The sequence below is a fragment of the Schistocerca piceifrons genome, chromosome 3, assembly GCF_021461385.2.
Source record: "Schistocerca piceifrons isolate TAMUIC-IGC-003096 chromosome 3, iqSchPice1.1, whole genome shotgun sequence".
NCBI classification, from domain to species: domain Eukaryota; kingdom Metazoa; phylum Arthropoda; class Insecta; order Orthoptera; family Acrididae; genus Schistocerca; species Schistocerca piceifrons.
The window spans coordinates 350,257,022-350,378,721 of record NC_060140.1 but is presented as its reverse complement, the minus strand read 5'-3'; the positions used below and the strand labels follow the sequence as shown (position 1 = coordinate 350,378,721).

General features: G+C 40.7%; 1 protein-coding gene across 1 annotated transcript; it reads left to right on the top strand.

Moving 5' to 3' along the window:
* The first annotated feature begins 8,425 nt into the window (after positions 1 to 8,425).
* On the top strand, positions 8,426 to 99,728 carry LOC124789975 (aminopeptidase N-like). The gene is made up of 5 exons (XM_047257515.1): positions 8,426 to 8,545; positions 29,474 to 29,638; positions 56,286 to 56,441; positions 70,434 to 70,512; positions 99,572 to 99,728. The coding sequence occupies exons 1-5, from the start codon at positions 8,517 to 8,519 to the stop codon at positions 99,722 to 99,724; spliced, it is 582 nt and encodes a 193-aa protein (XP_047113471.1). The 5' UTR covers positions 8,426 to 8,516; the 3' UTR covers positions 99,725 to 99,728.
* Positions 99,729 to 121,700: the final 21,972 nt, after the last annotated feature.

Below are 121,700 nucleotides of genomic sequence, written 5' to 3'. Positions count from 1 at the left end.
ATGTTTTCAGGACATCCCTGTAGTATTGTCCAGTTACTGATGTGTGTGCAGGTACAACATGCTGATAAACCATCCCACGAATATCAAAGAACGAGATGACCATAACTTTCCCAACAGAAGTAATCACTTTTGCTTTTTTGGGGGTTGGTGATCGAAATTATGTAGCCAGGTTTCCTCAGCAGTGATTACATTTGAAAGAAACTCCGGATCTTCCTCTAACATCAACTTTAACTACATGCAGACCTGCACGCGAATGTACTTTTGTTCGGGAATCAACAATCTTGGATCCCATCGCGGGCAACCATGTGTCATGTGTAATTTTTCTGTCACCAACGTGTGGATGGCACCCAATGACATGTTCAGTATTTCAGAAAGTGATCTTAAGTAATTCGTCGATCCTCTCTCACAATGACAGCAGCAGTGTTGAGGTTTTCTTCCGTAAGACCAGTAACTTCCTTTTAAACTGATTGTCTCCCCTCTTTAAACATTTTAAACCACCTTTGAGCTGTGCTGTAGGGAAGAACAGACTCTCCTTTGGCCTCCTGTAACATTGTATAGGCCTCAGCTAACGATTTGTTGAGACGAAAGCAGAATTTCAAAGCCGCGAATTGTTCCTCGCGTGTTACCTTCATTGCAACGGTAGGCGATACTGAACGTGTCTGACCTTGCCTGCCTCTCACAGGCGGGAGACAGGAGTCCCAACAATGGAATTACTACGGCGTATTTGTTGCACATTAAGCTAACTGAAAATCGTAAGATTAAATTTTAACGCGAGAAATTATAACCACAAAAAATTATGATCATTCTTTATTGAACAGCCCTCGTACTTCACACATATTTGTAACGCATATTTCACCTGTACCGCTAGTGAATATTGCCCTGCAGTTTCGTTCTCAAAGTGCTTAACGCTAAAAACGTCATTTCTCCTGAAGTATGTGTCGTACATTGATATTATGATATGATTTTGACATACATTCACTGGCGTATGTGGACGCTGCCTGCGTAATGTATTGCAGATAGGGTTAGCAGCAAAGAAGTAATAAATTTAAAGGTCGTGCATTACGCGGCAATTTTTCGCGCATCTCAGAGTTTAATGACGTCATATTCCTAAACTGTGTGTCACAAATGATATAATTTTGTAGCGACATTTTAACTGCATATGTGAAACTGTCTCCAAAATGTCTTTCGAATGGGCCGGTCGGAGTGGCCGAGAGCCGTTCGTCCGTTAATCTCCGTGTCCGTTCCTGTTCCTTGTGATCTGATCGCTCTTTCCGGTCTTGCTGCTGCTACTTGGAATTTCGGTTGTTTAAGCGAAATTGCTTCGCTGGATTAACCATGGCTACAAACCTCAGGAAGAATACTCTGGTATTTGCTTTTGACAAGGAATCCCGTCCTGTTCAGCCGACATCCCTGGAAATAGATGACTGGATTACACAGGTAATTCGTCTAAATTCTGAAACCGTTCATACCTGGCAACTGGATCAGGAAAAATACTGTGTTTTTGTCAACTTAATCAGTGCTTCGACTGTTGATAAAGTGTTACGAAAGTGGGACTATGAAGTAGATTTTGTGCATAGAAATGGTTATAAAAGTGAGGTTTCCATCTATAGAGCGGACATCATTACAAAACCGTTCGTGTCTTGAATCTTCCCATTGAAATTGAAAATGATAAGATTAAGGAAGCTCTTTCAAACTACGGAGACGTTAAATCAATTGCAAATGAAAGATGGTCGCCTCGCTTTAAACTGCAGTGTTTTAACGGGGTCGGCTTTGTAGAGATGGACGTTAAGACGAATATTCCGTCTCACATAACTATTTGTGAGTATAAGGCACAAATTGTTCATACAGGTCAGGAACCTACATGTCATATATGTAACAAAACCGGCCACTTCAGACAGGAATGTCAGTGGCGAACTGTTGTTCTTAAAAGTAATTTGATACAGCGTCAGAACCTTACCTTAAATGATCTGTTACCAAAGAATAGCCCGGAAAAACTGATTGAGGATGTTAACGCAGCGGGCCAAGCTGATGTCTCCCTTCACGATAACAGTCAATTTCCCCCGTTAACAACAAATGGAAACCCTGTTGCCACTACTCGTGAAACTGAAACGCAACCGAAAAAACGACCTCTGGAGATATCTGATAGTTGTTCAGAGGACGAGCTGTCTTGTCCCACTCCCTCACTTCGCAAGCAAAAACAGTGCGATGAGAAGGCAGAGGAACCTGAAGGCAAAAAGCGAATGGAAACTAATGAACAGAAAGATAATACACATACGGTACCAGAAAATGAAGGGGGTCTAAGCAGCATTAATTTGCAAGAAACAACAGGTGCAGTAGCCGATTGCAAAGATCAGAATCTATCTGTTAATAAACAAATTTAGGGAGAGGTTGCAAAACTGCAGTCTCCATTTGTTTCCCTCGATCAGAAAGTGAGTGAAATTAATAAAGAACGGGGAAGTGGTGGCCAAACTGAAATCACGGTCAACACCTCAGGGCAGGCGCCGGCAACCGAAATTGCTAAAGCGTCTGCTGCTGCTGCTCCAGATAAGCCGCGAAGTAAAATACCGACGCAACCAAATGAGAATGTAGCTCGTAACCAAGGGAAGGGAAAATCCGGTAGGGGCGACCCAAGCCCAAAGAATGTTCAGTCCGAAACGGTCGTACACGAATCACTGGAGGAAAAATCAGAAAGTTTACCAGGAAATCAGTCTGCTTGCGGTACAAGAGAAAACATCAGAAGTAGAAAAAAACGAGACAGTAACTAATAAACTGATTGAAGTGTTATTCCACGTTCAGCCTTCCGAGAAAACTGTTACAGCTTAACTGAACCCTGAACCAAAGTAAACTAAATTAGTTCATGAAAACAACTACATAGTGACAGCACAATGACGCAGTCTTATTCTGTCACCACTATAAACATAAATAAAATCACGACCGGTTTGAAATTATCGGCCCTTAAGGAATTTTTGTACGAATCCGCGACTGATATTGCCCTGTTACAAGAAGTTCTAATTTCGAATTTGGTAATATCCCGGTTTTGTCACTTACATAAATGTGTCTCCCGAAACAAGTGTTGGTACAGCTATTTTGGTGAGGGAAGGGATTACAGTAAGCGAGGTGGAACGACTGGAGTCCGGAAGGGGAATAGGACTGAATATCTATGATGTGACTATCATCAACTTGTACGCCCCTTCAGGAAGTTCTCATCGAACTGACAGGGCACGTTTCTTCAAAGATTACTTGATATACTTGTTAAGGAAATCGCCAAGACAGTTATTACTTGGAGGTGATTTTAATTGTGTTTTAAATCAAAAAGATCAGTTACCTAATTTTAATTTCTCAAGTGAACTAAAACAATTAGTTACTGGTTTAGAATTAAAGGATACATGGGAAATCAAATACACTTCCACTGTTGAGTTCACTTATGTCACGGCAACATCACGTAGCAATTGATAGACTATATATTTCTAAAAATCTTGTAACTTCCGTGACAAAAGTAGAAACCATTCCTACGTACTTTTCAGACCATTCAAGTGTCTTAGCTTGCGTAAATCTAACAAGACAGCCGGTTCGCCGATTCAAGAATCGGGGAATTTGAACACTTCCTTGTTAGTAAATCATGATTTAGAAGATCTGATTAAAGAAACATGGGCAATATGCCTGCGAGCCCGTAGTAGATATGCCACTGCTATTGACTGGTGGGTTAAAATGGCAAAGCCGAAGTTGAGGAAAGTTCTTATTCAATACAGTGCCCAGAGCGCAAGGGAAATGAAATGCACTATAGAGTATTACTATTCCGTTTTGAGAGATCTATATGATCAAGTCTCAGCAGGTTCCACACTTCGGATAGCAGACATCAAGAAAGTCAAAGCCAAGTTACTTAATATCAAGAGAAGTCAAATGGAAGGATTCAAAATAAAATCGAAGGCAAATTCGGTGTCAGAAGATGAAACTACTTCCCTATATCATTTAGTGAAGCATACGAAAAACGGGAGAAGGACTTTTATTCAAGAAATTCGGACAAAACACGGTACGATTCTCAGAACCCAGCAGGATATCATGGACGAGATTTATCGCTATTATTGCGAGCTATATTCTGTACATCAAAGTAGTGATGCTTTCTTGGAAGAATTCCTTGACATCCGAGCCCCACAGCTGACAGAAGATGACAACGAAAATTTTCTCGAGGTTGTCAGTGAAGAAGACGTGTATGAGACTCTGTGCGCCTCACCACCAAAAAAATCCCCAGGACCGGATGGTCTGCCAGCAGAGTTTTACACCCGCTACTGGCCAATAGTAGGTGAGAAAATCACGGACATTGTAAATGAGGTTATTCAGGGTAAAATGATTCCGGCTGAGTTTAAGGAGAGTAAAATTGTTCTGGTGCCAAAAAATAATGGAAACAAAGATTTAAATAATTTTCGTCCAATTTCACTGCTGAATTCTGATTATAAATTAATAGCTAGAATAATAAACAAGAGAATTTCATGCCTTACAGATAAAATTATTAGTCAACATCAGAACTGTGCGCAAGGCAGAACCATTTTTCAGAATCTAGCGGAATTCAGAGATATCATTGCAATAACTTCTGTAACAAACATAAAGTGTGCTTTATTGCTTTTAGATTTTTATAAAGCGTTCGATGTAGTAAACCATGAATATCTTCTACAGACATTGAAGAAAACAGGTTTCAACGATAGGGTCATACAGTTGATTAAGAACATAGCAACTGGAATAAATGCTAAAATAGCGGTGAATTGTCAACAATCCAGGCCGATGCAAATACAACGAGGCGTTCCTCAAGGAAGTCCTCTGTCCATGTCGCTCTTCGCCATTTCGCTGGAACCTTTCCTCAGACATGTCCATGCTACATTAAAAGGCTTAACATTATCAGGAAATAAAACAGTTATAAGAGCCTATGCTCACGATATAGGGGTCATTATAAGGGATAATGACGAGGTAACCACGCTAGCAACAGTGATTGATTCGTACTGTAGAGCATCTGGAGCCAATGCAAACGGAAAAAAGTAAGATGTTAAATCTCAGAGGTTTTGATAATATCAACGTCGAGTGGGCAAAATTAGTCCGACAACATAAAACACTTGGGATCACCCTGACAGCATGCCCTATGAAAATGACGGCTTTAAATTGGAAAGTTGCAGCAGATAAAGTGCAAGGAGCCATTTTAGAGAATTTAACTCGATATGTGAACCAAGTTCAAAGAACACAGTATATCAACTCATGCATCCTTGCTAAGGCTTATTATACTGCCCAGCTGTTTCCAATACCGAGAATGATAGCGAGGAGAATAATGTCCAAAATCACAAACTTTTGTGGAGAGGTGAAGTGTCAGAGTACCTGCTAAAGTAGCCACTTTAGATCCTAAAAATGGTAGACTAGGATTAACTGATATAATGGATAAAGCCTCTGCTCTTTTTATCAAAAGGCAAGTTAATTTAATAAGAGACTCGCGAGAAAGCATAACCAGCCAACTTTTCGAGATCATTAAACCTCCAAGCCTGCTTCCCCCGATTGACGTGCAGAATATCAACAGTCGCTTACAGCACGTGAGGATTTTCTATGTTGAGTTTAGTTATGTCAGTGTCGAACTCAGGCAGTCCCGACACTTAACATCGAGAGCCATAATGCGGGAACGAAAGAAAAGCGAAGGAAGAAACAAAATAGAACGACAGTTTCCAAACATTGAGTGGACTGAGATTTGGAAAAACATTAGTTCTAATGTGCTCACGTCTAATATAAAAACGCCATGGTACAAGACAGTTAACAACATAGTTAGCACCAATGAAAGACTGTACGCAATCGGACTCTGTGAAACAAATTTATGTCAACAATGCCATCTAGTTGACACAGTAATTCATAGATATACTTGCAGTGGTCACATGAATAGTTGGAAGTGGGTCCAGGAGCAAATAGCTCTGATTACAAGAATATCCCCTGAGTATATATCGCTGTCATTGATACACAGGCCTGAAGCACGCTATTTCCCAGAAGCAAAAAATAACGCTGTGTACTGGTTGCTGGGAAATTTTGTTAACTACGTCCTTAACAAATTAGGATCCGATAGCATCATAGAATTCAAGGTACACATGCTGTGTGAGTTCCACAAAATTAGAAGCTATTCGAATCACAAGAAAAAGTTCGGTAATATGCTAAAAATTGTATTTGAAAGAATGGGCATTGGTTAATATAAAAAAGAAGACTGTGTTGACAGTGATGTATTGTAGTTACCTTAAGGATACTATTTAAGATTTTACAGTATATTTATGATGTGTGCTTTTTCTACTTCAGAGAGTAGTTTTTTGAAATTTATAAGCTAATGTACAGAACTTATGTGACATTGAGACTGTGTGTCTAATAGTGCCAAACACAAAACATTAAAGGTGCATTATTGGCTTATACTAGAAATTTGTAAATAGACAGTTTTCATAGAAATGTCCTTATCGATTGGTAAAATCATAAGATTCTATCTGATAAATGTAATATTCAATGGCTGGCACATTGCCCTGTTCATTTTTGCAGTGAAAGACTGATTATATAGATCTGACCACTTCAGATACATAGATTCAATTAATGTCCAGAAAGTGCAGTTGGAAGGCTAGTCAATTTTATTATATATCTCCTTTCCGCCATTCTCAAGTATTTCAGAAATTGTCTAATGTGATTATTAAACTGCTTTATATTTAAAATTATCCCACCAAATTGCTGATATCCATCATAAAGAACTAATTATGCTTCTGTAAAGATTGCAGCTCATGATTCAAAGTGCAGATTTTACTTCTTCAGATTGAAGTTTGAATGTCTTTAAAAATTTTTTTTTCTTGATGTTTAATTTCATTCTTTCTGGTAATTTAGTCAGTAACGCAATCTTCTGTTGTCTTTCCTTAACATCAGCGTAACTGAAATGATCAAACCGTTTTGTTTAAATAACTTCATGTATGTATAACTTAGTATGTATTTGGAATACATTGTTTTTTTAATAAAGGTTTTTTTAAAAAAAATAAAAAAGGCGGTTAAAGGCGCTACAGTCTGGAACCGCACGACCGCTACGGTCGCAGGTTCGAATCCTGCCTCGGGCATGGGTGTGTGATGTCCTTAGGTCAGTTAGGTTTAAGTAGTTCTAAGTTCTAGGGGACTGATGACCTCACATGTTAAGTCCCATAGTGCTCAGAGCCATTTCAATCTTTTTTTTTTTTTTTTTTGTCTTTCGAATAGAGTTAGTAGCATACATGGTATATGTTCATACTGTTTGCCAAGAGTGTCGCGAATACAGTTAGTAGCAAAGAATAAATTAAAACATCATGCCTTATTGCGATAACTTTACTGCATGAACAGCGACAATATAGTAAGCGATAAAGTTTTTCCTTTTCGTCGTTTTGTGGGGATTTTCAGTGAGAAAAATTTGCATTACAGTTTGAAATTATGCGTAAAATCATTAAGAGCTCTCATTCTCAAATACTGGATGAATGAAGTCTGGGTAATCGCGCGTTGGGGGATACACTTCTTTTTCATCCTCAACCGTTTGATAGGTAGGTCCAGCAAGCAAGTGATATGTGTGCTAAGTTCGGCTGAAATCGGTCGAGTGATGTAGGAGAAGATATGGAACATATATATGCGCATACATGCATTCAATTTTATTATATGTGTAGATGCTGTACCTGTTGAGTCTTGTCTGTGACTTTTATCTGCTTAGCTTTGTAACTGCCACACGTATTCTTCATTTCCATTAGTAGCTTGATTTTAATCACAGGGATTAAGCTAGAGTTCAAGGCTATTTACGCCTCCACGTATGAGAGGATGCTGATCTGCGTCACAGTCAGAAGAGGAAGTTATCAGGAGTGGGAGGGAGGGGATGGGGTTTGCTCATTTTAGTTAGAGCAGACAGCACTAGCGTTGAGTGTTACAACTTGTACCTTCAGCGAAAGAATGTATCATGCCATCGATCCGAAACTGAGTAAGGATTGTTTGAGAAGCATTCAAGTACATGGAAATTGAGCCTGTGGGGCACTCCAGGCTTCCCTTATAGCGCTAGTCTGAGACGCCATTGTGCGAAATATACACCCCTTGGACCTAATCCTGATCGACCTGCATCCAATGTGGACAGCTCTTACAGGGTCAAGGATCAATATGGCTCCCCTTCACATTCGGTGTCTCGCAGAGCCCTTGCGATGAAATGTTGCCTCTGTCGTCAGAACGAAGGTGAATGCCAAAGGATAGATATTTCTAATTCAGTTGCTCCTCATAGTCCACTGTCAGGATAATGTACAGTGTCTCATTATGCTGCCTTGCAAGAGGTTGCTCTTCCTGATGGTAAAATTCTATTTTCACAGACCTTGGTGCAGGAGGTGGTTGCGAGCGTGACGAGCACTTTGGGCTATGTGGCACAGCCTGGTGATTCTCACGTCACGCGCGTCCTTCGCGGCATCGTATCATCCCTCGCCTGCTCTGCAAATCAGCCTGCGTGTACCGAGGCAGCCTACAGCCATTTCCAGCGCTACATGGCCAATCCGGATGATCCAGCCAACTGGTGAGCCTACAGTCTTTATCTACTCAGCGTGCAACACCGACGAGTCTCGTCAGTACGACTACATGTGACGTGCAACTTCTGCACTGTGTTGATCGTGCTGTATGGTACGGGTCTTGGACTGACGAGGTAGATATACAGGGTGATCAAAAATCAGTATAAATTTGAAGACTTAATAAACTACGGAATAATGTAGATAGAGAGGTAAAAATTGACACATATGCTTGGAATGACATGGGATTTTATTAGAACAAAAAAAAGTTCACAAAATGTCCGACAGTTGGCGCTGGACAGCAAAACTGCTACTGTGACGAGTGAGAGGTACGCCGATATGTTACGGAATCGCATCATCCCCAGCCTGGCTGATAAACACCTGCTGGAACGTACGATGTTTATGCAGGATGGCGCTCCACCCCATATTGCTAGACGCGTGAAAGATCCATTGCGCGCGTCGTTTGGTGATGATCGTGTGCTCAGCCGCTACTTTCGTCATGCTTGGCCTCCCAGGTCCCCAGACCTCAGTCCGTGCGATTATTGGCTTTGGGGTTACCTGAAGTCGCAAGTGTATCGTGATCGACTGACATCTCTAGGGATGCTGAAAGACAACATCCGACGCCAATGCCTCACCATAACTCCGGACATGCTTTACAGTGCTGTTCACAACATTATTCCTCGACTACAGCTATTGTTAACGAATGATCGTGGACATATAGAGAATTTCCTGTAAAGAACATCATCTTCGCTTTGTCTTACTTTGTTATGCTAATTATTGCTATTCTGATCAGATGAAGCGCCATCTGTCGGACATTTTTTGAACATTTGTATTTTGTTTTTGGTTCTAATAAAACCCCATGTCATTCCAAGCATGTGTGTCAATTTGTACCTCTATATCTACATTATTCCGTGGTTTATTCAGTTTTCAAATTTATACTGACTTCTTGATCACCCAGTACATTGTTGGCCACTAAAATTGCGAAACCATGAAGGTAGACTGCAACAAACAGCAAATTGGCGAGAGGTGTGCTGAATTCTTTGGTACACAGATGATTAACATTTCACTGCAACCATACAACATGGGTACAAGCAACGCATTCTGTGAGTTAGGAAAAATTACGCAGCTGGTTTTCTCAATCAAAAACCCCGCGTTTTAACGTTGTTTGTTTATGAGAAGATCGTTTCATGCCTCTTGTAAGAAGAAGAAACGTTTACCAACACATGTCAGAATTGTATTGTATTGCATTGTATGTTAACCAGGGGCCTAGAAACGACGGAGAGGCTCCGTCCCCGCCACAGCCGCAGTGGTCCACAACCCCACGACGACGACCGCAGTCCACTTCACCCCTCCGCCGTCTCACACCAAACCACTCTTTCTGGGTTATTGTTCGGTTTGGCCCCCGGTGGACCCCCCCAGGGAACGTCTCACACGAAAAGAGTGTAACCCCTATGTTTGCGTGGTAGAATAAATGGTGGTGTAAGCGTACGTGGAGAACTTGTCTGCGCAGCAATCGCCGACATAGTGTAGCTGAGGCGGATCAAGGGGAACCAGCCCGCATTCGCTGTGGCAGATGGAAAACCGCCTAAAAACCATCCACAGACTACCTGGCTCACCCGATCTCGACACAAGTCCGCCGGGCGGATTCGTGCTGAGGACCAGGCGCTCCTTCCCAATCCAGAAAGCCTTGCATTTCCAGCACGGCTAACCGGGCGGTCCATGTCAGAATTACATGAAGTATATTAAATGTATTCGCAGTTGCGAGTATGGACTACCATGAGTTGCAGAATGGAATGACGACAATGAAAATTTGTGCCACACCAGGACACAAACCTGCATTCTGGATTTCCCTCTTATCACGGGTGCTACCTTACCATTTTGCTATCCGAGCACGAGTCACCGCCAGACCCAATCTACCATATGTCGTCAACCATGTATCTAAAACCTGTACAGGTACGTACATTATGTATATCCCCGTCCAGGCGAGATATTCTACTTAAAAGTCGCTTCTCCGGTGTCAGCGGGTAAATACGATATTGCAGAGACACGCATACATGTCAGAAAGAACACTGCATCGTAATTCAGAATAATGCAGGCACTGCAACACCGTACATGTCAGAAATCGACTGGGGCCTCTGCTGCTTATAGTTGCGCGATATTTTTGCTCGCGTTCGTCGAGATCTCAGCAAGCTGAGATCGATGGGTTCAGGATCTGAACAGCCCCACACAAATAGCGCCTGAGGATCAAACATATTGTTCGTTCACACGTGCGGGATCTTACAGGCAAGTCACATACCTCGAGTCAAGAAATGGGCTTGTTGGCAACAGGCCACGTATCCTCACGGATAGGACTACGACGTCTGGACCACAAAGGACATCAGCATGACGACCATAAGTGCAGCTTCCACTGACGCGATAGGAGAGATATGTGTGCCAACATCTTGTGCTAATTGTAAAATGTAAGGTTTCACGAACGGAAATGTCACAGTTAATAAAATATACGGGCTATTATGCCATGGTCTAATGGATATCACATTGAAAACCAACATTTCGTCCCCGTCTGCGGAGGACAGTTTCAAGGGGAATCGGAGCTTCTTCGAGTATCCGATTCACCCACTGGCTCGCTACTGACTGCAGCAAAATTCCTTTTTTTGCGTGAAAGGCTACACAGAGAGGCCACAGAGATTGTTAAATGCCCCAGAAATTTCAGTAGGAAGGAGAAGGGCGTGAAACTGAATGAGATGCGGATCCCGATGCTGAGTAAGATGTGTACTAGTCTTCCACATTTGGGTGACAGCAACCGACAACGGCCAACTGCTCTCGGATGTTCAAAGCGGGGCCAACAGCACCTTGCAGTGGGTGGTCACAGCACGTGACACCACATATCTTATGTGTGCCAGCGGCTGTCTCTGGCGGGGAGCGAATTACTATTTCAGACGAGTTTAATAATTTTCTTAACTGCATGTTTAAATACATACAAGCTCTCTATAACACACGACAAAGTTAAGTCCGTTGGTAGGTACCTTTTCATTGACATATTGATTTCTCACAAGCACTGCATGGAGCTGAGCAACCGTGATGTACAGTGAGGTGGCAAAAGTCATGGGATACCTCCTAATGTCGTGTCGGACGAATTGTGCCCGGCTTAGTGCATCAGCTAGACATGGCATGGACTCAACAAGTCGCTGGAAGTACCCTGCAGAAATAATTAGACATGTTGCCTCTATAGCCGTCCATAGCTACGGAAATTTTGGCAGTGCAGGATTTTGTCCACGAACTGACCTCTCGATTATGTACCCAAATCATTCTCTCGAATTCTCAACAATGTACTTTAAAAATGGTTCAAATGGCTCTGAGCACTATGGGACTTAACTTCTGAGGTCATCAGTCCCCTAGAACTTAGAACTACTTAAACCTAACTAACCTAAGGACATCACACACATCCATGCCCGAGGCAGGATTCGAACCTGCGGCCGTAGCGGGTGCGCGGTTCCAGACTTAGCACCTAGAACCGCTCGGCCACCTTGGACGGCAATGTACTTTAAACCAGTCGCGAACAATTTTGGCCCAGTGACGCACTGTCATCCGTAAAATTTCCACCGTTGTTTGGAAACAAGACGTCAATGAATAGCTGCAAATGGTCTCCAAGAAGCTGAACATCCACAGGACCTAGTCAATTCCAGGTAAACACAGCCCACACTGTAATGGATCCACCAACAGCTTGCGCAATGCCTTGTTGACAACTTGTTGACAACTTGTGTCCATGACTACGTGGGGTCTGCGCCACACTCGCACCCTACCAGCAGGTCCTGCCAACTGAAATCGGGACTCATCAGACCAGCCACCGTTTTCCAGTCGTCTACGGTCTAATCGATATGGTCAGGAGAGGCTGTCGTGCTGTTAACAAAGGCACTCGCGTCAGTCGTCCATTGCCACAGCTCATTAACGTCAAATTTCGCTGCACTGTCCTGATGGATACGTTCATCGTCCGTCCCACATTGACGTCTGCGGTTATTTCACGCGGTGTTGCTTATGTGTTAGCACTGACAACTCTACTCAAACGCCGCTGCTCTCGGTCGTTAAGTGAAGGCCGTCGGCCACTGCATTGTCCGTGGTGAGTGGTAATGCCTGAAATGTGGTACTCTCGGCACACTCCTGACACTATGGATCGCGGAATAGTGAATTCCCTAACGATTTCCGAAACTGAACTGTGTCTAGCTCCAAATCCATTCCGCCTTCAAAGTCTGTTAATTCCCATCGTGCGGCCAAAATCACGCCGGAAACCTTCTCACGTGAATCGCCTGAGTAGAAATGACAGCTCCTCCAATGCACTGCCATTTTACACGATGTGTACGCTGTATTACCATCATCTGTATATGTGCATATCGCTGCCCGACGATGTTTGTCACATCAGTGTATGGTGGGCAGTGTGGCTGGTGTGACATCACAAGCTCGTTGGGGGACCTGCATTTCTCGTGGGCACCGATTCAAAGTATGTCATGTCACACCAGTTCGCGGAAGCACGCGTAAACAGAATTTTGTTGCTGTCAGTAGCGGACCATGGTATGAATCTGACACACAAAGAAACTACGATCGCCATTAAAAATGTCCTCTGCAAAAGGGAACGAGGCGTTGGGTTGTAATATGACATCCATTCGACCACAGCACAATAGTCCAGAATATTTTATTAATTATAATTATTAAATCCAACAGTGGTGCGCCCAACCATAACACCGGATACAGAAATCACACAAATTTGTCTTTATGGACGAGTAAATGTCCTACACACGCCATCACGAGGGACGTATACCAAACTGGAGGCTCTGAAGAAAACAGACGTTGCCAGATTGCATTTGTCATTGCCATAAAACTCGAGCATCTGGCAAGATGGTTTGGGATGCCATTGGATGCGTAACACACAGCTGGTAATTTGGACAGCGGCCTTTTTCATTTCTTACGTTACATCTCTGGTTGTCAGCTATTTTTGAGACCTTTGTGACGTTACCATTCAACAATATAAGACAAGAGTGTATGTTGCCCTTGCTGCCCTGACCTAACTCGATACAGGGGGTGTTCGACTGTTGAGAACTTCTTGTTATGGGCTACCAAAGTACTGCCACACCACAAGTCGTCAGCAACTATGATTGATGACCTCTGAGAGTTGAAGCTGTATGGAGAGACATTCCCGTATCTGCCATCCAAGCTCAGTTCGACTCGGTGCCCAGTTGTGTTAGAGACATTGTTGCTGGCACTCACAAATTTAATCATGTAATCTTTGCGGTGTTGCGGTTTTAAGGCCCAGCAGTGTATGAGGGGATATGCACATTTCGTTCGCTACTATAAGTGCCGTTATCATTTATTGGCCCATTTTAATCCCTTACATAATTTATTACACTCGATATACGTGGACCTGCTGAAAAGTAATGTCTCCGAACTTTTATGTGAAAACTCATAAAACTTTTCAAATAAAACAAACTTGATTAACAAGGAGTCAATTCTAATACCTGCAATGTAATATTTATTTGCTTGTATCTTGATATTTCTGCTCAACAAGCTTGCGTGTTTCGGCTTACAATGCCATTTTCAAGTGAACATGTGCGTTTTCGGAATAATGAACTTTATTTGCATCGTACTTATGATCAATGACGCATTTTTGTAGATTACAGTTCTACTTACGTCTAGGCGGAGTTGACGATCATATGGCATCCAAGGGCCAGTCGTAAGATCTCCGTTACGAAATATGATTATAATCACGTAGCTGTTATAATACGACATTCTTCATGATAATAATTGTTTGATACCTATTTGACAGTTGGGATCCATTGATGCTATATGTTTACAGATTTTTTTATCTTTGGGAGTCACGGATAGTGTGTTTGTCGTATAGATTTTATACGGTTAAAATATTTTAGTATATTTGTTATCTGTGATTTCATATGTTTATCCTTTCTCGTAGTCAAAAATTTCAATAAAATTTTCCAAGTAGAGATTGTGTTTCAGGTAAGTTTGTTCACAGAGCAAGTCATTCGGAAAACGTTTCGTGTGATTGTATATCCTCAGTTCTTCTATGCACTTGAAAATGACACTGTAACCCGAAACAGGCAAGCTTTTTGTGTAGAAATATTTAGATACAAACAAATAAATATTACATTGCAGCTACTGGAATTGACTTCTTGTACGCTGTATTTCGATTTAGTTCATGCTGAAGACCCAACTGACAAAAAACTTCATTAACATTCTACGTTTTTATTCTTCGTCTCTGTATAGTTATTTCTCAATATAGTCACTATGGCGACAAACACATTATTCCCAACGAGTCAATTTGTTGATACCGTCACCGTAGAATATTTGACTTCGTTGACGGAGCCACAACCCAAACTCTGCTTGCGACATTTCATCACTATCAAAGTGAAGTCCTCGGAGGTGTTCTTTAAACGTTGGAAACAGATGGAAATCGGATGGGCCCAAAGCAGGACTGTATGCAGAATGACCGATGACAGTGAGCCCAAGGCGTAGGATTGTTACAGGTGTCGCAGCGGTCGTGTCGGGTTTGGAATTGTTATGCTGAAGGAGAAGGTGCTTCATGTGTGGACAAACTCTTCGCATTCGTGCTTTCAGTTTTCTGAGGTTTCTCATGCACCGACAGAGTTACGTTGGACACTACAGTATTACATGCCCTCTAGCGGCGAGGGTTGCATCTTGCAGCAGCGAAGCGGGAAAGTTGACCGATTAATACCCATGATTTGTTGTACCTCAACCGATAGTGAGGACAGAATAAAAAATTTGGAGACATTACTTTTCAGCACCCCGGAGTAGAACAAGTCAAATACGGAAGAGAGAGAGAGAGAGAGAGAGACAGAGAGGTAAAACACAGGCAATAACAATTTCAATTTACAAATTACCATTACAACTAACAAGTAATAAACAACACAGTTAATACAGTACAAATTAGAAATGATTTGAACTCCAGTCTCTTATAATTGTTCGATAATTATTTTACTGAGCAAAATCAATGTTCCATTCAATATGATTTAGCTTTATTTATGAAGGTAGTTTTATTTTGCTGCTGTTTTAAACGAATATTCGGGTTATTGAATGATTTGGCTATTTTATGTGGGACATATTTCTGATACAATACTGTCTTAGAGTGAGACATGTGGATATTACAGGTGTTTTTCGTGTTACGGTTATTGATGATTTATTTTGCCGTAGTTCCCCAGCTCTAATCTGAAAACAGCAGGAAACATAAAGGCTGGACGGGCTCATTTTCAGCTGAAATGAAATATAATGTATTTGATTCAAGTGTCTTTAAGCTACAAACAGTTTTCACAGCTTTAACTGCATCAAAATATGTTTTTGTTGGGGTTGTGTTTCCCCATAATATTAATACATACCGATGAAAAGAATGTAGGTATGCATCATATGGAAGGTGGACAAATATGACAGATCAAAAACAAAACACGTTACCGTGCCTAATACGGTGTAAGAAAATCGCTGGCCTTCAAAACAGTTTTTGGTCGTTTCGGAATGGATAAATACCAGTCTTGGACGGTTTTTCAACGGAATCGTATACCATTCTTCCTGTTAAATAGTGGCGAGTTCAGATAATGTTGATAGAGATGGGTAGTGATTACGTTCTCTTATTTCCAAAGCAGACCGAAACCTGATGACTGTGGTGGCCAGGGAAGATATGACACTTCATCATCGTGCTCACAAAACCAGTCCTAAATGATGCGAACTTGGCGAACAGGAGGCCTGTTGTCTCGGAACACAGCGTTACCATTGGGGAACACACATTGTACCTTCAGATGGATTTGATCAGCCAAAATGATTACGTAATCGAAACTTCCTGGCAGATTAAAACTGTGTGCCGGACCGGGACTCGAACTCAGGACCTTTGCCTTTAGCGCGTAATTTTTTTTTTTTTAAGCTCATTTTGCTCGTTTTCGTTCGTTGTATCTGGTCGGCGCGGACGTTGCAAGACACCCGTTTCAATTCGTCGTTGATCCATTAACTCAGTTTTTTTTATTACAGAGGGCAGCTAATCCTCTGACCGAACACGCTGAGTTACCGTGCCGGCAGCCAACTGAGCTACCCAAGCACGACTCATGCCCCGTCCTTACAGTTGTACTTCGGCCAGTACCTCGGTTCCTACTCCCAGACTTTACAGAAGTTCTCCTGCGAACCTTGCAGAACTAGCACTCCTGAAAGAAAGGATATAGCGGAGACATGGCTTATCCTCAGCCTGGGGGATGTTTCCAGAATGAGATTTTCACTCTGCACCGAGTGTGCGCTGATATCCTTTATTTCAGGAGTGCTAGTTCTGCAAGGTTCGCAGGAGAACTTCTGTAAAGTTTGGAAGGTAGGAGACGAGGTACTCACAGAAGTAAAGCTGTGAGGACGGGGCATGAGTCATGCTTGGGTAGCTCAGTTGGTAGACCACTTGCCTGCGAAAGGCAAAGGTCCCGAATTCGAGTCTCGGTCTGGTGCACAGTTTTAATCTGCCAGGAAGTTTCATATCAGCGCACACTCTGCTGTCGAGTGAAAATCTCATCCTGATTACGTAATCCTTGGCCATAATGCGATCTTGCAGAGTAATCATTGGGCCATGGAATACGAAGATATGATTGCCCACATCATCACCGAACCTTTGCTTTGGCATACTTGAGACACAGGTTGGAAACAGTGTGTAACAAAACTCATCCGGCCAAATGATAGTTTCCACTGCTCCATAGCCCAGGTTTCATAATTTCGGCGCCAAATTTTCCTGTTACAGTCATTTGCATCACTGGTGACTGGTTTTGGACTTCCAGCTCACACTGCAGTTCCCTGCTTGTGGAGCTATCTTCGTATTGTTTTGGTGCTGACCGGATTCGCCAGTGTATCATTCATTTCTCCAGTGACTTTTGCAGCTATCGTCCTCTTCTTTTTCGTCACAATCCTCTTTAATGACTGTTTTGTCACGATTACTCGACACACACTTTCGTCTGCATTGTGACTTTCTTTCTTTTGCTTGCGCCTGTTTCCTGCAATGACGCAGGGTCGGCAAGGTTAAACGGATTTGGCAGGGTTAATTGAAGGGGTGGCCGGATGCCCTTCCTGCCGCCATCCCATACCCCCCAGGTCGGAATTAGTGTACCCCAACTGTCTGTGACTAGTGTAATCCATCAAATAGTGCGAATGTGTTCAGATGTCTGCGAGCCGTGTAACTGAGGCGGGGCGTGGGGACCAGCCCGGTATTCATCTAGTGGGATGTGGAAAACCGCCTAAAAACCATATCCAGGCTGGCCAGCACACCGGCCTCCTTCATTAAGCCGCCGGACGGATTCGATCCGGGGCCGGCGTGCCTACCCGAGTCCAGGAAGCATCGCATTAGTGCACTCGGCTAACCTGGTGGGTCTTTCGACTTCATTGTGACTAAATGGATCATATTTTCCTGCTTTCCCTGTATGTGGTATAAATCTTCAACACAGTGCCTCATGAAAGAACAAACATCTCGGCTACCTTGGTTAGGGATGCATCCACGATACGAGCACCAACAGTTTGCCTACTTTCGAATTCGTGTAGTTGCGTCATAATGCATACACAAGTACACAGAACACTGTTCTGACCATGGCTGAAACTTGCAGTGTGATGCCGTTGATGGTCAAATACAACAGCGCAGCCCTCGGGCTTGGCTAGTATCTGCATTTACAGTTGAGTATGCATTTATTGCGGTGTTGCCATATTTTTTCCAACTGTTGTATGCACTAGGAGCGTAGAAAGTTTTTGAAAGATATAATCTAGCACTTTTCACATGACAGCCCTACTTTACATAGCTTTTTCAGCAATATTCCTAGGACATAACTTTCAGTAACTAACTTCAGTAGTGTATTTCCATGACTCGGTATTGTGTCACATCTTAGCAGACGCAGGGAAAAGTGGAAATTCGTAGAATGCAGGATTAAACGGCCGTGTTTCCATTAATGCTGAAATTTGAGTATGCATGGCCATTAGGCAGAGAATTATGCCTTGGACCACAGGCTAATGCCCATAGAAGAAATATGAGCAATAACAGTGATTTTCCTTTATTTTATCTAATTTTGTTCAGACCAGCTGTTAACCATGTTGGTAACGATGAAGAGTATATTGAAGAAAGAAGTGGGATACTGAAGGACTGAAGAATGACGAGATCCGTTTGAAGATTTTGAAGGCTATAGATATGGCGACAATGAATACTACTGTAGGCAGCTCAGCAGAAGAGGAATGGACGTCTCTAAGAGGGGAGCTGGACATACAAATATAGGTTCGAGGAAGGTAAGAGCGGAGAAACCTTGGGTAAAAGGGGAAATTCAACTGATCAAGAAAGAAGAGAGTATAAAAAAGTTCAGAAAAAAGCAGGGATGTAGCAATATAAGCCATTTAGGAATGAAATAAATAGAAAGTGCAGGGAAGCCAAGTCGAAATGGCTACAGGAAAATGTGAAGAAATCGAAAAAGAAATGATCGTGGGAAGGACAGCCTGAGCATACAGAAAAGACAAAGTAACTTTCCGTAAAATAAAAAGCAAGGACGTCAACATTAAGAGTGCAATAGGCATTCCACTGTTAAACGCAGATGAGAGACTGGATAGGTGGAAAGAGTACAAGTGAAGGCCTCTACAAGGGCGAGGTCTTGTCTCATAACGCAATGAATAAGAAACGGAATTCGATGTGGAAGACATAAGGTATTCAGTGTTAGAGTTTAGAGCTTTGGAAGACTTGCAGTCAAATAAGGGAGAAAGCAAAAAAAATTCTTAAATCATTGGGGCAGTTGCAGTCAAATGACTATTCACGTTGGTGTTTAGGACATATTAGAAGGGAAACTCACCATCAGATTTCCGAAAAAGTAGCATCCACCAATCCTGAAGGTAGAAAGGGCATATAATTGCGAGAAGTGTCGCACAATCAGCTTAGCGTTACATGCATCAAAGTACACTCCTGGAAATGGAAAAAAGAACACATTGACACCGGTGTGTCAGACCCACCATACTTGCTCCGGACACTGCGAGAGGGCTGTACAAGCAATGATCACACGCACGGCACAGCGGACACACCAGGAACCGCGGTGTTGGCCGTCGAATGGCGCTAGCTGCGCAGCATTTGTGCACCGCCGCCGTCAGTGTCAGCCAGTTTGCCGTGGCATACGGAGCTCCATCGCAGTCTTTAACACTGGTAGCATGCCGCGACAGCGTGGACGTGAACCGTATGTGCAGTTGACGGACTTTGAGCGAGGGCGGATAGTGGGCATGCGGGAGGCCGGGTGGACGTACTGCCGAATTGCTCAACACGTGGGGCGTGAGGTCTCCACAGTACATCGATGTTGTCGCCAGTGGTTGGCGGAAGGTGCACGTGCCCGTCGACCTGGGACCGGACCGCAGCGACGCACGGATGCACGCCAAGGCCGTAGGATCCTACGCAGTGCCGTAGGGGACCGCACCGCCACTTCCCAGCACATTAGGGACACTGTTGCTCCTGGGGTATCGACGAGGACCATTCGCAACCGTCTCCATGAAGCTGGGCTACGGTCCCGCACACCGTTAGGCCGTCTTCCGCTCACGCCCCAACATCGTGCAGCCCGCCTCCAGTGGTGTCGCGACAGGCGTGAATGGAGGGACGAGTGGAGACGTGTCGTCTTCAGCGATGAGAGTCGCTTCTGCCTTGGTGCCAATGATGGTCGTATGCGTGTTTGGCGCCGTGCAGGTGAGCGCCACAATCAGGACTGCATACGACCGAGGCACACAGGGCCAACACCCGGCATCATGGTGTGGGGAGCGATCTCCTACACTGGCCGTACACCACTGGTGATCGTCGAGGGGACACTGAATAGTGCACGGTACATCCAAACCGTCATCGAACCCATCGTTCTACCATTCCTAGACCGGCAAGGGAACTTGCTGTTCCAACAGGACAATGCACGTCCGCATGTATCCCGTGCCACCCAACGTGCTCTAGAAGGTGTAAGTCAACTACCCTGGCCAGCAAGGTCTCCGGATCCGTCCCCCATTGAGCATGTTTGGGACTGGATGAAGCGTCGTCTCACGCGGTCTGCACGTCCAGCACGAACGCTGGTCCAACTGAGGCGCCAGGTGGAAATGGCATGGCAAGCCGTTCCACAGGACTACATCCAGCATCTCTACGATCGTCTCCATGGGAGAATAGCAGCCTGCATTGCTGCGAAAGGTGGATATACACTGTACTAGTGCCGACATTGTGCATGCTCTGTTGCCTGTGTCTATGTGCCTGTGGTTCTGTCAGTGTGATCATGTGATGCATCTGACCCCAGGAATGTGTCAATAAAGTTTCCCCTTCCTGGGACAATGAATTCACGGTGTTCTTATTTCAGTTTCCAGGAGTGTAGTTGACAAAAATAATGTACTGAAGAATGGCAAAGAAAATCGAGAAGCTGTTAGATGACGATCATTTTCGCTTTAGGGTTGGTACAGGCACCAGAGAGGCAATTCTGATGTGATGATAAAGGAAGCAAGATGCATTATTCTTGTCAACTACTTTAATGCATGTAACGCTAAGCTGATTGTGCGACACTTCTTGCAATTATATGCCCTTTCTACCTTCAGGATTGTGTGGATGATAATTTTTCGGAAGTCTGATGGTGAGTTTCCCCTCTAATATGTCCTAAACACCAACTTGAATAGTCATTTGGCTGCAAATTCCCCAATGACTTTAGAAATTCCGATGGAATGTAATCTTTGCCTTCTGCCTTATTTGACTGTAAGTCTTCCAAAGCTCTAAACATAATAAAAAACAAGAGGGATCTGTAGTGTGTATTTTTGTAATGTTCGCTCTGCAAAAACGATTTGACTGCTTCAGACTTCCACGAGCACCTACATTGAAAGAAATTTGTGGCTGAAAAAAGTTTTTATCGAATATAGAGGTTAGATGGGTATTTCGCAGACTTTCCAGGTGTTTCTGCGCTTAAAAGGTAGAATCTTCTCAATGGAAGAACAGTGGACGCTGGCCCTAGTACTACCTCGAAATGCGAGTGCAGTTTTTTGTTTGAAACCATTCATACACTGCCAGGGAGAGAAATTTTCTCATCACCATCGTACTTTGGGAACGATAGAGTTTCTGATAACCCTCTCTGTGCTCAAAGCCACATGTTGACTTATGACTAGTAGGCCGTTGCGACCAGCTGTCACTTTAACAGGTGACTTCCGAGTCCTGTTTTGAACGTTGAATACACGGAGTGAGGCCAACGAAAATGCTACAAATATAGTGGAACATTGCGTCCTCTACATAAAGCAAGACTCAGTCGGACTACTGAGTACAACATGTTCTCGGATTAACGGCGACAACGAACCGATCGTTTATCAGAGACATTTTCGGATAATTTATTCGCCGCGAAAAACTGAAGGATTAATTACACATTTGTTACAGAACAGTTCAGCGAACCTTCATGGGTAGGAGGCTGCAAAAGAAATTAATGTTGCTTGCAGCTTCGCTAATGATGATACATCGACGAAAGAAACTTGAATTTGCTCGACAGCATCGATACTTGATGTGTTCTGACTGGCAACGGGTAAGGTTCTCCTATAAGTTGCACTTCATGCTTTATCCGTCGAATGAACATCTGAATGTTTCTACATGAAACACTTTGCATCCATGATTGGAAGAGCAAAAGACGATAGGAGCAGCTGTACATTCTAGGGAATATTCCGTAGAATTCTCTAGGACGATGGTCCCATTTTGAAGACGCTCAATTCCTTACAAACTCATCACCAACAAGTAGTTAACGCCCAGTGTTTCTCCTTTTGGAAGGCATCATTTGACTAGTTTGGTTACGAATCTGCAATCAGATGCCACAAGATGTTTGCCTTCTGTTGTGAGGACGAGGTTTACTGGTAGATGATTATTTATTCTGCGAGCGTTTGTATAGCTTTAAGCCTAGTTTACACGACGACACTAGGTTGCAGGCAACTGCGCTACCGGCCACTGCGCATGCTCGCCGCGCGTTTGCGCAACTCGATGGTGAAACTAAACACTTTCGGTGTGTTCGAACTCTGGCGACACTAGTTACATGAATTTTGAGGTTATGTGTGTTCGTAGCGCGTAGATAAACTGAAATATGAAGTGTGGAACGGAGAATAATGTTCGATTTTTGGATATCTATGTTTGTGGGATTTCAGTGATGCTAATTACAAAAATAAGCAACATATTGCTGCCATTGAGAACGTCATGTTTCGATCATTAACATAGATGGTTTGACAATAGCTGAGCTGCAGGGCAAAATTTATTGAGTTAGGAGATCATATACAGCTGAAATATATATATATATATATATATAAAAGCAAGTGTAATTCTAACTGTGGAAATGCTCTCGTCTACAAGACTAAAATCCCATCGTTCGAGTTGGCCAATTTTTTGTTAAGTAATATTGTTGACAGGAGGGAAGGCTATACAAATTCAAGAAGCTTCATTTTTTATTCGATATTCATCTATTTAAAACGTCGCTACAGTGCTCCCCATTCACATATGGTAGAATTTTGAAATATTGCCACTGTAGAGATCTGTCTTCAAGAGAGTAGTTTGCAAACAATTCTCTTCGTAATGCGGCCTGCTTCGAATTATGTATTGTTGATAATCTTAATAATTATTACAGTCAATGTTAATAATTGTTGGTGTTAATGAAATAGCGTCATCACCAACTAAAACCGTATCTTATAGCATGCCAAGTGTTCTCGATTGTAATGCATGCAATATGATATGTAATTTCAGTTGTTGCGACAGTGCTTCACGCAATACAGTACCTTTATTCCTTATGGCATAATTAACTATTTGGAAGAAACGTGAACAGTTCTGGTGACATTCTAAGATAATTAAAAGAACTTCTTGGGTCTCCTATTATAAATCATTTCAGCAAGGATGCTCAGCAACCGAGCTGACGTCTTTTCTATATCCAGTCACGAATCGAAAGACGTTTCTTATTTTTTTCTTAAGCAGCGATTCCACGCAACAAGCTTTAACTCCATCACAACTCGTTGTGACGTGCAGCTGCCGAAACTTTCATTTCAGACACGACTCAGGAACCCACAAAACGATGAAACTGATGTGTATACTGGGTTCGCAATATCCACAGTCAAATATGAAATCATTTGCGTGCAACTCATTCCACGCAACGAGTGGCGCAACCAGCCGGCCGCGGTGGTCTAGCGGTTCTAGGCGCTCAGTCCGGAGCCGCGCGACTGCTACGGTCGCAGGTTCGAATCCTGCCTCGGGCATGGATGTGTGTGATATCCTTACGTTAGTTAGGTTTAAGTAGTTCTAAGTTCTAGGGGACTGATGACCATAGATGTTAAGTCCCATAGTGCTCAGAGCCATTTGAACCATTTTTGAGTGGCGCAACCCAATGTCATCGTGTAAACAAGGCTTAGTGAGGTGAATGTTAGGAGGAGCTTAGTAACAGTACGTAGACTGCTTCTAGCAAGTGCTTGGATTAATAGTACATTCATTGTTCTATATAATATTGAAAACGCCTATTATGTATGGATTTAGGGCGAATTTTCCACTGCCCAGAAACATTTGGAAGTTGTGTTGGGCACAGTCGACAGGATGCAGGTAGATGCCTCATACTGCGATGGAATGAGGCACATACAGCGAATGTAGGAGCAATACTGTTGCAGCACCTTCAGATATTTCTGACATGGCACGATTTATAGTTATCTGATAGTGCAACGACGATCACTTACAGGATCGCAAATCTCTGGTCGGAAGGTGAAAGTGAATACTGACTGATCTCCTTAGTCCTTAAAAACATGTTTGAGATCTTGCTGATTGCTGAGGGTACATCTTAAGTCAGTATGGTACTCCTCATCTTTCGGGAATAGGAGTGACAAGTGGGTTTGTTGTTCATTGGAAGTTTCAGTAATAGCCTGGTAACTGAGTGTCTTAAGGAAATAGCAAGGAGGTAGGGATGTAAGGTTAGTGTCCAGTCAGTATGCTTACTAGGGTTTCTCATCCACAATGTAAAGGATACTCTGCCACCAACTACTAAGGGCACTGGGTGTAGCTGACTGCAAACCATTGCTTATATCAGCAGGTTCGACACCTGCTGCCTGGGTTCAGAGATTGTCTTTGGAACCTACACTGCGGCTGACCAAAGTGATCAAGACAGTTAGCCACACACATGAGGTGGAATCTGAGTTAACATTTCACTGCATTGTGCCCAGAACCAATCTCGTTTCTTTGATTTGGAGCCATGTGGAGGATCTGATTCAGAGGCTCATACAATACTGTGATGGTTCTCAATAAGGATTCCTCAATCTACACTGTGGGGTTGGGATTTGTAGGACCCTGCATAATAAGTAGGAGAAAGCTACATGTAAGAATGATCAGTTGATTGATTTGGGGGAGGGCACCAAACATTGAGGTCAACTGTCCCAACGGATTAGGGGAGGATGGAGAAGGAAGTCGGCTGTGCTCTTTCAAAGGAACCACCCCAGCATTTGCCTGAAGCGATTTAGGGAAATAGGGAAACCTAAATTAGGATAGCCAGACGTGGGTTTGAACCATTATCCTCCCAAATACGAGTCCAGTGTGCTAACCACAGTGCCATCTCGCACAGTCATTGGAAATGACTACAAGGGTAGAGGAGTACATGTGACGTGTACATGTGGATGTATTAAGGTAGAGAATCCCATCCAAATGTCTGATAAATTATGTTCTTATTACGCAGAGAGATAAATATCAGCCTCATTCATTATAGGATATCGCATTCATCATGGCAGCTTGGAGAAAGAAAAGTTAATGTAGTCCATGGAAATTTCCAAGAACTAGTCTCACTTATGAATGGCGTCAGATCAGAAGTGAATAGGAACAAAAATTTAAATTCCGATTGGAAAGTGTATCCCAAGGATAGTCTGGAAAATAGCATATTCACCCACAAAGTGACAGGATATTAGACCTAAATGTATGCCTCAACATTCCCCTACATTGCAGTTAATGTACATAAAAAATCCAGATTAGTTGCTTAGTACTATGAAACTCCAGCAGTATAGGTTTAGAAAATATGTATTACAATCTAATTGATCAAGTCATAGGAATGCTCCAATATGCAGTGACATAAGAATAAGTGACATAACTGCTACCCCAGAATCATGAATGTTGATAGCAGTTTATCATCTTCACCACAGATCCTTTTCAGACTCAGAAACTTGGCATAGTGGTAAGCGCACTGACTCATACTCAAGGACAGCACGGTTTAAAAGTCTGTTGGGTCATCCAAATCTAAATTGTATACAGTTTCTCTAAACTGCTTTTAATGGAAACAAGGGGAATTGATTTGGAAAGGCCATCATCAAATTTAGTTGATATAAAATGGGGCTACCAACACACATTTTGTGTGCAGCCCCATTTTATATCTGCTATCAGCTGAAATCCAAATCAACATCCAGCATCTCATATTCAATTCAATAAAAAAAGAAAAAAAAAACGAATTTCGTAAATAAAAATAAATAAAAAGAACAATAAAAGTACAATTTTCACCGAATATAAAAATAGCTTAAAAATCAGAAAAATCTTAAATTTTGGGTGAATATGAAAATAATGAAAATCAATTAATTAAAAATTTTTAACTGAATCAAAATCCCTGCACACAAAAAGAATTAAAGTTTTTTGACAATAAATTTTAACATGATTATTTTTTCTGATAATTTTTTACTAATCTTTATTTTTATTTATACTTTTTTATTATTATATTTTTTAAATTAATGTTTTATTTCAGAAATTATAATAAATAAATACATGACTGCTGTGTGGGACAAATTTAAATTTGATAAAAGCATTTTTAATAAACCAAAAGAGAAAAAATTAAAGGTAATATTAATAAAAATTATTTTAAACCATCTTTAATATAGAATATTTGAGGAGTAAAAAAACGTAATGAAGGTACTGTTATATGAAATAATATGGTTATGAATCTATTTTTACTTATAAAGAAAGTGTTATAGATATTTGGGAAGAAATAGAAGAATCAAATTCTCTGTCTTTTCACTGTAAAAAAATTTGTGAATTATCATGAAAATCGTGATCTTTATTATTACATCTTTATTAAGATAATTATGATTTACTAAAAATTTGGGATTATTGTAATTCGCCAAATATATTAAGTTTTTTAAACTGTCAAGACAAAAGATTAAAGGAAGCACTTGCTTCTAAATTAGCAAAAGAAAATAGAAATTTTTACTTTCATGTCATGTCTAGCCAAATGAAATTTAGAAAATCTAAGTCTTAAGGAACTAATTAAAATTAATAAACTAAATAAAATTCCACAACCTTCTTTGTTTACAAGAAATTTTCAGTTTCCTGTTCTCCTTCACAGTCTATAAAAATTTGTTATTTTTACGCTCGTAATACTGTCACAAAATGGTTCTGTAACTTGTTACCATTTTTCTGATACATTTTCTACTTTTGTGTAGATAATACCTGCTAGATTTGTAATAAAATTATTATTATTTAAATGTTCTTTTTGGTGATTTTGTTTTATTTCCAAGAAATTCTCATATCGAATATTTTTTTATTTGTAGTACACGTTTTATTTCTAGCACACTTCATTTTCAGCCCCCATTTAGATTAGAAAAATTGAATGACTGTTTAACAAATAATTATAATTTTTGTATGCAAAGACCATATAAAGAAGAAGTTATTAATAGTTAACAACAACAACACCAGAAGTGACTGCATAAGATCGATAAATTCTAATTCCAGAGTAAAAATCTACAATTAATTTGCTTGCCACTCAACAGGAATACAAAAGAATATGAAATTAGACGCTATTTTAATGATAAAAACCCAAGTGATACTTCAGTTTGTATAGTTTCTTATGGTAAAAAGAGTGTAACTTATGATATTCAATACAGAATATAAAGAGAAGATTTAAAAAAAACTTCTTTAATTTTTATACTTATATTTTGAGGAACTTCTAAAAATAAAATATATATTTAAATCTTTTTTGTGCTCATTCTAGTTCATAATCAGGATCATATTTAACAAGAGCTACTCTAACTTCTACATTTTCAAAAACAATTTTAGCTTCAAATGGTAATGTGTCTTTTATTTCGACACCAGCATTATTTTTATCAGCTCATCTAAGAATAACATCTGCAGCACTAGAACTTGAAGTAAAAATAACAGTTAAATCTGTATTTTTGCGTCAATGTTATAGAAATTCTACCAGAGGAATTAGATTTAAATGTTTCTCACACTGCCATCGAAAAATTGTTGTAGGAAGGACAGATATCTATTTACTTTCTATTACACGCAGCTGTTCATAAAGTTCATCAAAGGACATCTTGGAGACAAACAAAGTTTAACGAGGATCAAATGAAGGTTAACAAACGGTCAAACGAAAATTAAACAAAGCACAAACATTAAAAAACATCGGCGTTAAACGTTAAAAATAAAAAAAATAAAATTTTAAAAAATTATCTTAAATTTTTATATTTATTTTTCTAAAAACTTCAAAGAATAATACAAAAACTACTATATAACGTTTTATTATATGTGGCAAATTACAATAATCACTATATGAAACTTTCTGGCAGATTAAAACTGTGCGGCAGACTGAGACTCAAACTTGGGACCTATACCTTTCGTGGGCAAGTGCTCTACCATTATAGCTACCCAAGCATGACTCACGCCCTGTTCTCACAGCTTTACTTCTGCCAGTACCTCGTCTCCTACCTTCCAAACTTTACAGAAGCTCTCCAGCAAACCTTGCAACACTAGCACCCCTGAAAGAAAGGATACTGCAGAGACATGGCCTAGCCACAGCCTAGGGGATGTTTCCAGAATGATATTTTCACTCTGCAGTGGAGTGTGCGCTGATATGAAACTTCCTGATAGATTAAAACTGTGTGCCAGACCGAAACTCGAATTGGGACCTTTGCCTTTCTCGGGCAAGTGCTCTACTGAGTTCGAGTCTCAGTCTGGCACATAGTTTTAATCTGCCTGGAACTTTCACATCAGCACACACTCTGCTGCAGAGTGAAAATCTCGTTCTGGAATCACTATATGTTTTGAGTAAATCATAATAATCACAGTTAAGATGTAATAATAGATGATCCAAAAATGTTTTTATAGTAATGAAAAGGAGAGAATTTGACTTTTCTGTTTTTTCCTGAATAGCTGTAATATTTTCTTTATAAGTAAAAATAAATTCATGACCATATTCTTTCATATAATCAAAAGCCCCTTTTTGTGTTTTACTTCTCAAATATTCTGTATTTGAAGATGGTTTAAAACACAAATATTACATTAAAATTTTTCTCCCTTAGTTTCTTAAAAATATTTTTGTCAGTTTTATTAGTCATATTTTTATTTGTTATTATTTATAAGGAAAACATTTATTAGAAATATTAAAATAATAGAAAATTAAAAAACAAAAATGAAAAATGAAAAATGTTAATATTTGTTCTCCAGAAATTTTAATTATTTTTCATGTGCAGGCTTTTTGATTGACGTAAAAAATTTTAATTTACTGATTTTCATTTATTTTCATATTCAGTTAAAATTTTCATTTTCTGAATTTTTTAAATTAATTTTATTTGTGGTTAAAATATAGTTTTACTGATGTTTACATTTATTTTGTTTGTGAAATTCGTTTTTATTTTATTTTCATCAAAATAAGTAAGATGCGGTAGAAATGGATTCGGAAATTGGCTGATATTACACATAAAATGGAGCTGCACATGAAATGCTTGCTGGTAGCTGCATTTTATACCTACTATTTTCCATCCTCATTCTAGTCCAGTCTGCTGTTTTTCACAGCTTATGATCTCATCTACTTTGTCAGTCACTTTTTTCGTTTGTAATTTTGTGTGCATTAGTGAATGAGTAAGCTACTAATGTACTAATACTGTGACTCACTTGAGTGCATCTGTTATGAACAACATTGCTGTTTTTTCAGGGTTGACCCAGACATGAAAAGTGTTGTGTACTGTGAAGGTGTGCGCCAGGGTGGTGATGAGGCATACAACTTCTTGCAGGAGCAGTACCAAAACACCAATGTCATCTCTGAGATGAATGAAATTTCAAGTGCATTCTCATGCCAATCTAATAGTACATCTATCAGGTGAGGAAGCCAGTCTCATCTAAGTGATAAGGATCTTTGATCTTAACTTGATTGTCAGGTAATTTGTTCAGAGGTGGGTTCACTGGAACACCTTCCCACCAAAATATAGAACTCCAATCTGAACTCTAGAACAGAAAAGTATACATACAGACTGATTCTGTGTTTTGTGTCATGGTTACCTAAACAGCATCTTATTTAAAATTGATATTTATTACCAGCAACGAGTACCATCGGAAAGTAAATGCACTGAAAAGTGAGAGTAAGAATTCCAAATCTTTAAAGAGGCCTTGGAAAGAAGTGTAGTCAACTTCTTTAAACAATATTTTTAATGCTCACTTTACTTGAATGAATACTTCTTTCTTTTTACATTTGTGCCATTGTAGCAGAAAACATCCAGACACCAGCAGAAAGCAATAGTATGCTAAATCAGATATCATTATGGGCTCAAATGTATATAGTGAAATTATGGTACTTCTGAATTCGAAATAGCAATCTTACCACCTTTAATTAGATTTTTTTGTTATTTTGCTAAGTCAATTTGATGGTTGATACCAGCATTTTGAAGTTCAAAATTTTCCTCCCACCATCTTCAGTTTCTCATGATTTCCCTAAATCTTTTCAGGCAAATGTCAAGATGATTACCCAACCACAGTAAGAGTCAGTTCCCTCTTTCATTCTTATCCGACAGCTCAAGTGCTACATTTCCCAGGAACTAAACGTCCGAAAACACAAACCTCTTGTATTAATTCCTTGCACACTGCAATGTATTTTCTTGTGAATCACAGTGGATGTAGTAGTACAAATCATGAAACTAAACTCACTCTCTCCATAAACTGAATTTGTTTCAGGAATGGCGGAATTAATTTTATTAGTATAATATGATACATATGCCATAGTTAGTCAACAGTCATTCATTACTGAAAGAATTATTTAATCAATATAACAAAGGCTAATGGATAACTAAACAAATAATGTTTTTTGCCTTGCTTCACAAATTTTATTACGGTTACTTCTCAACCTGGGTTTCGGGTTACAAGCCTATTTTCAAGTACATTACTAATTTAGTTAATTTATAATGTTTCACCAAGAACCTTCAGTTGATTCAGTGTAAATTCTAATGGCTAATTCATTGCATTTTTGTGTGACTATCACATTTAATATTAGGGAGTATTATGTATTATGTTTATTAGCTACCTACTTCAAGCAGAGAATCAGAGGTAAATTACTGGTGTTGTGACCTCTGCTCTAACAACTTCATCTATGGCCAGTCTCAGAGGTATAATAACATATCATTCATTGCATACCCTTCACTAATACTTATGAGATGATGACTTCATAATCTAAAACCTCTAGAAGGTTCATTTTCATTTGAAATTAATTAAGTCTCCTGTAATGAATTGTGTCACATTATGACTTTTATTCCACTGTCAAAAGCTTTTCCATTTAATTTTTTGCAATAGGTCAGGAGTTATTATGGCTGTTTTAATTAAATTACAGAAAATAATCTCAGTTCCCTTCTCTGAGGCAAAGTAAAATAAAACCAAATGGGGTAATTGAATAACTGAAGTCCTGTTCTGAATTTCATCTTACTGTGAACATAGTGATCCATGTTTATCCACAGATATTTTAAGTGTAATTACAATAATACAAGTCCACACACACACACACACACACACACGAACACACACACACACACACACACACACACACACACACACACACACACACATGACCATTGCCTGTGTCTGCTGAGGTCAGACTGATCTGGACCAAGGATGAGAACACCCCATGTATATTCCCCCAGAAACTCAACACCTTCTCCCCTATTCACTTCAATTTATCCTTCTTAACCTAACATGCTACCTTCGTCAATCCTGACCCCCCATTCTCAAGGATGACTACATCAGTACCTCACTCCATATCAAACCTACCAGACACCAGCAATACCTGCACTTCAACATCTGCCTCCTATTCCATACCAAGACGTCCGTTCCATAGAGACTAGCCACCCATGGTTGTCATATCTGCAGTGACAAGCAGTCCATCTATAAATACAGTAATACACCGCATTTAGACAACAGATGGGACAGAGCAATAACGATGTAAATCAAATTTATTACAATGGTCAGCAAAAAAAAATTATTTATCGGTACAGTATTATGCACTGCAATAATGTAAACTGAAATCATTGTGACATAGAAGACTTCATAAAATGTAACAACGTCATCTAACAAATAATTTTTCTTCTTCTCATGTAAAATTTCCTCAAAGCACACTAATAAATCATTCCCCATTTTTAGCAGAAATCTACATTTCATTGGAGTTGATTTTTTTATAATTTGTAGACCATTTTCAATTGAACTGAGACCTTGTGTCAATTTTGCAACCATCTTTGATCTTCTGATTGAACTGGGTCTAAAGAACCAGATTGCTCAATGTTTTGCTCTTGCTCATGCATTTCTATAAGCTCATTGATTGTCAGTTCCCAATTTTGTGAAACCAACAGTTCTTGAATGTCGTCCCCATCTCCCTCTAAATTTAATTATCTGGCAAGATAATATACTTCTTCAATCACATTATCATTCTAATCAGGGTTTCAGTGGTAAAAAAATGGACAAAGTTTTTATGTGAAATTTCATTGCATGATTATGCAATGATTCTCAAGGAATCTAAAACACTCAATAGCTTCTGAAAATCTTTTGTAGAGAGCTCACTGTTTTGTCTCTTAGTTCTATGAGAATGCTCAGATGGACATTTCTTAATGATCCCCTAGTCCAACAATGGAAAATCCGGGATGGAATGTAACAATACGAGAGAAGGAAAGTTGCTATTCACCACATAGCGGACATGCTGAGCCGCGATAGGCACAATAAAAAGATTCACACAAACATAGCTTTCAGCCATTAAGGCCTTTGTCAGAAGTACACACACACACACACACACACACACACACACACACACACACACACTCATGCAAGTGCAACTTGCACACACATCTGCAGTCTCAGAGAGCTAAAACTACACCACAGCTCTCTGAGACTGCAGATGTGTGTGCAAGTTGCACTTGCATGAGTGTGTGTGTGCATGTGTGTATGTGTGTCTACTGCTGACAAAGGCCTTAATCGCCAAAAGCTATGTTTGTGTGAAACTTTTTATTGTGCCTATCACGGCTCAGCATCTCTGCTATGTTGTGAGTAGCAACTTCCCTTCTCTCGTATTGTTGATTCCCTAGTCCATTCATTAAAGCAGGCTCATTGTATTGAGTGGCAAAAATACAACTTTCACACATGGGTCATAAATAATTGGAGTAACAGGAGGATGACACAGTGTGTCCTCAATTAATAGAATTACTTTAAATGGGATTTGTATTAATTGGCAATAATGTTCAACTTCAGGTATGAAGAAATGGTCAAATCAGTCCTCAAAAAGGAAAACTGCCACCCAAGCTTTGTCATTCAACTTCCAGATCACAGGCAACCCAGCTTTAAATATATTTTTAAAGCTCTTGGATTTCCTGAGTGATAAATTTTAATTTACAATTATCTGATGTATTTGCACCGGCCTTCACTGTCAGTCAATCTTTTCCCACTTTAAAGCCGGGAAAGGTTCTCTCTTCAAGCACAAAAAAGTTCTTTTAGACATCCTCTTCCACTTGCTGCTTCTCCACTTTCTGGGATGCTATGCCAATTACAATGATCTCTGAATTGGCTAAATCAACCATTATTAACTTTAAACACTTCATCTTTGTCTGCCTCCCCATTTTCTTCTTTCAGTCTCTCAAAAATCAGCTTAGCTTGAGAGCACACTATGTTTTGGTCAACAAGAGAATTTTTCACTCTTATTTAATTATCACATCATAGTTTTAACATTGTTTGCATCTGAGCAATAATGTCATGATGTCAACAAATTATATTTGAATTCAAAGCCTGAGCATTTTCGCAGCTTCCAGAATTTTGTCTTTACCTTTTATACTTGTTCTGCCTGTTAATTCCATTAGAACAAACTTGTTTGACAATTTATGAATTTTAATTTTTGCATTGAATTTTTGATAATTTTAAGTCTATGTTCTATTTTCTTCTCTTGTTTGATGATAATGAATCAGTTATGTTTCATTTGGATGACTTAGTTAGAATCTGTTAACCAAGCCAGCTCCATGGATAAACAGACTGTGCATGAAAAAATTCTGAACTTGTCATGAACCAATCATTATACGGGCAAAGTGGGAAACTAGAGGTGCTCAGATAGATGAATCATGCAATTGTGTAAAACGGTGTAGCATATTTCACAGTATTACTGCATAAACAAGGGTTCACTGAGCCTTTCACAGACCAACATCACTCTCCCTTCCTTGTACAGAAACAGATGTCTCATATGTTGTATCTCCAGTCACCTACTGCCCCCCAAATACCCACCATCTGGCCACAAAACAGCACTCCTTCATGACTTAGTATCACCCATGACCGGAGCAACTGGATCACATTCTCAACCAGTGTTTCAAATAACTCTTGCGATGCCCTGAAATGAGAAACACCCTGCCCACTATCCTTCCCACCCCTCACACGGTGGTATACTGTCACCCGCCATACCTATTCAATATCCTTGTCAGTCCCTATCCCACCCCTGCTTCCAATACCGCGCCTTATGGTTCATATCCCTAGAAATAGACATAGCTGCAAGACCTGTCCCATTTATCCCCTCACCACTATTTATTCCAGTCCAGTCACAGGCATCTCCTAACTCACTAAGGACAGAGCTACCTGTGAAAGCAGTCGTGTAATCTACAAACAAGCTGTAACCACTGTGCTGCTTTCTGTATGGGCATGAGAACTTAGATGCTGTCTGTCCACATGAATGACCACTGACAAACTTTGACCAAAAACCAGCTGGACCACCCAGTTGCTGAACATGCTGCTGAACATATTGTGCTTTACTTCAATGACAGCTTCACAGCCTATGCCATCTGATCTTTCCCAACACCATCAGATTTTCTGAAATGCACATGTGGTAACCCTCCCTGCAATATATCCTATGTTCCTGTAACCCTACCATCCCCTTCCCTTCTCTAACTCAGAACTACACAGCCGTCAGTTTCACCAATGCATCTACTAATCTTTCTTGATTTCTCTACATCTATCATTTTCCCTTCCCCCCTCCTCCCCCCAAACCGCCCAACTGCACCTATCATCCCTATTGTGTCCCCATCATATCCCTGCACACTTCCACAAGCAGCTCTCCCCCCCCCCCTCCTGCCCTCCTATCCCTCCCTCTCCCCACCACCCACAACAGACTGCTGCTCCCATCGGATGCAGTTGCAACTTACAGTCTGGCCACAGTAGCTAGAGGCAGGGGTTATGTATGTGTAAGTTTTGCTTTTATAAACATGAGTATCTTTACCACTTTGAAAGAAGATCTTTTGGCCAAAAGCCTGAGCATATAACAGTCTTTTCATTGTGCCTGTCTGTGACTCACCGTCTCTTCTATTTGGTGAGTAGTAATCTATCCATCTGACTTATGTTACGTAAGCAGACTGTTATTAAGGATTGTTTGTTATTAGATAATACATCATACACACACAGTTAATAATAATTGCTATTCTCGACTGTTGTGTTCTTTGTTTCATTTCCAATTGCTGAATGTGTTCTCCCATTCTGCAGTCTAAAAATTATGTACGCTGACAGAACAGATGAATCTAATGCCAACACCACCAAATCATATTCATTACCTGAACATAATTGACAAGTTTCCTGAAAGAAACTTTTCATATTTTACAATTCAATTGTAGCTTTTGGCTCTGGTTTCTGTGGGACAGATGTAGCAATGTTGTTATTACAATTGCTTTCACATGCTTTACAATATGTTAGGCTTTTCTTAACTGTGGAAATCTCCCAGTATTTTTTCACCTGCTTGTTCTGCTTCAGTAAGAATCTATAAGGTGAGAAACTTTAGGCCGCTAATAAGTTGTGTCACTGCTAATTTTAGAAATGAAACAATAACATGTGCAAAATCATTGTAGTAGCCATTGTTGTTGAATACCATATTTCATTTAATTGTGCTGTGTTCAGGCTTCATGTTTTAGAGTGAGTGATGAAGCAATTTGTGGTCTTTTGTGTGTACTACCTACGCTAACTTCGTGAAAAAGGAAGCTCACTATCCACAATGAGGATGAATTCTTGGCACCAAACAGGAAGTGGCAGGATAGAGGCTACTCTGTGTCCAGGAGATGCAGCCTACCCCCTCCACACTACTTTTCTTCCTGTAGCAGTCTATGAGCTGTGGTAGAGCTTGCTTCTTTACTTTCTGCACTCCTTTCAATATCGTCAACAAAATTTTACAAATAAAAATTGTTACACCTTGTAACTGTTATATTCTCTCACTTGGTATGCTGGTCACTAGAAGGAATATTATTTCTGTGTCAATCTGAAGAGTGATAAATGACCAACATATTTTTGAAACTATATCCAGACTTTTAAATGCTTAAAAAAATCCTTGATAATGGCCCTGGATGGAAAACGTGGTCTGTAACTTGCCTTCAAATGACTTTTCGTTCTTGCCATAAATCTCATGATTAATTCCTCTGGACCAGGAAAAACCTGATAGGGAACAGTACAACACAATATATCAAATATTAATAGTCCAGCTACACACAAGTTGCCAAGAAATAATGAGTGTTTTGAGAGGAAAGTGACTTAACCATTAACCATTCTGTATGGAAACCTCATGTAAATATATGTTCTATTTTCAGTGGTTTCTGAGACAACTTCTTTAAAACTATCAAGAACAATAATTGCGCTTAAATCAGTAAATTATTAGACAGTCACTTGTCATGTTTTATCATCAAATTCTTTTACTAATAATGTTGAAAAAATCCTTCACTTCATTCAGTAGGATTTGTTGTTTACGCGTGCAGATGTTGTTTTGCTGATTGAGACTCAATTTTTATCTTTACTGCAAGCATGTCCATTTCAAAAGTGTAAGCTACTCTTCCCTTGTTTCTAGGCTGTTGTTTAACCTGCTCCAGTGGTGGAGAAATGTCAGACAACCTTCAAGGAAATGTAATAAAAGGGGCTCAAACCTGGAACCTTTGCCTTCACGGAAGTTTACAGACTTGAGTCCCTGTTTGGCACACAGATTTAATTTCCCAGGAAGTTTCAAATCAGCACACACTCTGTTGCAGAGTGAAAATTCATTCTGGATTGTTATGGTTGATCAAACCACCAGGATAGGTTTCACTGAGATACTGTACAACTGATTTTGAGAAATGTGCTGCAGATGTCCCATTGGGAGTACTTGTCCATGTCTACATCAATACCTGTACTCTACAAGTCAATGTGTAGTGCATGGTGTAGGGTATGTCCCCCCTGTATTTTTCTGATTCCATTTGTGTATGGAGTGTAGGAAGAATGACTGCTTAAATGTCTCTGTGTGTGGTGTAATTCATCTAATCCTTTGGGAGAGATAGGTAGGAAGATGTAATATGTTTCTAAATCCTTACTTAATAGCCTACTCTTCTTGAAACTTTGTAAGTAGGCTTTCATGAGATAGTTGGCATCTACTTTGAAGTGTCTGTCAGTTCAGGTCGTACAGCATCTGAGTAATATACTTTTGTGCCTCAAAGAAACCTGAGTCCATTTGCGCTGCCAATCTGCATACAGATTCAATATCCCCTTTTAGTTCTCTTTGGTAAGGGCCTCATACATATGACCAAGTTTCTAGAAAGGGCCGCTTGAATGTTTGTAAATAACTTCCTTTGTAAACACATTGCATTTTCCCAGCATTCTACCACTGAACCAAGGTCTACCACCTGATCTATCTGTGTGGGTGTTGCATTTAACATCCATACAAACTCTTACAAACAGATATTTGTATGAGATGACTGGTTCAAAATTGGTTCAAATGGCTCTGAGCACTATGGGACTCAACATCTGAGGTCATCAGTCCCCTAGAACTTAGAACTATTTAAACCTAACTAACCTAAGGACACCACACACATCCATGCCCGAGGCAGGTTTCGAACCTGTGACCATAGCGGTCGTGCGGTTCCAGACTGAAGCGCCTAGAACCACAGGGCAATACTGGCTGGCTGATGACTGGTTCCATCTGTGACTCAATAATACTGTAGTCATAGAAAACTTTTGTTTTCATGTTTTGTGAAATGTGCTGTTTTTTGTATCTTAATGTTTAAAGTAAGTTGCCAGTCTTCAAACCACTTTCAAATCTTATCAAGATCTAATTGAATATTTGTACAGCTGCATTCTGACAGTACTTCATTATAGATAACTACACCATCTGCAAAAAGTCTGAGTTCACTATTAATATTGTCTGCTCAGCCATTAATATACAGCATTAACAACAAGGGCCCCAGCACACTTCCTTGGGACATGATTGAATTTACTCCTTCATCTGTCAATGAGTCTCCAACCAAGATAACAAGCTGTATTCTTCCTACCAGGATTCTTGATCCTGACACAAATGTTGTTTGATATCCTGAATGTTCATACTTTCATTAACAGGCACTGGAGCAGTACTGTATCAAAAGCTTTTCAGAAGTCAAGAAATAATGCATTTACCTTACTGGCTTGTTCCTTGTCAACTCCTGTTAACTCAGACACTGCTCTGATTGTTAAACGGCGATCTTGTCAAACAAGTTTACCGATTTTTTCAATGTTTGCATCAGTTTTTGCTGACAATGGTCTGCCAGTGTGAGTGTCATCACTGGTGTCTTCGCGGCCATCTTTAAATCGTTTAAACCACTCAAACACTTGTGTTCGCGATAAACAATCATTGCCGTACACTTGTTGTAACATTACAAACGTTTCACTTGCAGATTTTCCTAGTTTGAAACAAAATTTGATGTTAACACGCTGTTCTTTCTGTACACTCAACATTTTCCGACGCACAGACAAAACGTCAACTACTTGAAACAGACGCCACGGGCAGACTGAGTGCAGGAGGCAGATGAAACTCGAGCAGTAGGCGGAGCGAGAGTCACGTGACAGGCCACGCGACTTTCAGCCTTATTGCATTCGTTCCATGTTCGTTTCCAACCAAATGACACTCTTCCATTGCTCCATAGGCCAGGTTTTATAGCTCTGACACCACTTTTTCCAGTTAAATGCATTTGCATAAATGATGAATGGTTTTGGAATTTTTGCTCATCCTGCAGTTCCCAGTTATGGAGCTCCCTGCATGTTGTTTTGATGCTGGCAGGATTTGCAAGTGTAACATTCAGTTCTGCAATGACTCTTACAGCTATAGTCTTCTTACTTTTTGTCTCAGTCTCCTTCAATGACTATCTGTCATGGTCACTCAACACACACTTTCATCTGCATTCTCAATTAGTGGATGATGTTACTGTGCTTTTCCTGTATGCAGTATAAATCTTCAATACAGTGCCTCTTGAAACACCAAACACTTTGGCTCTCTTGGTTACTAATCATCAACCATACAAGCACCAACAATTTACCCATGTTCAAATTCACTTAGCTCCAGTATAATGCACTTACAAGAACACATAACACTGTTCTGACAGTGACTGACACTTGCAACATGCTGAGGTCATTGCTCGTGGTCAAAAACAACAGAAAAACCTGCAAGCTTGGATAGCATCTGCATTACGTTCAAGCATGCATTTCTTGTGGTATTTCCCCATTTCTGTCTAACCCCAGCAACTCATTATGTTTGAGCACAGAATAAGTTCTAAGATTCTATGATAACTGGATGTCACTGAAACAGGATGGTAGTCTTGTGCATCATTTCTGCTGTTCTTCTTGTAGTAGAATGTGGTCCATGCTTTCTCCTAAATATTCAATAACGTTCTACAAGCTATTAATTATTAGTGGATCTTTCAGTTTTCTTTTAAATTATTTAAGTTTGTTGTTCTTTGGATTTTACTTAGTAGTGCTTTGTAGAGAACTTTTGCTTTTTATAATCCACAGCCCTGATATACTGACATTGTGTGTACATCCCTATGAAAATCATCCTTGTTTAATGCTTATTTATCTCACTGTTCAGAGTTGAAAACTGCTGATAACTCTTAATGAAACAGGTACTTTCAAATATAAATACACTCCTGGAAATGGAAAAAAGAGCACATTGACACCGGTGTGTCAGACCCACCATACTTGCTCCGGACACTGCGACAGGGCTGTACAAGCAATGATCACACGCACGGCACAGCGGACACACCAGGAACCGTGGTGTTGGCCGTCGAATGGCACTAGCTGCGCAGCATTTGTGCACTGCCGCCGTCAGTGTCAGCCAGTTTGCCGTGGCATACGGAGCTCCATCGCAGTCTTTAACACTGGTAGCATGCCGCGACAGCGTGGACGTGAACCGTATGTACAGTTGACGGACTTTGAGCGAGGGCGTATAGTGGGCATGCGGGAGGCCGGGTGGACGTACCGCCAAATTGCTCAACACGTGGGGTGTGAGGTCTCCACAGTACATCGATGTTGTCGCCAGTGGTCGGCGGAAGGTGCACGTGCCCGTCGACCTGGGACCGGACCGCGGCGACGCACGGATGCACACCAAGACCGTAGGATCCTACGCAGTGCCGTAGGGGACCGCACCGCCACTTCCCAGCAAATTAGGGACACTGTTGCTCCTGGGGTATCGGCAAGGATCATTCGCAACCGTCTCCATGAAGCTGGGCTACGGTCCCGCACACCGTTAGGCCGTCTTCCGCTCACACCCCAACATCGTGCAGCCCGCCTCCAGTGGTGTCGCGACAGGCGTGAATGGAGGGACGAATGGAGACGTGTCATCTTCAGCGATGAGAGTCGCTTCTGCCTTGGTGCCAATGATGGTCGCATGCATGTTTGGCGCCGTGCAGGTGAGCGCCACAATCAGGATTGCATACGACCGAGGCACACAGGGCCAACACCCGGCATCATGGTGTGGGGAGCGATCTCCTACACTGGCCGTACACCACTGGTGATCGTCGAGGGGACACTGAATAGTGCACGGTACATCCAAACCGTCATCGAACCCATCGTTCTACCATTCCTAGACCAGCAAGGGAACTTGCTGTTCCAACAGGACAATGCACGTCCGCATGTATCCCGTGCCACCCAACGTGCTCTAGAAGGTGTAAGTCAACTACCCTGGCCAGCAAGAACTCCGGATCTGTCCCCCCATTGAGCATGTTTGGGACTGGATGAAGCGTCGTCTCACGCAGTCTGCACGTCTAGCACGAACGCTGGTCCAACTGAGGCACCAGGTGGAAATAGCATGGCAAGCCGTTCCACAGGACTACATCCAGCATCTCTATGATCATCTCCATGGGAGAATAGCAGCCTGCATTGCTGCGAAAGGTGGATATACACCGTACTAGTGCCGACATTGTGCATGCTCTGTTGCCTGTGTCTATGTGCCTGTGGTTCTGTCAGTGTGATCATGTGATGTATCTGACCCCAGGAATGTGTCAATAAAGTTTCCCCTTCTTGGGACAATGAATTCACGGTGTTCTTATTTCAATTTCCAGGAGTGTATTAATAACAGGGTCAGGTTTGTAATTCTTAAAATACATCGTCATGGTTGTCTGCAAGCAACACTTTTTGCTAATCTTACTGCTTTCATTTAAAGTTCGAAAGACTGCTGTGCAGTAATGTTTTTTTTTCCCAGAATAGTATACCATACCACAGTAGACCATGAACATGGGCATAATAAACATTTAACACTGTTTCAGCATTGCAACAATATTTGAGCATTCTTAGTTTGTGTCAGAATTTGCATAACCTTTTGTTAAGCATTTATACAAGTTTTCCCATGTTGGATATACATCCACCCATAACTTGAAAATTTTGTATGATTCTTTTGCTGAATATGGCAATTCTCCATTGTAAAATGTACATTGGTTTTAGTTTTATTTCTGATGTAGTTGAAGTTCATCTGTACAGTTTTCTTATCATTAACAGTTACCTTTAAACCATTTTTCTACTACTTCTACTGTTTTGTTCCTGCTGCAGCTCATAATCATTCTTTCCTTTCATAAAGTGGCTCAAATCATCAGCAAATAATACAGTATCTGCTGTTGAAATCTGTTGTGGTAGATAGTCAATTAAAAAAACCAAACATCAATGGGGCCCATACTGAACGCTGGAGCACCCCATAGTTGACTTTTTTATATTCAGAATTGTACACTTTATCTTCCTGAAAAATTTATGCTCTTTCTGCCCTATCAGATAAATAATAGGAAACACCAAAATGGTTTTAATGGTAGTAGATCATGACTTATAAGGTCAAAAGTTTTTAAAAAGTTCAAAAAAATTTATAGATTTGTTCATTATCCTCAAAACTTTTGTAAATGACTTTTAGGAAATTGAAGAGAGTTGTTTACTTAGATTTGTCTTCTCTGAAATCATTTTGTGCATTTAAAAGACCTTTGTTTTTGTTTAGGAAGTCTAGCAATTTATCATACATTGTTCTTTCAATTATTTGTTAATATACAGGTGACAGTGACAGTGGTCTGAAGTTTTTATTGTCAAACTTTTCATCACTTTTATAAACTGCTATTAGTGTTCACAGCTTAAGTCTACTTGTAAACAATCAAATGGAAATGAGGCAATGATTTTCTCAGCAAGTTCAGAGACAACTTTACCGACACGATATTTAGTAATTTTTTCAGGGACACCACTGTGGTTAACTCATGAAAAGATTTATTTCCACATTACACAGATGTATGAAGTTTGGATGACATTCAGTGGAGTAGGGACAAGATGGCGCCGAATGAAAAGTGTAACGACACGTCTGTCTCTACAAAAAAGGAAAAAATCAGCGGTTCTACATGTAAGCAATGCAGAAAACGTGTGATAAAAGAAATCTTATGCGTAAAGTGCAATTTTTGGCTTCATGAGAAGTGCGCAAAAGTGAACCTGAAATTCATTAGTGACGAAGTTCCGTGGACATGCACCGACTGTTTGCAGTGGGAAACATCAGAACTTGTAAGTACCATAAAGTCAAAAGAAGAAATAATTAAAGTGTTACAAAGTGATATCGGAACTCTCAAAAAAGAGATTCAGTCTCTGTAAGAAGAAAACGTAAAGCTAAAAAGTGAATCGGCAAGCTGCGTATGTGGAAACCCATTACAGAACAAAACAAACAAATGTGAGGACTCTTTTGTGCAAACTTCGTTCACGAGCAAAAAACAAAACCTTGAAAACTTACATGTGCATATTCCCGCAAAAACTATGGCAGAAAGCAAAACATGTGGAAATTCAATAAACTCGCGCGTGCAAACTCCGTTATTGGGAAGTAAACAAACCTGTGTAAACTCGCATATGCAAATCCCAGTGAAAACAGTGGCGGAAAACGATTCGTGCGGTAAATCTGTAAGCAAATATAAGTGGAAAACTGTGACGTATAAGAAAAAAGATAAATGTGAAAGAAATCCAGCAAAACAGATCGACAAAAGTGATTTCTTTGTTATCGGCGATTCCATGTTAAAAAATGTAGTGGTTCCGAACTGTAAAGTCGATGTTCGCCCTGGAATCCGACCACAGCAGATTGTGAAACATTTCAACAACATTAGGAACACGGAAAAATCCAACCAAAACAACAATGATTCCAACACAAATTTTAAAGGCGTGATAATTCACGTAGGGACAAACTCTATTAGAAGCAGCAGACAAGAAGAAATCATAAATGATATTCGTAATGTAATTCGGTCAGCCAAAGGTTTGTTTACAAGCTCCAGAATTGTTATCAACGGAATTCTACAAAGAAGATCGGTGAGTAACGCGTATACAAACAAAATAAACACCGGCATTAGGGAACAGTGCGACGAACTTGGTGTTGTGTTTGTTGACCCAAATAAATTTCTCGACGACAAATGTCTGGGTAGGGATGGCCTGCACCTAAACAGACTAGGTGCAATGACTTTCAGTAAAATGCTCCTGGATTTATGTAAAATTATAAAAAATAAGGGAAACTAATACGGTCTGCAGGGGGTGACTATCCAAGAATAACATATGCAAACAAAAAACGTGAGTGTAATCGTAATAAGGAAGCAGTTGAACCAAAACAGAACGACATTAAAACGAAAAAAAGTGGGAATGCAAATAGCGGTGGAAAAAATTACTTAACAGTTGTTCACCAAAATATATGTTCCCTAGCAAATAAGACCCAACAGCTAGAAGTGGAGCTGGAGTCTACAGAGTGCTCAGTTGTTTGTCTCACTGAGCATTGGTGCAATGAGGCTGAAATTAATCAGTTAGTCTTGCAGTCTTATAATTTAGCGTGTGCATACTGTAGGACTTCTATGAAGTGTGGAGGGTGTTGTATTTATGTAAAACAAAATTATCAGTATAAGACCAGAAGCGATTTATGTGTAATCAGTGAAGAGCAACATTTTGAACTGGCAGCAGTTGAAATCAGGGACCAATACAGGTGTAGGAATTTGATTATCTTATGTATATACAGATCTCCTAGTGGAGACTTCAGTATCTTCTTCTCCAAACTTAATCATGTTCTTGACAAGATATCCACTCCAAAGAACCACATTCTCATATGTGGAGACCTAAATGTGGATAAACTGAATCCTGATTCTACATGGGACTCATTACAAAGTCTTGCTCAAAGTTTCAATTTAGTTCCAATGGTTAACAGTGCAACCAGAATAACAAAATACTCAAAGACAGCTGTTGATCAGGTATTAACAGATTTAGGCAAAGAAAACTGTGAGGTGGTGGTAGCAGAGCTAGGATTATCTGATCACTCAGCTCAGATCATTAATATAAAAGTGGCTCCAAAAGAAACAAAGAAAATGCATATTTACAGACGATTTTTTTCTAAAAAAAATAGACATGAGTTTGCCAAACAGATAGCAGGACAAACATGGGACTCAGTATACTCAGAGGTAGATGCAAATGAAAAATTCAAAAATTTCATGACATTGTTTAAATTAAATTTTGAAGAAACATTTCCTAAAGTATTATGTCCATTACCAACAGCAGGAAAAAGCAAGTGGGTCACAAAAGGAATCAAAAAATCATCTGAAACACTAAAGTACCTGAGCTCCATTAAACACAGCCAAACTAATCCTGCTTTCTCACTCTTTTATAAAAGATATAGGAAAACATATAGGAAAATATTGTTTGCAGCAAAGAGAGCTCATAACTCCAAAATAGTGCACTCTGCTGAAAACAAAAATAAGGCAGTATGGAAGATTGTGAAGCAGGAAACTGGTACCAGGAAAATGAATCTGCCAAACTTGAAAATCAAAGAGGAAGGGACTTTAATAAAAGACCCAATATATTTGGCAAACTATATAAATGATTATTTTAGTAGCATAGGAATAAAATTACAGGAAAATTTTCTAACAGCCCCTCAGGTCAAAAAGCCAAATAATGGTGTATCACACTCAATGGTGTTATTCCCTACAACACAGGAAGAAGTCTATAAAGCAGTCAGCAAACTGAAAAACAAAAACTCAGCTGGTCTGGATGAAGTCCCCATTTTTATAATTAAGGACTGTATCAAGAACCTACTTCCACTTTTAGTTGATATTATAAATCAATCTTTCAAGCAGGGCTACTTTCCAGACTATTTAAAATATGCGAAATTACTACCTCTCTTCAAAAAAGGTGATGCAGGAATAATTGAAAATTATAGGCCAATTTCTCTACTATCATGCTTTGCAAAAATATTATAAACTATTATGAAAGATAGGCTAATCAATTATTTAAATAAATACAACTTACTGTCTGTTGACCAGTTTGGATTTCGATCAGGGAAAAGCACAGAATCAGCAACAGCACACCTCACAAAACACATTCTAGAAGCATTAGATAAAGGGAACTACACAACAGGTATATTTCTTGATCTAACTAAAGCATTTGATACAGTAGACCACAACATATTGTTAAATAAGTTAGATGAACTTGGAATTAGGGGACTTGTGAAAAAGTGGTTCCAGTCATATCTAAAAAATAGAAGACAGATAACTGAAATCTCACATATTTCAAGTTGCTCAAACTATATTGTAAAGGGAAATACAGAAGCGTCCGATCTTACCCGTCGGCTTTGACCCATGACGTCACAAATGTAGCGGAAACGACTATAAACGACAATTCCAATATGGCGGATATAAAAACATCGCATACGTATTATAAACACTGAAATACACAAGTTTCACAAAAAGCCTAATGACTCTAACGGGACAAGCGTGGGAAATTGGGGGTTTTTGGGTGGGGACAAACTAAATATACACAAATGTAGCCACCGACCGCCATACAAAACCACGCAAAACAACAAAATAAATCAACATCACAAAACTGACCAAATACCAAAAAACACATTCCTATCCAGAATCGGACACTTCCCTTGACCTATATAGCTCAACAGAACCTACCGATCACATCCTCCAATACAAAAAAAAAAAAAAAAAAACGAACACTTCCCTTACACCTACATACATCTACAACAGCTCCCAATCACATAAATTACGATCGAACACTTCCGTTGACCTATATAACTCAACAGAACCTACCGATCACATCCCCCAACACCAACCTAAAAAACCAACACTTCCCTTACACCTACATACATCTACAACAGCTCCCAATCACATAAATTACGATCGAACAAAGATAATAATAAACAAGTGGTACTCGAGGCCAGGCAGGGGGGGGCTGCGCCCCCCCCCCTGACCCCCCCCCGCCAAAAAAAAACCTCCCAACCTAACCTCGTATTCAGGGCTACGCTACAGATCAATGTGTAGGTCCCTAACGTCACGGGTCAAAGCCGACGCGTGAGATCGGATGTTTCTGTTGACACAAAACATACATCAAAAACAAAAAAAAAAAGAACTTACCTCAAAAAAGTTCCAGCCCCACAAACTAGATTGGCCACCACAATCACACACAAATGCACACACGCACGCACGCACGCGGGAAATACAGAAGCGTCCGATCAACAACTTCGGCGATTAAACCGAATAGTTGTAAGAACTTGATAACTTCTAACGGTGTCTTTCATATCCATTCCTGAACAAAAAACCACAACCAAATACACTCAATAACAAACTCACCCGACGTACAGCAATGAGCATTAAATTAAAACAAACGAAAACCATGAACACACCACCAGAGAGCACCACAAACAAAAACAAGACATCTACAAACACGCCACAATCGCAAAACAAACTCCGCGCCGTGATGACGTCACACAACACGCTTACGTCACGGGTCAAAGCCGACGAGTAAGATCGAAGGTTTCTGTTGACCCTTGTAAAGTATACTTCAGACCCAAATTATGTAAATATAGGTGTCCCACAGGGTAGTGTTCTTGGCCCAGTACTATTCCTCATTTACATAAACGACTTCCCACAGAGCATCAAGCATGGACAAACAATATTGTTTGCAGATGACTCAAATGTTCTAATCAGTGACAAATCACCAGATGCACTAAAAGAAAAAGCCGAACAAACACTAAACAGTGTACGTGAGTGGGCATCCAATAATAAACTAACACTAAATCTTAAAAAAACAAATGCTGTTAACTTCTATGTCTGCAAAAAACCACACTTTAACAACTTTAAGTTAAACGATGAAACTATAGAATGTGTAGACTACACAAAATTTCTTGGTATGCATGTTGACAGTCAGTTAAAGTGGGAAGAACATATTAAAATACTTAGTAACAGAATCGCTACAGCATGCTATGCTCTGAGAATTCTGACTGCAGTTTGTCATACTACATGTGTCAGATCTGTATATTTTTCTTATATCCACTCTGTTATTACCTATGGAATAATATTTTGGGGAGTCAACAGTAAAAATATTCAAATAGTTTTCAAATTACAAAAAAGAGCAATTCGTATAATAACCAAGAGTGGCAGTAGGGCTCACTGCCTTGAACATTTCCAAAAGCTAGAAATCCTAACTGTCCCCTGTGAATACATTTTTCAAAGTGTTATGTATGTAAAAAAAAATATTGACTGCTATATGAAAAATTCATTAGTACACAGCTATGAAACTAGAAACCAATTCAATCTGCATCTAGAGAGGAAAAATAAAGTTAAAACTCAGCAGAGGTTGTTGTACAATGCTGTTAAATTATATAATAAATTACCCCAAAAAATAAGAGATATTGACACAATCGGACAGTTCAAAACAAAACTAAAATTTTTTTTATTAAATAAAAGTTATTACGCAGTAACGGACTATCTGAATTAAAACATGTAGTGTAATTAAAGTAGCCTGCATTGTAATACATGAGGAAATAATTATGATATGTAATCAAAAATTGTACAGTACTATAAGAAAATTACAAATTACACAAGGATATAAAACTAATTTAAGATACCTCAAAAATGTGTGTAAATACTAATTTTATGTGTATAATTGTAGGTATATTGTATTGTATATGATTTTGCTGACGAAATCCACACAATGTAAATTGTTACATGGATTAATAAAGAAATCAATCAATCAATCAACAAGACAAAACAAGGAATAACTATATAATTAGAAACAAAGAATAAACACAATGCAGCATGGAGCCATGGAACTCTTGTACAGTCTACATCAATGTACCGCAGAATGTATGTGGTGGGAGTCACTACACAATTTCCCCTCCCAGTACCAGCAATACATCTCATTAAATTTGACATCACATCATCATACCTTACTTGTAACCTGGGAACTTCTCCTTGGGATCAGTGTGTTCTTCTAGCTGTGGGGTGGTAGCACCTGCTGATGTTTCCTGTGTGGCAGCATCCAATGTTCATCACGGTTCCTCTGTAGTTTGTCATGTGAGGGAATCCTTAGTTGTTGCCTCTCCCTCCTTCATGTTTCTCAACAGAAGATCTTTCTCTGTTCGCTGTGAATCTTGAAATGCCAGTTTGATACAGTCAGGTACATCCATGGTAGGTATGGTATAGATGCTGATTTTGAAATTGTTATCACTTCAACTAATTACTGCATATGGCTCTTCATATGGGGGTTGCAGTGGCTTGTGTACCACATCATTTCATAATACCACATGTGAACTGTTGGCTAAATCTGCAAAGTCAAAAGTGCAGTATCTGTTGTGTACCCGTGGATGTACTGGACAAAACTGATGTATGTGGGATTGAAACTTGGTAGCAAAGTCTGATGATGTGACGATTTCATCTTCCATATCGTGGGTGAACTCTCCAGGCAGATGTAATGACTGGCCATACACCAACTCTGCACTGTGGCTTGGAAGTCACACTTGAGGGCTGTTCGCAATACTAGTAGTATTGCCACTTTTTGTAGTTGGAAATCTGATTGTTGCACAAGCAATATATGCAGCTCCCCATCGTCATCTTGTGTCCATGCCATGGCACTAAAATCAGTAGCTGCAGCTATGGCCTTAATGTGTGGTGATGAATGCTCAATTATGTCCATCACCTCAATCTGAGAGAGTGCGTTGGGTGCATATGTTAACTTTGCCTTGCACATATATGATGTTGGTTGCAAACTGCCAATGTAATTAATATGACTTAGTTGTCTTGGTGATGCCTTACTTGGCTTCACTCTGAAGGCATAAATTAATGACATGTGGTCTACAAAGTTACTGGAATTGTGGCCTTCCAAAGAATGCTTGAATTTTTTTACTACAGCATAGGTTGTGTACAGCTCACAATCACATATCACCCACTCTGTTGTGCAGCTGACAGCATTTGGTTAAAAAAAGAAAGTGGTTGCCAACTCTGGTTTATTGCCTGCTCCAAATGTGTTAGCAGAAGCATCGACCACTAATGCTAATGGCATGTTTGCTACAGGGTACACTAGTACAACTGCATCCACTATTGCTGTTTTGATTGCATTGAAAGTGGAGTATGCCTCACACATCCATTGAAGTCTATCATTTGTCCTAAATGCACCCTTCCAGAGTACTTTCAAAGGTGCTACTATTAATGCATGACATGACACAAGCTGATGGCAGAAATTTATTACACCAAGATAATGTCACAACTGCCAGATTGTAACTAGTCATGATTACAAATGTATGGTTTCCACCTCGTCTTTCAGTAGCCAGATGCCATGTGCATTCACTGCATAGTCAAGAAACTGGACTTCTTTGATGCCAAAAATACTTTTTGGTGGGTTCACTATTAGTCCTCATGAGTGCAAGTGTTCAAACAACTTCATCAAATGCAGACAAAATGAGCCTATTGTTTATATAGCATAATAAAATTCTAGGTCATGTGTTATCTCATCCATGAATCACTAAAAAGTCTGTGATACATTATAGAGCCCTAATGCCATTCGTGTGAACTCAAATGAACTAAACAGCATGTTGGCAGCTGTCTTGGGAATGTCTTCAGGAGTAACCAGAATCTGATAGCATACTTTGATCAAATTAATTATTGAAAATATCGTTTTACCTTGTACCCCAGCAAAGAAATCTTCTGTACACAGCATGGGATATCTGTCCAGAATGGTTCTTGCATTAGTTGCCAGCAATCATTGGAGGGATGACAACTGTTCTTCTTTTTTGGTACCACATTGTAATTTATCCTGTGCTAAACATCAAGGGCATGCATAAGTTGGTGGGCCTGTGGTAGTGAGGATACAATGAACCACCAAGTATTTGATATGTGCTGATGTTACTGACTGCCTTATGATCTCTGGGAAATTTTTTAGTAGTCGTGTATATTTCATGTCTTCAGCAACCACTCTGACTTGTAGTAACAGTACAGTTCACCTTACCTTGTGCAGTTGTATTTGTTGTTGTGTTGCTTAATCACTGCCAACATAGGTCCAGTACAGACTGTAGAATGCCAGGAAGTTTGCTCCAAGTATTGGGTGTGATACATCAGCCATACTAAACTGCCACTCGAAGATACAATGCAGTCTGAGGTTGGGTAGTAAAGTGACATGTCCATATGTTGTAATCTTTGTATCATTTACAGCATACATGCAAGAACCCATGTGGCTGTGATGTCATAATCTGGTTGCAGGATACACTAATATTTCTTCTCCGGTATCTGTCAGTTACTGCACTTATGTGTAGCGATCCGTAATTAACAAACTTTGTGTGTTGCTGGTAGACATCATTATAACTGCTCCTGTATCAGCATCACAATTCACTTTACATAGTGGCATACACTTCCATGCATCTTCAACAAATTTTCTGTAGTAAGATGTACGTATGTTGTGTGTCACTGACAAATGACTTCAACTACTTGATCATCGATGTGTGCATTGCCTTTTGTGTGCTTTTTATAGTGCTGCCACATGTACTATAAGCTCAGCTAGCCAATACTCTAGTAACAACCAAGTCACTAACATTGTGTTTTCACGTGCAGTAGCCAACATCACAACACCTGTCACCTGATACCTTTCCACAATTTGATCAGTTGTTTGTGCTGATGCATTCAAATATCCGGGACATACGATTAAAATCTTCTGTGCATCCGCTGGTAGTCAGAAAATCCATATATTGCATAATATATTATCACTGACAGTATTACTTGCAGAAGTATGCAGCCAATGAAACAGTTGCGACAGAGTTCTGTTGTCTGATTTCTTTGTTTGTAAAAGCTTTTCTGCCTTCAGACTGGGACAGCTGCATAATTAATGCATTCTTTATGGCAGCATATCATTCAGTTTCTGGAGGCATAGCTAGAAGTCTTGAACTTCTGTGGCAAAGTCTACCATTAATACAGCTACCACTTAACTATATTTCATTTCATCTTCCATAATCTGTGCTAAGATGAATTGGCTCTCTAATTGTGCAAGCCAAAGCAAGAGGTTACAGTGCCAAGGAGGCAGTAGTTTGATCACAACCCTGCTGATAACTCCATTACTTGAGGCTGGCTTGATAGGTACTGGTGAGGAATTCATCTTTGTGCTGAATGGAAAACTGATGTGGCAGGTGCAGGAATAACAGTCGTAATTTTGATTTGGTGTGGAATGTGAAAGCTGGCACGGAACTACTGCAATGCATGATCATGTCCGGCAGTACTAATTATATGCAGTTAACTCGTGAAAACATTTATTTCCACATATAAATTAATTATACAGAAGTAAGCAGTCTGCATGACATTAAGTGTCAACAATACAAAACAAGGAATAACAATATAACCAAAAGAAAGAATAAACACAATGTAGCATGGACCATGGAACTCTCACCCAGCCTACACCATGTACCATGTAATGTATATGTGGGAGTCACTATATCATCAGATTTGCTGGTCATTTTATTCTTTAATTTACTGATAGCTATTTGTACTCCTTTCAATGTTAGTGGATGTAGATGCATTGTTATTTCACTTATTAGAATTTCTACCTTTGTGCTTAGATCATATTTGATTATGATCAGCCTTTGAGCTACATTAAAATAATGACCATTATATATATTGGCCATTAGAAGCAGGTCATCAACAAGTTCATTTCTGTGTTTTATGGTGAATTTATCACTTGCTATATCATGTTTGTTTATAACATTATTAATAACTTTCCAAATTGATTTTGTTGTCTTGCTCCCCTTTCTGAAGTCTCAGTCATTTATTGCCTTTTTGCTGCTAATATAGCTTTCCTCTACCATTCTCTACAGCACTTTCAAAGCAGTATCTTGTTTTGCATATTTGTATGGCATTCAAGGACTTCCTTGTGGCTTTTCAATTGGTATTTTCTGTGACTTGTTAAAAGTATTTTATTGTGCAACACCCACTGTTCTCCTGGAGAAACTCGAAGATCACAGCATCAAAGATCTTGCTGGTAACTGGTTTACATAATGTCTGTCTTTATGGGTGCAGAGAGTAGTATTAAGAAACTCCAGGAATGTACACAATGAAACAGCATCTTCAGAGTAGAGAATAATCACTACTTGTGTATCATGGGGATCAATAGTGGCCCACTCTAGTTCTTATTTTAAGTTAATGATCTTCTATCATATGCCCAAAAAGCTGAAACATTTATCTTTGCAAACATTATAATCAGGCTTAATGGTGTAGCTTCAACACTTGAAAATGTAAAATATATTTTATTGAAAATCAATGACTGGTTCTCTGCAAATGGGCAGTCACTGAAATTAAATAATACACAATACCAGCACATAAAATTCAACGCTGCACAAGGCCTGACCACACCATTAGAAATAATGCATGTGAGAGAATCAATAAATAAAATTGACTATTTTTAATTGTTAAGTGTCAATATTGAAAAGAACCTTAACTGGAAGTCATATATTGCAAGGTCTTAAATGTCTAAATTCTGCAACTTGTGCATTATGGATATCATCAGAGTTTGGAGCTAACAATATCAAAAAGTGGACTAAGTTTCCTAATTTCACTCAGTAACGTATTTGGCACCATATTCTGTGGCAACTCTCCACTGGTGTAATGGCTATGTACTGAACATAGGTGTGTAGTAAGGAAAATATGCAATGTCACTTCTACAACCTCTTGTAGACAGACAGCTCTTTGGTCAATTGGGTAACTGACAACAGCCTCACAGGATATTTACCCCCTTATGAAGTATGTTTTCAACAAACAATCACAGTTTGAAAACAACAGTAAGATTCATTTGCAAATATAATACTAGAAGGAAAAATGATTTACACTATCCATCACTCAGTCTTAGTGTTGCAGGGAAAGTAATTGGTGTACTCAGCTATAAAAATATTTGAACACCTACCCATTGATGTAAGGAATTTAATATTTAATAGATGATATTATTAAACCCAACCACAAACAGAAATCAATCTGCTTGACAACTTCTTCTATTCTAAAGAAGAATTTCTTAATGTGTAGTAGTACTGTGTGTATGTGTTTAAAAGAGAGAGAGAGAGAGAGAGAGAGAGAGAGAGAGAGAGAGAGAGAAAGAATCTGAACACAGTTAAGAATAAGTCACTGTTTTCATGTAAAAAAAAAAAATCCATAACATAAGAAGAATTCATGTGAGTGATCAAAGTTTTGTCATATTTAATGCTGAGAAAGTGTACTATGTTTCTAAAACTGACTCATTCCACAACATAGCAAGAGATCACAATTATGACCTGTGCAAAATGCAAATAACCAACTAACTAACTGCTATGATATTTCACCAGGAGACCAATTCACACATCAACTCATAATGGATATTTCTTTCCTACCAAAATGACTGGATTAGCACTGACAAACATAAACATGCTATTTGGCTAACTTTCAATCCAACAAGCTTTCTTTTTATATTACTTGTGACAACATCAGATTCACACAAACATTTGAAGATGGATAAATAAATAAATACTGCAAAAATCCTAGTTTCTATGCCATGCATGAGAGATAATCTCGTCAGAAATAGTTCTGCCAATTTATGCTTCCACTACCGAACAATCAGTTTAATAAGCCACAGCTGCAAAATACTAACACGAATTCTTTACAGACGAATGGAAAATCTAGTAGAAGCCGACCTCGGGGAAGATCAGTTCGGATTCCGTAGAAATACTGGAACACGTGAGGCAATACTGACCTTACGACTTATCTTAGAAGAAAGACTAAGGAAAGGGAAACCTATGTTTCTAGCATTTGTTGACTTAGAGAAAGCTTTTGACAATGTTGACTGGAATACTCTCTTTCAAATTCTAAAGGTGGCTGGGGTAAAATACAGGGAGCGAAAGACTATTTACAATTTGTACAGAAACCAGATGGCAGTTATAAGAGTCGAGGGACATGAAAGGGAAGCAGTGGTTGGGAAGGGAGTAAGACAGGGTTGTAGCCTCTTCCCGATGTTATTCAATCTGTATATTGAGCAAGCAGTAAAGGAAACAAAAGAAAAATTTGGAGTAGGTATTAAAATCCATGGAGAAGAAATAAAAACTTTGAGGTTCGCCGATGACATTGTAATTCTGTCAGAGACAGCAAAGGACTTGGAAGAGCAGTTGAACGGAATGGATGGTATCTTGAAGGAAGGATATAAGATGAACATCAACAAAAGCAAAACAAGGATAATGGAATGTAGTCGAATTAAGTCGGGTGATGTTGAGGGTATTAGATTAGGAAATGAGACACTTAAAGTAGTAAAGGAGTTTTGCTATTTGGGGAGCAAAATAACTAAAGATGGTCAAAGTAGAGAGGATATAAAATGTAGACTGGCAATGGCAAGGAAAGCATTTCTGAAGAAGAGATATTTGTTAACATCGAGTATAGATTTAAGTGTCAGGAAGTCATTTCTGAAAGTATTTGTATGGAGTGTAGCCATGTATGGAAGTGAAACATGGACGGTAAATAGTTTGGACAAGAAGAGAATAGAAGCTTTCGAAATGTGGTGCTACAGAAGAATGCTGAAGATTAGATGGGTAGATCACATAACTAATGAGGAGGTACTGAATAGGATTGGGGAGAAGAGGAGTTTGTGGCACAACTTGACCAGAAGAAGGGATCGGTTGGTAGGACATGTTCTGAGGCATCAAGGGATCACCAATTTAGTATTGGAGGGCAGCGTGGAGGGTAAAAATCGTAGGGGGAGACCAAGAGATGAATACACTAAACAGATTCAGAAGGATGTAGGTTGCAGTAGGTACTGGGAGATGAAGAAGCTTGCACAGGATAGAGTAGCATGGAGAGCTGCATCAAACCAGTCTCAGGACTGAAGACCACAACAACAACAACAACTATGTGGCAATAAGCATTTTAAAGCTGAAATTTATTGACCAAGTTAACAAGTTTATGAATAAATTGGATATCATTATAAATTTTGGTAAATATTCAGTGTATAAATAATTATTCACAACACTTCAAAGCAATTTCTTGGGGGAGGAGGGATTTTTGTCTGGTACCAAATCTAGATTACTTTAGAACACTGGTAAACATAGATAATGAAGTAAGGAAGGTAGGCTATGCATAACTTGAAAGATCATTTAGCAGTTGGTGGCACACTTATACAGAACTGATATCAATGTACCAGCTGAGGTGGAGATGCATGATCTTTGAATTATAAAATCAAGAGTCACTTGTTTAGCATTTAATTACTACTGCTATTTGATAATGTGAACAGGGCTGAAAAGTCTGAAACAATAGATCAGCACTTATATGTATGGCAATTTTTATAGACTCATTCAGTGTGACATATACATTAATAGTCTTGTAACTGGCCAGCAGATTTTAACATAATTCATTCCAATAAATTCAAAAGACCCATAAGTATAGCTAAACACAATGAAGCAGCTGCTTCCAGAAAAGAGAGAGGCACACTGGTTCCAGATCGAATCCACCTCATGGGTTAATGATAGGACCCAGCCTGTATGTGGTTTTTAGGTTGTTTCCACATCAACCTTGGTAAATACTGGGCTGGTTCCCACATCACATCTCAAGTACATGATTGGCAAATGCTTTGAAAACTGATGTCATGTTTGACCATGTGACTGCACTAGATGCAGACAGAATGAGTACACAGATTCCTCCATAGGGAGCAGCTGGCAGTCTCCTTTGGGAGTGCATAGCCTATAGATGGATATAGCTGGTTTTCCATGAAATTGAAGTATTGCCATACCTGTCCCAACCTGGTTTTGGCTTGATAAAGGGCACTGGGAAGGAAGAAAGAAACTCAAGCAAAGACTGTCCACTCAAGCTAGTGCAGGAATTCTGATCTGTATACATATTCCTCTTCTCTCAATATGATGGTAAACTGAAAATATAAAGGCTGTAGAGTAAAGGTTGGCTTCTGTTCTGACACTGACCAAAGTTTCATTGCAGACACCTGCTGCAGATGACTGCGGCTGGCACTCAGGACGGCATCCATCAGAAACACCTACCTATACTATTGGAGGCAGCACTAAGAAAGCATCGTGGAGAATCTGTTGCCGCTGCAATTGAATTCCTGGTTGACAACCCAAAGGTTCTGCTTTCCCGGTGAGTGAAGTCTGTATTCATGTTACTTCATCTAACAAGAGCTCCTGTCTGTTTTCATTGTTGGCTCTTGTCCAGTACATAGAAACCTGCATTACTTCTCTCATATGTATAACAGAGCATGCCCAACTGCTCTTATTTATACAAGGGCCAATACCAATATGGAAAATAATAATTAAGGGAAAAGGCCATATACTTTTCTTCTTTGATTCAGTTTTTTTCTTGTGTGTCAGTAGAAGTGTTTCGTATGTAGAATGGCAAGAAGTAAACTGTTAATGCCATAAATGATTTAGAACCTACACTGTCCATTTTCATAGAAATAATGAGTCACTGAAAAGCCTTAATGAAAATTTCTTACAACAACTTTAATTTCTGTATATACTTAGACAGCTGCGAAGCTGTAAAAAAATGTGCTTGGTCACCTACTCATTTAGGACTTGCTGATACATACAGAGGCACAATTTCATCTCATGTCCATTCAAGTTCTCTACAAAAATGATGTGCGTCTCTCTTTAGATCATCATAAATATGAGCTAACCAAAGTTAGACCTTTTTTTGTATTTGAAGAATAATGGCTATTTTTTCAACAATAGTCTCCTAAATAAAAACCTATTAGGTATGATACACAGGGTGATTATAGTTAAAGTTTAACTTTCAAACCACTGTAGAAATAACACCACTTGTCTGAATGATGTCAAATTGCAATGGAATATGATTGGAGAAGAGGGAAAACGTATAGCAGAAGAAAAATAAACAGTTACCAAATACATCAATAGATGGTGCTGTAAGCATCATAATTTAATAGTGGTCAACTACAAATGACAAATGAAACATACAACAATGACTAAGGTGTACATTTAATGTTAAATAAACTATACTACACTGAGTGCATGAGTGTACTGGTGTGATACTGTTAGTTACGTAAGCCACTCCACGATGGCAAGGTCATATCACATAGGATGCAAAAAATCATGTTTTAATTGTCCTGAGGCCAAAAACTGCATAAAAAGGCACACTCACATTGGTTTTTAATTGTCCTGAGGCCAAAAACCACATAAAAAGCATCAATCAAAATCAAATTGGATTATTAATACCCATGTGACTGGCACAAAACCTGTTCAATATGCTGTCCACCATTTTCTGCAACAAGTTGAAACCAGGAAACAGCATGTTCCACAACTGATCGAAATGTTTATGTGGTCATGTTCAGAATGTGTTGTGGAATGTGTGCCTTCAGTGCAGCTAAGTTAGCAAACGGAACACTGAACACAACATCTTTCAGATAGCACCACAGCCAGAAGTCACACAGATTAAGATCAGGTGATTGGGATGACCAGGCTGTAGGGAAATGGCAGCTGATAATTCTAGCTTTCTGAAATGGCGCTTCAGCTCCTGCTTAACTGGATTTGCAATGAGCGGAGGTGCGCCATCTTGCATAAAAATGATCCCATCCACAGATCCAGGCTTTCGAAGAGCTGGAATGACATGGTTGTGCAGAAGAGACTCATAGCACTTACCGGTGATGGTACAGGTAACAGGACCAGAAGCATCTGTCTCTTTGAAAAAAATATGGCTCTATGATAAATGATGCTGTAAACTCACACCACACAGTGACCTTTTTGGGATGATGTGATAGTGGTTGATTTGCGTGTGGATTTTCTGTTGCCCATATTCGACAATTCTGTGAATTGACATATCCTGTCTGTCGGATGGAAGTGGACTTTGCCTGTCCACAAAATCTTCCACAGGCATTGTCCACTTCCATGCTGGCAAGAAATTCTAAAGCAAAGGTCTCTCTTGCTGGCAGATCAACAGGAAGCAACTCATGCACATGGGTAATTTTGAATGGATACCAAATAAGGAAGTTTCTTAGGATTTTATGCACCATGCTCATGGGTATGTCCAATGTTCAGGCACTACACATTTGCACACCACCACTCGTCTCCTCCTGCATTGCTGTGACCACTGCTTCCACTGATTTCAAATCAATTCATTTCCTCCCTCTACCAGGTTGCACACCAAAAGAACCTGTCTTTTATAATTTATGAATCATTTTCTCCAGACCTACAGCAGTCATTTGACGAACACCTTTTTTCAAACCCCTCAGTGTCCAGAACTCCTGCAGAGCGACATGTGCACAGTCATCATTCTTTTAATACAGCTTTACAAGCAAAGTATGATCCTACATTGAGTCAGTCATGGCAAATGTCATAGGTGCAAAAGGAGGAAAAGTTGTGTACCTGGTGTATTCATACCAACTTCAGCAGTTCGTGCACATGACAGGCATTTTCATTTATGTATTCTGACATATGCAGTGCCATCTATTGATCAATTTTTACACTATTATTTTTTCTTCTGCCATACATTTTCCCCCCATCTCCAATAATATTCCATTGCAATTTGAGATGATTCTGACCAATGGTGTTATCTATAGCATTTTGAAAGTTTAACTTTAATTATAATCACCTTGTATTTATAAAAGAAACATATTAGCTGTAATGTGAATATTTAAATGTTTTTCAACTTGAGCAGTTTACTCCCCATTTCCAAAATGTACAAGAGAAGAGGGCAGGGAGTTGCCAATGAAATGGATAATGCTGTTTGAGGGTAATTCTGGATGTTTCAATTACAGCATATGCACTACTTTTCTAACATTTCACCATGTGACCAACATTTTGGTGAACTGGTTTTCTAAAGGTGAGTGACACATGAGCTAGTGGGGACTAGCCCCAGTTTATCTACATGAAAAATATACAGGGTGACCTACAAGTCCATTAAAATTTGAAAATGCACTAATTTGTAGAATAATGTAAGTAGAGAGGAAAACTTGAAACACATGCTTGAAATGACATGGAGTTTTGCAAAAACTGGCCAACAGAAGGACTGGGCAGCAAAATGTCAGTGACACCACATGAGAATTTTGTGTAAATTCAGCCGTAGCAAGAGAGGAAGTTGGACACACCAGCAATAATGGCATGTTGACTTGACCAGAAAAAGCACTGTTAGTGAGGCTTTGCACCTGGATCTTCCACAGGAATATGATCCTGTGGCAAGGTGTTAGGACTGGGAGTGGCACAGGATGGCCTAGGATGTTATGGAGGTTGTGTGGGTGACAGAACACCACTTTAGGAGGGGTGGAAAGGGCCTCAGATGTCCCTCATTTCAAGGCATGACAATAGATAATCAAAGCCCTGACAAAGAAAATGATTCAACTGTTCCAGTCTGGAATGGTACTGGGTGACAAAGGGTGCACTCCATTGTAGCATGGAAATTTTGTTTGCAGGTTAGGTCTGAGGGTAGTGCCTTCTACGAAGGCCTTTGTGAGACCTTCCACATGCAGGACAAGGAAATGCTCATCACTGCAGATATGACATCTCCGGTTAGCCAGGTTGTATGGGAGGGATATTTTGGTGTGGAAGGATGGCAGCTGTCAAAATGCAGCTACTGTTGGTGGTTGGTCAGTTTAATATGGACAGAGGTGTGGATGGAGCTATAAGAGAGGAGGAGTCAATGTCCAGGAAGGTGGCACACTCAGTTAAAGAGGACCAGGTGGGGCAGAAAAGAGAGGTCTTGAGATTGTGAAAGAATGAGAAAAGATTGTCTTGGCTTTGAGTCCATATCATCAAGATATCATCAATGGACCTGAACAGTGCCAAGGGTTTGGGCTTTTGGGAGGCTAGGAAGGTTTCTTCCAGGTGACCCATAAACAGGTTGGCATAGGAGGATGCCATGTGGGTGCCCGTGATTGTACCTTCCCTTCAAAGTAGTAGTACTTGTATGTTAGGATACAATTAGTAAAATCAAACAATGGAAAATCCAGGATGAAATGTAACAATATAATGAAAAGGATAGTTGCTACTCACCATATAGCAGAGATGCTGAGTCGCAGAAAGGCATAACAAAAAGAGGTTGGAAAGTTAGCTTTCTGCCAACAAGGCTTTTGTCAAAAGCAGACAACATAATCTCACACTCAAGCAAATCCAACTCACACACACATGTGCATTTGCATGAGTGTGTGCATGTGTGTATGTTGTCTACTTTCTAACAGTCTTTTTGTAGTGCCTTTCTGCAAAATCAGCATCTCTGATATAATTAGTAAGGTGTATTAGGAATGAGGTAATGGCTCTGGAATCTGGAAGGAGTTGGGAGAGGTAGTGTTCAGTAGTGGCAAGACCACAGGCATTAGCGATGTTGATTTATAGGGAAGTGGAACCAGCAGTGGTGGGCAGAGATGCAGGAGGTAAAGAGGTGGGGATGGTGGAAAGTCATTGAAAGAAGTCATCAGTATCTTTGATGTGAGAGGCTACATTTTGGGCAATTGGTTTCAGGTGTTGGTCAATGAGGACCAAAATTCTTTCAGCAAGAGCACAATAACTAGCTATGTTGGGGCATCCAGAATTGTTTGTTGGGCTTGTTGATTTTGGAGAGCATCTAGAAGGTGGGTGTATGCAGTATCTTAGTGATGCAGTGGGAAATGTATTCAGGGGAGAGGTTCTGGAAAGAACTTTGACCTGTAAGCAGAGAGTGGAGGTTATGTCTGACTTCTGGGATGGGATCACTTTGGCAGAGTTTATAAGTGGAGAAGTCAGACAATTGGCAGAGGCCTACCATGTAGTCTCTACAATTCATAATGACAGTGGTTGAACCTTTGCCTGCAGGTAGGATAATTAGATCATGATCTGTTTTGAGGCTGTGTATGGATGCCCTTTCTTCTACATAAAGGTTGGTGTTCCTAGGAAGGGACTTGGTGAAGGATGGTGAGAATGCATTGAAGGTAAGGAATTCCCGGGAGGTGACCAGGGCTGGTTAGATGGGAGGCAGTGGGGAGGATCATGGTTGAATGGTGATACAAACTGAAAGAGGAAGGATTCAGTGTTGGCAATGCGTTGGCTTTGGTTGCAGGGACTGCAGGCAAAGAAATGTTTCCATTGCAGGCATCGGGAAAATCAGAGTAGATCTCCGACAAGTCCAACATGATTAAATTTGGTTGGAAGGCTGAAGGTGAGGCCTTTGGATAAGACTGACACTTCTTTGGAGCTCAAGATTCTGGTATTGTTTTAGCTCTAGATTTAGTGGAGCATTGGTAGAGAGTTTTGAGGCATGTGGGAAGTTGAAGCAGACTGGGTGCTATGAGGAGCAGATGTGAGGGAACACTGTGCTTAGGATAGGCATTGGATAGTGGTGCTCCAAGGCAGCAGTAGGACGTCAGCAGGTTGGATAGCTTACAGAGGTTGTGTCTGGAATGCTCTTCCAGGTGCTGGGATGCAAGGGATTTAATTTCAGAGGTGTGATGTATGTACTAGGGATTTCACAGTAGTAATATCTTGCAGAAGTAGCAGGGGTGGTCTTGGGATGCCTGTACAATGGAGATGCATTTTGTAGTACCAGGTTTGTGAGGGACAGGACTAACATAATCTGAAATGTGAACATCATTGTGTATGGAGGGGTGGAATCCAGAGAAAGGAATTTTTATGGTTAGGCTTTGTGGAAGGAGGGGAGAGAGGATGTTCCATGGTTTAGGCAGCATTTAAGGAACAGGATGTAGGACTGGGTTTTCTGGTGCAATTGTTGCAAAGACTTTTATGTTGATATGACTGCAAGCCAAATTTCCACCAGGACGAATGGCTACCATCAAACAATGGCCAAGAGCAAAGTGGCTCACCCTTCGGCACAACATGCAAACATGCTTGATTTCTGTGGCTGCTCCACAACCAGGGCCATTTTGATTCTCCCCTCCACCACCAGAATTTTGAACTATGAATGTGGGAGTTATCCCTGTAACAAAGCCTCTGCTCCTGAGATCATCTCACCCTCAACCTATGGTAACCCACCGTCCCATATGCTTTGCTATACAGTTTCTGCCCTCTCTGTACTGTCACTTGCTCCCAGTTCATGTCTAATCACCCTCATTGTGCCTTGCTTTCTGACAATGGACACACTAATCCTTTCTGCTTCACTGCTCCTCTCCTTCCCTCCCCCCTCCCTTCCCTTTCATCCCCACAACCTCCTGACACTCACCTGGCAACTTTCCCCTGCAATCGTCCAGTCCCTGCACACTCCACCACAGAGCACTAACTTCTCTCCCCCATCCATAGCCTACTATCCCTCCTGCTTCCTCACTCCACTCCAGATCGCTACTCACATGACAGTCACATTCTAAGCTATAACTTGTTAACAGTCTTTCTGTTGTGTCATTCTGCAACTCAACAGGTCATCTATACAGTGAGTAGCAATCTATCCTTGTAATAATATTGTTGCTTCTATTTATTTTTATTTTTCCTCTGTGGAATCATGTTTTCTGGATTTTGTCTCTAGAATGGTTTCATGATAAACAGCAAAACCTTGTATCTCAAAAATATTCATTTTACAGAACACTAAAAACTTTCTACATACAATTTTTCATTGAAACAAATCATGCTAATGTAAAGAGATATTGAATCATAAACTAAAGTAACAGTATCTGCTGCATATATTTTATGTTATTTATAACCTCATTTAGTAAGATACAAGATTTTGCAACAAAATATTCTTATTATACAACAAGTTACAAGTTTTTGCAGTCAAATGGTTTTTAATCTTACTAACAGAATTGAGTGTACAAAAACATAAAACAAATTTAATTTGAATTGAAAGCATTTTCATACAAAAATAAAAGTTTTGGAAAAGTACTTTTGCCTTTTTCCCACAGTTTGTTCCACATTATTTGCAAAGGAGATCTTCATAAAAAGGATGATAATTTCTTGGAAAAACTGATATTAGAGACTTTAAATCATGATACCTTTGCAGAGAAACTGCAACTGGTCTGTGTACAGATTTTTTGATATTCCTGATAACTGTAATGAGATATCTTGGAAACCATTTCCAATTCTCTTCAGACTACAGTTTATATTCAATATTCAAAGATGGATTATACCATACACATGGATTGCCTACTTTATTCCCAGGATGAACTGATTTATTGTACAGAACTTCAGAGAAGTCTTTAAAAAGTTTTTGAGATACATACTTGTTCTTTATACTGGGCCTGTTTGCCACATCTTGCTTCCTTTGTCACATCAGCATAAGTAGCCAGGGAATAGAGCACTTTTCTCTTTCTGAGATTGACCGTGGTATGCCCACTATCACATTCCATTAAGATGTGTCCTTTAAGCAAATACAGAGTGGCTCAAATAAAAGAGGGCCCATGTCTTATAAACAAAATACAGACAATTCACTTGTTTACTGTAAATACAGAATACAGAGTAGTATATTGTTATTATGAAAAACAACATACTGAACTATCACTAGGTCAATAGTTCACAGGTGGTGGTGAAAAGGTTCACCATAAGCTTTGATACACAACTCAGCACATCTCAACACCTTTCTGGAAAGTTTTGTCAATTCATTTAGTGTGATTTCCTCAAATGCATTGTGAATGTTTGTTTTCAACTCATCAATTGTGTATGGGTTGTTACTGTAGACTTTACCCTTTAAAGTACCCCACAAATAAAAATTAGTTGTAGCCAGATTGGGTGATCTGAGAGGTCATAAGCTGTGGAAATTGTAGGTACACAGGTGGGTGATGTAAGAGGTCATAAGCTCCTCCAAATACTTCATGGATATGTGACACTGAAAACTGTCAAGAATGCATCCTAGCACCATCTTGATAATAAAATAAAAAATAAAAAATAAAAAAATAAAAATAAAACTAAAAAAAATTGCATATTCTCATTCTTCTTCCATTTACTGCACTATGAATGGTTGCAAGAATTCCATTAAATATACTTGAGGGTTCATGGTGTTCTTAAAAAAAGTGGGACCTATAATCCATTGGCCTGAAACTGCACACCAAATACCTACACAGAGGCACCTAAAATTTTCCCTGAGATTGTCTGTTGACAAAAGCATGTATTTTGAGAGTTCAGGTACCCACTAAGGTGAAAATATGCTTCGTCCAAGGTGAAGTAGAAATTTCAATTGAGATAACCATCAGTGACATGCCCAAGTAACATTAGCAATAGTGTTGTTGTTTTGAGTAATCTGTAGGTTTTAATGCTTGCATCACTCTTACTTGTATGCTCACATACACAACAACTTCAAAATATTCTGACAAGACATACATTTTGTGTTGAGTTTTGAGGACAGATGTCTAGTTGATTTTCATAGACTTCTTACAATGGTCTTGTTAACATGTTCAATATTTTCTGGCAAACAAACTTCCTTTGCACAGTTGTTTGGTGACAGAGACTGAAACTGTTACTCTAAATTTAGTTAACTATTTCTGTACAACATTTTTTTGCAGGAGCCGCTGTCTCTGGAAATTTTATTGTGAATCTTTCACTTAACATTTTAAATGATTTACATCCAAAACAAATTTCAACAAGGAACATTCTTTGTTCAATTGAAAAAACCATTCTGCAGAACTGTATTCACAACAAGCTTAAGACTGACTACTGACAACACAGCACTGATCACCACTTGACATCATATGACATCACATGACCCTGCTTGAGTGCCACCCTAGCAATAAGAAATAACAACACTCAGATAGCTTCAAACATCACTGTCTTTTATTTCTGTGTCTAAGAGCCTGTAATGAAAGTGGCAAAAACATTTGTGTCTGATCCTCCTCACCCTCCATGTCAAAAAACACATACGACTGTGAAAGTGTGACATGCTAGCTTCTGTTTAACATAACAAGTGCTGGCCTGGGCTGCAGATACTATAGTTAAGTCAGCGTAAGACGATCCCTGGTGACTGGCAGCACTGTTGTCAGCTTTCAACTGCGAAGTGCAGATGATTCTAGGCAATACAGTAGCCTTCTATGGCGCTTTGTAAACATTGAGGCATTGCCATAGAGACATTTACAAATTCATGTTATGTGATTGGTTGAGGCAGACATATGAGGCAGCCATGCACAGCCAAAAGTGACTATCAGGCATATCCTTACACTGAATTGACTATAACACGTGTACATCCATGGTAAATATACAAGTTTCTGCTTCAGCTGCCATTTTCCATTTGACTTCTCCTGTCTTGCCCTCTCTTTCTTCATCTGGTGAGCATGTCCAGTAATTTAATAGATAATATATTTAAGATAAGGATATACACAATGATTTTACTGTCAAGTGTTATAAATGACCCCTCTGATCATGATGGACAGTTATTCATCTTAAAGCAAAAGTACAGGGAAAAGTACATTTTTGCTAATGAAATGAAGCTGAGACTTATATGTGTCAAGGAAAATGTAATTCCATCAGATAAAAGTAAATTTTATGTGGAAAGATATGAGGATTATAAACTGACACAGCATGGAAAACTTTAATCATCAATACAGCTTGAGGAATGGTCTTCTGAATATGCTGCTGCCAATGTCAACTCCAATTTTAACATATTTGTCAGTGAGGTTATATATCTGTCTGAAGAAACATTCCCTAAAAAGTCAACAAGAAAAAAACCTCTTAAATCATGTTACATGTCTTAGATTACTAAGGGCATCAAAATTTCTTATAGAATGAAAAGGACATTTTTTTAACAGTAACAGAAGAAATAGGATCACAAGACTCCACAAATCAAGCTACGAATTTTCTGTAAGCTAGTATACCTACCACAGTACAACAGATCGAGGTAACAACAGTCATGATACTGGAAATTCAAAGGGTCATTAAATCTCTGAAGTGTAAAAACACTACTGGAGTTGACAACATATCTAGTGAATCATCAAATACTCCTGCTGCCCTGTAAGAATATATAGGATTCAAAATAAGTTGAGTTGTGAGCGTAAAAAGGGCTATTATGAAATAAAAGTGTTACCTAGACAACTTGGAATTTATTCTCAATAATGGGGTACTTGAGAGCTCGCACTGGGAGTACAAGGGAGGGGGGGCGGGGGGAGGAGCAGAAGTTATAAGGTGACTGCCAGTCTAGTATTTGGGCCTAACTAAAGGAATGGGAAGCAGGAGAGTTGGCAGTTCACATCTATACAGTTGGTAGCCATTGTGGCAAGTAGTGACAAAGGCAGACAGCACTATGCTGTATGTTCTGAAGTCTGGAGCCTAGGGCAAGTCATCTCATCTGGTGGAAAGTCTGGATTACAAGAGAAAAAAATCACTAAGTATTCGAGAATGAGATTTTCACTCTGCAGCGGAATGTGCACTGATATGAAACTTCCTGGCAGATTAAAACTATGTGCCAGACTGAGACTCGAACTCAGGACCTTTGCCTTTCGTGGAAAGTGCTCTACCAACTGAGCTACCCAAGCATGACACCCGCCCCATCCTCACAGCTTTACTTCTGCCAGTACCTCCAAAGCAAAGGTCCAGAGTTCGAGTCTACTCTCGGTCCGGCATACAGTTTTAATCTGCCAGGAAGTTCATATCAGCACACACTCCGCTGCAGAGTGAAAATCTCATTCTGGAAACATCCCCCAGGCTGTGGCTTAAGCATGTCTCCGCAATATGCTTTCTTTCAGGAGTGCTAGTTCTGCAAGGTTTGCAGGAGAGCTTCTGTAAAGTTTGGAAGGTAGGAGACGAGGTACTGGCAGAAGTAAAGGTGTGAGGATGGGGCGTGAGTTGTGCTTGGTAGCTCAGTTGGTAGAGCACATGCCCTCGAAAGGCAAAGGTCCCGAGTTTGAGTCTCAGTCCGGCACACAGTTTTAATCTGCAGGAAGTTTCATATCAGCACACACTCTGCTGCAGAGTGAAAAACTCATTCTGGAAACATCCCCCAGGCTGTGGCTAAGCCATGTCTCCGCAATATCCTTTCTTTCATGAGTGCTAGTTCTGCAAGGTTCCCAGGAGAGCTTCTGTAAAGTTTGGAAGGTAGGAGATGATGTACTGGCAGAAGTAAAGCTGTGAGGTTGGGGCAGGAGTCATGCCTGGGTAGCTCAGTTGGTAGGGCACTTGCCGTGAAAGGCAAGGTCCCGAGTTTGAGTCTTGGTCCCGCACACAGTTTTAATCTGCCAGGAAGTTTCATCATTAAGTATTCCTTGGCCAGCTGGAACCTTGCATAGTGGAATTCTTTGCCATATTTTTCAATGCATCACCTAAGTAAGGAATAGTTCCTGGAAGATTTAAGTATGCAGCTGTATAACTGCTGTGTAAGGCAAATATTGCTATCTGCCAGCCTCACTACTGACAAGTTTTTTTGTTTGTTAGCAACTTCATTGAGCATAACATCATCAACAAAAATTAGTTTGGGTTTCAGAAGTGTTATCAACAGACAATACAATATTTGCATTTGCTGCCAATGTTTTGGAATCCGTCAACAACAAAATTAAATTGGTTGGGATACTTTGTGACCTAGCAGAAGGTTTCGGTCACCAAATACTTTTACACAAAGCTCCATACCTGTGCAGCTAGGAATTGACTTGATCTGCACCTTTTCAACAGAAAGCAGACAGTTGTACTGGACAGTCAAGAAGGTGTCTCAACATCATCAGGATGGGTTACCAAGACACGGAGCATTTCGTGGCACAGTTCTCGGCCCCATACTATTGATTGTTTTTATTAATGATTTATGTCTTTGCACAGAATATTGTAAATTCAACATTTTTGCCAATGACACAATGCTATTTATTGATACTTCATTAGACAAACTTGAGGTGTCAGCTAATGAGGTTTTTAGTGATATAGTGAACTGGTTTAACATAGATGGTCTTTCTGTTAATTACACTAAAACAAACTATATTCAGTTTCACACAATCTCTAAAGATGAAGAGATAGGAGAAAAATGAGGTAACCAGCAGATAGCTAGCTTCAAAATACCTGAGCTTCATACTCACAGCAAACTAAACTGATCAAACCACATCCTCAACCACATCCTCGATCTGTGCAAAAGACTGAGTTCTGCAACTTATGCTTTATGCATTGTTTGCTGTTGGAGAAATATGAAAACCATTCAAGCAGCTTACTGTGGTTATTTTCATGCTGTTGTGGCTTGTGGTGTCATACTTCGGGGAAACCAGCCACTAGCACAGAAAAGAGACATAAGAATCACAAGTGGTGCACAGTCTTAGAGCCACATGAAGAAACTGTTTAAAGGAACTTGAAGTCCTTACATCCACTGCACAACGGTGGTTCTCCTGATGAGTTTCGTAAAGGAAAAAGCCCCTTTTTAAGTCTAATAGTGTGTAACTTAGTCAGGATATTAGTAGAAAAGATGATATCCACTATGAGCCTGCAAACCTGAGTATGGTACAGAAGGGGTCCATTTTAGTGGCTGTAATGTTTTTAATGCCCTCTCTTCATAAATTAAATGCTTAACTGATAATGAACTTTTGTTTAAGAAAATACTTGTAGCAGTTCCTAGTGCAAGAATCATTTTATGCTATAGAAGAGCTCCTGAACCACAATGTATAGTGTCAATGTCCCTGCAACACTCAAATACATTTCCAGATCATTTATTGCGTTCATTTCTATCTATTATTAAAACATACTTATTTTTCTGTAATAGACTAATTTTCTGTAATACTTATTTGTCTGTAAAATGCCTTTTTCTGTGTTGGAAATTAAGCTGTAGATACTTCAGTATGAAATTGATTAGAACTATTTATATAATACCATAGAATGTAACAAAAACAAACTTGGAAAACTGACATGTTTCACATCCTATCATATATTTACAACATTAGTCACTAGATCACAAAACAAATCAATAAATAATAAATAAATTGCACTGACTGTAAAGTGTTATTAAACAGATCTAAATTATTTCTTTGGATAGAATAAAGCAATGTTATGTTCTTTTATTTCTTTTTCAAATGAATCTTCTCCAACAACTGACTCAATATTATGACTGATGAAACCACTTTTGAATGCTCTGCAAAATTCCCTAAATGACAGAGAATGTGGCCCCAAATAATACTTGAAATTACATGCTCAGGAATAATAAATGAGATGACAATTTGGGAATTTTATGTAAAATTTTATGAACATTTTTTTCAGTGCATTATTCTATTCTTCCCATTCCCTTTGTGTTTTGAAACAATCATTCTCTTTACTCCATTTATCCCATCTGCTGACTGAACATGTACCTACTCCTAAAACTGAAAAGAACATTTCATGACCCACATGTAACACATCATCTTGCATTCTCAGTCTTTCATAGTGGCATGCTTCATTTGAGACATTATCTTATAAATTATACTGAAGACTATATTTTCTTCTTGATTCTCCTACTTTGATTTTTTGTTTAATTTATTTCCTGTGAACTGTGATAGCAAAATACATTTTCCATTGTTCCCAATTCATATTTGACCAGAATGTCTGAAATATTTGACTATAGTTCTCCTCAGATATTGAAGAACATATTCACTCGTTTTCTGATTTGCAACAGTATTTCGATGAGCACTGACAGCCCATTTTTCCATAGTTTCTCATTATTTCAATTTGTTCTCCTTTTCTCTTCCTCCTGGTACTTTTTTTTTGTTTGCCTTTCATTATCAACAAAATTAGTTTAATTTCTTTTCCATACAGAAGTGTGCAGTTTACATTCTGGTAAACCCTTTCTTTTATTTCATTATCTTCATTTATACAGTAATGTCTTGCTTCACAGCAACATTCATGATGTTTAATTGTTTGGCTCGGCTTTTTCTATGATTCTGATTACCTAATACCACTGCATTTTCAGCAGCTGAAACAGATTACATATGGTCTTTTTTGCTGTTTTCTGGTTTCTTACACCCTATTCTCTCTCTCTCTCTCCTTTCCCCCTCATTTTTTTTCTTTTTTTCCTTTTTTTTGCACCAACTTCCTTCCTCCAGTTTCTTCTTAATGAATTAACTAATCACTTCAATAATTAAGAATTTATTGGATATTGATCACAATATTATAACACTGTTTAATTATACAATAATATTATAAATATTATCAACGAACTCTAAATAATTATTACATTGGCACAACAATGAAAAAAGTAAACAGGCATAACAATGAAGAAAGTATACACTGCATGTTCCAGTTCATTAGGCACCAGACTGACAGAAGGAATTATTGAGCCTGATCTTTCTCTGTGCAGATACATTGACAAGAAGACAATCAGGAAGCTGCTCACAGACATCATCAGTACAACTTGTGACCAACACCTACTTGATAAAGTAAGTGCAAAAACAATAATATCTCATTCAAAAAGTAGTCACTGACTATACTAATGGTATGCTTTGTTTTGTCATAGAAGCCACCTAACAGCTAATGCATAATTTCTGTAGTACAATGATTTCACTAAAGGGGAATGCACAGTATGATGTTGCAATTTATACTCTGGTGATAAAAGTTGTGTCTAGGTCTCAGTTGCTGCAATAGGAATGACTGACTTTGGACAGGAGTAGCCTCTGAACATGAAATTAGAGGAGGTGTATCTGCAAGATACTTTAGAGTGATGCAGAAAGTGTGACATACCTAAACTTTATAAAATGTGATATGCTGTCCACATACAGAAGGGTACCTGCAATAGTGAAAAATACTTAAGTTTAACAAAATTATGTCACATCATATGTAATGCAAGTTTAGAAATAAGCATTCAGCCACCAAATAGTTTTCAAATAAACACTTACATAAATCACTCCTTTTCATTTTCCTTTTTAGTTCAGACTCAACTATGAAGCTCAATGAAAGTTATCAAGTTATGATATGATCTCATATCTGCTACTGGAACATTCTGAAATATAAATGGCCTCTCACCAGCAAAGTATAAAATTTCCTCCATATAAAACCACAGAGGAAGACCACTGAAATTATGGTCAAAATGTCAGTTTTCCTCATTTAGTGATAGTTATTTTACTGCATGATATGGCTCCACATTCAGAAAACTTTGTGCTCACTTACTCCGGTCATGGAAGCCTATGAACTTACAAAGAGTAATGGAGGTCATTTTTTGTGTAGTATCTCAAGTACAAACTGTGTTATTTCCTTTGAACTGTGATTAGTTATTTGTAACAAATTTCGATGGTCTGTAAGTATTGTGAAATTGTAGTTAAAATGACTGTTTAAAAGGGTATCTATCATAAGATTCCACTTGAGCAAGCAGTACAAAATTTCCTTCTAAATTATTATTTTCTATTATATTAACAAAATGCTTTAGTGACTGAACAGCATGTGAGTATTTTGTATCTACTTCCATGGAAGCTGAATGCCCAACAGAGGGAATTGATGATGGCCGTTAGTGGGCATAGGTTGTGATCTGGATTCTCTCTCTCTCTTTGCTCTTGGCCTGTTGACACCATTGTGGCAAAGTTTTACGTTTTGTACCTTACTTATGCGTAGCTCACATTAGGCTTGCTTTGTCTGTTTCCTATCCACCATCAGTCAGACATTGTTAGCTGAACTACTATTTGGAGTCATGTTGTCGTCCGTAGGCAGCTCTTCCACCTTGCGGCTTCACCCATTCCTCTCCTGGGCTCTGATATGTGGCTACTTGTAGATACAACAAGTATTTTGGTACATGTATCACAATGCATTTAAAAACCTTGCATTCACCTACTGAGGCCAATATAAACCTCAAACATGAAAATTTGTATGTTAAAGTTAGCTATAACAGGCAGACATACAGTTGTGTTGTTATTATCTTCTACATCAGTGGTCAAAGTGGTGGACTGCTCATGCTATTATGAAAATTTCTTGATTATGCTATAAAAATTGTGTGATTGTTTCAACTTGGTAACAACTTTGTTTATAATATAATATAAACAGGGAAAAAAATCTACTCACCATTTAGTGGCACAGATAAAAGATACAAGATATGGAAATGAACAAGCTTTTGAAGCCAGTGACCCCTTCTGAAATGTAAGAAAGAGGGATGAAGGAAAAAAAACTTGTGGAGTTTCCAAACTGGGGAGTGTCACAGAAGATTGGTCTAGAACCCCAGGTCATCTATTCATATTATACACTCCTGGAAATTGAAATAAGAACACCGTGAATTCATTGTCCCAGGAAGGGGAAACTTTATTGACACATTCCTGGGGTCAGATACATCACATGATCACACTGACAGAACCACAGGCACATGGACACAGGCAACAGAGCATGCACAATGTCGGCACTAGTACAGTGTATATCCACCTTTCGCAGCAATGCAGGCTGCTATTCTCCCATGGAGACGATCGTAGAGATGCTGGATGTAGTCCTGTGGAACGGCTTGCCATGCCATTTCCACCTGGCGCCTCAGTTGGACCAGCGTTCGTGCTGGACGTGCAGACCGCGTGAGACGACGCTTCATCCAGTCCCAAACATGCTCAATGGGGGACAGATCCGGAGATCTTGCTGGCCAGGGTAGTTGACTTACACCTTCTAGAGCACGTTGGGTGGCACGGGATACATGCGGACGTGCATTGTCCTGTTGGAACAGCAAATTCCCTTGCCGGTCTAGGAATGGTAGAACGATGGGTTCGATGACGGTTTGGATGTACCGTGCACTATTCAGTGTCCCCTCGACGATCACCAGTGGTGTACGGCCAGTGTAGGAGATCGCTCCCCACACCATGATGCCGGGTGTTGGCCCTGTGTGCCTCGGTCGTATGCAGTCCTTATTGTGGCGCTCACCTGCACGGCGCCAAACACGCATACGACCATCATTGGCACCAAGGCAGAAGCGACTCTCATCGCTGAAGATGACACGTCTCCATTCGTCCCTCCATTCACGCCTGTCGCGACACCACTGGAGGCGGGCTGCACGATGTTGGGGCGTGAGCGGAAGACGGCCTAACGGTGTGCGGGACCGTAGCCCAGCTTCATGGAGACGGTTGTGAATGATCCTCGCCGATACCCCAGGAGCAACAGTGTCCCTAATTTGCTGGGAAGTGGCGGTGCGGTCCCCCTACGGCACTGCGTAGGATCCTACGGTCTTGGCGTGCATCCGTGCGTCGCTGCGGTCCGGTCCCAGGTCGACGGGCACGTGCACCTTCCGCCGACCACTGGCGACAACATCGATGTACTGTGGAGACCTCATGCCCCACGTGTTGAGCAATTCGGCGGTACGTCCACCCGGCCTCCCGCATGCCCACTATACGCCCTCGCTCAAAGTCCGTCAACTGCACATACGGTTCACGTTCACGCTGTCGCGGCATGCTACCAGTGTTAAAGACTGCGATGGAGCTCCGTATGCCACGGCAAACTGGCTGACACTGACGGCGGCGGTGCACAAATGCTGCGCAGCTAGCGCCATTCAACGGCCAACACCGCGGTTCCTGGTGTGTCCGCTGTGCCGTGCGTGTGATCATTGCTTGTACAGCCCTCTCGCAGTGTCCGGAGCAAGTATGGTGGGTCTGACACACCGGTGTCAATGTGTTCTTTTTTCCATTTCCAGGAGTGTATTTTAAAACACTACTTATTTTCATTTATATAACTAGTGCATTTGAGATTTATGATTTTACTTTAGATTGTGTTTGTAAATAATATACACCTACACAAGTTTCAAAATGAATATATATGTATTAAGGCTTTGTAGCGTTTATTACATTCAACCTACAATTATAAATAATACATCCAATGAAAGAGCAATCCAAACAGTTTTGTTTGTATACTTGTGCACAAGGGGAAAGAGCATGGAATAACCAAGGGTAACTGAAGAACATTTTGAAGGCGTGAGAGTCTTTCACGTGTAGCCCCAAGAAATCAATTCATAAGGGTAGTTGTGAATTAGTAATTCCATTGACATCTGCGTGGAGACTTTTAAAGAGACCCTTACAACTATGTCCTTATCATTTGCAGCTGTTACAAGATCTAAAGCCTACAGATTATGATTTACATGCCAGTTTTGGAAACAAAATATTGCTGCATGATGATGCAGATACTCTGGATTGTATTGTCTTCAGTGACAAATCAGCATTTCTTATGTGGAAATGAGAGCACACATAATGTGCACATCTGGGGTGCCATCAAATCCCTGCAAGATGGTACATATGTAATGAAATTCCCCTTTTTTGTCATATCCTGATGAATCAACTGTAACTGGTGTTTCTTAGCTGTATTTGCTAGAACTATGGCTCTTTCCTCAACTGGAAGAAGTTAAAATACACTATTTTATTTGGCTGCAAGATGGCATGCCACCCCATTGGCATAATTCAGTACACCAGGCTGTTCCAACTCAAGAACTCAGCTGCTATCAGCTTGTGCACATGCACGCAATGCTACACATGGACAGGGCTGGGCAAACAGCTTACATGCAGCACTGTGCACAAAACACTGTCTAGAGAGGAGACCATGTATAAGGCAATACAGGGATTATGATTAACAAAAAATGTTAATATAAGCTAAATGTACAAATATTTTATCTAGTTTGAGAAATACATTTTCATTTATTCATGATTAATGAAATATTGGTTGTCAGTTCTTGAGCTGCCACAAGATGGAGAATACTCTTAAATGCTGGTTCATGCAGCTGGCACCTTTCTGCAGTTTTTACTCTCTTCATTATAGAAAACAATTATTGACAACCATATGTTGAGCAAAACATAGATATGATGTCAGCTGTGTTCCTGTGTAATTTGGAAAAGTCTTCTGTATGAAGTTCGTAATACTATCTTACCAAGTTCGTGGTGTTGTAATATAAGGTGAGCATATTTTTGGAAGCCGAAGCTGGGACCAAAATGGATGCCCATACAGGAGGGCAAGGGAGACTGTGTCCCCCTCCCATACACACACAAATTTCAGGGGAAGGAAAAAATTTGCTGCAGTCACATGAATTTAGTTCAAGAAATTTATTAAAAAGTTGGTATATACATATTGTATCATTGTGTACTCAGCGATCGCACCTGAGGATGATGGCCAGATGGATCGCTGAAGTATTGTGTAGTGAAGATGATCATACCCATGAAGAGGATAAACATATGACGCCGGGAAAATCTACGGGATCACAACAGTATTGAAGATAGAAGGCCACCAAGTTACATGTGCAGAGGCTGTATAAGCACTTCATGATTTAAAAATGAATATGACAGAAAAACGAAAAACCAGATTCATGCCACACTTTACAAGAAGTGCTTTAAGTAAACTTGAATCTGAGGGGGGCATGAACGTTATTAAGTTCACTGAAACCATCTGTGAATTTTATGATAGCAGTGCACAATACACTGAGCAGTGGACGGAACATTTTAATGCGGCTTTGGACTTCAAATCGGTTCTTTTGAACGATATACTTACATGGCTTGAGGTCCAAAAATGCCACGAATCTCTCATAAACGTATTGCCGAACTGTAACATCAACGACAATGAATTATTTCAAGAGTGTCTTAATATGCAGCAGTTTTTCACCCCTCATAAAATAGACAAATCGAATGTAGAAGAAACTGACACTAATATGCGCTGGGTACAGATGATTCAGCACTTCGCATCGAAACAAATTCCTTATGAGAATATTTTCAGAATTGTGTAATTTGCGTTGTGTCTTCTTGGTACAAATGCAGCAGTCGAGTATATCTTTTCTTTGATGAATAAGATATGGACATTTGAGAAAACGCAAATGAAAATTGAGAGTATGAAATCAATTCCGACGGTTAAAATTAATCTGAATTTGCAGGGGAGGCTTCTCTGTCATGTATATATGAAAGCACTTCATGATTTCAAAGCGAATATGGCAGAAAAATGAAAAACCAGATTCATGCCACACTTTATGAGAAGTGCTTTAAGCGAACTTGAATCTGAGCGGGACATGAACTAACTTAAGTTCACTAAAAACATCTGTGAATTTTATGATAGCAGTGCACAATACATTGAGCAGTGCACGGATCGTTATACATCGTAGAAATATTGTGTAGTGAAGAGGATCATATAAGGCAGCATACCCGCGGAGAGCATAAAAATATCTTCAATACTGCTGCGTGAAAAATTGATACTTCATTATGTAAAATCATAAGGAGAACTTAAGAGCATGGGCTTTCAAAGAATTTCCATAGTATTGTTGGGCATTTTTCTTCATTCAAAAGATATGATTTTAGTGGTCCATAGAGCCGACACATTCTCTCAATAGCTGGCATCATGGCTAAGCATCTGGTACTCAGGCTTTCTACATGCACAGAATATATGTTGAAGTAATAATAAATCTTGTGAATGACACACTCTAGATCGACTGGTAAACAATCTGCAGCTCTCTTTATAGCATTATGCACCATGTGCGCTGCACATCCTACACCAATGATTTCACGACCAATATTGTTTGTCCCTCTTCGAGACCGTCCACCAAGGTTTATATTGGCATTGTCTTCGTGGAATGTACAACCTTATCATTCAAATTCTATTCTGTGATGGTATCACATAAGTTTCCAATAATATTTGCAGTTTCAACAGGCAGCTCTTTGAACTGAATAATTTTCGCCCAACTGCCTTCAAGAGGCAAGAAATATCGAACAAGAACAGGGAAGTATAAGATAAACATACTTTCTCGAAGACATTAATTTAGATCTTTTTAACATGTTGACAGTCACGGTCAAAATGAGTTAAATGCTCCCAGAATCCCTGTTAAACAGTTCATACAGTTAGATTCGTCATCTCAGGTGTAGTCCATCTGTCTTTTAAAACCAATTATTGACGAGAAAATAGAGCCTGCGAATTATCTCGTAGTTGGCGTAAAGAGTGAAGAGTTCAGCTCAGATGCGCAATAATATCGCCTTAACACTTTAAAGAAATAGAGCAGAAGGAGAAAGTACATTTTCCACGAGTTACCAGTTATCTCGTCGTTTTTTGTCCAATTTGTGAAAAAACACAAAGTTTTTGCGTGGAAGAATGCTTTGCGAAAGCGTCCCCAACTGAAGGGTCGCGACTCGGCACCAGGACACAAAAATAAATTACCGGATCGCACAAATATCTCCTTGTCGTAATTGACAGTATACAATTACGTACGTTATTAAATAATCACATTTTAGTAATAGTAAGTTAATTTAAAAAATTTAGTTTCTAAAGGGAATCATGACAGTTGTATGTTACATAGAAGTTGTACTCATTCTAGTAAATAATGAAATTGCTACTGCTTTACTGACGATCGTCCTGCGATTCCTTAGTGGTGGGCAGGAAATCACGTATCTATTAGAACTCACGGAGATTGAGAAGTCACAGATATCACAATAACAACTTTACACAATCTAAATGCGATTTCAGCCACAATTAGCAGTCGCAGTAGCACTTCTTATTCAACGCCGCATGCCATCTAGTGGCCGAATTTCGTGTTGCTTTCTGTAAACCTGGTGTCTTGATATGGAATTAGTTGCGATTTCAATGCCAAGTCGCTGCTAGAAATCGCAAGTAGCAACTAAAAAGCGCAATTAACAGTGCACTCTGTTGGCCAAAGTTCGTACTACGCTCTTTCTCTACGATTCGCTATCGAGTCCAACTGCGATTTCTGTGGAAATGATGGTATGGCATTGTTGAGCGTGAGGCCGCATTCGGGGGAGTTCAGCCGACGTATTGCAAGTCCTTTTTACTTGACGCCACTTCGGCGACTTGTGCGTCAATGATTATGAAAAGGATGAATAAGGACACATAACACCCAGATCCCTGTTGGGGACGTATGCGTGGCAGGCGGTAACGCTATCGCTATACTACGGAGGCGGACTGCGACTTCTGAGACAAGTCGCAAATGAAAGTCGCAAGTAGTAACCAAAAAGCGCGGTTAACATTCTTTGCCGTAGTGCCATCTGTTGACCGACGTTCGTTCTTCATTATAAGAAATTTGTGCCTCACGATATCGATCAGTTGAGTGCGAGATGCCGACGAGCGAGGATGATGCGCGCGCGGCCGGAGCAACCGCCTCGGACGCGCCGGAGTCGGCCGCTGGTGGGTCGGTTGGGCCCGGCCCACAAGACGCCCAGCGGCCGCTCCACACAGGACGGATCCCAGGTTGACGACCCAGGCTACGGCCCTGTTCATGACAGGATAGAACGACGATCGACAGACGCCGTTCGACCGCAGAAGACTACACACCACACGACGAAACCGTATACGGACGTCGGCCATACGTCACACCACGACGGACGCAGCAGTGAAGACGACTGCCAGGACTACGCCAGAAGACTCGATATATGTCGGGAGGACAAAGAAACGCTGAAGGACATACAACGCCTTATCCGCTGTTCACGGGAAACGCAAGAGCAGGATAACGACACCTGTCTGGCATCGCCAGCTATGGACTCAGATGTCGAATCACACACTCCCACTAAACGGACTACGACGCGGAGATGGCAGCGACCTTCCCAGCGGAAAACGACGACGACTCCCCGCACGCAGAGGGGGACTTTACGCTCGTACACAACAAACGGCGCAGAAGCAACGCATTAGCCAAGGACTTAGACAACCTGGCTAAGAGACGAACAGAGACCATCCCCACGACGAACCGATTCGCCCCACTGACGCCTCAAGCTACGCCTCCATCACCCACCAACAAGCCACAGGCACAAACTTCTAATGCCGCAGAAGGCATGGACAGAGACAAGAATGTGCTTCGCAAAGTGCCCCCAGTCACTATTTATTACATGAAGGATTACGTTCACTTCAGTGAAATGCTCAACGGACTTCTAGAGGGCAACCTTCAAGCTGTATACCAAAAGGACCGCATCAAATACCATTTTGAGTCCTTCGAAGACCAAAGATGTGCAATAAAATCTTCACGAACCACAGCTTCTCATATTTTAAGCACCAGGCGACAGAGAACTGAAAGTAGTTGTCAAACGCCTTCCGGCGGAAATTACCGAAGAACAACTTTACTATGCCCTCAAGGAAAAAGGCTTCAAAGTGATACAAGTCTACCAATTTAAGGAACGCGACGAGAAGACGAAACAACTGATACCACAACCTGTGTACTGAGTCGCCCTCCCATCCAGAAAAGACAGTGACAATATATATGATGTCAAGTACCTGCTCTACACACGAGTGATAATAGAAACCTATAATAGTAAAGAAGAACCAGTTCAGTGCCGACATTGTCAACGTTTAGAGCATAAAGCGAACTACTGCATCAGGCCAGCCCGCTGCGGTGGCTCCCACAAATCATCAAATTGTGCCCATCCTAGGACCGCGCCCCCCAAGTGCGCCAATTGTGAACAAGAACATCCAGCGACCTACTGTGGCTGCGCCAAATTTCAAGAGCTCCTACGGAAATATTCTAGAAGGACACCAAAGAAGTCGACCCCACAACGGCCTATGATTGTTAAGAACTCGGCCATGGCAGCGATTCAGGCCACCCAACAACAAGCGGCACCTCTCCCTGCGGAAACAATCGCCTCTCGACCACAACCGGCACCCAGAGTGACTCCACGAGAGACAAGACAACAGCGCTCTTACTCTGAAGCAATATATGCCCATCCACCGACGCCACCACCAGCGGAGACATCATCTGCCTGGTAGACCACCTTTACACCAGCGTTAACGGATATTGTTCAACTACTCACCGCCCTCCAGCAGAAGCTGACGTCTATCCTCTCGCTTGTAGAAAGCGTACTGACAGCTTTTCAAATACTGTAAATGGATAGACGGTATCACAGGGGAATTTCAACTTCTGCATCTGGAATGCCAATGGCCTGAAACTGAAGAAAACAGAATTCACGGACGTCTTACATCGGCACATAGCATTTGTCTCCGAAACACACTAAGCGAGGTGGTGCAGTGGCTAGCACACTGGACTCGCATTCGGGGGGCCGATGGTTCAATCCCGCATCTGACCATCCTGATTTAGGTTTCCCGTGATTTCGCTAAATTGGTCCAGGCAAATGCCGGGATGGTTCCTTTGAAAGGGCACAGCCGACGTTCTTCTCCGTCCTTCCCTAATCCGATGAGACCAATGACCTCGCTGTCTGGTCTCCTCCCCCAAACAACCCAACCCAATCCTCTCCGAAACACATCTCCACGAGTCAACCAACCTCCGCTTGAGGAACTTGCACATCTACTGGACGGACAGACGGGACCAAAGGGGTAGGGGGCCGCCGTTCTGATCAAAAAATGCATTCGTCACCTCAAAGAACATTCACCCCAACTCCAGACTTTAGAGGCCACGGCAGTAACGATCCACACAACGCTTGGAAACATTACCTGTATTACAGCTTACCTTAGCCCAAAGAAGCCTCTCCACCCAGAAGATCTTTACGCCGTTACAGAGGGTTACGACAAGATCCTCCTTGGAGGGGATCTTAATAGTAAACATGTTGCCTGGAATTCCCATAGGACTAACCCAAAAGGACATATATTGTTTGCACTGGTTGAGGATTTACATGTTTCCGTCCACGGCCCACGGGAACCGACGAGGATATCTTACCAGTCAATTATGACGAGTTTCCACCACCACTGCAGGAACTTAAGACAAGGCGCAATCTATTTCGGAAACGATGGGTCCGTTACCGCCATCCAGATGATAGACAGGAGACTCACAGACTAACCTGAGAACTCCGGTGGAAGGTTCAGGACTGGAAGCAACACACATGGGAACTCCAAATGGACAACTTTCTACTACGCACCAAAGATGAATGGCGAATAGTTAAAAGTCTCAAACAGCAACAGCCCCCCAAAAGGGAAATTCAAGGACCCCATGGCCTCTTGTACGACTCATTGGCGCAGGCGGAGCTGTATGCGGATACATACCAATAATAGATAACTATGCCCCCCCACAAAGGATGGAAATGATGCACTCCACCGTGCAGAGGAGGACACAGCCGTGGAATGGGAAGCTATTCGGGATGACCTGACTAATACCCTGCCCCAGCTGACAACGCCGGAGGAAATTAAGAGGATTATCAAGTATAGCAAACACACCTCACCTGGAACAGATAGAATTGGCAATACGGAATTGAAACACCTACCGAGAAAGCCTATCGTGCTTCTCACCCAGATGGTGAACAGCTGCCTCAGGACTGGATACTTCCACAAGGCATGGAAGATTGCCAGAATAGTGCCAATACCAAAACCGGGCAAGGAGGTCTCACATCGTGACAGCTACAGACCCATAAGCTTACTCAACGCTGGGAAAAGTACTGGAACGTGTCCTCCTGAAACGCATGCTGGACATCCTTGAGGCACACAACATCATCCGATCAGAGCAGTTTGGCTTCCAGGCGAAGCTGTCGGCTGAGTTACAACTACTACGCATCACGGAATCTATCCAAGACAATTTCAACTAGAAAAAACATACCATTGGAGTCTTTCTCGATATAGAGAAGGCTTACGATAAAGTATGGCGACGCAACTTGATCGTCAAGCTCCAACGTACCACTCCTCTGCCAGACTACTATTTAAAAAATTTCGACAATTTTCTTCAGGATCGCAGATTATATATTCGCATTGATGACAAGAATTCAACAACACGGCCTGTCCTTGAAGGACTTCCACAAGGACCAGTCATATCTCCACTGCTGTTTAATTTATACATTAACGACCTCCCGATGGTGCCACATGTTACTGCCAGTTTCTATGCTGACGACACAACGCTCCTGACTGCAGGCACCAGAATGGACCACCTCATCACAGCGCCAATTAGATTTAGTGGACCACTGGGCCGACAGGAACAAAACAACGGTCAGTGCAGTGAAAACCATAGTTATTGTCTTCACAAGTCGGAGACATCAATGAACGCCTACGGATATCAGACCAGACACTCCCCTGGGCAACAACTGTAAAATACCTTGGAGTGCATCTGGACGCCAAACTGCTGTATAGTCATCATATTATGGAGAAGAAGACGTCTGGCCTCAAAATACTGGAAGCTCTCCTCCCATTTCTGAAGAGCTCGTACCTCAGCCAACGCACGAAACTCCAGCTGTACCACGCCACAGTCGAACCATCTGTTTTGTATGGATCGACCTCTTGGGGTACTACGTGTGCCACTAACTACAAGAAGTTACAGGTAATACAAAGCAGAAGATTACGATGGATCACTGGAACCCAATGGTGGATCCGGAATCATGTAAAGTAACCTCTGGCGTGCCACAGGGGAATGTTATGGGACCATTGCTTTTCACAATATATATAAATGACTTAGTAGATAGTGTCGGAAGTTCCATGCGGCTTTTCGCGGATGATGCTGTAGTATACAGAGAAGTTGCGGCATTAGAAAATTGTAGCGAAATGCAGGAAGATCTGCAGCGGATAGGCACTTGGTGCAGGGTGTAGTGACGTAACAAGACTGTTACGCCACTTGAGGTAGCCGATAGGAAGGCACGCGTACACACACGCCGACGGGCGTCAAGTCTGGAACAGGATAGCTACTGAATGGTAGCAAGAAAAGTGCGTAGCTGCTTTATACTTAACTTTAATGATCCTTGTGATACATCTCTCTTGACTATACAAATGCGACTCGTAAGATACATGCACTGTTACAATTGGCGCCTTGCTAGGTCGTAGCCATGGACTTAGCAGAAGGCTATTCTAACTGTCTCTCGGCAAATGAGAGGAAGGCTTCGTCCGTATTGTCGCTAGCAATGTCGTCGTACAACTGGGGCGAGTGCTCTATCGTATATCGAGACCTGCCTTGTGGTGGCGCTAGGTCTGCGATCACTCAGTGGCGACACGCGGGTCCGACATGTACTAAATGGACCGCGGCCGATTTAAACTACCACCTAGCAAGTGTGGTGTCTGGCGGCGACACCACACAGGGAGTGGCAACTGACCCTTAACATAGACAAATGTAATGTATTGCGAATACATAGAAAGAAGGATCCTTTATTGTATGATTATATGATAGCGGAACAAACACTGGTAGCAGTTACTTCTGTAAAATATCTGGGAGTATGCGTGCGGAACGATTTGAAGTGGAATGATCATATAAAATTAATTGTTGGTAAGGCAGGTACCAGGTTGAGATTCATTGGGAGAGTGCTTAGAAAATGTATTCCATCAACAAAGGAGGTGGCTTACAAAACACTCGTTCGACCTATACTTGAGTATTGCTCATCAGTGTGGGATCCGTACCAGATCGGTCTGACGGAGGAGATAGAGAAGATCCAAAGAAGAGCGGCGCGTTTCGTCACAGGGTTATTTGGTAACCGTGATAGCGTTACGGAGATGTTTAATAAACTCAAGTGGCAGACTCTGCAAGAGAGGCACTCTGCATCGCGGTGTAAGCTTGCTCGCCAGGTTTCGAGAGGGTGCGTTTCTGGATGAGGTATCGAATATATTGCTTCCCCCTACTTATACCTCCCGAGGAGATCACGAATGTAAAATTAGAGAGATTAGAGCGCGCACGGAGGCTTTCAGACAGTCGTTCTTCCTGCGAACCATACGCGACTGGAATAGGAAAGGGAGGTAATGACAGTGGCACGTAAAGTGCCCTCCGCCACACACCGTTGGGTGGCTTGCGGAGTATCGATGTAGATGTAGATGTAGATGATATTCATCGAGCCTTAAGCGGATCTTACCTCTCAGACAAGGTGAAGGAGAAGGCACGAACCTTATTCTGAAGTTGGACATGATACGCGACAGTACACCACAGCTCACCACAGTAGGTACGGTAGAAACCTCACGCAACCACAAATATAAGGTACCGAAGGCGATGGTGTTTGGGCCTCCGTAAATGTTTTCCCTAGGTAATTCTCCATAATTTAAGGACATAAAGTCCTTTAGCACTTCTACACACTGTGTTCAAACACACGCCAAAAGCAGCGAGTTATAGGACCCCTTTGTGTGCCCAAACTAAAGCTGAAAGAAGAATAAATAAATAAAGCGAAAATTTTTACCCTTTCCATTCCCTATAGAAGTAAAAATCAACAAAGTTGATCAGACTTCAGCACCACTACCACAATAAAAAAAAAGCAATATCGATGTACTTCATGGGCAAATTACAGGACGACAAGCACATTCAGCACCAGTTATGGTTGGTCAGATTCAGCTGTGACTCTTGATGTATTATATCGATAAGAAGCAACATTGCCTTTTTCTCCTGAGAATATCATTTGGAGACAAGTAACCAAAAAAAAAGTGTTTGATTCTGCTTCCAATATGGCAGTTGTGGTTAATACTCCACATGCCTACAGGACTTTGCAATGTTAACACAGCAGAATTCAAACATTTGTATAAGTGTAATGAAATGAAAACAATATTACTGAGTCATGTGAATGCCTCACTTTTGTCCTGATACAGTTCAAGACTCTGGAGAAAAATTTTACACATGGTGTTTACTTGGCAACTGCAAAAAAATGGTTCAAATGGCTCTGAGCACTATGGGACTTATCATCTTAGGTCATCAGTCCCCTAGAACTTAGAACTACTTAAACCTAATTAACCTAAGGACATCACACACATCCATGCCCGAGGCAGGATTCGAACCTGTGACCGTAGCAGTCCCGCGGTTCCGGACTGCAGCGGTAGAACCGCACGGCCGGCAAAGCAACTGCACACACAAGAATTTTCTGCCGATACTACAACCTCCTACACGTGTAAGCTTTTCCTGTTTTACCTTCAAGTACTGCACTTAAACTATTCCTGATTTAACTGGAAGATCCGTACTTCCCACTTTCATATCAACAGCCTCAAAACGCATATTCTAGACCTCGAGCTATGTTACAGGTTAGCGTCACCACACCAAGATTGTGGGGAAACGGGGTGGGAGGCATGTCACTTTCCAAAAAGTCTTTACCAATAATTAAATGGCGGAAAATTTACAGGTATAGGACGGCTTAACATGGGGAAAATGAGATTTTCCTTATTCACTCACTGTATTTACCATTTACTAATCATTCCTTTAAAATAGCATAATAACTTCAATTGAAAACTGTTCAATCACTCATTCTGCACACTTATTTCATAATTATGGCACTTTTAAACTGCAAATCCTGTAAGAGTTGTCTTGAATCTTCACGATTCTCTGTCAAGAGCCTTGATGTGGATAGGTACGTACAGTAACCAGTAATCAGAGTCGAAACAGCGTCTGCAAAATCACAAGGATTATTAAACATTTTTGCTGTCACTAATTACAAGCAATGTGATTGACAGAGTAGTATTGCCAACATTCCCTGTAATGAAAGCCACTCAATGGGGGATGTTTCACATTTGCAAGAACGAACTCAGTTAAATAATTAAGTTCATCGAAACACTTACAAACTAACCTCTCGTCTCACGAAGAAAGTCTAAAGACGCAGTGGCAATTTTTCCAGGTTTGTTGACATTGATATTTTGAATTATCGAAATACTGAGTGTCTGAAATGTAGTTGGGATACCTGTGAAAACATAACAATACGTTAGAATTCGTTTTCTAAACACGAACAGTTAGGTACTGTATGGCTACTTACACTATTAATATTTTCAAATTTGTTTCTTTAATACAATATTAAAGCTAACGGAAGAACAAATGTAAAACATACTTACTAATGACAGTTTTGTTGAGATGCAATTTTCTGTGTGGACAAGTGTAAGTTTTTCATATGATGATAAATCGTTGAAATTGGAGGAATCGCAGAAATCGCAGGAGTCACAGAAATTGCAGAAGTAGCAGGACTCGCAGAAATAGCAGTGATAGAGTGTGGAGGGACACAAGACTTGAAATCGTTAACTGCGATTCTTAACTGCGACAGCACAGTTAAGAATAACAGATACTGAAAAGTAGCATTCACATAAATAACTGATATCGGAAAATCGAAGTTTAGCCTATCACTAGTTTGGCGTAAAAGTGAGGCTCACAATGCTACGAGAATTTCAAAGAGAGTACAACATAGATTAATTCCCCAACGATACAGCAACTCTTATCAAGGAGCATTTGCTGGAACTGGACAGTGGACACTAATCTGAAATGATATTTTCCTTCAATCAACGGCAACCGAACATGGATAAGGAAGCTATTTTCAGTCAATTTAGAATCCTATAATTTGTGAGATTCAAGTTCTGACTCGTTAACTGTGCTGTCGTTGACAGATTTTTGGATACCGTATCTTGTCGTCAAGAGATCCCGCTATAGCGGAACAAGCGATGAAATTTCTAATGCCTTTAGATTAGATACATACCGCTAAGTATCAATCGGGGTTTTCAACATTGGTGTTCCTGAAGAAATAAATAGGCCTATATAAACCGATCGGAAGTTGCACCGGTAAAGATAACGTCTATTGAACCGAATTTGGAGTTCATAGTTAAAAATAAACAGCTACATACTTCTCACTAATAGAGGACAGCTAAGGTGATACAACTGTGAAAGTGTAATTATCATTTTATTGTTAAAGGTTGACGCTTGAAATACATTGTATACTGTATAGACTTTAGAAAGTGTTTTAATTTGCTTCGTTATCAGCCACACGAGAATTTGAGCTTTTGCGTCCTGTAAGTGCAGTTGGGGTCTCGATGGCATCATTAGAAATGTTAATCGTGTCAGCTGTGCTCATTTTCTCTGCTTTAAGATATATTAACAATTAAAAAAACCTTTGTTTCCATTACCATTAACGACACACAGTATACATTTTTCGTATGAAACTAAAATATTTGTATGAAATTTTGTGTGCACTTTTCTCTTACTTTATTCCAAGTGGGAAAATAAAAATTCTGTTTCACCACGTCCGGATTACTTACTATACCTGTTGCTGACGAATTTGCAACGAATGTTTTCGTATCTGGCTTTATGCAGAAACTCGTTTCCTATGAGTCAACTCGCAGTTGGCACCAGTGGCCAGTTCGTTCGTACGAAATAACTCGCAGTTGGCAGGCAACGCGTTAAGCTTTTCAGTCTGGCACTACGTAACTTGACGTAGCTCTTATGAATCGTATTACAAAGCGTATTATCAGGGGAGATAGCGTAAAACATTTTACTTAAGATTTAGCTGGTGACATTTGAAATGCTGTACAAACTTTCATTAGCTACGAACCATTATGATTAAACCAGCTGTCAAATAAAAAACGGCATTAAAATCGGATCTTTCGTTCGGAAGTACACACTTTCAACTTGTAACACCCCTTTGTTTGCGTTGCCAGTTAATCACGAAAAAAGTGCAGTAATAGTCTGAGTTCTGGCATCCATGCATTACATCCAATAAGAAGAGCCCACTTCGATTTGCATGGGAGTGTCATATATCACAACAGAAAAAAATTATAGCGTTCTGAGAGACGATCCATAGTAGTTGAGGGTTAATTAACAGCGGAGTTACCACACTGTTTATGACACTGAATAATAAATACGTTACTTACCTCTCTTGAAGTTCGGAACTGAAAACTTAGTTACTTTAGGGCATTGCGAAACGGTACAATACGCCAACAGAACTATCACGAAAGGGCTACCGTCACGGAAAACCTGCTCAGTAATACCAACTTCAGAACAAGCATTATTGAAGGTCTCGAACGTGTCAGCTGACAGATCGTGTAAACGCATTCTGTAATGTGGTATGTTAGGTTTGGGAAATGATATGGAAATAAAGTATAAAACACTTTTACACCGCTAAAAATGTAGAAATATCCGATAACCGAGACTTGGATTTGACCTGAAAAAACCACAACATTAAGGCGTCTCGGCTGAACCCGGTCAGAACAAGGAGACAGGACTCCAAAAACCGTAACTGTCCCGGTCAAATCGGGACGTCTGGTCACTTTACGTAATATACGTCCTCGTGCCAGTGGCGGATACATAAAAACCTCATGGAGGGGGTGCTAAAGCTATCTTGAGCTACCTTTAATTTTACCGTGATAAAAAATAATCAAGTCACAAGCAAAGTTTAAGAAAGTTTTATTTAAACTGACTATACACATACACAGGAGAATGCCATCTTCCTTAAATGATGAATTCCATGCGCCTATTCTTTCTGGAAAATTGGTTAATGACATCGTCAATAGGACAATCAATGTCAGGGTGAGTGTTCAACAGAGTGATGCCATTAAGTCGACACTCCTTCACTGTCGACCTCAGCTATGTCTTTGTACGCCGCAATGCTGAAAAACTTCTTTCTGCTGTAGCAACAGATGCAAGTAGAGAAGCAAATAATTTGTACAGCACGTGCAAAGTAGAATAGTCAGATCTAGGACAAACAGACGACGCTTGCATTACGGAATCACGATCATTAAGGGCGTTTATGCTCGTTTGCTTGTATTGAAGAATCTCTCCCATTAGTCTCTCTTTAATCACAAAGAGTGATTCTTCTTCAAAGAACAGTGGCTCACTTAAGCACTGATTCAATTTATGTGCCAGATCATTTCCGTCATGTTTCAATAGTTGTGAGGGCAAAGTATGTTGAATTTTAAATGGTAAATATTTTCTTGTTAAATATTTTCTCTGTACAAGGAAACAGTAGAATATTCGTCACTTTTCTCCAAGAAATGGCAGACAGAATAACGCATTGAGATCACTAGAATGGCCGTAACTTTTCTCATAGGTATGTGTTAGCTGTCTATATGCCAGACAGAAACGTATAAAATACGATGACGCGGATGCGCGTGCTACATCGGAAAGTACAACTACTCGGTAACTCGATTCAGTCGAGTCGACTGACGAAAGAAAAGAACGAATAGCGTACGGGCTGACTGGTGGGGGCGGCGCAGATGGCAATGGCAGACGGCCCCGCAAGGGGGAGGGGGGTGGGGGGCCGTGCACCCCCATATGTGTCTGTCACTGCCTTGTACGGAATGCTGTCTTGCAAATCTAGTAGTTCTAGTTGCATTTCTGAAGGAGCAGTATCTGGTACAACTTAAATTGTAATGCTAAACAGTTTTAACTCATTTTGTAGGCATCACAAGTCCTGAAACCTCACCTCAAAACTTTGACAAAGTTGTACAATAATTTGTTAATCACCAAAACTTATTTCTCCAGGCTATTGTAGGGATGAAAAACATTTAAATTTTTTCAAGATTCCACTACCAAGTTGCTTTTCAAATAGATGAAGTTTGCCCATGAAAACATAATTTTACCAGACATATCAACAATTAATAAATTCTTTCCTTGAAGTGGTGTAAATTTCTTGTAATGTCAGTCAGGAAGGCCAGGTCAGCTACCCATGCCTCTCTCCTTTCATGCCCATAAACAATGCAATTTATTCCTGTTGTTGTTGTTGTTGTTGTGGTCTTCAGTCCTGAGACTGGTTTGATGCAGCTCTCCATGCTACTCTATCCTGTGCAAGCTTCTTCATCTCCCAGTACCTACTGCAGCCTAAATCCTTCTGAATCTGCTTAGTGTATTCATCTCTTGGTCTCCCTCTACGATTTTTACCCTCCACGCTGCCCTCCAGTACTAAATTGGTGATCCCTCGATGTCTCGGATGCAACTACTGAAAAGGCTGCTGCCCCTCTTCAGGAACCAGACGTTTGTCTGGCCTCTCAACAGATACCCCTCCGTTGTGGTTGCACCTACGGTACGGCCATCTGTATCGCTGAGGCACGCAAGCCTCCCCACCAACGCCAAGGTCCGTGGTTCATGGGGGGGGGGGGAGGGTCGCAATTTATTCCTAGATTGTGAAAAATACATTGAGAAATTTGCCGCTGCTAAGTCACTGTACTGTGCAGTGATAAGGATACCACTATAGGCCACTTCCAGGTGGTGCAAAAAGCCTTTGAACTGATGACAGTTGACACTGTGGCACCTTACAAAATTTACACACTTCACCATGACCATCATGATGTCGGCGTGTTTCACACTTTCAATACAAGGACTTCCTGGTTCACAAAACAGTGTACGCTTTACTTTTCTTTCAAAAATTCCATTTGTGTTTTTCCTTCAGACAAAATTTTGCTGGCTCCCAGCCATTTGTGGTGCATTGCCTGTTGCCACAGAACAAAGCCTATCCCACGGCAAGCAGATTTTCTACAGACTCACAGACAACCTCAAATATGTCATAACCTGTGGTTGTATACTCCACTGGTATCACATCTAGCAGTTCCTCGAAAACAAGTAGTTCTGAATTAATGCTCCTCACAAATATTGTGAGCTGTTTTAGTCTGTGACATCTGTGGCCTCATCAAGGGCTAACAAAAAGCTATAAAAGTGTGGCATTTCTGCTTCAGTTGATTTTCGAAATCCGTGCCCATATTGTGGATCGATGAGATAACATACGCTTGGAAAGGTAAACTACTTCAAATTTTGTAATGTCAGTTGGCTCTAAGCACTCAGCAATGGTGAGCAGGCATGATTTCAGCGAGGGACCTATTCAGAATGGTGTTCCAGTTGTCGGAATGATGAGTGCAGCTTTGTGGCTTGCTTGAACCACCGCATCAGTTGACCCTTTGTCAACATCAGCAGTCTACAGTAGTTACACAACACGTGTGTAATAATCAGTACCTATACAAAGCACACAGGAGAAGTATGCATTCATTTGTTATATTTATTAATTTATTTTGCAGCAGATTTACCTGCTGCTGAACTTCTCTCTTCAGTGTGACAATGACTTGCTTTCCTGCGTTACTGTGTGACTCATTGTAGTTCGTCACATGAAGAGACATGTAGTGATGCTGTATAATATACTTCTTCATTGCATTCAGAGCTTTGGGCCACATAAGACAACAAGGCAACCCATCTTTCTCAACAAACAAAAAGCATTCTTCCCAAACTGGAGAAAATGGCAACAGGTTGCTTCCAGAACTCGTTGTCATCGCGAAGTCCACTGGCAAGTACAAGATGTAACTGAACAACAGGAACATAACACAGGAGTCCGGATGTGCGTTGAAATGGGCCCTTGTGGGTAGCCTACTCCTTAGCACCTGTTCACCAGATGAGCCCAAGAGTGCCTGTGGGTGCCCGTGCCCCATAGGGTCAACTTGGAACAGCTTGCAATAAGTTACAGGATTGGTTAAAAGACGTTTTACCTGACCATTGGATTGGGCCACAAGGGGCCAGATAACAGCTTATTTTGCATGACTCCATGTCAACACATGATCTGATGCCATGCAACTTTTACTTTGGGTGTTCATAAAGGATCACACATATGTGCTTTCATCTACCTGACTTTAGTAACAGCATTGTTATGACAATTACTCCAGACACACTGACTAAGGTTTGACACGAACTCGCCTATTGACTCCATGGGCGATGAATGGTGCTCACATTCAACACTTGAAGCAAGAGAGAGAGAATAAAAGAAAAGAAAAAAGAAAAGCCAACTGTTTGAGGTGTTGTTTCATTTCATGTGTTATTTATAATCGTAAGTCGAAAGTAGTAAATGCTACAAAGCCTTAAAACCCATACATTCATTTTGAAACACCCTGTACATATATACTCCACAAGCTAAAATGCAGTTGAAGGCAGAAGGTCCCTTGTACTACTGTCAATAATTCTCTTTCCTGTTCCATATGCAAATGGAGCCATGGGAAAAGATCTTCTAAATGCTACCATATGAGTATTGGTTTGTCTTGTCTTCATGGTCCTTGTTGTTGTTGTGGTCTTTAGTCCAGATACTGGTTTGATGCGGCTCTTCATGCTAGTCTATGACACTTAAATCTATACTTGATGTTAACAAATTTCTCTTGTTCAGGAATGCTTTCCTTGCCATTGCCAGTCTACATTTTATATCCTCTCTACTTCGACTATCATCAGTTATTTTGCTCCTCAAATAGCAAAACTCATTTACTACTTTAAGCGTCTCGTTTCCCAATCTAATTCCCATAGCATCACCCGATTTAATTCGACTACATTCCATTATCCTCGTTTTGCTTTTGCATGGTCCTTATGTGAAATAAACATTGATCAACCAGAACATTATGACCATCTACTTAATAGCTGGTATGTCCACCTTTGGCGCAGATAACAGCAGCAACGCATCATTACGTGGAAGCAATGAACCCTTGGCAGGCTGCTGGAGGGAGATGGCACCACATCTGCACACACAAGTCACCTAATTTCTTTAAATTCTGGGGAGGGAGGTGATTAGCTCTGACCACGTTCAGTCACATCCCAGATGTTTTCGATCAAGTTCAGATCTGGTGATTTGGAGTGACCAGCACATCAACTGGAATTCGCCACTGTGTTCCTTGAACCACTCCATCATAATCCTGGCCTTGCGACATGGCACATTCTCTTGCTAAATAATAATGTCGTGTGACGAGGGCCTCCCGTTGGGCAGACCGTTCGCCTGGTGCAAGTCTTTCGATTTGACGCCACTTCGGCGACTTGCGCGTCGCTGGGGATGAAACGATGATGATTAGGACAACACAACACCCAGTCCCTGAGCAGAGAAAATCTCCGACCCAGCCGGGAATCGAACCCGGGCCCTTAGGATTGACATTCTGTCGCACTGACCACTCAGCTACCGGGGGCGGACATTCTCTTGCTGAAAAATGCCAACTCCTTGGCACTTCGTGGTGTCTTGCATGAGCTCCACTGGCCCCATGGATGCCCACATGAATTTTTCCCAGAGCATAATGGAGTTTCCGCCAGGTTCTCTCCATCCCGCAGTACGGGTGTCAAGGAACTGTTCCCCTGAAAGATAACAGATTTGCGCCCTAGCATTGGCATGATGAAACAGATATCAGGATTCTTCAGACCATGCAATGCTCTGCCACTGCACCAATGTCCAGTGCTGACGGTCACATCCCATTTCAGTCATAGTTGCTAATGTCATTTTGTTAACATTGGCACACACATGGGTCTTGAGCTGTGGAGGCCCATCGTTAGGATTGTTCAGTGTACTGTGTCTTCAGACACACTTTTACTCTGCTCAGCCTTGAAGTATGATGTTAGTTCTGCCACAGTTCAGTGCCTGTCCTGTTTTACCAGTCTGCCCAGTCTGCCCAGTCTATAATGTCCAACATCTGTAATGAGGGGTGGCCATCCATCCCCACAATGTCTGGACGTGGTTTCACCTGTGTTTTGCCACATGTTGAAGATATTCATCACAGGACACCTGAAGTATCCAACAAGTTGTGCGGTTTCTCAAATGCTCATGCTGAGTTCTGGGCCATCACAATCTGCCCTTGGTTGAACTCAGATAAATTGCATGACTTCCCCATTCTACATGTGGACAGCGTGCTCTCTGATACTACATGTACCATGTGTATGTCAGACTAGCAATTATTCCTCACCAAGTGATGCTGCTATCAACTGGATGGGTTTATACCGATAGTGGGTTGGTGTTCGTAATGTTCTGGCTGACCAGTGTTTGTTGGTGGCAGTCGAACCACTCAGTAATCCGTCACAAATACTGGTTCTCTAATTTTATCAATAGCTTTCACAGAAAGAACATTTTCTTCCTTTCAGGGATTCCACTTTGAGTTGAAGGAGCATTTCCGTAACACTTGCTTGTTAGTCAAATCTACTGGAAACATATCCAGCACCAGGTCTGTGAATTGTTCTGATGTCTTCCTTTAACGTACCTGGTGGGGATCCCAAATATTCGAGCAGTATTCCAGAGTGGGTCATGGATGTGTTCTGTACACTGTCTACTGTGCACTTCCCTAGAATTCCCCTAATAAACCAAAGTAAACCATTCACTTTCCCTACAAACGATGTTATAAGGGCTGTTCGAAATGCATCTGACTTTTATTTACAAAATCAATCTTTATTGAAATACAATTGTTTGATGCTGTTCACCTTCAAAGTAGTCCTCTTGAGCTTCCACCCATCTCTCCCAATGCTACTGCCTCTGCTGGAAGCATCGCTGGAAAGCCTCTTTTGGCATGGTGCACAGCTGCTCCACAAAATTCTGTATAATGTGATTCCTTTTTTGAAACCTGGTTACTTACAGAGTCTTTTTCATTTATGCAAAGCCAGAAGACACTTGGTATTAGGTCAGGGGAATAAGGAGGTTGATAAACCTCAGCTGTGTTGTGTTTGGCCATCAATTGAGAATAATGAGTGGGTGTGTTATTATGGTGAAGGTGCCAACTGTCCACAGCTCACAAACCTAGTGCCAGGATGGTTCCTTTAAAAGAGCATGGATGACTTCCTTTCCCATCCTTCCCTAATCTGATGGGACCAATGAAATCGCTGTTTGGTACCCTCCCCCAAATCAACCAATCACAAGTCTGGCTGTTTGCATCTCACTGCTTCAGTGAGAAAGTGATACAAAATCTCTTGGTAATACTCCTTATTGACATTAGTACCTTCTGGGGTGTACCTGTGAAGGACCACACCATTAGAGTTGAAAAAGATGGTTAGCATGGCTTTCACTATGCTGTAGACCTGCATTGCTTTTTTGGTTCTCAGGGGTGATGGATGCTTCCACTTTGACTGGAACTTTGTTTCTGGGTCGTACCCATAAGCCCAGGACTCGTCACCAGTGATCTCTGCGTTGAGAAAGTTTGGATGACTGTTCACAGTATCCAGCATGTCCTGTGAATACTCCAATGAAAGATGCTTCTGCTCAGTTGTTAGCAACTCAGCACAAATTTTGCTGAAGTCCTTCTGAAGCCCAAATGTTTGTTTAAAATGGAACGAATGGAACCAACACTAATTTCAACCTCATTCACAAATTCTCTGATCATGAATAATCCATCTTGCATTACCAGGTTCCTCACGTGATCTGTACCAACCTCATTTGCATATGCTGAGGGTCTACCTGTACTTGCTTCACTCACTGATAAGCAGCTTTCTTTGTAGATGTTGCACCACTCCTTTATCTCTGTGGTACATGTTGCTTCATCCACAAACACTTGTTAAATCTTGCAGATTGTTTCAACCTGATAATCGCTGAGCTTAAAAGATAATTTGGGGAATAATGTTGTTCCACTTTTTCTGTCATTTTGCCCACGTTACAAAATCTGACAACTACCACTTACATGTGTTCAGCTGCAATGGCTATAAAAAAAATGGTTGTTTCTGCAGTCATGAAAAATATCAGGCATGCACACTATGTATGTATACAAACAGTGTGTGCACACCCTAATACCATTGTTAGATTCAACAAAAAAAGAGGTTCGATGCATTTTGAATAGCCCTTGTACATTCTCATTCCATTTTATGTTGCTCTGAAAGGTTATACCTAGATATTTAGTCAACGTTCTGTACCCCAGCCCAACACATTTGAAGACCCAGGGGCTGGTATGGACATTGATGATGGTGACTGGGGCATTACTGCAATTGTGGACACTGCAGTTGTCAATGTAAGCACCACTGTCAGCCATGTCTTTCCAGCTGACCTGTCAGGGCTTGTAGCTGCCCTTTAAAGTTAGCAGCATGGCCAGTTTGTCTATTAGTTGTGATTTCTCTCCAATTCTTATGGATCTCGCTACACTCCATTGTCTTAGTTCTTCATTCAATACGCCTTAGTATTTCAACCTTAGTTTGCCCTTTGCACTTGTTATTCTGCTGTGCTGACTCAGTTGTCTGTTGTTCTCTCATGCTGTCCGTTTTCTTGTGGGTCACTGTCAATGGTCTCGGCCAGTTGGCCAGCCACAGTTGATTCTGAATTCATTTCCAAGCTTGTCCAATTCCCATCATTGTAACTGGTGATGAGGTAAACGGTTGGTGGTGTTCGTGGTGTTCCATGGATGTCAAGCTCATGCAACTAGTCGAACAGCAATAGCAACAGCTGCTCCTGCAGCAGCAGTTGTTCCAGCAGTTTCAGCATCAGCAACAGCAGTTCTAACAACAATTTAAAGTTTTGTCCAATTGCTTACAGATTCAGGGTTTCCAAACCATCTAGGCTGTGGTCACTTCCCAACCCGACTGCCACCCACTTGTGCTTGCGCCATTTAATGTCATTAAAGAAGATTGAGACATTTATTTGCGGTGGCTGACACCACACTTTACCATTTTGCAGGTTTTGGATGACTCTCTTTGACGATCATCCTTCCTTTTTTGGGCTCCCCGGAGATGCTTTCGTTGCTAAAGGAGAAGTGGACTCCATTCTCGCCTCCAGTTGCACTTATGATCGAAGAGATGTGGTAATTGTTGTCCAATAATTATTTGCAATGAGTCCATGTGGTCACATTGTGCACTGAGTTCCATTAATACCACAAGGCACCTAGTCAGCCGTACCATTCATGGACAACAGATTTTCAAGGGTTGAGTCAGTATTGTAATCTCACTTGTACAAACTCAGCTTGCAAAACTTCATATGCAGATTCACTGATCTGAGATGTGGTCCAACTTGCTTCTGATCTGGAAGTTTGTACTGTAATCCCCCAACTGGACAACCTTTCCCTATACAATATTTTGAAAATCATACATTCTTTTGAGACCACACAGGCTGCAAATGAATGCATCATACCTCGACCTCAGGTAGCAACGATCCAGCGTAATTCCTTTATTTTGAATGTCTCTGTAACCTCTGAATAGCCTGTCATGACTCGTTGAGGTAAGCAGTGGGGTCTCTCATCATGCCCTGATTGCCTCATGTCACACCTGCATGCACACTGTCCAGGTCATTGGGCACACATTGGGCACACATTGAGCATTATGGGAAACATGAGCATCTCCTCACTGTTTGTTATGAACCATCAATACAGTCAGATTCCACCACCCATATGCATCAGGGAATGGTGAATGAACTTCAGGCAGCTGTTTCTCAGGGTGATTCTTCTACTTTTAAGTTACTTATGACCCCCATGGCTGCAACCCAGGACGTCTGCTACTGGCTGGACACAGGAGAACGGTTTCTTCGACCAACCTCCACATAAATGCTCGTATTGGGTCCCCTGACTTGGCCCCACCCTTCCTTATGTTGGTCACCTATGGTAACAGTTCAGTTCCTCTCCAGGATCAATTCATAGTCAACAATACATAAAAACTGGTTGTTCAGTTGATAACTCTGTTTTTTGTTGATAGACACTCAGCTGGCAACATTTATGGCCTCAGTGCCTTCTTTCTGTTTGGGTTCGCCATCACTGACAATGTTTGTGTCATTATCTAACATGGTTCCCTACTAGACCCTGACAACCTGTAGTCTCTGTTTGACCCTGACCTTGGGTGCACCACAGATTTCTAGGCCCATATCTCCCTATGTGCTAATGCTGCCTCAATCTTTTGCCCCTGGCCCACCCTCACCATGCCTGGGATCACATTCATCTTGACTTCGCTGGCCCCTTTCTGGGATCTATATGGCTCATTGTCATGGATGCTTATTGTAACAACCAACGTGTGGTCAGCATGACGTCCACCAATGATGGTACTCACACTGCTCTCATCCCAGTTCTCTCCATTGAAGGGCTTCTTCACACCATCATGTCAGATAATGGGCCCCAATTTACTGCACTGACTTTCAAACAATCTTGTGCCTCAAGTGGCATTAAGCACCAATGTAGTCCACCATCTCACCTGTCCTCCAATGTTAAAGTGGAGCATATGGTCCGTACATTTAAGCAATAAATGTTGAAAGTGGTGGGTACTTCCAAGAACACAGCTGCACTCACACTATTTCTCAGCACCTTCCATTCCACTTCTGTCCATGACCAAGGCCCAATGGTGCTCTTCCACGGGTGGCAGCCACATACTCTCATCCATCTCCTGGCCACACAATTGATAGAAACCCGAACCCAGCTTGCCAGGCACTTTCTGCTGGGTGCAGCCATGTGGGCATATTCCACCTTTCTGCCTTCCTCAGAATCATCCAGGGTGCTTCCGACTCTATGTGCCCTTTTGAGGGGGAGGGTTCTGGTACCCCAGCCCAGCACATTTATAGACCTGCTGGATGGTATGGACATCGATATTGCCAATAGGTGGAACTGCTGTAATTGCAGGCACTGCAGTTGCTGATGTAAGCATTGCTACAAGTCACGCCTTTCCGGCCAGCCTATCAGGGTTTGCGATCACCCTTTAAACTTAGCACTGTGGCCTCTCCATCTGTTACTTGGGATTTCTTTGAATTACCATATAGATCTCACTACACATTGTTGTCTCGGTTCTGAATTCCCTTCTTCTTAGAATTCTGGTCTTGGTTTGCCCTTTGGCCCTTGTTATTCTGCCATACCATTTCCATTGTCTGTCATTCTCTCGTGTCACCCACCTGTTGCTCTCTGGTGACGTGCTGTTGATGCTCTTGGCCAGTTGGCCAGCCACTGCTGGTTCTGAAGTCATTTCCAGACTTGTTCATTTCCAGTCACTGTAGATATGAATATGTCTAGCAGCACACCACTAATAATGTGTCGGAATATAACAGGACTGTGTTTCCTACTCATCTGCATTAACTTGCATTATTTCACGTTTAGAGCAAGCTGCCATTAATCTCACCAAACAGAAGGTCTATGCAAGCCACCTTTATCCTACTATGGTCACTCAAAGAAAAATAGATTACTGTACAAAACAACATCATAAGCAAACAGACACAGATTGCTGCCTGTTCTACCCATCAGATCATTTACTTATACAGGGAACAAGAGCAGTCCCATCACACTTTCCTGGGGCCCTTCTGACGGTATCTGTATGTCTGATAAACTCTTACCATCCAGTGCAATGTAATGTATTCTGCTACTCAAAAATTCTTTGAGCCACTCACACATCTAAAACTTATTCTGTATACTTGGATGCATGTTAGCAGTCTGCAGTGTGACAGTGTGAGAAAGGCTTTCCAGTAAACTAGGACTATGGAATTTGCCTGTTGATCTTTAATCACACCTACAAAATGTTACCTTAAAGAACTAACGACACAAATACCTATTAATACACCAATCTCTTCATTAAAAGTGGCTTAAAGCCTAGGATCAATCACCACAAAGGTGTCAATTTCCAGATCCTGTCTAGAGTTGAAAAATTTGTAAGAGGCATCGTCAAGCTTTTTTCTTTCCAGTGAAAGTCTGGTGAAAAGCAAGACATGAATAGCGATCCTTGTAATTGGAAAAAACAGGTTATGACATAGATTGTTGAAGAGTTTTGGCATGAATTCAAATTTGCCATGAATTTTCTATTGGATGAGTATTCGCAGTCACCTTCAATAAATACTCTTCAATTGAATTCATACTGGACTAATAAAAGGCCATTTATTAGTCCTTTTAATCAATTGGATAAATAAAATTACAGGTTAAAAACATTATATTGCATTGTGACTAAATGGCAGACTTATGCATAAATGGGCTACATATTTCAGAAGCCTGGCAAGGCATATGCGAATGTAGGCACCACGTAGAATGATAACAATATTGTATAGACAGTTAAAGTACAGAGTATAGAAAATAGTCTTAAAATAATAAATAAATGAAGCAACACAAAGAATCAACTCTCAGGCTTAGAGTTACTTACCTATCCCGAGTCAGACACACGAGTTGCTGAAGAATTGTCTTTTTAATGATTTATTGAAAAAGAAGAGTACCATTGTCCATATGATTGCAGAAACTCTCAAGGTTTGCTTCACATTACTGCATGACAGGAGAAGTAGACAAAATTCTCAAGACATTTGACATATAAGTGTTTCATACATTGTGTTTCTGTTGCAGGCAAGCTTGCTGGCAACCTCAATGGGGAACCAAAGATTGGCATCAGCAACATCGTCAAGGCATACTACCTTAGCGCATTGTCATACCTTGCGGCATGCTGCCTCTCGTTGGTTACGGCATTGGATACAACAGCGACAGCATAATTCTATTTGAAGAATGTGGCATACACCTTGCTATACAAATCTTAAATGATGTACAGTATAAAAGGAGCTGAGTGCTTCATGTCTTCAACTGAATTTTTTTCATTGTTACCTATTCTCAAGATCCTTTTACCATTTCCCAAAGTTGCCTGCTGGCACATAGAGCATTATTCACTGCACAGGAGGGACTTCATATTTCAGCGGGAATACTCCATTCCAACAAAAACAGACTGTATGTTTACGCTGTATCTTTATACTGTCCCTAATCTTAATGCAAAAATTTGAACAATTATTTTCAGGTTAAGACATAGCTGCAGATTCTTGTCTATTCCTTTAAACAGAGATCATTGAACTTCACACAGAAGTGTGCCTGCTCTACAAGAATTTTCAATTTAAATTTCGCATAATCATTCAGATACGTTTTTAAGTTAAGACACAGCTGCAGATTCTTGTTTATTCCTTTAACCAGAGATTATCAACTTCACTGGATAAAATCCAGTCCCACACACTGCCTAAACTATGAAATCGCTCCCTCCCCCAAATGGCCTACCCATAAATATACTTTTCTGTATGCACTCCACCCCTCCATTCACAATGACCTTCACATTTTAAAATTCCACCAGTCTCTATCCCTCACAAACCTGATACTGCAAAAACACATCTCCATGGCACAGGCTTCCCAGAACCACCTCTACTCCCTCCACAAGATACTGGTACAGTGCAATACATAGTACACACATACCATCTCTGAAATTGATACCCTTGCACTCCAACACTGGAGGAGCTTTGCAGACACCACCTCCATAAACTATCCAACATGTTGACATCCTACTCCCTCCTTGGCGCACCACTATGCATCAACAGCCATCCTATACACTGTGAACCCCTTGCCATCCCCTCTTAGCACCCAGACCCTGCCTAGCTGACCTCTTAAATTTACCACATCCTGCAAAACTCCCTTCCAACACTCCACAAAACGCAGGACTCAAACAAACCAAAAAACTGTTATTATCCTATCCACTAAAAACTCCAGTCCCACAGAAGTTTTAGTTCTATCCTAAGTCCTCACCATCAACCTCATACAAAAATTTAAACACATTAGACTTGACAAAGACCTACTCTCCTTCTCCAGTTATTTCAGTGGATAAACTTCTTGCAACTAATCCCTCCAACCAAAGCCAGCCTAATCCCATCACTGAATCGTGCCTCTACCAGTTCCTACCACCACCAAACTATGACCCTCTCCACCTGTCCCCCTCACAACTAACCACCCCATAGTCAGCTTACAAGAATTAATTACCTCCAATTTGGTCTTGCCAACCTTCCCCAGAGCCCTTCCTAAGAACAACAACTAACCACCCCATAGTCAGCTTACAAGAATTAATTACCTCCAATTTGGTCTTGCCAACCTTCCCCAGAGCCCTTCCTAAGAACACTAACCTTTCACCAGAAGGGAGGTCAGCCATACACAAATTGGAACACATCCTGACCTAATCATCCTACCTGTAGACAGAAGTTCCATCACTGTTGTAATGAGTTGCAGGGACTACCTGACAGAAGACTTCTGTCAACTGCCTGTGTGCTCCATCTACAAGCTCTACCAGAGTGATCACATCCCAGAAGTCCACCATAGCCTCTAGTGCCTACTGAAATACACAGGACCTTCCCAGAACCTCTTCCCCAAGTTCATCGGCCTCATCACTCCAACAACACGCCACACATGCTCCCCAGAATCCCCAAACCCAAAAATTCTGGATATTCCAAAGTAGCTGGTTATTGTGCTCCCAATAAAAGAATTTCTGCTCTTGTTGACCAACATCTCAAACCAACTGTACAAAATTAGCCTCCCACAGCAAACAGACTAACCACTTCCTTCACTGACTCTCCACCATACTCACCCCTTTACCGGTGGATCTCTCCTCATCCCTGTTGATGCCACCTCCCTATATACCAACACCCTTCTTGCCCATGGTCCTACCGCTATCGAATACTATTTGTCCCATTGTCTTTCAGATTCCTAATGCACCACCTCACTCCTTTTACACATTAACAACTACACCCTGACTATCGACAATTTTTCATTTGAAGGGAAGGTAGGCAAACAAATCTGCAGCATAGCCATGGGCACCAACATAGTGCCTACCTATGCCAACCTGTGTGTTAGTCTGTTGGTCGAGATTGGAATTACAGTGCTGGGAGGCAGCCCAACAGCTAACACAAAGAATATGAATCGGCATGCAATTTGCATAATGAGAGATAATTACTACTTGCAGTACTGTAAATAAAGCATGAATTCTTGTTGAATCTATATTGGTGCCAAGAACCGTCTTTCTCATAGTGTAAGAAAAATACAATACAACATACAAATTCTGAAGTCACAAAAATGAATAATGTTTATAGGATAACTTTTCTTACTCAGTCCATGAAGATCTTTTAGAATGTCTGATTTTGCAGCAAACTTGGCGCTTAACAAAAATTAAATTGTTCGATTATTACACATATGTATTTAATAGAAGTCACTATTCTGTTGCACTGATTTCATTAATTTACCTCTAATTTTCTGTGATTGCCAATCATGTAGTCCATCCACTAAATCTTGATGATCAGCACATATATTTTTTAAGATGTCTTGCAGCATGGAAGATATTACTGCCTCTTCTTATGATTGCAGGCAAAAGTCATGCTTATTTATGAATCTTGGAATATTTTGGCGTAATAAATAAAATATATTCTTGCAGCTCTGATGATTTTAATATATGTATTTTTTTGCATTTTTATGCACACATAGCATTTACTACACATTGTTGATGCCTGAGTAATATATACACATCCTTTTTATGTGATATCTTAAACATAAGTACTGCCAAGTAAGACTGAAACTAAAGTTGTTTAAAAAAATGAATATTCTCCGGAAATTGCTCTTCTGTTACAAAGTTAATTTTAAAAGCCTATGTTTGCTGTCTTCTGTGGCAATGTATTGTTTAGGTATTACACAATTGTCCCCCCTCTACATCGACATCGTATGGAGGTGTAGAATGTTAGGCAGGCTCATATGTTTCATTGGTTACTATCTGTTACCATTTGGGGGGGGGGGACGGAGGGGGAAGGGCAAAGCCCTTTATTTCTCGGTCGTTTAGATAGGCTTACATCATGATAAGTGGAGATGTCGCTTTAACTTATTATATGTATATATACTAACCCAAATAATTAAAAGGAAACTAAGTTATAAAAAAGGGGGACAAATATAAAATACTGTGTATATTCAATAACACTTGGTTTAGTCAAGTCGCTTTTATTATTGCGCCCATGTGCATGGCAAGTAATTGGCGGCCTGCCACTGGGTCTTTTAATGGTTGCGTCCTTGCTGAATACTTTCAATTCGTGCATGTCCATTTCACGTGGATTGGAACAGCGAAGTAATCATGTGTTGCAACAGAGATTCCTCCACAAATATTTGTTCATTTCTTGGAAACGGGGTGCGTGCTTGTGGTAATTTCGATGCTGTGACCTCCATTTTTACGGACTGGGACCCATTGTTTACCCGTCGTAAAACGCTTATTCAGCAGAGAGGAAATCCGTCGATCAGCACCCACCGATAAGGTAAGTTCCCATACAAAACACTTCTCCATTTATTCGTGCGTGTAGTTCAGTAAAAGTTATTGTAGGTTTGCACACATGTACTAAGCATCAACACATGTAACTTTAGAAAAAAGATTCACTTTCACACAGATTCCTTTCCCAATTGCCGTCCACCTTTATTAATCACTTATTTTGCATAAAGCGACTGCTTTTGTATGCTGTTACTCTTTAAACAAGTTGTTACTTACATAGTTAAATTTTAATACATTCATATGTTACATATTTTGCTGAAACTCCACTCACATTTACTTCACATTTTAAGTTGGGGAATAGTTAAAACGCTACAATCATATCAGTTTAGTTTGTAAATAATAGATTCATTTACATTCATATTATAGAATAAAAGTGCTTAACCTCAGTTACATCGATCATCCTTATATACACATATATATCCATTAGTTTGTGCACCACAAATCTTTACAAAAGAAACATTATACATAATTCCTTTCACTTTATTTATGGGAGCTTGTTATTTATTTATGGGAGCAGGTGGGAAAGCATCAGCATCTGCTTCAAATACACTACGCACTGCTTGCCAAACTATGCTTAGCGTCACCTCTAGGAATGAAAGGAAGAATCTATTTGACTACAGACCCATCGGATTAGTCAGGAAAGCACACATAACTCAAATATCATGTTACAAGTAGACTCTCAATCAGCATTGTTCATGGTAGATTCTTTTTATGTTTCTACTATATGAAATAGACATTGTTCACTCCAGATGATGTGTAACTTAAGTATTCATGACATGTGTTTCATTTCCACAAATGTTGTTGTCATTTGACATGAAGAAATTGCGTGAGTTATTTCTTCTTGCTGACGTGACAAATAATTTTTGAACATTTATGGTAAGTTCCTATGGGACCAACTGCTAAGGTCATCAGTCCCTAGTCTTACACACTACTTAATCTAACTTAAAGTAACTTACACTAAGGACAACACACACACACACACACACACACACACACACACACACACACACAGACACACACATGCCCGAGGGAGGACTTGAACCTCCAACAGGGGAGCCACGTGATCCGTGGCAAGGCGCCCTAGACGGCACGGCTACCACATGTGGCACGAATAATAATCCTGTTCATAATGATCTCTTTCTCTCTCTCTCTCTCTCTCTCTCTCTCTCTCTCACACACACACAGTTTCTGAAGCAGAGACTGTACCCTGTATGTAAGTTGGCACCTTACCTGTTTGGTAGTATCAAACCTGTATCATTACGATATCACTTACTGGGCTGCTACTGCATATGCTTTGAATCGTTCATTCATATCACTTATATGTATAATATTTCTTACGACTAAATTATATTCGCTTGAGGTGAGGCTCGAGAACTTGTATGGTACCATGTCACTCTCTAGGCTTATTATTTCCTCCTTCACGCCGATTCGCTGCACTGGTCGCTGAGCCGGCCAGTGTGGCCACGCGGTTAAAGGCGCTTCAGTCTGGAACCGCGCGACCGCTACGGTCGCAGGTTCGAATCCTGCCTCGGGCATGGATGTGTGTGATGTCCTTTGGTTAGTTAGGTTTAAGTAGTTCTAAGTTCTAGGTGACTGATGACCTCAGATGTTAAGTCCCATAGTGCTCAGAACCATTTTTGAACTGGTCGCTGAAAAGAAAAAAATTTAACCTAACTTAAAACTAAATGTGTAGTAGCTCAGCAGCCACAGATTCAGTCATTCTTTTACGTTAGCGTGCAGCCGTTATATTTGCCTGTTTAGCCCAGTACATCACCAGCTTCACTTATCTTTACCCTGTAAGGAGAAGTATCCACAAAATTCTATAAAACGTGAGGTATTTATGCTCCTCATCTTTGCATCCAGCTTTCATCTTAGCTGTCATCGTTCATATCCTTAAATGTATCTTACATGTTCACTTTCTGTAAGCACATGTACATATCTGTATATAGTAGGTTAACATAATGTAGATATTACTCGTCCCCTGTACATTTCCTTAGTCCAACATTGCATATATATATATATATATATATCTATATATATATATTAGGTGTAGTCCACCTTAAGTTTATAGTTATAATATAGTTATTCTTTCTTTCTTTCTTCCTATATGTATACAATTCTTATAAATATGTTGTGGGCGAGATGCATTTAATTTTGTTAGCTGGCGGTCATTGACCGTGTCAGCTGTCTAATAACTAAACCTCCTGCGGCCATATTTACATGTGCATGTGCGCAAGTCGCTTTCACCTCGTCTGCTGATGTAGCTCACGGTTGCGATTACACCCCAGTGCGTGTGGCAAGTTCTGCTCTGCTTCGCCGCTCCTTGAGTCAAACGAAGCGCTGTATCATTAACGTCTATCTCAATTTCACTTACCTGCTACTTCATATATGAAAATACAAATAAAATCTCTTATATCTGAACATGTTTCCTTAACACTAGTATTCAAAAGAAATCAGAAATTAGATTACTATTATGCACACTATGTATAATCATTTTCAAGAAAAGTACTTGTGTCAAAAATATTTAACCCATAGTATTCCCACGCTTCATGGGTGTACACTATGAATTCCTCAATGTAGTTCTCAGGAAGTCAACGCACCGGTTTTCTGAGTCAGGAAGTTTGCGATGGAATAAAACACCTTTGTATTCCCTGTACCACATTTTTCACCTGTCGTTGCCTTCCTGTGTTAGTTTTTTTTTGACCTTGCTCCATCTTAGGTCCTGTCGTTGCATGGTTTTCATTTGTTTATAAAACTTACTGTAGTCAGATTGCGGTATTTTGCTTTGTATAAGAAAATTTCTTATCTCAGAATCCAGTTCCAAAGTTCAGTAAATCCATCTAGACCTTGAGGTTACCTTGATAGAACATCGGCAATGATGTTTTGACTGCCCTTGATATAAATAATTTCAGAGTTAAACTCTTGCAGTTATACACACCACCTTGCCAATCTCCTGTGCACTAATCTGCATGTCAACAAAAATGAAAGGGATTGGTGATCACAAAATACTTTTGCACTCTTACTCCATAAAAAGTACTCAAATTTTTTGAATGCCCACACTACTACCAAACTTCCCAATTCTGATTCAGAATATAACTTCCTGCCTCAGTTAATGTGCGGCTAGAAAAACTAATTACCTTCGGCAGTATCTTACCATCTTCCTCTCTCATCTGGAACAGACATGCCCCCAGACTCCGCGAGGAGGCGACTGTGCACAAACAGAAGTCCTTCTCCATATCAGGGTGACTAAGTATGTTTGCATTCACTAATGCCGCTTTAATATTATTGAAATCCTCTTGGTACTTGTCATCCGACAGCCATGGTTTGTTTTTTCGTAATAAATTAAGCAGGGCGTCACTGCTCATCAGTTGTTTGGATATGAACTTACCGGAAGAATGATGCTAATCCTAAACAAGCTTTAAATTGTTTCTAGTTTCTAAGAGCAGGACAATTGCATATGGCATGGAATTTCTTAGGCTCAGGGAGGATACGTTGTTCAGAGATAATGTGACCACGAAATTTTACCTTCTTTCTGCCAAAGTCAAACTTTTTTAATTTGGCTGTCACCTTGTGTTCTGAAAAACGTTGTAAAACTTTCTCAGTCAGCTGAATGTGTTCTGACCAAGTGGGAGTGGCGATTAACATGTTGTCAACATAGTCTGTAAACTTGCGAAGTAGCTCTGGTCCTAGTACTTAATCTGGGATTGCGATGAATACACCTGCACCTATATTCAGGCCAAATGGCAGGATGCAGAATTCAAAGCTTCTACCACCGCCTACAAAAGTTGTGTACTTTTTACTATTTGAATAGAGTTTGATTTGTCGGTAGGAGGTTCTCAGGTCCAGTATGTTAAAATACCGGGTATTATGGAACTTCAACAGTTGTTCATCAAGGTTGTCAGACCTGATTTGAACTGATACTAGCATATTATTAATACCCCAAGCACCCAGCACCAATCTTACCGATCCGTCTGGTTTACTTACATGCCAAATGGGGCTACAGTAAGGCGAAAAGGAAGGCTGAATGATCCCCCATTTAATCAGTCAATTAATTTTTCTCGTACTGCCTCTCATTTCATGCAAGGAATGGGATATGATGATAGATAAAAAGTTTCATCTGGGTAAACATCCGTTTTGTACAGATAATCCTTGATAACTCTGGGCAGATCTGTAAGTTCCTGTTGCTCCTGTTCGTTTAAGGTGCTGGACTCACCTTTTCTCTACCATTTCATAGCTTACATCTGATTCTGGCACTTGTTCCTTCTAGTGAGTGTTTACAAATAATGCAGTAGGAAATACAAATTTAACTGTGTACTTTAGACTCCTCCTTTTGCTTAACCTTCTTGTGTGACATTTTTATTAAATCGACAGAAAATACCTATTCGTTTACAATAAAGTAGTGTTTACCACTTCCTGTGTCATTTTGAGTCTTATAAGTTCTAAATGTGTCCATCCCAATCATGCCATTTAGTATTAATTTGTTAACGATAAGGAAATTACATTTGACAGTAAAGTGTCCTATTTTCAGTGGAATCAATGCTTGTAACTTCACTACTTTTGATTTGTTTCCAGTGGCCGACTGTATTCTACAATTTAGCACTGGGAATGTGGGAATTTTACTCGTTTCTTTAACTCTTGGAAAAATTATGTTGACACTAAGTTAGTCATTGCACCTGTCTCTCGAACTAAGTGTGCTTCCATGTAAAATATTGTTATTTTTATTATTGCCTGTACTTACTCTTCATACAAGTTTTCTTGAACTTCCTCCTCACGTCGGTATAAATCATCTTTCATGCCTCCTTGTTCACTGTATCTCACAAAACATTTGTTTACAAGTGTAGTGCCCCCACTCCCTACCCGGCCAGCAGTGTGGGGACTCACTGCGACCGGCTGGAGTTTACTGCCGGTGCAGGAGCATTGACCTTGGTGACCAGAGTAATTTAAGTGAGCTGCACAGTGTGTGTTGAGTTAAACCAATTCATGTCACTGGCTGCATGTGACCCATCTTCGTGGGAATTCGTGTTGGTAGTTGTGAAATTATAGTTCGCACTATTATGTTGTCCGAAGGTTGGCTGCGGCACAGCGTGTGGCATTTGATTGTTGCCAACCGCTTGCCACTGAATCGGTTGGCTGTTACCACTTACGGGTGATGGATAGCCTTGTACTGGCAGACCACAGTTCACTTCTCCATTGTAATTATCCCTGTTGTTCTGATAACCTCACTTAAATCTTTTGTTTTTCCCATTTCCATTACCGTATCCATTTCCTTTTTGTATGTACTGTGTCAGATATGGTTGCCATGCTTGTTGTGTAGTAACATTATTATTTACAGGCTGGTTTCCAAGGACAGGTTGAACTGTTTGTTTAGCTACTGCTTTATGTTGCCATGGTGCCTCTTCATAAATCAGATCAATGGAATCCAAAACCGAAAAAATGTTCTCGGTGTCGTGTTCTGGTGTGGTTACTAACTTTTCCCCTATGTGTGGTGGAAGTCGGCTCTTTAATATTTTCAATACGCCGACCTGTGATTTGGAATTGGTCCCATATCCGGTCTTATTTAAATACTCTTCGAAATAATACTTTTCGAAATAACCCCACAAGCTTCCATGCTTGCCATTAAATGGAGCCAGGTTAAAGACTTCACTTCTTAATCTCTTTTGAATGGCTTCCGACTATACTTGTCTAAGAAAGGACATTCAAATAGATCATAACTGTGACAACGTTCTGCCATTTCAGTGGCCCACAAAAGAAGTCACCTTGGGTGAAATCAGCAACAAATCTTTTGAGCCTCTGTCCAGTTATGTGGAAGTACTTTGCAGAACGAACTACTGGGTTCAACTGATGTCCATCTGGTGAATACATGGGAAACTGCCTATGTCCAAGGAACCCTTCATCAGTGAAGACGGATGTTAAACATGTGGCATCATATGACATCAGCACGTTGTTAGAAATGTGCAGAGCTCTGTGTGGCAATTGTGCATGTGTTGCAAATACTGCTGTAGGTAAATTATAAATTATGAATTTTGCAATCTTCACTTGCACTTGCTATTGGTCTTGTGACATGATGTGGATAACTATTACACGCACCTGCCTTGGGCACATGTAGTTCAATGTTAGCAACCTGACCTACTTCATTTGATGACTCAGTTTTCCTTTCCTTCCTGGCCTCTTCTACGACGTCCACATATATTTTGCATTCAGATACTACCTTCTGCGCTAATATACTACTTTTGATCTAAGGTACCTGCCTCTGCTCTTTTGGTAGTATCGTCAAAATTTTCCCCTATCTCAGTTCTTTCTCTTTCGGCACATTCAGACTCTAATTCCAAGCTTTCTACTCTTAATGTCAGCTTCTCTACTGCCAATGGTAAACCATCATAGTCCTTTTGTAGCTTGTTGGCAACAGTGGTCATATACTTTATAGTTTCACACATTTGGTTTTGATTTGTTCTTATTCTATTATTCGTGTCCATGACCCCCTTTAATTCACTTTCTATGTGTTCTTTATTGTCACTAATTGAACCTACCTTTTTGTTCAAAACATAATACTTTCTTGGACGTCAGAAATAACCTCGCATTTCAATTGCTTTTTCATTTCTTTAAGATTTTCAGATAGCTCTGTGTGTAGATTTTCTGACAGATCATTGAATTTTTGTGCGACGCTGTTTCGCAAATCTTCCAACACCTATTTTTGTTCTGTTTTGAAATCTGAAAAACCTTGTGACAAATCGTTACATTTTGCGTTCACGTTACTAAGCTGTTGTGTAACTGTATTGAATTTTGTGTTCATGTTATGGAATTTAGTGTTCACAGTTGTCAGTAATTGCTGTAACAGCATGTTGATGGTAATATTAACATTGCTATCAGCTGTACTTTGCATGTTAATATTCGGATTACCGATAATCAGTGTCTATCCTACGTTGTCAAAATACATTGCTGTTTCACGTTCCTTTATTTCGATCAGCAGCGATATATCTCTTTGGAAGATGCATGACAGTCTCATTGATAGTAAACATGGCACTGTCATAGTTTGTCTGTGTATCTCTGCTGTCATTTGTTACATCTGAGCTACGTATTTCTGATTTATATCGGCCTTCTGGTAGCTGCGTGGTTGGCGCGTCGTTTTCATTTATCTCTTTGTGCAAATCACCGCCATCTTGGCCAATTGCACCTTCAGTATTATGATCAACAATGGTTAATTTTTGGTCAGCCATTTTTATCGTGCTAGCAGTTACCAAAAGAAGCTAATAAAAATCAGTAGAAAAATTTTTATGTAAATAAATCTTGCACCTGAAGCCTGTAATTTCCTGTGAAATCACGTTTCGATAAATTCCTGTCAATCTGTCGAAAAGTGTTATGACACAAATGATTGAAATTTTCGTAATAATTTACACTATACTGATGATTCAAAGTTTGGTATGATTTTCGAGTCCTTTCGATTAATAAATTTTCTACTGGGGAAACAACGAGGAAAACTGAAAGAAAGCTAACTACGACAAGAGAGACGCTACTACGCATAATCATACAAGCTAATGCCCAAATTTTCTACCTTCTCTGCATGGTCAAGCAGTTCACTTACATTTCCCGTTGGTGGGTAAACTGGTCATTTTAATTACCCACTCCTCGTTTTTATATTATGCTCCTCGTTTTCATGTTGATGCCTTTTGTTGCACTCGTATTCATGCTATAAGAAAATAGACAAAAATTAGTTTTTCTTTTACACAATAATGACAGAACTTGTGAGTATGTTCATTTAACGATTGCTATAAAAAGGTTGTTCTTGTTTAGCTATGACTTTGTCCTGTCACAGTCGCCAATCGTATTAGTCTGTTGGTTGGTTTTGTAATAATCATGCTGGAAGGCAGCCCATCAGCTAACACAAAGAGTATGCATCAGCATGAAATTTTACGTAATGAGATATAATTACTACTTGCAGTTCAGGAATTAAAGCATGGATTCTTGTTGAGACTAAATTGGTACCATGAACCGTCTTCCTCGCAGCATAAGAAAAATACAATGCAACGTACAAATACTGAAGTCACAGAAATGAATAATGTATATGATAGCTTTTGTTACTCTGTCCATGGAGATTTTTTAGAACGTCTGATTTTTCATCAAACTTGGTGCTCGACAATAAGTCAATTGTTGAACTATTACACATATATATTTAATAGAAGTCACTATTAGGTTGCACTTATATCATTAATTTTAATTAAACATAAGTACTCTCAAGTGAGATTGAAACAAAAGTTGTTACAAAAAAATTGAATATTCTCCGGACATTGCTCTTCTGATACAAAATTTTAAAGGCCTATCTTTGCAGTGGCAGTGTTCAAATTTCTTATTACTAATGAGAAAAAGAAAACATTCATAAAATTGAGAATGAGAAAAAAAAGGTATGATATTCGGAGCTAGTTGTTTAGATATTACATACCTGTTTATGGGCCTTCTAGAAGAAACCTTTAGTACCTACACAGGTGTGACAATAATGCTTCACTATGTGGTCAGCATGGATCCTTCACAGCCTGACACTAGCTGTGTAACAGCTAGGAATAGAACTCGGTGAGACAGAATCAAACTTGCCAAGTGAGTCAAGCTATGGGAAGTAGAGAGTACCCATGTTGAGACAAGTGCAGGAAGAGCTTAGCACATGGCTAGTGTGGATGGCTAATGGCTTAACACTCAGTAAGACACACAGCACGATATGCTGGGTGATATCCATGGTAGTCAAACTCTGAATAAGTACTGGCCTACTGCTGCCTGAAGATAAACACTTCCACCAGTGGGTCTGCCTATACTGCATGTGGCATGCATGCTCCATGGCAGGTTTCTGCATTATCTCACTGCAATACCTATGGCAGGTTTCTGCATTATCCCACTGCAATACCCATACCAGCTCATCTGCTCCTATTGCAATGTCCACTGGTGGAGATACTAAATTCCTCCCCCCTGAAAAGACCACATAGGGCCAAAAATGAAAATGCTTGGGATGTAACCTCCAGAACCAGAGTGGCCCTGGAGAACCTGGCAGTGGACCAACCACCAAAGGAGGCAACGTCAATGCTGTAGAACAGCATGTAGGCTGTGGCTAGGAGGGTCGACTGATGACAGTGGAGGTGATATCACCTCCATTGGTGAGAGGGAAGGAGGCAGAAGAGGAGGAGGAGGAGTAGGGTGGATGAAAATACATGAGTTCCATATTGGCAGGCGCAGATGCGAGATTCACTTGGAACCACTGCTGTGGGCAAGGGGAGGAAAAGAGAATGCATAGAGGAGGTGACACTGGGGGAACACACCACGGCAAGTGGGAACCCTCACCCGGAACAATGTTATGACCCAGTCTGCCACCACACAGCCCAACAGACCATGGCGCTGATGTCTCAACAAGGTGTGGGCGCAGCTGACTTGCATCGTGGGTCAGCTACTCTTTACCAACAATCGCAACCACAACAACTGCCAACCTCTGTGGCCCACCACAACACCCGGTAGCTACCCCAGCCACCAGTTAACGATATCAAAGTTAGCGTAAGGAGGGGTATGCGTGAAGCGTTCAGTGAATTCGAAAGTAAAATTCTATGTACCGACTTAACAGAAAATCCTAGGAAGTTCTGGTCTTACGTTAAATCAGTAAGTGGCTCGAAACAGCATATCCAGACACTCCGGGATGATGATGGCATTGAAACAGAGGATGACACGCGTAAAGCTGAAATACTGAACACCTTTTTCCAAAGCTGTTTCACAGAGGAAGACCGCACTGCAGTTCCTTCTCTAAATTCTCGCACAAACGAAAAAATGGCTGACATCGAAATAAGTGTCCAGGGAATAGAAAAGCAACTGGAATCACTCAACAGAGGAAAGTCCACTGGACCTGACGGGATACCAATTCGTTTCTACACAGAGTACGCGAAAGAACTTGCCCCCTTTCTGACAGCCGTGTACCGCAAGTCTCTAGAGGAACGGATGGTTCCAAATGATTGGAAAAGAGCACAGGTAGTCCCAATCTTCAAGAAGGGTCGTCGAGCAGATGCGCAAAACTATATACCTATATCTCTGACGCCGATCTGTTGTAGAATTTTAGAACATGTTTTTTGCTCGAGTATCATGTCGTTTTTGGAAACCCAGAATCTACTCTGTAGGAATCAACATGGATTCCGGAAACAGCGATCGTGTGAGACCCAACTCGCTTTATTTGTTCATGAGACCCAGAAAATATTAGATACAGGCTCCCAGGTAGATGCTATTTTCCTTGACTTCCGGAAGGCGTTCGATACAGTTCCGCACTGTCGCCTGATAAACAAAGTAAGGGCCTACGGAATATCAGACCAGCTGTGTGGCTGGATTGAAGAGTTTTTAGCAAACAGAACACAGCATGTTGTTATCAATGGAGAGACGTCTACAGACGTTAAAGTAACGTCTGGCGTGCCACAGGGGCGTGTTATGGGACCATTGCTTTTCACAATATATACAGGGTGTTACAAAAAGGTACGGCTAAACTTTCAGGAAACATTCCTCACACACAAAGAAAGAAAAGATGTTATGTGGACATGTGTCCGAAAACGCTTAATTTCCATGTTAGAGCTCATTTTAGTTTGGTCAGTATGTACTGCACTTCCTCGATTCACCGCCAGTTGGCCCAATTGAAGGAAGATAATGTTGACTTCGGTGCTTGTGTTGACACGCGACTCATTGCTCTACAGTACTAGAATCAAGTACATCAGTACGTAGCATCAACAGGTTAGTGTTCATCACGAACGTAGTTTTGCAGTCATTGCAATGTTTACAAATGCGGTTTTGGCAGATGCCCATTTGATGTATGGATTAGCACGGGGCAATAGCCGTGGCGCGCTACGTTTGTATCGAGACAGATTTCCAGAACGAAGGTGTCCCGACAGGAAGACGTTCGAAGCAGTTGATCTGCGTCTTAGGGAGCACGGAACATTCCAGCCTATGACTCGCGACTGGGGAAGACCTAGAACGACGAGGACACCTGCAATGGACGAGGCAATAATTTGTGCAGTTGACGATAACCCTAATGTCAGCGTCAGAGAAGTTGCTGCTGTACAAGGTAACGTTGACCACGTCACTGTATGGAGAGTGCTACGGGAGAACCAGTTGTTTCCGTACCATGTACAGCGTGTGCAGGCACTATCAGCAGCTGATTGGCCTCCACGGGTACACTTCTGCGAATGGTTCATCCAACAATGTGTCAATCCTCATTTCAGTGCAAATGTTCTCTTTACGGCCGAGGCTTCATTCCAACGTGATCAAACTGTAAATTTTCACAATCAACATGTATGGGCTGACGAGAATCCGCACGCAATTGTGCAATCACGTCATCAACACAGATTTTCTGTGAACGTTTGGGCAGGCATTGTTGGTGATGTCTTGATTGGGCCCCATGTTCTTCCAGCTACGCTCAATGGAGTACGTTATCATGATTTCATACGGGATACTCTACCTGTGCTGGTAGAACATGTGCCTTTACAACATGTGTCTTTACAAGTACGACACAACATGTGGTTCATGCACGATGGAGCTCCTGCACATTTCAGTCGAAGTGTTGGTACGCTTGTCAACAATAGATTCGGTGACCGATTGATTGGTAGAGGTGGACCAATTCCACGGCCTCCACGCTCTCCTGACCTCAACCCTCTTGACTTTCATTTATGGGGCATTTGAAAGCTCTTGTCTACGCAACCCCCGTACCAAATGTAGAGACTCTTCGTGCTCGTATTGTGGACGGCTGTGATACAATACGCCATTCTCCAGGGCTGCATCAGCGCATCAGGGATTCCATGCGACGGAGGGTGGATGCATGTATCCTTGCTAACGGAGGACATTTTGAACATTTCCTGTAACAAAGTGTTTGAAGTCACGCTGGTACGTTCTGTTGCTGTGTGTTTCCATTCCATGATTAATGTGATTTGAAGAGAAGTAATAAAATGAGCTCTAACATGGAAAGTAAGCGTTTCCGGACACATGTCCACATAACGTATTTTCTTTCTTTGTGTGTGAGGAATGTTTCCTGAAAGTTTGGCCGCACCTTTTTGTAACACCCTGTATAAATGACCTAGTAGATAGTGTCGGAAGTTCCATGCGGCTTTTCGCGGATGATGCTGTAGTATACAGAGAAGTTGCAGCATTAGAAAACTGTAGCGAAATGCTGGAAGATCTGCAGCGGATGGGCACTTGGTGCAGGGAGTGGCAACTGACCCTTAACATAGACAAATGTAATGTATTGCGAATACATAGAAAGAAGGATCCTTTATTGTATGATTATATGATAGCGGAACAAACACTGGTAGCAGTTACTTCTGTAAAATATCTGGGAGTATGCGTGCGGAACGATTTGAAGTGGAATGATCATATAAAGTTAATTGTCGGTAAGGCGGGTGCCAGGTTAAGATTCATTGGGAGAATCCTTAGAAAATGTAGTCCATCAACAAAGGAGGTGGCTTACAAAACACTCGTTCGACCTACACTTGAGTATTGCTCAACAATGTGGGATCCGTACCAGATCGGGCTGACGGAGGAGATAGAGAAGATCCAAAGAAGAGCGGCGCGTTTCGTCACAAGGTTATTTGGTAACCGTGATAGCGTTACGGAGATGTTTAGCAAACTCAAGTGGCAGACTCTGCAAGAGAGGCGCTCTGCATCGCGGTGTAGCTTGCTCGCCAGGTTTCGAGAGGGTGCGTTTCTGGATGAGGTATCGAATATATTGCTTCCCCCTACTTATACCTCCCGAGGAGATCACGAATGTAAAATTAGAGAGATTAGAGCGTGCACGGAGGCTTTCAGACAGTCGCTCTTCCCGCGAACCATACGCGACTGGAACAGGAAAGGGAGGTAATGACAGTGGCACGTAAAGTGCCCTCCGCCACACACCGTTGGGTGGCTTGCGGAGTATAAATGTAGATGTAGATGTAGTTAACAGACTGGGAGGAAACTGTAGCCCTGGGAGGACACTGAAGCAGTCCATGAAGAGCTGTGGCATGTGGCTCAGGATGCAGCAAATCCAGGAGACTGAACTGCTGGCACCCATGTAAATGTTCCCATGGATGGCATCCAATGACTGGTATTGCCCAGTATGTAGGCAGAAAACTCGATAATGCATTGTCATGGGAAGTGACAGACAAGGACTTCATCATTTGGCTCTAAAATGTACCCATGAAGCACTCCACTCCCAGATTAGAAGCTGGGTGAAACAGAGTGGCAGTCAGATCCTGGATACCAAATGCAAAAGTCCTGAAACTCTCAATACACTAATTGCTGACCGTTGTCAGATACCACGGTCCTGGAAGATACCTCAGTGGCAAAAATAACCAACAGTTCATGAACCTTGGCAGTAAAAATGAAATGACTGTATGGCATTGTTGCCGGGATGTCCCATTAAGGTTCGGTCACCAAGTGCAAGTCTTATTTCAGTCAGCACCATATTGGGCGACTTGTGGCCGATGATGAGGATGAAATGATGATGAGGACAACACAACACGCAGTCCACGAGTGGACATATTCTCCAACCCATTCGGGAATCGAATCCGGGCCCAGTGCATAGTGCATGTGAGGCAAGCATGTCACCACCCAACTAAGCAGACAGACACCTTGGCAGTCATCAACATGGAGGAAAGCTTGGCTATGTACAAGAAACTTGACAATGGTTTAATCACCAACAAACAACACGCAGCCCAAAACAGGGCCAGCGAAATCGACATGCCCCCTGTCCGAATGGTACTCTGGGACTCATCATGGCAGTGCAGCCTGGTTTTGTGCAAAAGCTCTACAAGAAGGCCTCTGATTTTCAATGTCTTGCTCGATCATCGACCAGTAGGAGTGACTTTGTGTCAATGTCTTCATATGACACATACCTCAGTGTGACATACATGGCAACTGGAATATGCGAGAATGAAACACTGGGAACTGACCCCACAACAGCATGCACCTTCATGGTAAGTATGAGAATCCCATCGGCAACAATCCAATCACGTTGGAGGAAACTGTATGCCATGCCTGAAACACACTGAAAAAGACGTGCTCCAGCCAACTCAATTTGGGCGTGGGAATGATATACTGCAAAAGCAGGTCAACAGCCATGGCACTTGTGACTTCACATGACTTCAAAGTCTGACGCGGTTTGCTGCAAGGGATCATGTAATGAAAACACAAGATCCTCCTGCCGATCGAACTCCAGATGAGGGCCCACGAGATGCCACAATAGGCATCACCATTGACGTGCTGGGCTGTGGAGTGGGTAACGAATGTCATAATAATAGCGACTTAGAAAAGGTTGAAAAGCCCATTGACAATTTGCAGACCAGACAATCAATGATGAATCATATTATTTTTTCTTTCTTCATTCTTTTCCTTTTATACATGTAAGCTATATATACATAAAGCCAAAGGTAAATTAACATGTTGCTTTGTGGCAGAGATAATGTTTTGATACAAAAAAGAGAAGAGATACGCTCTTCAATTGATTAATTTCTGTATCTTCACCTGTTTGTTTCTATAAGTGGTAGTGGGTAGACGTATGACGAGATCCTTCATACCAGTATTGTTTACACAGGTGTATTTCAAGCGTACATTAGAAGTGTTAGAAAAAGTTATTATGAAAGTAAAGTTTTATTCATACATTCACATCAACCGCACGTGTCTGTTCATAATTTCGCCTGCACCGAGAATCCTGCAACCGGAGTTTCGGAGCAGACAATAGGAACTATCGCAAGCAGTGGAGGAGCAATCCTGCATTGGCATTGTTATAATCAGGACTACACACAGTGGAATTAATGTGAAGAAATACGTAACTTAAATAATGAATATTGATCTTAAATGTATTGACATTGAAGGTCTGTTGATATTAGTACCAGTTAAAGTTCACCCAGGATATGTGTACCATCCAATATTTTTCAATTATTCTTTTGAATTAATTTTTTAAATTATTCAGCCAGCGATTATTTATTTACTTATTTATCCGCCTATCTACATGCCACTGTTCAATGGTGACCGATTAAAGGACAGCGACGAGCAAAATATGAACAAACTTTTCAATTGTCGAAAAAAAGTTTTTTTGAGATAAATGATTCATTTTTATTTTTACCAGAATCAAATGAAACTTTTGTTGTACTTGTTACATGTTCATGAGATAGGGACTAAGAAAAACACTGAAGTAGCAAATTAAAATTAAATTCTGCCTACAAATGAGATGCGTCAGGAGTACTGATTTCAGCAGTAAAGGTAGGAAGCTGCTATGATATATGCTTATGTGGCTTCACTTGGTGCCATCTCTCTGGCAGTAGATAATCTCTTATCCTTCCAAATAATATCCTTTATGGAAAGTGCGTTTCTAAAGAAAACATGACAATTTGTATAAAGTCATTATTAAGGTGCAAGATAAGTCATTGAATTCCATAAGACTGTGTCAGGCTATAATCAGGTTTATTAGTGAATACACAGAAATATCTACTTTAATTGAAAAGTACTGATACAGACAAAATTTCATGTTTGAAAAATTTTGTTCATTATTTTGTTATAAACTTTTCACAGTGGACTCAGGGGAAATGGTCATTATTGAAAATGCATTAGAAAATGCAGTATGCCAAGATGTCGGAAATCTGAGCTTGGCAACAGTTGAAGGTAACACGCCAACTGGTGAACTGGCCGACGGCAACCAAAACAAGGAAGCTGGCGTCCCACTATCAAAAAATGATGACACTAGTAATATAACTAAACATGATGTCACTTTTGTGATGCTCGATGAGACAATTTCTCAGGTCTCACCTGGAAACAATTTTCCAAATAGTGAAACTCAAACATGCGACAGTGAGAATTCCTTTGATTATTTGCTCATGACCTCGTGAATGAAAGAACAGGAAACAGTTCGTAAAATCAATGTAAGTACTAGTGAGACACACAATTTGACACAACTCATGCGACTAATAACACAACAGTTTAAAGAGCAGTTCACAAAACATCCGGAAAATATAGGACAACAGTTTACACAACAGTTCACAAAACTTCAGGAAAATGTAGAACAACAGCTTACACAGCAAAATCAAGCATTTAATGATTTCAAGAATAGTATAAGTCAACAGTTCAGTGAGGTGAGGAAACTATATGCACTGAATTATCCGACGAACTATCCGGGAAGTTGACAGAGCTAGGTTGATTGGTTGGTTGATTTGGGGGAGGGGACGAAACAGCGAGGTCATCGGTGCCAATGGGTTTGGGAAGGATGGGGAAGGAAGTCGGCCGTGCCCTTCCAAAAGAACCTAAATCGATTTAGGATGTAAAGGGAAACCTAAATCAGGAAGGCCGGACGCGGGTTGAACCGTCGTCCTTCCGAATGCGAGTCCAGTATGCTAACCACTGCGACAGAGCTTGGTAAACAACTAAAACAAGAAATAATTACCGACATATCCCGAAAATATAAATACATTAACGGAAAAAATATCATCCATAGACGATAAACAAAAACAACTTGCAGGTGAGTTACAAAACTTTATTGAAGCATATTCTCACATTCAGGAGACGCAATCCCAAGTGGATGCGTCGGTAAAAAAATGTGACGAATGCAGTCAACGAGCTGCACGATGTATGCAAAAACTTACCTGCAGAAGTACAAAAGTTAAGTCTAAGAGTAGACTAGTTACGTTTAGAGTCAGAATTAGGCAAAAAACAGAGAGATAAGATATGTGCAGATGTAAAGGAAATAACTGAAGAAGCTGAAGCCGGGATGCTGTATAAGGACAGCACTCTTGCTGAAGAGGTAGCGTTAGAGTGCAAAATTTATGTAGATACAATAGCAGAAGCTCTAAAAGAGAAACAAAATCAACTTCTAGCTAAAATAGGTCAAGGTTTAAAGGAAGCAGAGGAGAGGATACGAGGCAGTATTGCTAAAACTACTGACATTCAAAAACAAGATTTGACAGAAAACAAACCCATGCTTTTAGAGAAGTTAGGTACTTTCACTGGTTACCCACAATATGTGGCTAGCCTATCGAAGGGAAATTATGAAGGTTGCAGAATGCAACAACACTTGCCGGCAGCTGTGTCTGTCGAGCAAGCACAATTGCCATGCGCTACACCACAAGTGAACACAAGCACGCCTGTCAGTGACAGAGCAGTGTGTTTGTCAGCATTACTTGCAGACGAGTGATTACTTAGGCACCGACAATTTCCGGTATTTACTCTGAAGGGAAAAGAACAAACCCCGTAGTCTTTATCAGAGTATTTTTAAATGTTTTACCTCGTTCCTGGACCGAAGCCCAGAAAATTAGATTTGTTGTTGGATACCCACAGGGTGATGTTCTGCTACGGGCTGTGGATATGGTGGAACATTCCCACTACTACCAACAGTCTGAGAGAACCTTTCTGGATGAACATTGGCCTGAGGCCATACAAGAGAGGCTCAGACATGAAGTATTCAACCCAGTTCCATTCAATAGCAAACATGGAGCTTAAGGGGCTATTTTGAAAAATATTTGAATAAAATCAGATACTGGATGAGCCCTGTATCTCAAGTAGACGTGCTGAAAATTTTGAAGAGTCATCTTCCTGCTCACATTAAGGAAAAACTCATTACCATTCCAGATCATGGAACCAAATACTTTGTATCTGTACTGGGCCCAATAGATTTAATGTACAAGGACACACCTGTACAATCCAAGCCTGTTAATACGCAGATATTACCACAGATATTTACGGACCAACAAGTGAACGACGGATTCTTAGTACAACACGGATGGCAACATTACCCGACAGATACCTATGGTAACGGTAATGGTAATCACAATGGCAATGGAGAATGCTGTAAATTCAAATGCGGATATAAAAGAAATGGGCAAAAATTCAACAATAACAACTAAAATGGGCAAGCATTGTATAGCCAGTCTGTACAATATGTGCAGACACAAGCTACCAGCAATAATCAGCTGATTGCTTGGCAAACACAAAACAGTACCAGGCAGCTGAATAATCCACGGACAGTGGGATTCAGCCACAAAGTAATGCACTCTTGTCGAATAACGTGCAAGGGCAAAGAAAATTTGAGTCGAGAGCATCACAGGATACTAATTGGCGTAATCAAACACCAAAAGTCCATAGAGTGGAGGTTATGCCTGAGCCAGAGACTGATGCCACTGCGACGCCGGAAAACTTGAACCAGTCATAATGGGCCCCCATTCTGAGACCTTGGAGAAGAGTGGGGGCATGAGCTTCATCAACACTTGCTTTATCAGATACGATCAAGGTAGTGATGTGAAAGATGATATGTATCAAAGTAATGAGGTTACACATAAAAACTTGACAGAGAGCAAGGTACAAGCTACTATTAAAGCCGAAATATTTGATCTTGATGTACCCATTGCGCTACAACTAATTTGA

Excerpts from the sequence above, each read along its gene's own strand:
- LOC124789975 (XM_047257515.1), top strand. The coding sequence starts at position 8,517 with ATGGCCAATCCGGATGATCCAGCCAACTG. Across the intron at positions 29,639-56,285 it reads TCTAATAGTACATCTATCAG|ACACCTGCTGCAGATGACTG; the intron begins GTGAGGAAGCCA and ends GTTTCATTGCAG. Across the intron at positions 70,513-99,571 it reads ACCAACACCTACTTGATAAA|GCAAGCTTGCTGGCAACCTC; the intron begins GTAAGTGCAAAA and ends TTTCTGTTGCAG.